This window comes from Anas acuta, chromosome 2 (assembly GCF_963932015.1).
Source record: "Anas acuta chromosome 2, bAnaAcu1.1, whole genome shotgun sequence".
Lineage (NCBI taxonomy): Eukaryota > Metazoa > Chordata > Aves > Anseriformes > Anatidae > Anas > Anas acuta.
This window is the reverse complement of record NC_088980.1, coordinates 73,463,502-73,607,680: the sequence shown is the minus strand read 5'-3', so window position 1 is coordinate 73,607,680 and position 144,179 is coordinate 73,463,502. Positions and strand designations below refer to the sequence as shown.

General features: G+C 36.8%; 1 protein-coding gene and 2 long non-coding RNA genes across 9 annotated transcripts in view; 1 reads left to right on the top strand and 2 right to left on the bottom strand.

Moving 5' to 3' along the window:
- CDH12 (cadherin 12) overlaps window positions 1–8,659 on the top strand; it is a 579,148-nt gene extending 570,489 nt beyond the window's left edge. For all 4 annotated transcript variants that reach the window (XM_068670857.1, XM_068670854.1, XM_068670856.1 and 1 more), the window contains 2 exons: window positions 1,361–1,612; window positions 7,577–8,659. In XM_068670857.1, coding sequence (XP_068526958.1) covers window positions 1,361–1,612; window positions 7,577–8,076 — 752 coding nt within the window. In that variant the 3' untranslated portion in view covers window positions 8,077–8,659. The remainder of the gene's footprint in view (window positions 1–1,360; window positions 1,613–7,576) is intronic.
- Window positions 3,030–24,943, bottom strand: LOC137850617 (uncharacterized). Of its 2 annotated transcripts, XR_011092679.1 has the most exons (5): window positions 24,790–24,943; window positions 20,523–20,713; window positions 20,308–20,444; window positions 6,806–7,047; window positions 3,030–5,162 (listed from the first exon to the last, which is right to left on the bottom strand). It is a non-coding gene; the product is annotated as an uncharacterized lncRNA (long non-coding RNA). The 2 variants fall into 2 exon arrangements; XR_011092680.1 differs by lacking the exon at window positions 20,308–20,444.
- A 36,488-nt stretch (window positions 24,944–61,431) lies between these two features.
- LOC137850615 (uncharacterized) lies at window positions 61,432–141,154 on the bottom strand. Of its 3 annotated transcripts, XR_011092677.1 has the most exons (4): window positions 141,018–141,154; window positions 137,842–137,928; window positions 64,989–65,191; window positions 61,432–61,716 (listed from the first exon to the last, which is right to left on the bottom strand). It is a non-coding gene; the product is annotated as an uncharacterized lncRNA (long non-coding RNA). The 3 variants fall into 3 exon arrangements; XR_011092676.1 differs by having other exon boundaries at window positions 137,842–141,147; XR_011092678.1 differs by lacking the exons at window positions 137,842–137,928; window positions 141,018–141,154 and adding an exon at window positions 80,000–80,136.
- Between the last annotated feature and the right edge of the window lie 3,025 nt (window positions 141,155–144,179).

Sequence of the window (144,179 nt, the reverse complement as noted above, 5' to 3'; positions counted from 1 at the left end):
GAGATTGTGTATTTGTGTACCTTGTATGCCTTGTACTAACAAGGCTGGTACTTTGTAAGAGGAACTTGAGGTTTAGTTGGGGAAACAATCTTGCTTGTCGCATTATAGTTAATACTTTTACAAGTAAAGATGTCTTAACATTTTTAAACTCATCAAGATGCTCAATATCCAGTGCTATTTGATAGTGTTACTATCATTGGTGATATGAAATCAGAGTTGGTGTAATGTGTAGTGCACCTGGTGTAATGTATTTGTAGTTTTTATATAGTGTAGATGATTAAACAGAGAAAGAACAAGCTGAAGACGGAAGTTAGTTTGTTTCAAACAACTTTGAAACATTTTTATCTTTCAAAATTAAAATTCACTGAACCTGTCATGTCCATGTGCCATGTTTGTTTCACAAAATGGTGACTTCTGAAATAATCATTCTGTCAGTCAAGTGCTTTCTGAATGGTGTCTGATCATAATGCATCTGATCTTGGATATTTAGGATTCCTTCTTATTGTCCTGTTGAATTCACCAGCCTTAATTTTTCTAGTGACAAAACCACAAGCGGGACTGAGAGTCATAGCATAGACAAGCAATAACCTTTTCTGAAGATACAGTAAAACACAGGGGTCAGATGATAAAATAGTTACTGCTGCAGGCTACCTTCATTCAGATCTGACAGATTATTGATTCCTTGCTAATTTTCTTTTCTTTTTGTTTTGAATATAATTATTTTTATCTGCACATAATTTTCATGCTGCTCTGTTTGATTCAAGAAAAGCAGTGATAACTGAATAGCTACTGAGAAGAAATGACAAAACATAACTTCTAGGAGCTCTGAACATATTTGTGACTAAGTGATGGAAAATGTGCTGATTATAAATTACTCAGATCATTTCTGTACTTATTTTTAATGAGGCAAGAAAGTTGAAGGGGTTTTGTATTTTGTTCAAGTATCTTATTTTCATTTTTAAAGGTAAATGAATTGCTTAATAGAGAGCAAGTGGATCTAAATACACTTGCAAACGAGTCCTTTTGAGCACAGTCCTGGACTTTAAGGAGATAAGGAGAAAAGAAAAACTGAAAAGCCTTCCTACACTACACTACCTGTAGTGTTTTTATTTATTTATTTGTCTTTCAAATGTTAGCTGTCAAGCTAACAAGTTTACAAGAAATGAAGTATTAGTTGATGCTCTGCACCGATCAGAATACAGTACCATCTGTAATGATAAAATCAGGTAATTACATAATATCTTGTCATTCACTGAGTTTCAGAAATAAAACAGCTTCCTTTGATTAAAGGTGATACAAACTACACGGGTGAATTCAGTGCACAATAAAAATCCTGTAATGTCTTTCTCATGTTTTACAGACAACACAGCTGGGATTGAAACCAGGAAAAATGGCTACAGCAGGAGGCAGCAAGAGCTGTACTTTCTTCCAGTGGTAATAGAAGATAGCAGTTACCCTGTCCAGAGCAGCACAAACACAATGACTATCCGAGTTTGCAGATGTGATTCTGATGGTACCATCCTGTCCTGCAATGTGGAAGCAATCTTCTTGCCAGTAGGCCTCAGCACTGGAGCACTGATTGCCATTCTGCTGTGTATTGTTATACTTCTAGGTTAGTTCTCATGACACAATTTGAAGTGTGTTATTATGACTCACCTGTGAATTACTAGTGAATCACTAGTGTTGTCACTAGTGTAATCTGGTGTTTAAAAAAGCCACTGAAAATTGCATGGATGTTTAGGAGAACTTGTGTGCTTCTACCTTTCTAGGAAAGCATCCCAAAAACATTGACAATGAATGTGAATCTGCTAACCCCTACATGTTTCTTATCGTATGAAATGAACCAACTTTCAGTGGAACCTGAACTGTATTTTTTCTCTGAAACAGTTTCACTTAATACTTTTCTTGAAAAGCTGACATTTTTTAAATTAAAAAGGTAGAGAAGTCTTACTGACAGTAACAGCAATAAAGGACTTAGTAAAGTCCTTTATTTAATTCTTAATACCAACTTGAGAAAAAGAAAAGTGATGAAATGAAAGAAAATAAAAGAATTGTAATAAAGACTGTGACTGGCTAGGTCGCTGTAAAACTTGACACAAACATTCTAATTTCAGCTTGCCTTCCATAACATGGCATCATCATCTAGATCTACATTATATTTAAATCTCATCTTATTTACAGTATGCCCACGGCAATCTATACTAGTGTGCATCCTACCTACAGTATAGCTTTAATGACCAGGTAATAAATTCAAGACACCTTTGTAACATACACAGGCTCACTGTGGGCTACGTAATGCAGACTGATTCTTACAGAGGCCTCTTCTTAATACTAATGGTCTTCCTAGATCTCATGCTAATCCTTGTGTACGTTTATTGGATAAACAAAAAGAGCACAGACACTGAATATAATGTAGGGATTGTTGTGGTTCTGCTTGAGTGGGCAGTTGAGCTCCACCACAGCCGCTCTCTCACTCCCCCTCCTCAAAGAGAAATGGGGAGAAAATATGTGAAAAGGGCTCAAAGGTTGAGATAAGGACAAGAAAATCACGCAGTAATTATTGTAACAGGCAAAACAGACTTGGCATAGGGAGATAGTAAGATTTATTGCTTATTACTAACAAGCTAGAGAAGTGAGAAACAAAGGAAAGAAACCAAAAGCACCTTCCCACCCCCCGCCATCCACCCTCTTCCACCTCCTCCCCCCGAGCAGCGCAGGGGAATGGGGGAATGGGGGTTATGGTCAGTCTACAGCGCTTCTCTGCCGTTCCTTCTCGGTCACTCTCGTCCCCTGTGCTGTGGGGTCCCACCCACGGGATGCAGTCCTCTGATCCAGCGTGGGCTTCCCACAGGCAGCAGCTCTTCCAGAACTGCTCCAGATATGGGTCCGTACCACGGGGTTCATCCCTCAGGAGCAAACTGCTCCAACCTGGCTCCCCTACGGGCAGCAGCTCCTGCCAGGTCACCTGCTCCTGCGTGGTCTCCTCTCCCCAGGCTACAGGTCCGGCCCGGAATCTGCTCGGGCAGGGGTCTTCCACAGGCGGCAGCCTCCGTCGGTGCAGGGCCACCTGCTCCACCGTGGTCTCCTCCACGGGCTGCAGCGTGGAACCTTGCTCCACCGTGGTACTCCATGGGCTGCAGGGGGACATCCTGCTTCACCATGGTCCTCACCACAAGCCACAGGGGACTTCTGCTCCAGCGCCTGGAGCACCTCACCCCCTCGTTCTTCACTGACCTTGGTGCCTGCAAGGCTGTTCCTCACTCCTCTCACTCTCCCAGCTGCTGTGTGGCGCAGCGTTTTTTTCCCTGTCTTAAATATGCTCTCACAGAGGCGCAAAACAACATCGCTTATTGGCTCAGCTCTGGAAAACAGTGGGGCCCTTACCAAACGTGGGGCAGCTTCTTGATCCTTCTCACAGAAACCACCGCTATGGCCCCCTGCTACCAAAACCTTGCCACGTAAACCCACTATAGGGATACATCTTTCCATTTGGATATAGTAATTTACCACTTAAGTAAGTACTACAGGATGGAGGTTACATTAGCAGCTTCTAATTAGCAGTGGGTAAAATTCAGAATTTATGTTCTGTACAAATTTTATATTGTGAGAAAAATGTTGTTTGAAATCAGAATGAGAATGGCAAATGTTCAGACTTTATGGAATGAGAATTAGTAAATTGTACACCCATTCTGACAAATTAAAAAAAACAAAAAACAAAAAGATAAAAGCTCTTAGGTCAGTTTTTCTGAAGAAAGGAAACTATCTTGTCTACCACAAATCCTTGGGATTACTTTTTTTTTTTTTTTTAATTTTTAATTTAATTTTACTTTATTTCTAGGGGGTTGCTGGATAAAAACAGCTAAGAGTGAGCTTCATAATAATAATAAAAAAGCCATTATGAAAAAAGTTTTGGCTTATTTCAAAGTGAAGAATTCAGTCAGTTATAACTCTATCTTAAGGCAGGATTCTCAGGATATCTAAACTCTCTGTTACAGACTCAAGTGTCTAGAAGACCTAACCACAGGTGTAGCAAAGCATTTTATTTTGCCATTCTTATGTCCGGTAATCTGGACTGTGTGAACTATACATCAGAGAGCCTAGCACTTTTAGTCCAGCTTTTTAGTTTCTGGACAAACAGGAATACTCGAAGTCTAAATTTCTCCAAGATTTGCTAAGATTCTCTCTTCAAGAGAATTGTGTTTATGTTTCCCTAATGGTTTTTTGAAACAAATAAAGTATTTATTTTTAAAAATCTGCATATTCAACCAAAAATAGTTATGTCAAAGAACTCAACAACTCTGCTGATGATGAATGCTCTTGGCATATATAACACTAATGAAAATATTTGAATGCATGGTTTGCACAGAACTCCAGACCAAATTACTGAAATTGTGTTTGGAGAAGAGGTTTAATCTTTTAATAGCTCCCTTCATTACAATCAGCCTGGTATATTACCTAGAAAAGATAATGTATAAATTATGAGATCTCTAATGACATGTATATCATAGGAGAATGACATTTATCTTATATCCAGACTTTATCTTTACTATTCCGTTGATAAATTAAAAAAAAAAAAATCCTTCAGGAATTTCATTACTTGCTGTGAACCTGTCCTCCCACAGTCACTAAAATTGTACTTGAAGTCATTCTCATTGAACTTATTTCTGTATAAAATACAGAAAATACATTAGTACTGGGAGTTATTTTATGCCACACAAACCTGACCATGAATTTGTAATTATTGCAACTCTGTATTCATTATTGTGTTACTTCACTAAGAGCAGTTAGGATACTCTCATTTCTACTAAAGACAGTTAGGGAATTAAATATAAGAAAATGCCAGTTTACTATTAGCAGATTTTGCATTTGATAAACTGTATCTCTGAACTACTGAAAAAAAAAAGAAAGAAAAAAAAAAAGAGAAAAAAAACCATACACACTAAACAAACAAACCAAAACAAAAAAACCCAACCCATAAACCAACTTCTATTGAGTACAAAATCACAGTTGGAAGGTGCTTATGGAAATTAACTAGTCCAACCTCCCTGCTTGGAGCAGGGCCATGTAAAGAAAGACTGTATTCAGCTGGGTTTTGAATATCTCCAAAGATGGATGCAACAGAACTTCTGTGGGAAACACAATCCAGTGCTTGGCCATTGTGACTGTAAAAAAAAGACTTCTTTTACTTATGTTTTAATGGAATTTCCTGTATTTCAAGTTATACCACATTGCCTCTTGTCCTGTCACTGGGCTACTGAGAAGACTCAGGCTCCCTCTTCTGTACTTCCATCCATCAGGTATTTATGTACATTGGTATAAGATCCCCTTGAGCCTTCTCTCACCAGGCTCTACAGTTGCAGCTCGCAGTACCTCCTTGTATGTCAGTCAGATGCTTCAATCCCTTAGTGGTCGTTGTGGCCCTTTGCTGGATTTGCTCCAGAAAGTCCATGTCTGCTTTGTATGGAGAAACCCAGGCATGTACCCAGCACTCCAGATGTGGCCTCACCAGGGCAGCACAGACAGCAAGGATCACCTTCCTTGGCCTGCTGGCAACACTTCCTAATACAGCCCAGGCTGCTGCTAGCCTTCATTGCCACAGGGGCACATTTTTGGCTCATGGTCAACTTGCTGCCCACCAGTATTTCTAGGTTCTTTTCTACCAAGCTGCTTTCCAGCCAGTTAGCCTACAGCATCTAGTGGTGCATGAGATTATTCCATTCCTCCCGTCGGATTTGGCATTTCCCTTTGTTGACCTTCATGAGTTTCCTATTGGCCCATTTCTCCAGCCTGTTGAGTTACCTCTGAATGGTGTCACAGACCCAAGTTTTCTATCACCTGCAACCTTGCAGATGGTGTACTCTGTCCAGGTCATTAATGAATATGTTAAATAAAACTGGTCCCAGTATTGACCTGTGGTTTATCATTAGTGCGTGGCCTCAAATATCTAGCTATCAATCACAACATTTAAAGCCTAGCCATTTGGCCAGTTTTGCCATCCACCTCACCATCCAGTATCTTGTCAACATTTTCTCAGTTTTTTCTGTGAAGGCTATTACAGAGATAGCATCAAACACTTTGCTAAAGATAGGATAAAAAACATCCACTACTCTCCTTTCATCCACCAGACACCTCACTGTTGAAAGCTATCAGATGAGTTGATATCGGGTGAGTTTTCCCTTCATAAAGCCGTGTTTACTTCTGATCACCTTTCCTGTTCTTAATAGGTTTGTTAAAGGGAGGGTTTCCGGAATTATTTTCTCCATTACTTTCATCAGGATCTGAGGTAAGGCTGACTGGACTGTAGTTCCCTGAATCATTTGTATTCTTTGAAATAGTAGTGACAATTTCTCCAGTACTCAAATTTCTCTCTGTCACCAAGACATCTCAAAGATTATCTACAGTGGCCTTGCAATTATATCCGTCATTTCTCTTACCACAGTATACATCCTATCAGTTTCACTGTCCTTGTCTATGTCCAGTTTGTTTAAGTTTTCCCTAACATGATCTTCTTTGACCAAGGATAAGACTTTACTGCTCCAAAGTTTCTCTCTGGTCTCAGGGACCTGGGATTCCTGAACAACAACCTCACCAATAAGGACAAAGGCAAATAAGTGTAGCCTTTTCCGAGTCCTTTGGCACCTGCTGCATTCATCAGTGGGCCCACATTTTCCCTGGTCTTCCTCATGCTGTTCAAGTACTTGCACAAGCCCTTCGTGTCCCCCTTGAGATTCAACACCAGATGGGCTTTGGCTTGCCTAACCCCACTCCTACATTTTCTGCTAACTGTATATTTTTCCTGGCTTACCAGTCTTTGCTTCCACCTCTTACATGATTCCTTTTTGTCTCTGAGTTTAGTCAGGAGGTATTTAATGATCCATGAAAGCCTCCTGCTGCCCTTGCTTGATGTCCTGCTCATTGGGATGGATTGCTGTTGAGCTTGGAAGAGGTGATACTGGAAAATCAACCAGCTCTCTGGAACCCCTTATCTCTCCAGAACCATATCACACGTGATTCTTCAAAGCAGATCCTCACAGAGGCCAAAATGCCCTAAAAATAAATAAACAAACAAAAAGCTGAAGTAGGACATTTTTTTTTTCTTCATTTCAAAGATTCCTTTATTTTTTCTTTTCCTTTAATACTGTTTTGTTGTTGTTCTTTTTATTTATTTATTTATTTCATTTCATTTCTGTTCTCTCTTTGAAGCATAGAAATTTGGGGATTTTTCTCTATTATGTTATGGAAGACGTTTTAAAAAAAAATCCTCTGTCTTTCTGAACTACAAGTCCTGTCCAACCCTATATTTTACATAAAGCAAGTCAGCAGGAAGATTATTTTTTACTTCCTTCAGCAGCACAGCAAGCACTAAGGAAAGTTAGATTCATATATCAAACTGCAAATCACTTTTTATTGGCTAGAGCACTGCTAATTTTATAAGAATAGTAGGAGCCTAATTTCTAAGGGAAAAAAAAAAATCCTTTTGGTTTCTCACAGCTTTCAAGGGAAGATACAATGATATATCATCAGAGTACCAAATTACTTCTGTGCATGTCTTAACTTCAGTTTTTTCTCATTACAGTCATTGTAGTATTATATGTAGCACTACGGAGGCAGAAGAAAAAGGACACCCTGATGACCTCTAAAGAAGACATCAGAGATAATGTTATCCATTATGATGATGAAGGAGGTGGAGAAGAGGACACCCAGGCTTTCGACATTGGTGCCCTGAGGAATCCCAAAGTGATTGAAGATAACAAAATGCGCAGAGACATAAAACCAGACACCTTGTGTTTTCCACGTCAGAGACCACCAGTGGAAGATAACACAGACATAAGAGATTTCATTAATCAAAGGCTGCAGGAAAATGATGTGGATCCAACTGCACCCCCTTATGACTCCTTGGCAACCTATGCTTATGAAGGAAATGGATCTGTTGCAGAGTCTCTCAGCTCCATAGAGTCCCTTACTACAGAGGCAGACCAGGATTATGACTACCTGAGTGACTGGGGACCTCGCTTTAAGATCTTGGCAGACATGTTTGGAGAAGAAGAAAGTTATAACCCTGACAAAGTCACTTAAGAGCAAGTACAATGGTGAAATAAAAAGAAAAGTAAACCAACAACAAAATAAAAAGATAAACCTAAGCTTTATAATAGGACAGAATTCCTTTGATTATAAAAGACAGCAAATATTTCCAGCAAGTTACTACATTTATCATACAGTCAGTTTTTGTTTGATCTACAACGGAGAGATAAATCCTGTAATATACAGTTTTTTGTTGTTGTTATTTTGTTACTCTGGAATTACACTGAGACAAGCTCAGGCCTACAAGGTACAGTTTACCGATTGACATAGAAAGAAGATAGCTTTCTGGCATCATGGTGGAAGAGTGGTAGCTTTTTCGTAATTCCACTAAAGTGCCTATTGAAACTTTTATCATTTAAGTGGTAAAGAGTCTGATGTTACGGTGTTACAAAACTGAATGGTAAATTGGACATGAACTTTAAGACAAGAAGCAATAGCAACACGCTGACTTCTTTTAGAACAAAAATGGACACAACTTCCTAGAGTATATATAAAGACTAAAACTAAGGAGTGGGGATGGGAGGGGGAAAGGTGGGTGTTCATTGAGTTTGTGGTTCATGGGTTTTGTTTTGTTTTGTTTTGAAGAAAACAGTACATTGAGGCATCATATTTCTTCTTCCAAAACTTCACAGAGAATTTAAATTTAAAATGCTATTGCACTCCGAAGTTGTAAAGCCAAAATTAAAAAGGAAAAGATCTTAGCATACATCAATGAATATTTAAATGTTCATGAAAATATTACATTTTTTTTCAGAATAATAAAAGATGAAAGCAGCTACTCCTTTATGCGAAGGAAATTTCCCTTGGCTTTCCCTCTTCTTTTAAAATGAGACTATTATTAGAACAGAAAATGGGGAGTTTTATTTCTTTAAGAGTATTGTTGTATTTTTAGTACCAAGACATTTTTTTCCTTGTAATTGTCACTAAAGAAGCATTTGTAAAGAACTCCACATCACTTTTCTTTGCAATTAGATTGTTCTGTATGTACTGTAGGCATACATATTCTATACATATTATAGAGGTAGTTATTTTGTAACTCACCATTTGCTACAGTTCACCATATCATCGTATTTTGGCACTGTATTAAGGCACTATGCCATGGAAGAGCTATTATAAAACTATTTCATGTGGCCTTTTCTGATGATCTAAGGCATACACATTTTGTAAGGTTTATGGGCCCTGACGTGTGAATATACTTAATTCTCCTTCTAAAATCTACACAGTGCTATACAATCTGTTGAGCTCTATTTCTGATTAACAGCACTGGCAAGGTCAACCTAAGTCTTTCATGAATAAGACATCTTCCATTCACCTCAGGTCTGCAGCTTATTTTTTGTACCACTGTACCATTAATTTTGTACCATTTTGTACCATTAATAGCTACCAGATATCATTTGCTCACAAGCCTGATTAACACACCCAAAGTTCCCTTTACTCTCATGGAAACGTAAGGGTATTTCGAATGTGTGTAAATGACACTCCCAATAAGATTTTAAAAGACATATAGCTTAAATAAGATTAGGATCATTTGGTGCAATTGGACAAGGCTCCACTGAAATCAGTTGACATAGCTCATACTAGCAGAGTGCTGAGGAAGAGACACTGTATGTGGTAATGAGAAATGTTTTTTGTTGGTGTTGTTTTTGTGTTTTTTTGTTTGTTTCTTTGTTTTGTTTTCGTTATTTGCAAAGGTATTTTATGTTTCTTGAAAGACAAATTAAGGCAACAAAAGCTCTCTCTCACATGACAGGGAAGAAAATGGATTAGAAAGGGCCATTGCGTAACAATTTTGACATTGAAGGTGGTGTTTTTAAATGTTGTGCTTCTTACGGTATAGAAAGGGCAACTTGATACTGTAGAGTAGAGCTCTGAGAAAAATAAATAAATTTTATATATATATATTTGCTACTAGTTACAACACAGGTTTGATTCATGAAAACTTCACTCTTTTGGAGGTACTTTGCAATGCTTCCTCATGTGGCATATGCATTATAATATGTCCTCCCCTACTGCCACAGCTAAAACAAGGATCCCCTACTGCCACAGCTAAAACAAGGATCTGACACCGCTCATTTACGGACATGCAATCCTGGGGTCAATGTCTGCTTTTTGTAACTGTATTGGTCCTTAACAATTATTTACACTAGTAAAGTCAACATAAGCAAGAACAGAGTTTGGCTTTCTGACATCACATAGCAGGCTTGCTCCTGAGAAAGTTGCAATTCTAGCAGCTACTGGGTGAATATTAAGACTCTCAAACAGGCTGGTATTTGCTCAGAGCAGGACAGTCTGTATGGAAACCTGACACACAATATGAGTACACAGAAAATGTGATCTTAATTGTGCTATCACACACGATTCAGATACAACAGTGAGTTGTTATATGCTAAATAAATAATTAATTGAATATTAAATGCCTATTTTTTGACATTTATGAGCTTTGTAATTGCAATGTTCCTATAACATAATTAATAAACCTCCAGGAAGATTAAAAAAAAGTAAGTATATAATACAATTATCCTATAAAATCTTAATTAAAATCTAAGACCTCTCTTTAAGGAGTAATCAAACAATTTTGACTTAATGGGGGTATTTTTTGTAAACAGCTCTGTAGAACTAAGGAAAGTGAGTGCTTTACATTTACACATAATCTGGGATCCAAGTAATTTGTGTTTAATTCCACTTTCTGTCACTGTCTTTCTACAGATGCCTGTCAGGTTTTAAGAACTTATTTTTTTTAAACAGGAATTGGACAAATATGAAGTTTACAAGATTTAAAATACATCAAGACATCTAAGATGAGACAAAGTCAATGGGATTAAGGAACCCCAGTACATTTGTAAATTCTATCAAATAAGTACTTGTGCTTATAAGCACCATATTTTTGAAAAATCCCCAAAGATCTGCACAATCTAGATCTTACAGTGGATGTCTGTCTGTCTGGACTGTGGAAACAAGCCATAAACCTCCCCATTGTATGAGTGACAGGAAGCTACATATGATATGGCTTAAAAGGCACTAACGTGGTAGAATCAAGAGAAGTACTTTTCATTTAAATTTCCGAAGTTAATATAATGGTGCACAAACATCTGACATCATCTTAAATGTCTTAACAGTGCCCCTCCAAAACACAAAACATTCTGTAAAATGCCTTCAGCCTGTGAAGGCTTTGAGACGCTGCACTGGCAGAGACAAATCCATGATTTAAGTTAAACCATTATGGTATGATTAGCACTGCTGAAATACGTGTCTAATTGGAAAGCATTCAGCTAAGAAGACAAGTATTAGAGAAATCTAGATGATAAGCTTACAGTGCAGACACACAGAACTGAAGACAAATTTATAACTGAACCTCTGAAAGGAATTTCAGGGAAGAAAGCAAATGTCTTCTGTGCCCTCCCAAGAGACACCTGAAAATGCTGCTACTTAGAAAAGTTCAGAAAATTTCACTGTGTGATCAGAACATAAAAGAATTCCAAAAATTGGATTTAAGAGTGCTACATCTCAAATCTGAAGATGCTGTTATTCTTGAAATGCAGATTTGCAATATTGTCAGTGAATCAGATAGAAAAGACTTGGAAAGCAATGTGGCACAAAGATCTGTTTGAATAATTTATAATTCTCTGATTTTAACTTTTATTTTATAAATTTGCTCTAAATTTTGCTGCTCAGAAATAAAATCATAGTTACTGAAGATTGACTTATGAAAGCAGAGTTCATTATGGAGCAAAGGGCAATAAACAACTCAACGGATTACTGAAAATATTATTCTAGACATCACGTTGCAAATGTTTTTACCTTAATATGTTCTTATACTGATAGACACAACTGATGATCTTTCACAGTACTGAAAATTAAAGTTTGTAAAACTGCATTGCTATGAAAGCCCTTTATTAAGTGAATACAAAATGAAAATATATTAATACTCTGGGTTACTGGCATTTTGTATGACACTAGTGCCCAGGAATTCCAGTGGGCAGCAAGTTGACCATGAGCCAAAAATGTGCCCCTGTGGCAATGAAGGCTAGCAGCAGCCTGGGCTGTATTAGGAAGTGTTGCCAGCAGGCCAAGGAAGGTGATCCTTGCTGTCTGTGCTGCCCTGGTGAGGCCACATCTGGAGTGCTGGGTACATGCCTGGGTTTCTCCATACAAAGCAGACATGGACTTTCTGGAGCAAATCCAGCAAAGGGCCACAACGACCACTAAGGGATTGAAGCATCTGACTGACATACAAGGAGGTACTGCGAGCTGCAACTGTAGAGCCTGGTGAGAGAAGGCTCAAGGGGATCTTATACCAATGTACATAAATACCTGATGGATGGAAGTACAGAAGAGGGAGCCTGAGTCTTCTCAGTAGCCCAGTGACAGGACAAGAGGCAATGTGGTATAACTTGAAATACAGGAAATTCCATTAAAACATAAGTAAAAGAAGTCTTTTTTTTACAGTCACAATGGCCAAGCACTGGATTGTGTTTCCCACAGAAGTTCTGTTGCATCCATCTTTGGAGATATTCAAAACCCAGCTGAATACAGTCTTTCTTTACATGGCCTTGCTCCAAGCAGGGAGGTTGGACTAGTTAATTTCCAGAGGTTCTAGCCTCAGCTTTTCCATGATTCTGTGACTTATGCTAAAAACTCTCCTGTGTATGTAGGTTCTAAACCTCCAGTCAGGTCAATGGGATCCTAACTATGTATGCACAGTAACTAGGATTTGTTTTAGAGACCGTTGAAGTAGGATTAGGGGAATACTGTAGCAATCTTTTAAATTGCTTGAAATGTGGAGAGACTGGAAAGGGATGAATTGTTTACTGTCCTTTCCAGTAGAAGAACTGAGGGGCATCACATGAAACTAGAAATCAGTATGAAAATAAACTGTGGTGGTTCTTCACACAATGAGTAGGAAAGGTAGTCATGGATGCTCAGAATTTACATAGGTTGAAAAAGAGACTGGACAAATTCCCGAAAAACAAATCATTTGTATGTTGCTTAATACAGAGCAATCACATTTAGCTCAGGAAATTCCTGATTAACATTTGGGGGAGTCATACAACCTGGTCTGTTCCTACACACTTTGCTAGGATATCAGCTTATGGCCATTGCTAGCTAAAGATATTAACCCAGTTTGATCAATATTACTTTCTTATTACTACAAAAAATTACTGTCAATTTAATTGATCCTCAAATCACCATGCCATCAGTTCTAATTTACTAAATTGCATAGATAAAGCCAGTTCCTTTTTCATTACATATTATACATTCAAATTTTATGATTTCCATCAGATTTTACCTGTTGTAATTGCTTTATTTACTTCAGTTCTGTCTACTTTTATATTGTAGTGATGCACTTTTGTCTTTAACATGGACACTATACTGATTACTAACAGTGACAATGACTCAGTTTGGCTTGGTCTGTATTAAAAATACATATATTACTTTATTACTGGGTAAAGTTCCCTCTATAGTACATGTCATATTTGGCATGCCTTTCACTTCCTTAGCTGTCCTTTAGGTTACTAAAGATTACTTTCCTATGTCCTGCAAACACATGAAGGAGAAAGGGAATGTAATGACTACCTGGCTAGATGAGTGACTGTGTTAGTCCAGTATTCAGGTGTGCAATTTACTACTCTCCTGACATGTGTTGTGCTCTTAGACATGATTTATTGTTCTCATATATTGAATACTGTGCATTTACTAGTCAAAAGCATGCTTTTCTATTATATGCCTCTGTCAAGAAGCATAAACTAAGCCCTTTCTTTCTTTGAAGCTATCAGGATGTGGGGAGGAAATAGCATCATAGTAGGTGAGAACAAAAATAAATATGCCTTAACAGAATATCTTATATTATTTGGCAACATTTCTCCAGTAAATAATTAAGTTTTTATTTGTATTTGGAGCTTATTTTTTCTCAGTAGTTAATGAACTCAGGGCAATACACTCAATATTATTCAGAATACTCCTGCCGGCTTCAACCCCTGCTGCTTTAGCTGCTCCAGGTTACTTTGAAGTTTGATCTTTATACCCCCATGTTTATTACTCTTCTAGTTCTGGTCTAGCTGCGTATCTGATCTGATTACAGCTGAACTTTCATGGTAGAAACATCAGACCAAGAAATACAATACTCAACTGTACAGGCACAGAATTCTAGGTTGGGTTGATAAGAGATTTTTCAGAATGAATGAACATCAGCTTAATGTTCAGCAAACTGACATCAGCAGAAATCATACTGTGAATTTAATATTTAAGTTATAAGTACTAATCAAAATATTAAAACCTGTAGCATATTTTCTACAATTCTACAGTACATAACACACACCAGCTTTCTGCTAAGGCAAGCAGATGCAGAGAGAGAGAGAGACCATGGAGCTGTTATCTCCTCTTTTTTTTTTTTCTTTTTCTTTTTTCTATTTGTATTTTCCTATTTGTGTATTCCTTTGCACATACATTAAAACAAACAAACAAACAAACAAACAAACAAAGTAATATTTTGTAGCTTAATTTTATTTCTTAGACTTAAAATATGACAAATATATTCCATGAAAATAGGGGAGATTTGGCAATGGCAAATGGAATAAATAGAAATACTTCAGATGGAGTACAGCAAGATATCATGTCTCAGTTCTTAAAAGTAGAAATTTGAGGATGGAAATTCAGTTAGTCTTTTTTCAAGTTCAATGAATTTACCTTAGCAATGAATGATCTTAGTAATCCTGTGCCACAGTTGGTAAATGCTTTATTTTACTTTCTAGGACTGATTTTTATTATTGTAATTACAATTACTTGAATTAAGTTATTCCAGATCACATACTTTAGTTGTCATGCTTGGCCTAGATGATGTGACTGAAAGCACTTAACGTCATATGCAGTCCAGAGAGCATGGTAGGTAAATACAAAAAGTGATTTAATGGAACTATCTTCTGACCAGGGGTTTTCAATGACAGATATTGAGGACAGGGATTTGTCTGAATTGTTGCCTATCCTGGAAGACAGCACTTTGCAGCCCAAGCTGACAGTACTCTCTTGATGGTTATGGAGAAAGGAAAGTCCTGGCAAGGTTCAGATTTGATGAACTAGCACATTAATTTGACATCTCCTTGAGGAAATTACTTTAGAAAACTATTGTCATAAGCAGAATTAAATCCCCATTTTGAAATCTACACAGTAGAGGAAACTTAAGTATCCACGAAAAGCTAAATGGGACTGTTCTTCCCATTGAAATGGTCTATAAATGAATATAGTGCAGAATAGTCTCACTAGAAATAGCACACCACTTCTGATCTGTAATTCAGAGACTGTTCATGCATTTGCACTAGTCCTTAACAGAATAACACTGAAACACATAGTTGAAAAAAAAAAATAGAAAAAAAAAAAAAAGAAGAAAAAAATAAGTTGGGAGCCCTGACATGTTTCTCTGTGTTGTTAAAAGTTTCTGAGCTGAACCAGTCTCTACCATGTTTACTACTTTCCTTGGATTCAGGAATTCAGAAATCTGCATTCTTTTCTGCATATGACAGAGCCTTCATGGTGGGTTGTCCCCAGTGAGTGGCTAAGCATCACTCAGACTCCAGCTACATGGTTGTGGAGGACAGAATAGGAAGAGCAAAAGTCAAAATAAGTCCTGGGTCAAGATAAGACAGTTTAATAAGTGAAGGAAAAAGGAAGAAAAAAAAAAATATATATATATATAAAAAAAACACCACCACCACCAAATGATACATTCGTCACCTCCTACAAGTAGACCAATGCCCAGCCAGTCTCGAAGTAATGGCTAGCTACCCAAAAAAGCTTTTCCCCCCACTTCACCCCCCCACCCCACCCAGTTTTATTTCTGAGCACAATGTCATACGGTATGGAATACCTCTTTGGTCAGTTGGGGGCAGCTGGGTGGCATTCCCAGACTACTCACTGCAAGGGCAGAGCAGGAAACAGAAAGTTTTGATGCAGTGCAAGCCCGGTTTAGCATTATGCAGAACACTGTTCTATAATAAACACTGATTTGGTCACAGATCCAAAACACAGCACCAGCACAGCCTGACACAACATAGCCTCCCCAGGGTGCAACGAAGAAGTAATCTCAAACCTTCCCACTGATATCTACAGGTTGCCACAGCTGATTTATGCATAATTTAGGCTGCACTCGAAGTACTCTTCTTCCCAATACAGTGTGACAGATTCTTGGTCTCTACATTGTCCATAGGTTTTCTTTACTTAACCAAGAGATTTTTTCTATGTAAAATTTTCTGATAAAATAGAAAGGCAGCAGCAGAACAAAGCAGGATTTAGTGTAATGCTGAAAATCCTCTTTCACTCCATGCCTCTTCCAGTTTACCTTTGCCTAACTTTCTCAGCCTGGGCAATGCTCAGTAACACATCCTGCTACAAGTTAGACAGAAATCATCCCTTTCCTAAATTGCCAATGGCAATCTCATGTTTAATAGGCCTACAGTATCACACAGGCTGCTAAAGTCACTTGCTGGAATCAACCAAAACAAATGAAAAAAATAACCCTACTAAATGACAGGAAACTCTCTTCCTCCTATGCAATAGCAGAGCAGTTAAATCATGCACAAAAATTTTAAGAGCCCCACTTTGCTACCCTCCAAAAGTTAAAGCAAAGCAAATAAGACCTTGTATCTCCCAAGATGATATTGAGACCACTTAAGTGTTCTTCACACCACCTGCTGAAGCTATACCAAAAAAAAAAAAGTATAAAAGAACAATCATTTTTAAAAATACACAAAGTAAGCAGTTCCCTCCTGCAATGATCCGACACTAAGAGATGGAGAGGGAAATTTCAGAAAAACAAACAAACAAACAAAAAACTTTATGACAAATCCATGGCAAAAGAGTGAGCATTTTTTTGATTTAGGTATTGGAACACATTCCGCAAATGTGACAGGACATATGGATGTGCTAGTTTACTACTTAATATTACAAAGATACAAATATTTTTGAACAATAGAGCATAGTATTTTTTTTCCAATTATATCATTTTATCACATGATAAAACTCTCTTTTACCACATGATAAAGTGCGCAGGAACAGGGAATACACTTTCAACAGGAAATATGTTTAAAAAAAAACAACACATGAATCTACTCAAACATGGCTTTAAAGCATTTCAGTAAGTTTTAGTATGATGCACATGACAAACAAAAGTGAAGAGAAGCCACCGAAATCAGAGCAGTACAGCATCTGAAACCTTTTTTTTTTTTTTTAAATCAGTCAACATATTTAAAGTTAAATTCCATGATAAACAGAAAAATATAAGAATTTTTTTTAAGATCCTGCCTAACGTGACAATACATTCTCTTTTTCTAATGCCAGTTTTCTTAAAAAAAAAATGCCAGTTTTCTTAAATAAAACCTAGCTTTTCTTCTTTTTGCAGTCAGGCTGGTACATTTAGGAATAGGAAATTTAGGAAATAAATTTACTCATCTAGATCTGATGGTGTCTTATTTCTCTTACAATTTTTGTATTTATATTGTTTTGTTGATTTTTCCCCCAGTCAGTCATCATAAAGTTATAAAACAACAACAACAACAACAATGTATTCAATCAAATTCTGTAACATTTTAATTCTAAGTTAAGTTTTAAAATGAAATGTTGAACATTTTTAGCTAATACTGAAAACTGGCTGAAGTATTTATTTTTTTTAATTATTTTTTATTTTTTACTGAGCAATATCTTTCAATACACTGATTTCTAAACATCTCAAGGAATGTAAGGAAATTATTTTATCATTACTCTACTATTTTGTTTAGGATTAATCATTCCAGTATAAAGACTTGGAATGAGATTGCTTTGTTTGCTAAGAGGGTGCAAAATCAACCATTCAGTGGTGGAGACAGACTCTGTCCAAAGTGTAGCTATGCTGCTCTGTGAAAATGTGGTGAAAGAAGGAATAAGAAGGAATTTGTCAAGGCTCCAAAGCCCTTGCTTTTTAAAGCCTCTGTTAGCACCACAAAGAAACCTATCACCATTTATTTTCACACAAGCCAGGCACAACACCTCTTAGGGCCTACAACATGCAGCTAGCTAAGCCAACATAACTGACTGAAAAATCGTCATACAGCTAAGAAATGATGATAATGCCACGCAAATGGGTTGGAAAATAAACACAAATATCAGACTACAGCTAGTTGCACTCTCAAGACCTCTGATCTAAAATAATTTGAACTTTTATAGAAAATCTGCCACTGGATAACTTAGGTACCAAAGTTTCTTTCAATTTTTGGGAAGTGATATGTTATCATTCCCAAAGGAAATGTCCACTAATATACTGAATTGCTATTATATTATTCCGTTCTGAAGCATGCATGAGATTACTCATGTGCTGGTACTCTTGATCTCTTAAAGGATCTGTCTTGGATATAGACTCTACAACAACTAATTTCTTGTCTGTCCTCTAACTCACATTTTTGCAACAGTCTGTTAAATTACCCAGAATAGATCTGCAATCATTACAAATCTTGATGCACATTCAATATGCATTGTTTATGATTATATATACTAACAGTTTTGTAGTGTAGGATGTACATGGTAGCACCCACAGCCACTGAGATTTTCTTTTGCTGTACATGTATCAGGCATGCTCTAGTCCTTACCTTCCCCTCTTGCTTGAATAAGGCTCAACAAAAGGGGAAGAATATTTGCAGCTATTTCATTTGTTCTGAGAAATAAATGAAGATGGCTTTGTTAGAGGGAAGAAAGGCAAGCAGAACACGAATACACACACAGACTATGCATCTCAAAAAACACTATCTACTGATCAGCAATCTATCTTTTGTCTTTGACAGAGGTCACATCTATTTTAAAGATGAAATATACAAGATACTATGTAGCAGAGGATACTGAATTGATGATTGTGCTGGGTCTGGCTAGGATGGAGTTAACTTTCCTCACTGCAGCCTGTATAGTGCTGTGCTCTGCACTTGTAGCTAGAACAGCATTGGTTGTTCTGTGTGGTGTCTATTGCTGGCACAGCACCAACTAGCACAGGACAAAAAAAAAAAAACCCACTGATAACTGCTTGAAAGACTGAGAATTTTGATTATTATTCTGATTAATGTGGGTTGGGAGTTAATGGGTAGGGCAAGTGGACTATGGAAGAGAGATGTCTAACATTTGTGTCTACATATTCTATTTGAGCATCAGTGTTACAGTCACTTGGTAAAAAGTTTATATTAGTATTAATAAGAAAAATATAAGGAACGATGCACAACTTGTCATCTCTACCAGGATAACAACATGAGACTAAGAAAACGACCACCATGATCAGCTTCTTGCTTTAAGAGGTATACATGTATGGCCAAATTACATTCCTGGAAAAGCTCACATTCTGCTGATACAAATATTGCATGGCTCAGGCAATGTTCATATTTGTCAGCAATCTGGTTTCAGAAAATGGCATTATACTGATTGATGACTACCAAGCGAAGAAGTACAAAGCATGGGAATTTCATCAGCTTTCTCAAAATGACTGCATAATGCATGATAGACATATCAATCTATACAGCTTCCAAATTGCAGTATTTTAAACAACAAAAAAATATTTTGTTTTTAAACAACAAAACCTTTAGGTTCCAGAGGAACTTAACTTTAAATTTTGATGCATTTTTTGGCTCACTTCACTGTGTTTTGTTGTGAAATTTTCCAGTATAGTAAAAGACAAGAGGTCTGCTGGTCATTCATATCTATTTCTCTAAATTTTATTAATTTACATTTCTTTTTAAGTTTATCCCCTGACAAGTGTGAATACTACAAAGTAATTATATAGAAACCTGAAATGTATATTCTTTTCATTTAAGACAAATTTGTACTGAAAAGACATTGTACAGCTGGGGGGTGGGGGGTTCTCTGGTGTCACTTTGCATAAAAATCCCATTTGTAGAATGTACATAGAATTGAAACGTAATAATGATGACTGCAGTGTCTGGATGCTTTGTAATTATTGTAACAGAAAAAAATGTGAGAACGTAAACAGCATAGCATACTACTCAAAAGAAGAAACGCTACTAAGCAGCAGTGCAGTTCTCCATGCTTTGCACTTTAGGACCAAAGGATAAAAGTTTTTTGTTTGTTTGTTTGTTTTTTGTTTTTTTTTTTTTTTTTTTTTTTTTTCTTATGCCATGATTCAATTCCTCTCAGCCACAGTGCGAAGAAAGTACAGATCTAAAGGATCTACTGGTCTGTTTGGGGATCAGAAGATAATGTTGGAAATACCTGTTGAAAGCCAATTAACCTTCCTCATTGCGAGAGAGTGCAATCAAGTATGTACTGTCATTGCTTTGTCTGGTCATTTCTAAAAGACTGCAGTGGCAGGACTTCCACCATCCTGACATGGCATTCCTAAAACATAGCTGCGAAAGGAAGAAACAAAGTGGAATAACTATAATAATAATAACAATTAAAACAAAACAAAGCAAACCACCACTGACCTGTTCAGTTGTTGCAATGGCTCATGCGGCCCTCTTACAGCTTGGGTCTTTGCTGCCCTCACGTGGCTGGTAGATTCAGGGTTCCTCTCGAGCAGAAGGTCTTGGTTTGTTCAAGCAACGAACCAGTACACTTTTGCGACAGTACATTCACATTTGCAGTATCTCGTGGGATTCAGTTGCAACAGGTACTCCTTAATAAGCAGACAATAGCAGGTAATATTAGGGATTGCTATTTGACCTACTAGTTCATTCTGTTTTCTAAGGTGAATATTTACCTGACATAGTATGCATGCCTGCTCATTTTTTCATGCATTTTCATCAAAAAGATAATCTTGGATGTTGCCAGTTAATCCTAAAGTAGCAGTTTAATTTCTACTAGCAGATTTCCTTATGCATATTAAGAAATAGATCCCAAAATGGCAATTTAACTGCAAATATTTTAAAAAATCTTTTAATAGATTGCAGACACAAAGGCTGAAATCCACGCTACCTTACTCTCAACAGTGAAATTCCCATGAACTCCAGAAGGGTCAAGATGTCATTTTAATTCAGACTGAAATTAAAAAAAAAAAAAAAGACAGAAATACAACAAGTGCTAAACTCCATATAAGAATAATTTCTAAAACTGTTCACTCTTCAACCCACTCATATTTCCCATTAATTACTTGCTATATAATCTGCAACAACAATCCACTGACTCACACCAGCTATTGCCTCCATTTCTCTCAACAAATCAAAGGTTTGCCAGCATTTGTTCTTGCTGTAGGCAGTCATGTAATTACTTGTCTTGAGCTTTTAAAATACTGTTATGAAAAAGGATAATTATTCAAAAATATGCATATATTTTAAAAAGCTTTTTGGGGTTTATTCTAGTTGCATAATCAATAGTCATATACTAGCATCAGAGATAATGGTGCTCTTTATAATGAAGTCACTTCAGCCTGCTCAAAACTCGACAGAAACAAGAATATAATGGCCTGGCAATCAAATACCAGCTAATGAGAAATCAACAGGCTCTGAACCTTTTCAGAATTATCAGAGACTGTGAAGTGAGACTTGAATCCCACCAAAGCAGCACCGTATGATGCATATTAACACCGTGGAGGGCTCTGTGCGCTTCTTGAACATAAATTACTAGCAAGTACCTGACAATGGCTCTCCACAGTTCCTGTATTTAGTATAATGCTTCTCTTGCTAAGTGCTCATGACTATATTAAAAGCAATGGACTGAATTCAACTATGACAAAAGTGCTGATCGTTCCAAGTCAGTAAGAGTTATGACTGCTTATTTATGAGCTGAATTTAAATGTATGATTGTCAGGGAGGTCTTGACAAGGAAGAAATTTCTTCATGACAGCAAAAGAATTCCCTTTACCACTGCAGGAAACATAGTGGGAGTACTGCAAGACTGCTGTACATCACAGAACAGAGTTACACACCATCATACAGAACTGCGGGGTTTCATAACTTGTCTGTAGCTCTGATTTCTTGTTAGGGTAAAGCTTATTGCTTACAGTGGGACCAGTCTCTTCTAAGAGTCCTATGCAGTTGCACACAAAAATGAAGCAGACAAGAAGCACATCAACTTTCAACAGCAGTCCTGCTGCACTTGGATCTCAATAGGGCACGAATTAGGCAGCTCGAGGGATCCAGAAGTTTCTGGTATCGCTAGGTACATATTCATTTTTGGAAATACTGTACACTATAAGGGTTTCGGAATAGTTGTTCCCCCCCCTTTTTTTCTTCATAAAATGAAATCACACATTCAAATATTTGTCACAGAACAGAAATTTTAAGCTTTAGCTAGCACTTCTTTATGCCAGACCTGCTTTTCAAAATGTTGAGAGAACCACCTCTGACATCAGCTTAATCTAATAACAATGCACAGACGTATTTTTAGGTTCATAAAGTTTTCACAAAACATGATTTATTGTTACCTAATGATAGAAAATACAACTGTTTATGTTGTATTTTGATTCATGTATCTGATTTCTTTTTCCTTTCCTTTCCTTTCCTTTCCTTTCCTTTCCTTTCCTTTCCTTTCCTTTCCTTTCCTTTCCTTTCCTTTCCTTTCCTTTCCTTTCCTTTCCTTTCCTTTCCTTTCCTTTCCTTTCCTTTCCTTTCCTTTCCTTTCCTTTCCTTTCCTTTCCTTTCCTTTCCTTTCCTTTCCTTTCCTTTCCTTTCCTTTCCTTTCCTTTCCTTTCCTTTCCTTTCCTTTTTCCTTTCCATCAAACACAGAGTTTTAATGTAAAGAGCACTTTGAGTTAGAACAGATTTTCTTTTCAGACATAAAGAACACAGACTTTCAGTTATATACCATAATGTGATGGATGAATTTCCTCTGTAATATTTCAATATGAGTAGAATTAGGTTTCCAGAGTTATGTTAGGAGTCCTAAGAGAAAATTTTACTCATTTGGAAAAGAGCAAAGTATTTTCTTATATAGGAAAGAAAAAAAAAAAAAAAAAGAGGAATAGAGTATCTTACCTCTAAGAGAGATCCTTGGATCCACAAATCCAAGGCAGCACCCATCTCCCTACACTTTTTTTTTTTTTTTTTGCCACAGTTTTGTCAAGTATATTTTATAAAATTAAGTGAATCAATATGTGAAAACATTTTAAATGTCTTTCATCGTTATTTTGACATACTGAAATAATTACATTTATTGAGTGCTATAAAATGGATATAGACTCTTAAAAATCTGTTTGTTCTTTAGTATGGTTATGCACGGAAACTGAATTCCATTGTAATATTCACATTTCTTCTGTGGGAATTAACAAATTACAAGAGAAATAATCAGAATATTTCCATTATTAATATTGCTAATATATAATATTTTAATAAAAAGCAGATTTATATCATTTAGCTTGCACCTTAAACTTTGTATTTTATAAAAACTAATCTCAAACAGCAATGTGACCCTGCAGAATAGTTTATCACTGTTGCTTTACAAGCAACAAATAAAATATGTCCTGTGATATTGAATAAAAGCAAGAAGTTACTTTTAATAATGCTGACAACAATTTTCTAAATTAATGACAAACACAGTGAAACTATTTCACTTATCTTTTCCACAAACACATGGGTGAAATGAGAGGGACTGAGGCTTTCTGTAGTTTTGGTGCATACAGAGGTTTTACTTGGAATCTTATGAATCAGAAAAATGTACACAGTATTTGGATCCCACTGTCAGGAGGATGTTTAGATATATGTTTTGTGTTCCTATCTGAAGAGTTAAAAAAATCAGGATTTTGAGATGATTTACCACAGCTAGCAGGTGAATGTTCAATTAATTATGGAATAAAATACAAATCCTTTCTCATATTGATGAGCAATGACAGGTGCTGTCAAAGCAGAGCAAATGTATTTTTTGCCTTTAAAGGATGATTTTGTAGACCTATCAGTTTGTAAAGACATTTTGTGACAAAGTTTCATCAATGATTATGTTATGGATGCAATTTAAATTTTACCTATGGAACTCAGAATACATTTTTGTCCAGAATTTCATTGATCTCCATTACTTATTTGGGTGGTTTTCTTAACTTACTTAATTCTCATTCAAATCATATAATTGTCAAGTAAGCAAAAGGCTTAACTAGTTCATTCCTGTCTTTTTAAGGTGTTTCTTTTTCAGTTCTGTGCTATCCACCAGGAACACAGGTAAATAAACAATTGCAAAAACATCTCAATAGAACACAAACACCACACTATGAGACATAACCTATTTCCATAAAAGTTCCTGAAAAACCTTAGCAGGTGCATATACACTTGTTCCACATTTGTGGAGTTCAATCACACAGTCCTAAAGGTTACTTACTGTGTTACACCATTTCTATACTAGATACTTAAACAAAATTTATTCTCTGGATCCCTCACTTGGCAAAAGTAACTGTAAAATACGTAGGTCATGAAAACTAGAGTGGTAAATCCTGTACCTTGCCCTAGGGTTTTTACTGCTGTGAAAGAAAGAAGGATCTAGATTAAGTTTCTATGCATTTTAGAAGGATCTAGACTAACTAAGTTTCTACGCATTTAAAAATCATCTAAAAATCCACAATTGTTATTAAATGGTTGTTGTAAACAAATCACACTGAGATGGCATCAGCTGTCTATATGGGATTTTGCAAATGTATGTGAACTTGTTTTGACTCATTTATGGATTTAAGCTTAAAAATGCTGTCTAAAAATTTAACTGGAAACCAATGGAAAATCGATACAAGTAACAGTGCACAAGTTTTATGTGCTTTCTAAAAGGAACTCAACTTACCAAGCTGGTTTATTATTCTTCAGCTCTGATTTCCAGCTGGATTGTCTTATGTAGTTTTTCGTAGTATGTATCAATAGCCTGCGGTGACAAAGGCAGGGATGGCTGTTCCTGGTCCCCAGTACTGTAATAGTATCTGTAAATAATGACTTGTAAGAACAAAGAAGAAGAAAAAGCTTTTGCAAAACTTTCATTTTTACTTCATTTTGTAAAGTGTTTTCACATATGAATTTGGGGCAAATCAATAATCAGTTCAACTCTCCAAGCCAAAATCATGTTGTTAAAGGCAGGAATTCATCCATACTGAACTGCATCCTGTTATGAATGGATGACCAACACCAGACCAAAATGAGCTTTCTCACACTCACCAAACTTAACTGCTTTCCATTTCCCCTATGATAATGCGTTGGGCCATGAAGCAATATGTGCCACTGCATTTTAGAAGTCTCACTGGCTGCTGTAAGACTACATACGATGAACTGACATTGACTGGTTATGTACAGGGAAGACAGCTTTTGACACATTTTATCATGTTAGAGAATATCTTCTGCTGCCTGCTTCATCATGAAGGACAGGGAACTATAAAGATTAACAGCCTGAATTGGAATACAGAGATTTTATTTTTATTTTTTATATTTTTTTTGAGCTCTCAAGGCAGAAAGTTACGTAAACCAGCTGGAGTTATCACCAGTGTACATGCAATTATAAATGAATCTATATCTTCTGCATCAGAAATGAGTGTGTGTGAAGAACAAAGAATATTTTATCTGCTGCGACATGGCAGAGACTTAAAAGTGATAATAGAACTGTTATGGATATGTTATAACACTATATTCATGTACATATTTCTGTTTTTTCCTCTCTTCTTTAACAAGAACAGTTTTATTCCCTACCTCAGAAATTAATGAATCCCTGAGAAAGCTGTTTCTCAGTGAAAAACAAGCATATGCCAGAATGAGTTTCTAAAAGAATGACTTGGAGACCTTAAAAGCATACAAGAGAAACCAGTTTATAAAACAAAAACAAAACAACAGACAAAATCATCACCTAATTACATGTATCACCTTCCCTTTTGACTCTGTGTTCTCAGGATGACTTAGTCTCCTCTACTCTCTGAAACAAGGCAGTGTCTCTGAAACAAGATGCAGCCTCATCTCAGGCCAGCTGTCTTCATTAACTCTCAAAAGAATCTGGAGTGAGTTGGCAACTGGCTTAGTTATCACAGTTCAGCATTTAAAGTTAAGCAGAATAAGTCTAGGTTTTGGGGGCTATTTTTGAAGTTTCAGTTAGGAGATAAAATGCACCACCCAAAAGAAATGCCCAAGTGCCTTCATCTCTTAAAAGTCTCTGTCTAGTTCCCCCACCAGTATAACAGAAATAAATCCATTATTTTGCTTCTCAATTCTGTTTGAATTATTTTTTATTTCCTATTATGAGTCCATACTGCCCACTACCATAAGTGCTGATCTGCCAGACTTGGTTCTACAGCAGTATCCATGAAAAGCATTTTTCTGATAGTTGTTCAATATCACAGATCTCTCTAAGACTGCTTCCCATTTCAAGCTGAGAAAATACCTCCCTACCTAAGAGGAAGAAGAAAAATGTATCAATTTTTAGGTAACAAAACTTTTGATGTGAGTAAGGATATAAAAGAACATGAACATAGGGATAACTGTGCTACTCCTGGGTGCTAGTATACTTTTAAAACATTTTTTCTTTATTTTTTCTGGACCAGCAATTCCTATATTTCACTGTGAATTGTAGATTCAATTCTGCAAATACAGAATTAAATTGAACTGAGAACAAGCCTTGCCCAGTTTCAGAAGAATGTTATGGCTGTTTGAATTATTTGTTAGGAATTGTTTAATTACAAATGTACTTTTTCTCTGCTTTTACCACCTGTTCCCATAATCCATATAAACAAGCTCTGCTTTTCTAAAGAACTTCCAGATAATTTTTTTAGACAAAAAACAAAACAAAACAAAACAAACAAACAAAAAAAACCCACAAAATTCCTTTTAAAGCCACAGTAATGCTGCTATTTTTAAAAGTACATTTCCTACAACATACACAGACTATACATCTCTGAGAATGCACATATGTATATACACACACAAAAGGCACACTACTTGATTTGATGAATCAAGAAAAGAGTATTACACAAATCTTATGGGCTTATTTTGGGCTGGTATAAATTAGTATATAGCTATACCAAAATACATTGTTCTAAAACGAATTTCACAATCTCAGATTTCATCCTGCTGCCAAAATCTTAAACAGATTTGAAAAAAAAAATATATATATATATATATATATTATATATATATTATCCTGAAGAAAGATACAAGGCCACAACTACAAAATGTTCTTCTTACACTGCAGTTACTCAGAGAAGGAGCACTTCTGCTTTTATTACTTCTACAAGAACGAAAAAGAGGGTGTGACCCTGCTTACAGTTTGCATTTCAATTCTCTAAGCTCTTTAATTAGACAATCTTGTCTTCTCTAAGTGTTATCTGAGTCATGTTTGTCTCACTTAAATGCTTAAATCTTTAATAGAGAAACATTAGCAACAGACAAACAGATAGCAAAATCATGCCTCTGCATTACTGTCATCACCTTCAACATGCTTTTAATATTGTTTATAAATTTAGATGTGAAGGCCAATGGAGTTATAGAATATAAAGTGAAAATGTCTCAAATTTCAAAAACCATTCAGCAGTAGGTCCTTATCTTGGAAGCAGGTCCCACAGTGTTTGAAAGGAGAAAAAAATAATGCCTATGTGCAAGGTAAACAGTCCTTTCAACTGAGCTGAATGACTATTTGTTAAATATGGATTTTTTTTCCATGTATTTTACATATAAAGCCATTTATTTGGTTATATTGCAGGGGAGAAGGAGAAAGGATGGGACACTCAAAATAAACTACAATAACTCTGTGAGTCTGAGAAAAAAGGGAGATGGATATTTAATATTTTCCCGTTCTTATCACAAAGTTTTCCTTTGTTGATAGGATTCATTCACTGGAAAATAATCAAACTCTGACAAAATTGGTCAGTCCCTTATCTTTGGTATCTCAAAGCTTTCATGGTACTCTTTTCACATCTTTCTTTATCTTCATATTTGTTCCAGTCTTCTTTCTCCATTCTCATTATTTTATTGCAGTATATTATTGCTATATACTATGTTATATATTATCTTAACATTATACTCTTATCTATAAAAGTGATAAGGGTGATAAAAGTGATACAGTACCTCATTTCTTCTATACCTCTTCTTTAGGTGACTTGGTCTAGTTTCTGTGCCAACTCCCGCAATATTTAGATCCTATACACCAACTATTTCCTCTTCCTTAATCTCACACCTGTATTCTCTTTCTTTGACTGTCATGCTACAGTTCTATGCTGCCAAAAGACATAGTCCCATAGTCCTTTTTTGGTTTATGTTCAATACGAATAGAATTTTACTAAGAAACTGCCATACACTTTCCAAGAGGTATTGTCTCAATTTTCATCATCCAGCCTTGTACTTGAAAACTTCCTGACATGACATATAGTATTTATGGACAAGTATATTTATAGTGGTTTTAATTATTATTATTTGCAGACAAAGTGAGTACGAATGTTGGCACAACTTTAGATGGATCTGATCGTCACTATGAATATTAAGAAGAAATTCCACAACTAAACTTTTATAAAACTAGACAGACAGTTTAGTAAATATCATCAACTTTTTGCTTTTTAAAAACTTTTAGCAAAACTAACTCCAACAATCTTCAAAAGGTGCCATGTTCTGTGGAATTGGACATCAATCACCATAGTGAGTTCTTTCAGACACAAAAGGAATAGTCAGGCAAAAGGATTTATAAAAATGTCCAGAGGTGTAGAAACACCTATTACAGCAATGACTCTTTTTATTTATTTATTTATTTATTTATTTATTTATTTTAAATTAGAGGAAGCTATCACATTTAGAATTGTGGGTTGTGTTCTGTTCTTGCACATGCAGACGAATTACGTTCTTTTAAAGAATAGTTTGACAGGATTTATTTTATCTTAACTCCATACCTGCATTAACATTCAGAACATTAGAACTGCATCCATTTTTAAGGAGTTATGACTTTTCATTGGTTTCAGAGGTTCATTTCCTTTCCTATTTTGCTAACTGAAAAAGAATGGTTCTATTTTGGATGCTGTTAATTAAATCAATTCTTATGAACTGTAGTAATCATGTCAAAAATGCAATACTACTTCCAAACATCACAATTCATGTGTGCCTCAACAGGTAGGCCTTGAGAACTGTGCTTTCAGAAAATATTGCCATTTCAGGTCCCTAACTTCCTATAGGCTGCTTCTAAATCCCATCCTGAATTTCACTTTCTGATTTTAGTGACAGCAGGTCTTAAATAAAGCATTATGTGCTGTAGCTTTTTAACACTGCATTATCATAAGGCAGAACTATAAATACTAATTTCATTCAAGAAATTCCATCAATGTACCTACGAGTTTGTAAAGTCATGCATACATTTATTAGCCCCCTTCTTTCACGTTTAGATTTATTGTTATATGCACATTGCAGATGTAGTAACAGTCTTCTGAGAGTAAAATCTTCTTACCCACAGTATAAATAGATTCTATCTAGCAATTCTCTCCCATATTTCAGCAATCTGTTTGAATAGCTTTTGGAGATATCTTGCAGCTGATAAAGCTTACCTTTGGGTTTCTTCTAACTTAAAATAGGAATTTGCCACTTAAAGGGGAGCCTGAAGAATTATGGGCTTTTTTTTTTTTTTTCCCTCCTTTGACCCCACATTTCTATTAGTGTTCCTCAAACATAGCATTAAGGGCATCATAATATCATACAAGGGTATAAGTTCCCAAGAGAATGTATTATACTATATTTTAATAAAGATATATGAGAGGTGATAGTTCCAAGTAAACTTTCATTATTTAAAAAATTTGACATTTACGCAAGATCTGTAGTTATATAAAAAAGTACTAGATGAAAATTCTGTTATTTGCCCTATGTACATGGAAGATGTGTAGACTGAACCACTTCCCTGTACAGCCCATTCCAATGCCTAACAACCCTCTCAGTAAAGAAGTTCTTCCTAACATCCAACCTAAACCTCCCCTGGTGCAACTCTCTAGCCCATTCCCCCTCATCCTGTCACCAGGCACGTGGGAGAATAGACCAACCCCCACCTTGCTACAGGTACCTTCAAGGTAACTATAGAGTATAATAAGGTCACCCCTGAGCCTCCTCTTCCCAAGGCTTAACAAACCCAGCTCCCTCAGCCGCTCCTCGTAGGACTTGTTCTCCAGGCCCCTCACCAGCTTCGTCGCCCTTCTCTGGACCAGCTCAAGCACCTCGATGTCCTTCTTGTAGCGAGGGGCTCAAAACTGAACACAGTACTCAATGTGCAGCCTCACCAGAGCCGAGTACAGGGGGACGATCACCTCCCTAGCCCTGCTGGTCACACTGTTTCTTATACAAGCCAGGATGCTGTTGGCCTTCTTGGCCACCTGAGCACACTGCTGGCTCAGTAACCAGCTGGTGAATGTCTTCCATGTTCTCCAGAAATGTCCTAGACTACTTCCTCTGAGCTGTATTGCATTTCCAGGATATGTCTGGGAAGTTGAACTCCCCTACGAGGACAAGAGCTGATGATTTTGCAACTTTTGCCAGCTGCCTGTAGAATTCCTCATCCATCTCATCCTGGTTTGGCAGTCTGTTCTGCTCAACATTTAAGAAAATCATTATTCATTTTATTATTATCACTTTAGATTATGATAATCGACTGTTTGCTTAACTAATATTCCCAGGGTCTTCACTTAAGGTGAAGAATGTAGCACTCATCTATTCTTGATGGAAGACAAAGGATTCATTCACCTCTGATAGAACAGATAAGGTTTCTAAGTGAAAGATACTGAGGACACTTAAATACTGAGAATCTCAGAGGTGTGTAGATCTACAGCCCTGTAACAGAAGGCCTAATTCCATTTAACAGCTATTCTTCAGTCTGTTGTTATTGATTTGACTGCTGAGATGCACTGTTGCTTCAAGGATTAATCAGCCTTGTCCCAGCAATAACCTGGTCAACTCCACTTGAAATGACACTGGATAATGAAGAAAATCACAGCAAGGCATTCAGCAAAACTGGAAAGTGAAAAAAGTAAAATCTACATGACTTTCACACTTACAGAATGCTTATCTAAACAAAAAAATAACACTTTTACTGGTGCATTAAGACATGAATTTAAAAATGGAAGAATTTGTTGCAAAGTAGTAATGTTAACATTTACTGCTTGTTCTATTTTTCATCAACTCATGTGATTTATTTCAAAGATAGAGCTTGGCATTGATTTTGAACTGAGTATAAAAAGAAAAGAGGAAATAAAACTTCCCCATACTGTCACAGTTCTGAAAAATCATTCTCATCTTAAATTGGTAAGAGTACTTCTTGACATCAACGTTAATTAATTCAAGAAATAAAACCTGAAAAGTTTCCTATGCCTTCTTTAGATACTGGCTCTGGAGATTTAGCAAGTTATTATAGATAAATTGCATTTTATAAACATGAACTTGTTTTGCAAAAATATATAAACTTATAGTGTCAAAAGGCAACATTTATGACCATATGAGAACATTGGTTTCCAATAAAAATGGAATTGGCAGTCTTCCACAACATTTTGGATGTAGCAAATATGTTTCCAAATAAAGTAAAAGCAGGTAACTGACATGCTGTGGGTGGATGAGGGAGGGACACACTCCCACAATATCTCAGATTGATCCAGCTGGGAGTTAGTAAACAGATAAATGTGCCAACATTATCTAAACAGCTGTGGAACAGGAATTTAGCTGCACAGCTAAATTTCCTCAAGACATTGTGGGAGTCATGCATGAGACAAAGTATACTGGCAACAGACCCATGCAGAGCACTGAGACTCACAACAGCTGCCCTGGGAAATGACTCCCTGCAACCATGTCCTTTTGTAAACCAGGGAAACAAAAAAGACTGTGCAATCATCGAGTAGGATGAAACATTGCATACATCACCACATGTGAAACGAAGAATCATCTTAATGCAACTGGTCTACTTTTCAGGAGAAAAGCAAATTTCATGTTGCATAGAAATAGTCTTCTGAATTTGGGTGGGACAAAAGGGAGGCTGTTTATTATTAACCACATCGTAATCTTTGCTGTTCATTTGAGGATCCACTTCTCAGAGAAAGTTGGGATTAAAATGGTGGTGATTTTAAGCATGCTAAAATATTGTATGTTATGAACAGAGTGGTATACGTATTCATCTTTTTTTCTTATAACAACAAAGATTTGACTTTCTAGCATGAGCAAGTTAGTAAAATTTCACAGGCCTTGATCTGGTGCATTTCCAATGTTATTTTCAGACTTATCCCCACTTTACAGCCTTTGTCAAATCAAATCTTTCAGCAGGTTGACTGATTTATTTATTATCTTAAGTTCACATAACAGACATACTTTGTTTTCATGAGATATGAAGCGGCATTGGTGAGGCTGCAGTGGAGTACATTGGTGGGGTGGTGGAGTACAGCATCCAGGTCTGGGTCCCCCATGGACATACTGGAATGAGTCCAGAAAAGGGCTAACATCAAGAGATTAGAGCATCTCTCCTATGAAGAAAGACTGAGAGACCTGGGACTGTTCAGTGTGGAGAAGAGGAGGCTCAGGGGCAATCTCATCAATGAGTGTAAACCCCTGAAGGAAGGGTGCAAAGAAGATGGAGCTGGGCTCTTTTCAGTGGTGCCTGGTGCCAGGACAAGAGGCACTGGGTGCAAACTGGAACACAGGCAGTTCCCTCTGAACATCAGGAAATACTTTTTACTGTGAAGGTAACGGAGCACTGGCACAGGTTGCCCTGAGAGATTGTGGAATTCTCAGTGGAGATCTTCAAAGGCCATGGTCCTTTGCAGCCTGCAGTAGGCATCCCTGCTTGAGTGGGGGGATTGGAATAGATGACCTCCAGAGGTCCCTTCCAGCCTTAACTGTTCTGTGATTCTGTGAGTCTGTGATATAGCATTTTTTTAGTTTAATTTATATCAATTCATATAATATGTGGCTTGATTTTCTGCCATCTTTGATCTCCATTTTTTTACATTGAATTTAGACAATATGCAACATGGACTTTGTGTTAATTTGTGTTCAAATTTATATATTTATTTAATTATCATTTATGATTAAGAATATCACTTAAAGTATACAAAGAAATTTGTTAATAAAATTAAATTCCACTTCTTACTTGAGTAAAATGGGAAATGTTTGTGGGTTTTGATTTTTTTTTTTTCTCATAAAATATTTAAGTTATTTACTTAGGCCTACATTCTGGCTATAGAATTAGTTCAGGCCCAGGAAGGTATTTTGACTTCTATGGGAGGTGTAAACCAAACAGGAAAATTGCAATCATATTCTTTTACTGTGATTCATAGAGACAGGCAAAGAACCATAGAATTATAAAGCCTTTTTCTTTTTTCTTTTTTTTTTTTTTTTTTAAATTGCTAAAAGCACTAAAAAGAAGTTCATATGAAAAATGTATGAAGTATAAATCCTAAAACTATTCTATTTTCTATTTTCTTTTAGAGGAAATTTTGTTTTTTTACGACAATATTCATGAGGCACCTAGAGACAACTAATCACAATACCTATTTTAATACCATTAAAAACACTGAAGAAAATCTCAGTTTTGAGAATACTTCAGTGTAGCATGTTTTATCTCTGGACTTCAATCATCATTTTGATGTGAAGACAGATGTTGCCTAGAAAGATGTATTTAGAATGAGAAAAGTGCAAGAAAGAAACCTGGTTCTTCCCTATTCTCTCAGGACACAACAACTACAGGATAAAAGAAAGGGCTGCGTCACTGCTTCATTCCTTTCTCTTCCATCTACTAGCCAGCAATGCTGGGGCATCACTGTAAAAAGCACTGTAATAGACAACATGAAAGTGGAGGTAGAAGCTGGCAGGTTGCCTCTTGGTAGATGGATACATCCAGAGTCAGCCAGATGGGGAAAAACAGAACCAGTGATTCCTCACTGCTTTGAGTTCAGGACTAGGCTTGACTCCTAGCAACAGTCCAGCCGATTGACTGTGAAGTCACGCTGACTACCAACAGTATAAATCATCTTCTTGATTCCCTCTGTTTTGATTTTTTTTTTTTATCCCCATCGTAAATCATCCAAAATCAGAGTTAGCATGCTGAGGTGACTCTATGTGGAAGTTTTCTTAGAGCAACAATCTTCAATAACATCTCTCTGCTGCACAAAACTGCCAGCTTGAAATTCCTAAGGTTTTTGTCTGTATGAATTTATGATGTTTTATAGAAATCTGTAGTTTCAACAATTACAGAGATGACAGCCTGAAGCCAAGCAAGGCTTTCCCTAATGCCTCAAACTTCAGGCTGAATATTTCATTCATGCAGATATAACTTGCTCTGAAAACTACTGTTCTGGTGCCACAAACAAAATCACATTTAATATTGTTTTATAGATAATTTTGCAGGAAAGAGTTTATGGCACACATTCATTCTGTATTATTATTATTATTATTATTATTATTATTATTATTATTATTATTATTATTATTATTATTTTGCCAGAATAATGATGAATCTAGCTAGCGAGCTAGCTTTGTGCTGTACTTTATAACTGAGCAAAAGGATTCTCCATATCCTTATTCATATAAAGGCCTTGATCAAGCTAAGTTCCAGGTGCTACCTTTTATTTTTAACATTGCTGCCCAGGCCAGCTTTGTATTTTTCAGTCTTATTAAGGATAATGTAATAAAATGCTACTTTTATACTTCACGTTTTGCACCTTGTCTGAAGGCCACGGTACACCAGATGACACCTTTAGTTGCAGTAAACTTCTGCAACATTTAGTGATGTATTTACATTAATTTACATCTACAGTAAATGGTACAATTTACTAAGAATAACTAAACTGCCATTTAGGTAAGGAAGACACATTTAGCACTAGGATTTGCATAGTTCTGCCTGTAAAATCACTCCTGAAGGCAGAACTGTGCAAGTAACTGGTTGTATTGAGCTGGCTGCTGCACTAAGAAACACTGAAAAAAACAAAACAAAACAAAACAAAACAAACAAACAAACAAAAAAACACACCAGCATAAACAGCATATAGGGCAAATACAAAAATTACATTAAAAAAATCTGTTTCCTTACAAAAAAAGACATTCTCCCTATTCCATCAAAACATAATTCTCAGTCAGAGTAAGCATTCTGTACCAGAGCTAATGAATTAAAGGTTTTTGTTTGGTTTGGAGGCTTTGCTTCGAAACAGCAAGTTGAAACATCTAAATGAAGAACTCCGGGTTTTTCCCCCAACAGACACACCTCCTGATCTATGCCTTCCTACCCAACTCCTCATCACAGACTGTTCAATGGAGCTGGCCAGAATTCACTTTGTGCATGTGTGCACTTTGTTCCAGACCAAATTCTCAAGCTGCAAAGGTAAGTGAAGCAAATCAAGGTCAAACAATACAAAGGGAAAAACAAAAGAGACTTTTCTTCCCCAATATGTCCATTTGTTGTTACCCTAATGTTTTATAGCTGTGCCATTAAAGCTTTGAATTCTTAAAGGTTATGGTCCTTTCCTTCCCTTTTCTTTTTCCTTCCCTTTCCTTTTTCCTTCTCTTCCCTTTCCTTTCCAGTGTTCTCTATTGTTGTGTGACTTCTGTGCACACAACATATTTATTTTCTCCGTTTAGGTTACCAAATAAGTCTTCAGTCATCTTTCCTTTTCCTCACTACTGAAAATTGCAGTGAGACGTTATTGCTTTGCAAATCTTTTCCATAAATCACTGAAAAGAGAATTTCACAATTTTGAGGACTTTTATAAGTTCTTTGCAAGTTAAATTTCTAAATTTTGAGCAAAACCAAAATAATGTCTTTTGCTTTGCTATGAACTTTCCTAACTTTTCACAAAGTGTATCTGATAAAAGGACAAATTACTTCAGGAAGAAAAATGAATAAATAAAGTCATTAAAATGAATTTACATTAACTCTCCAAGAGAGATTTACATAATCTCTCCCAGAGAGAAGTGAAGGAATTCTGAGAATGACAAAAGTAGAAAGTCCACATAGTTGACTTTTGTCTGATATACATTTTGTTTATATTCAAAATTGTCACTAACTTACTCGATAGCCCATACTATCATCTAATGTTACTTATGCTTACCATCCTGTATCTCCAAGTAAAGGTGTTTTAGCATTGTCACATAACACAGTACTCTGTTTGATATATCAGGTGAAAATTGCAGTCAGCATTTTTTCAGAACTAGAGGATCTACACATGTATTTTCTCCCTATCATAGCATGAAAGCAGTCCAAAAAGGCCCCCCAGATCCAAAACTTTAAAAACGTCCATGTTTTCTACACAAGCTGTTTTGAAAAACAATGGTACTTTCTGATTTAGAGAATGGACACAGTGAGTTTCACAAAGAATTTTAGGTGAATAGTTCTGCTATTCATTCAAAGCCCCTTTGTAAAACATCTGAACTGCAGGGGAAAACAAAACAGAAACAAAGTAAAACAAAACCCACAGCTCACATTAGCCAAATAATATACTCATTCCTCATGTAAATATTTTAAACACATCTGACATTTTCTCTTTGCAGCTGATAATTGAGAAATCTAATTTCATCCCCTCCCATTGTGTCAGGATTTGAAACAACCAATTTGATCAAATCAATCTAATCTGATTCTCATATTTCAATGGATAGGCAGGGTCCTTAGCTTAGCCCTTCCAGGAATGAGATGGCTGAAATGCATGGCTAGGTAGACTCTGAGAGCACACTTTAATATTGACCTGATCACCTGGACCATTTTTCTGTTCAGAGTAATTTTTTCCTTCTTCAGGTCATCAAAAAATCCTTCTGTAGGCTAAATTTTGCTTAACCCCCAAATAGGCTGAAAATAATCTCTCACAGCCTTATTTTCAACAGATGACACCATTGCACAAATAATCCTTTTCTTAGGTTGCTTAGTAACTTCAAAATTAGTAACCAGGAGTATACTGGGCCCAGGCTCTATCGTCTCTCTGTGAACTGACTAATGACACTGGTTAGACACTGAGTGAATCCCTACAGTATAGTAGATGTTTGCAGACATCAAATCTTTCCTGCTCCATAAGGGTTGTTGTGAATCCACACAGCCCTTAGTACACACTGTCTTGAAATGACACTGCTGAGCCATTTATGCACAGCAAGAAGTATGACTCTGTCTAAATGACAGTTATTAAAAGTACAATGTTGTTTCATGACAATAGTAATTTCACTCCCTATAAAAACAGCTCTCTCCAATAGAAATACAAATAAAGGAATGGATGGGGACTGTTGGCTGGGGGGGTGGGGGAGGTGGAGGGGGAGCAGGGAATGGGGCTGTGAAATACTTACCTCCTTTTCCTCTGCAAAACCACATTATTCCATCACAATAAAAATATAATTCTATTTACAATAACCATACATTCCTTATTTGCAAAGGATTACATTTACTAGCATTTGTGTTTACAAACAACACTTCCCAATCTTTACCTTTTTTTTCTTTTTTTTTTTTTCCCTCAAATAACATGCAGTTATTGATTATAATGGTAATAAATCCTGTAATTTAGTCTTTCCAAGAGGACCATTGTTTTGCCTGGTGCCATACGGGATTTCTATAGGCAAGAATTCACTTCTATGCATCCTCTTCACTATGATCATTGAAAATGATGCCCTATTAAACATTTGCAACCTGCATTTTCTTCTTGTCAGACATACATTTCCCATCTTTCTCTTGTCAGTCACCACAACAATATAACCTTATCAGTACGCAGGCCTCCAAAATTTGTTGTTCTAGAATGAAGTTTCCTTAAATTAACTTTAAACAACTACACCTGGAATTTATTCTTTGCCAGAAATTTAGTATTTGTATTCGCCTGGAAGAAAATACAAACTATATAAAGGATATGTCTCTTAGCATTGTTCTGCTTGCTGGTGCAAACAGAGACTTTTAAAAGATTTATCTTAATAATGATGCATTTTTAAAATGAAAAAAGTGGTTCCTGTTTCCAAAGTATAATACCATAAAGCTACAGTATAAAACATATATGTTCTTGTTCAGCAATGTACACTGTGTTTGTGGCTCAGCTTATTTTCTCTGGTGGTGGAGTCAGAATGTGTTGAGTAATATCTATGGCTTCATTTTTCCTGAGTACCCATTTCCCTTTATTTGTTCTAGTAGGAGAACAAGTACTGGGAAAAAAAAAAAAAAAAAAAAAAAAAAAAAAGCAACTAAAAAGCATTCCATTCCAAGGGTATAACTGTCAACAATGGTTCTTACTAAGTAATATGTATTGGGTCATCAAGAATGCCACAAAAAGCAAAGTTTTTGAATGAAAACTACAGGTATTTTGGTAGTGAGTTGACTTTTCATTTTTGTAGACATTAGCAACATGTCCATCTATCCAATGAAGATGTAAGCAAATGACTATCAAGAGAAAAAAGGTCAATGTTAACTAAACTGTGTAACACCAGAGAATAGAATGCTGCAGAAAAAATGTAGAAGCTGAACTGCTGATGGAAGATAACACAGCCTTATAGATCATGAGTGACTGTGGCCAAAAGTGGTTGGTAGAAAGGCCTTGCTCCACAGAAGTAGACTGAGCAAATGACAATGAAAGATTATATGGTTACAGATTTCTAATAATAAAAATGTAGTGGAACACTGATAGACAGAGCTGGAAAACATATATATGTCTTTATTTTTTTTTTTTTTTTGAATACTTTTGCTGCAGGCACCTATGGCAAATGATCTAAAATCTTTTAATTATTCCTGTTTGGGAATAATTTTCTATTTTTTTGACTTATTTTTGATATCCAGCTACTTACAACTGGTTTCATTCCTGCCTTTCAAGACTCAACATAACTAACAACCTTTACCGAACTTAGTTCCACTAGCAATATCATGCCTGTATTACTAATGAATATCATTGCCAGGATTGCAGTCTACATTGTTTGATATATGCTATAAAAATATATGCTAAAAAAAAAATCTTACACTTTGAAATAATCTATCCACACCAAAAAGAGAAAGGTTGAATTGTATGAATGCATTTTTAAAGTATTTCTTACTGCATCATTGTAACATAATGGGGAGAAAAACTCGTCTCTTTTTCCTTCTTTCTTTCTTTCTTTCTTTCTTTCTTTCTTTCTTTCTTTTTTTCTTTCTTTCTTTCTTTCTTTCTTTCTTTCTTTCTTTCTTTCTTTCTTTCTTTCTTTCTTTCTTTTTTTTGTATGTCAGAAGAAGCTATGTCTATCGCTGAAATTCCTCACATACTTACTTCCTGAGGAGAAGGAACTCCTGAAGGCATGAAGCTTGTGAAAGCTATCCCTGAGTGGCAAATTCCCTCTCTATTTAATTCTCTGTAAAATGTGTTTATTCTCTTCCAACTCTTTGTTTCTCCCATTAAAGAGAATTTTTTTTTTTTTTTTTTTTTTTTTTTACTTCTTATGATTTATTATTATTCATTTTTATTACTGCTGGAGATTCTCTGGCAGAAGTGAAAAATGAAATCAAAAGAGGCTGACACACAAGCTGCATTCTGTAGCACAGACAGATATGTAATTGTTATCTTTAAACAAATGTAAGAGCTTCGGATGTCTAAGCTACTCATTCTGAAAATTATGGCTGCTGTTCCATCAGCATGATATAAAGACACTCAGTGGTTTCTCAGCAAGGTACTGTATGTGATTTTCCATTCTCTCTGTGCTTCCTTTTGTTTAAATTAGAATTCTTGCCTACTGAAAATACAAGAGTAAATGGAAACAATATCACACAGCTTTGCCGACCTTCCATAAGGAAGAAAGAAAAAAGGAAAAGAAACAGGGAATTGGACAATATGCTGACATGCAACCTAGGTTTCATGATTCTTTTCTGCTTTCTGAAGAAAGCAAAAGCAAGATTAAGAGGCAATGCTTCCAGTATGAAGAAAAGTCATTAAGAATTTTTTATTTATATATAAAGTATATTATAGAGGGTATTTATATATCCTTTACATATATGTTTTACTATAACTGTAAAGTATATTTATACATCCTTTATATGTCACAGGAGGAGGAAGAGGTGCAAGTAAATTTTTCAGTAATTTATAATTAGAGGGATGACTTGCAGTCATGTTCTTTTTCATATAGATAGTCTTTTTCAACACAAGAGAATATGCTTATCTTCTGTAATTTGAGAGTTTCAAACAAAGGTTTAAACTGCTGTAACGGATATAATTTTTGATGAGATACTTAGAAAAAAGCACTAGTGTTGCAGAACCTTACTCTAACAGCTAAGCTTTCTTATATCCAGCCATTTTTTCACACCATTTTGTCATAGCTAATACAGCAAGAACACTTGAATGCTTTTAACTATGGCACTAAACTCATACTTGTCCTCTCATCCATACACCTTAATTTGTTTCTGTGTTTACGCTTTCTCTCTTCTAAGTCTAGAAAGAAGACTGGTGAGAAGAATGCTGTGTCCCTGATGACTTTTGACTATTTTTTTTGTCTGAAGCCTCTGATTCTAGCTGAGATTTTTGTATGAGTATATTTGTGTGAGTTGAAAAGGGAGACAGATTTTTAAGATTTTACTAGCAGGTTGCCACTATTGTTAATACATTGAAAAAAAAAAAAAAAGAAAAAAGTGCAAAAATTCTGAGGTAATTCTGAGATTATGATGGATGAGATATGTATATCTCCAAGGGGATTCAGGGGGATTCTAGGAAGTGTGAGGACAAGTTGGATATCCAGGCTGGATATCACTTGGAAATTGTGATAGACCATGAGCAGAAAGGATTTGAACTAGTTAATTCTCATTGAACTATTTAAGCACCAGGATTATGACGATGTTGATCCTTTTTAAAACAGTCTACATTTATGTATAGTATGTATGTTAATCCAATACAGAATTCAGTTATCTCCAGTGATATCTCAGCTGTTATTTTCTCTTTTTCATTTCTGCCAGAAAGCTACCAGGTGAAATTCACTGAAGAAACAAACTTCACAGTACTGAATTGTGAGGATTCCATTTATAGAAATATAATTGTAGGTTCCTTAAATATGCACAGAGCATGCTGAGCCAAAGGCTCTTATCAGAAGTGTTTTAGAAAATCACATCACCAAGGACACATAATAATAAAGGAACCCAGAGTCAGATCCAGCTGACAGTACTGGCAGAGTAAATCCAGAATTTACCTATTTAATTAGCTGGAGTTCTGTATTTACACTTTCTCATTCCAGAAGAATCTGGTACTGTAATAAACCCTAAAGTTGGGTTCTGCTTGTGTTAAACCTCATTGTACTTTTCTACCCGTGAAGAGCTAACTCATATCATTCATCCTGCATTTAAATTAGAACTGGCCTTGACTTCTCAAAGTTAAGCAGAATATTTGCCTAACTATCACAAAGCTGCCCTTTCTGACTGCACATAGAAATTATTGTTGGTGTTGATTTGCTTGGGAAGATAATAAATCCTAATGGAAGGTACTGCTTTGAAAATTTCAAAAAATGTAATTAATATTTCATGCTCAATAACATGAAATAAAGTGTAAAGAGGTGCTATGAAGAAGGAATATAAAATAGAGATACTCTTGTGGCTGAGGAGGTCATTGCTTGACTCAGTCATTGTACATGAAAGCACACAGAGCACTGCTAATTAGTACCTTGAGCCTTCAAAAACAAAAGAGCACCCTTCAAAAACAAAAGGGTGAATTTGTCTTCACCCTTTAAATGATAAAAGAGAGAGTTTCCAGATGAAAGCAGCATGGTATTGTCAATACAGCAGGTTTTTGGTATTTACAGAAGACTATAATTTTAAAATTCAGTTTTGAATTGATAGTTTTGCAAAACCACATTTTAAAGTCTGGCCACAACTCAGAGAAGGTTCTACTAGAAAACATTTCTGTGGACTTTACAAAACTATTGTACTTTTTTTTTTTTTTTTTTTTGAATATCAGCTTTTGTAACAAATAGGATTTTATTGTACAGCTCCAATATTAACACATTTCCTCTTGTGTCAGAAGCACCAAGACACCAAGACTGAAAGCAAGAAATATCTTGTATGTGGTAGATGTGTGTACTGCAAAGCTTCCACTCCTGACAAAGTATAATCACATCTGTAAACACAGGTAAAATGTTGCTAGACAGACATGCAGCATGAAAAGGAAAGTATTCCTCCTACACACACACACATGCACATACACATAAACAAATATGCTTCCCTCCAGTAAACACTGTTCTGTTCATACAATGTACTTGATTTTTTTTTTCTCCATGTTTTCATAGCATCTGAAAAAAAGATTCTCTTGATAATCCTTCAGTGTCTTCCAAAACTACTTTTTATTGTGTTGGGAAATGGAAAAAAAAAATTCCAACCTTCAGCTTTCCACTTTTCTCAATAGAATCTCTGCATTTTCTTCTGTCATGTCCCATGAACAAAAACACTGGGGGCAAGGACACCAGTGGTTTTGAGGGTAGCATTGGAAAGAGAACTTGAGCCCTTAAAGGCTTACTTACACTGTGCCTGTCAACTAGAATAGGTGGCCTTATAGCTGACTGGTTAAGCAGAGGCATATGGTCTATATGTGCAGTTAAGCAAAGGGACACACAGGCCTTGCAGACTCATTACAGGGATGTGTGGTGGTTTTTTTATTGTTGTTGTTTTGTTTGTTTATTTTTTTAATTGAAAAAAAAAAAAGTTTAGGAATTAATTTTGTAAGAGAAAAACATTGTGCACCTCCCTGGATAAATGACAGTAAAAGAGGAAATGGAGGTGATGGAGGTGGGATGGTATTTTTAAGGGCCAGAACTCCCCCATGCCTCCCTTCATATTATTTATCCAGAAGACCTTAAAAAAAAAAAAAAAAAAAAAAAAAAAAAAAAACACTAATTAATTCAGCCAAACATAATATTTCTCTAAATATTAATGCATCATAATAATCATAGAATCATCTAAACAGGAAAAGACCTTCAAAATTATCAAGTTTGACCATCAACCTGACATACTGAGTCCCATCACTAAACCACGTCCCTTAGTGCCACAAATGGATGATGGTATAGTTCATTGTGTGTATAGTTCATGTGAAATACTCCAGCACATGAGAGGATGTGCACAAACATTTCATGAAAAAAAAAAAAAAGCATTTGAAATGGCATCACCATATTATCACAAAATGCATACTCCCATTTCAGGATTAAAAACTTTTACATTTATGGGAAGAACTGTAAGGATAAAATCTGTAGGAAAATGAGCAAAGAATTGAGATAACACATTATTTGATAGAAGTATATCTCTGAAAATGAAATTCCCTTCTTGTAAAAATTAATTCTGGATAAATCTCAGATGAAACACATAACAGAGCCCATCTTTTTCCCTGTGAATATCTAACAGGAGCTAGTTTTCAAGTACCCTGTAATATTTTTTTTAAGTTTACAGAAATACGTAGCATGTACTTTTAAAATTAAGAACAAATTACTTGAAGGCATACAGCACTCTTGAGTCCAGCTTAAAATATCAAGGTCAATATTTTTTTCCTATTTGATTCAGTTATAACCTTGAGAAATTCACAGAAATATATGGAATGATTCCTAATTTACGAGATACAATTACAAAACAAAATTTCACACAAACGATTTCAAATTGTTTAAGCTTTCAGGAAAGTGGAACAGGTTTATACAAATGCAACTACAGCATAAAATTCTGTAATTTGGTACTTTCCTGAGCATTTATTTCTGTATTACTCTATTTTAATTTGTAGAGATGCAGTTCCTCTGAATAAAGTCTTCGTAATTCACTCTGGCTAAATATGTGGCTCATGAGTGACTTTGAGAAGAAACGTTTGTTATAATGACTGATCACAAGATGATCAATTTTCTCTTAGTAGCAAGAGCACTAAGATAGAATGTGCTAAGAAAACAAACTTCTTACGAAGTGCAGGGATCCTAAAACCTCCTAACCAGTAAAGATGCATTAACTGGATTATGTCAATTTACAGTAAGACTAAGGAAGTTGAAGCACCCTCCACTAAGGGGTTGCTCCTGGTCACATGATAGTGCAAAACAAAGCTGGGCCTAACTCACAATTGTGTACCCCATTACAGAAATAAAAACAATCTAGCTTGTAGTTAACCACAGTCATGGTGAATGGAGTTAAATCCAGTTGGAGACTGGTCACAAGTGGAGTCCCCCAGGGCTCAGTAATGGGTCCAGTTCTCTTTAATATCTTTATCGATGATCTGGACGAGGGCATTGAGTGCACCCTCAGTAAGTTTGCAGATGACACCAAGTTAGGTGCATGTGTCGATCTGCTCGAGGGTAGGAAAGCTCTGCAGGAGGATCTGGATAGGCTGCACCGATGGGCTGAGGCCAACCGTATGATGTTCAACAAGGCAAATGCCAGGCCCTGCACCTGGGGCACAACATCCCCAAGCAGAGCTACAGGCTGGGAGATGAGTGGGTAGAAAGCTAGAAAGCTGCCTGGCAGAGAAGGACCTCGGAGATAGTGGCTGAATAAGAGATAGGACCTGGTGGATAGTCGGCTGAATAAGAGCCAACAGTGTGCTCCGGTGGCCAAGAAGGCCAACAGCTTCCTGGCTTGTATAAGAAACAGTGTGACCAGCAGGGCTAGGGATCTGATTGTCCCCCTGTACACAGCTCTGCTGAGGCCACGCCTTGAGTACTGTGTTCAGTTAGCCCCTTGCTACAGAAAGGACATCGAGGAGCTTGAGCGAGTCCAGAGAAGGGCAACAAAGTTGGTGAGGGGTCTGGAGAAAACAAGTCTTACAAAGAGTGGCTGAGGGAGCTGGGGTTGTTAAGCCTGGGGAAGAGGAGGCTCAGGGGTGACCTTACTGCGCTGTATGGGTACCTTAAAGGCTGTAATGAGATGGGGGTCAGTCTATTCTCCCACGTGCCTGGTGACAGGATGAGAGGGAATGGGCTAAAGTTGTGCCAGGGGAGGTTTAGGTTTGATATTACGAAGAACTTCTTTACTGAGAGGTTTGTTAGGTATTGGAATAGGCTGCCCAGGGAAGTGGTGGAGTCACCATCCCTGGAGGTGTTTAAAAGACGTTTAGATGTAGAGCTTAGTGATATGGTTTAGAGGAGGACTTGTTAGTGTTAGGTCAGAGGTTGGACTAGGTGATCTTGGAGGTCTCTTCCAGCCTAGATGGTTCTGTGATTCTGTAAACTTGCTCTGGGACTCAAATCAGTGCTGTCATACAATTTGCAGCTTTGTGACAGGTCCAGTGAACTCAAGAGGTACTACTACATCTTTGGTCTACTGGGGTTCTGGTGCCCAAAGTAACAGGTCTGTAAATAATTGTACTGCACTGCCTAGTGCACAAGTAACAGTTTGTCTGATGCTAGGTTGTCTCTGGATGCACAGTACCTAGGCCTCAATTTCTGTACCAAGGATATCAGTGTATCAATTCTCTAGGATACACTTACCTAGATGCCAAAGGTATTCAAGCTCCTTATGGAAATTAAGTAGGTATAAAGGTATATATTTGAGCTGTGTTCAATTAGCTGTTTTATTTTTTTATATTTTTTTAATCTTCATAACTTAGCCACAGTCATGACAAAAGCAATGTGAGCTCCTAATGGAATCAATTTAGACACATGTATTTCCTGAGCATTGCTGGCTCTGCAATAAAGAGTTATTAATTTGGAGGTCTGAATTTATCTCGGGACTTATTGGTTTCTAAACACTAATAATGCAGGACTGTAATTGTCTTTTCTCTGCCACACAAAGCTGTAGGACCACTTCAAAGTACTTCAGCCAGATGATAAAGCTCCAGAATGAGCAAGCTATGCCCATCAAATAACTTCTCAAAGGCTCATACGGTTTATCTAAAGGTTACTAGAAAATACAGGTTCTATTTATGTGGAAAAAAAAATTCACTTGCATTTCCCAAGGTCAGTAATACTCTCTCTTCAGAATGTGATTGCAGAGAATAAATGCAATACTTTGAGCAACTTTCCATTATGCTCATTTGTATTTCAAAATTTGCATTCCACATTCCCAGCAAAAGAAGTGACAGGAAATATCAGAGGTTAAGGGTGAAGTTAACTTCAAAATGGCAATTATGGTTATGAAAAGGAAGGTGTGAATCTGATTTGTAAGGGTCAAGTCATGATTTGTGTGGACATTTCAAGTGACAGCTAAGGCTCTACACTGCTCCCGTAGGAATACACCATGTCACCTCATATTTAGGGCTTCTGGTAAGTCTGCAACCTAATATGAATTTCTTTCCTACATTTAAAGCTGCTGTCTCCAATTTAATTTTAAAGAATATTAATATTTACAAACTGATTTCAAAAATCTACAGAGGATGAAAATGTCAGCATTAATGAGCCTTCTTCAAACACTGAGTGGAACAACTCATTTAAAAATTCTAAGGATCACAAACTTTGATGAGAAAGCAAGTTTATTTTCCAAGTTATCGCCTTATTAGCAGTTCATCGATACACAAGTTTGGCTTTTATTGTTTAGTTCATATAAGTTGTAATGAAGTTTATACATGGTTCAATACCAGAACATGTTAAGCCCCAAACCAGCCTCAGCAAATTTCTCCCACCAGAAGCAAGAAAATTCACAAAATCACAGAATCATCTAGGCTGGAAGAGACCTCCAAGATCACCTAGTCCAACCTCTGACCTAACACTAACAAGTTCTCCTCTAAACCATATCACTAAGCTCTACATCTAAACGTCTTTTAAACACCTCCAGAGATGGTGCCTCAACCTCTTCCCTGGAAAGCCTTTTCCAATACCTAACAACCCCCTCAGTAAAGAAGTTCTTCGTAATATCAAACCTAAACCTCCCCTGGCACAACTTTAGCCCATTCCCCCTCATCCAGGCACGTGGGAGAATAGACTGACCCCCACCTCGCTACAGCCTCCTTCAAGGTACCTATAGAGTGTAATAAGGTCACCCCTGAGCCTCCTTTTCTCCAGGCTGAACAACCCCAGCTCCCTCAGCCACTCTTTGTAAGACTTGTCCAGACCCCTCACCAGCTTTGTTGCCCTTCTCTGGACTTGCTCGAGCACCTCCATGTCCTTCTTGTAGCAAGGGGCCCAAAACTGAACACAGTACTCAAGGAGTGGCCTCAGCAGAGCTGAGTACAGGGGGAAGTTGCAAATTCGTATCAGTTAGTCAGGGTTGTGCCTGGTCCATTAACATAACACAAATAGGTAAGAATTCGGATATGTATCTTTCAATCGTCACCAAGGATTTTAGAAAGCATTTAAATCTTATGTCCCTAACTACACTGATTTTGACTATTCTATCAGAGACTTCTGCTACTTGTCAACACTAATCTGTTAATGTGCATGCAGTGGTAATGAAAAGAATGATGCAATTTATACAGAAAATCTGTAAGTCATGGAAGATACCATTGCCATGGTAATCTGTACCCACCAATTTAAAGCATAAAATAGAAAACACAAAATAAAACCTGTTAATCAAGTAATTCAGACGCATAGAAAATGAAGCATGGATTTTTCCTTTTGGACTTTAAGTGTTTTCAGTTATTTTGTCCACTACTCCGTGAACCTTTTCCCACCAAGTCTTCAAAATCTTGGGGATTTTTATTCTGTCAGACTGTAGCTTTCCCATGACTGCATTATCTAACTCTTAATAATTTAAATAGCATGCTAGAGTAATCTCTAGGGCAATGACCTTAATAAAAAAAATCATTGTAATTAAAATCAGAAAAAAAAAACAACCCACACTCGGAGAAAAAAAATGAAAAACTGCTATATAGGACTGAACTGATTATCCCTTTGGAAACTTCTTTTCTCTGAGCAAGGTTAATCTCATTCTGAAAATCTTAACCTTAACATTAAAAAAAAAAAAAAAAAAAAAAGCAACATTGCCATAGGCATGTCATCTCCCTAAGGAGATGCAATGAATTGCTAAATAGTTACTTCTCAGTCCCTTGGAAATCTTCACACTTCATCAGGTTGTAGTTATTTGCCCATTGAAGTGAAGAGAAATCAACAATATGATCCTGCGACCATGACACTCAAAGAGAAAGTTGAATAGTTTCAAATCTAATTAAAGGATTAGAGGTATTAGAGAAACTAAAATGTCTTTATTGTTGTATCCCAAATTATCACTCAGAGGAGGGAGAGGGTGCTCCTTAAGAATCACTTTAGCGTACATGCCTATGCTGTAGCAATAGTTGACATTTATATATATATATTATACATTTATATATATATAATCTATGACATTTCAATGTGTCCTGGGTCTGTCCCCTCCCAGATACTAGGAAGAAAATTAATTCTGTTCTAACTGAAGCCAGGACACAATGCCATAGAAATATTTTCTTATTTTTAACTACCTTTATCAAAGCAGACATTAGACCTTGCCCATATTTTATTTCCTTTCCAGCACCTCTTAACAATGTTTTACACAAAACAAAGTCTTAACCGGTTATTAGACTCAATATTTTCTTTTTAAGAATAATTCATTTATCCATATATCCTTATCGTCTGATTTGCTTTTAGCAATGTAAAAAATGTTTAAATTTAAAGAACAAAAAACATTCCCCTTTGACACTTTTTTTTTTTTTTTTCGACTTCTTGACTTTTTGATTGAAATGTGGGCAGTGGGGTGTTTTGGTTTGCACGTATATTTTTTGAATACTTGGGTGTGATGAACTGTAAAAGACTTTGCTTTGCATGGATAACTTGCATATGCAAAAACAGGCAAACACCTATGCACTGTTACCTCTTTGAGTAGTGCTCAGCTTGTGTAACACTAATAAGCTTAGATTCTATGATACATAGAACAGACTACAAAGTATTATACAAGGGCCTCTTGGTAATAGCTGGATGCTAAAATACCTCATATATATTTGTTTCTGTCTCTTCAAATAACATCCACACAGTACAACTGTCAGGAAAAAGGACTAGGGCAATGGATTGCTGGCAAAGGCCAACAGCAAACAGCTAATACCTTGCAAGAAAAAGAATTATCCTATCCAGCATATCAGAGCTCTTAAATGTAATTTCTGTCTTAACTACACCAGTATCTCAATTTAATGTGGAAACTTCCTTTTTAAAATATAGGATAATGGAAAGAGGAATAAGAGAGGAATGCTCAGTATGGCTTTGAAAAGCAGTGGAGAGTTGATAAATTGCAGAAAAAGGAGGAAAATTGAGGAAAATTGAGGAAAATGACCATAACATTGTGTCTCCCATAAACATTATTGAAGTTATGAATACATTGGCATCTGGTAATTGCCCTCATTTAGGCTCCAGGATGATTTTATTTTTATTTATATATTTATTTATTGTAACTGCTAGATAGGGATGAAAGATCAACTCTTAGTTCCTTGTACTGGAACAAATTCCTTTTGTGACCATGAGTAAATGACAGATTGGTCATATGGTCATATGACTTTCGTAGAGAAAGAATTATGCTCACAGCTTTTAGATCAAGTTTTTAGTTTCTGCAAAGTTCATTTCCTACTTTTAAAATCTCTGGCATTTCACTTTTCTCACATATTATAGTCTTTTCTCTTTACAATGCATCTACAGTAGGAAATGATTCCTACTACAATGCAGAAGGACAAAGCACAACGAGTGCAGAAAATGACTGGAACACTGAAAACCACTGGTAGAGTGGGACATCTCAGAAATGATTTGTTTAGGAGAAGTGCATTAAGGACTAATGGGAATCCTGACTTTTCACTGGGATCTTGAGTAGTCACAAATACTGAGGGAAAGCACACTGGGTGTTAGATAATTGCCAGTGAAGAGGACCTGTGGGAAAAAAAAAAAAAAAAGACAACTAGATCCCTCAAATGTGTAAATCAATACTAATACAGTACAGACAGATAGGTGATAATACTACCTTTAAAAGGCATAAGTGAGACCTCATCTGAAATTCTTGGACACTCATGGTCAGAATAAAATAATCTGAACTGGAAGAGTGGAGTGAAGAGCCATTTAGACAATCCAAGTGCAGAGGCCTTACTGACACAACAGCACAAAAGCAAAATGAAGGCCATTTGGGATATGAATCTTCACTACAGATGAAAGAAATACTGAAAGGCCCTAGACTGTTACCAGTTTTTATGTCCACTATAACTCTGTACTGGGTCTGGCTGGGATGGACTTAATTTTCTTTACTGCAGTCTGTATGGTGCTGTTTTTTGGATTTGTTGCTAAAACGGTGTTGTTAAAACAGTACCCAGTGTTTGAGGACTGCTGAGCAGTGCCTGTACAACATCAAGATCTTACCTTCTTCTACAGAGTAAAATAATCCTCTGAAAACCTGAAGAATGAATGTGTACACAGACTTTTCCTATGCTATGTTTCAATACCTCAACTAGTTTAGTAAAAGGCATTCCTTCTATCTGGAAGTTTTGTACATCTCTTGGTAATACATAAACAAGGGGAAAAGACAATGAAGACAAAGGGACATAGGAGTGACACAGGCACAACAAGATACACAATCTCAATTAATGTATTTAGGTCAGAAACCCAAAATGTGAGATTCCAGAAGAATCTCCCCATGGAATATGGGATGAAGACTGGGAGGAGAATTTTAAGATGGAGTTTGATAAACTTGTGAACTGGCATATAACTGCTTTTTACAAGAGCAGCGGTCTGCATTTTATAGCCCAGAGGTGGAAGAAATCTCCTATGTAACACATATATAACAGCATCTTTTCCAGGGTTAAACTCATACGCCTCAGAAAGACCTCTCAGCTCACACACTTCTGTGTTGTGAGGAAAAGTCAATGGATGTAAACTTCCATTAATGTCTTCCAATACAAAAGATGGCAGAAAAAACAACCTGCCCCCATCTTTTTATAGGTAACAGACAACATACAGATAAAACTCTCTGTAAAAGCACTTTGAACCAGTTACAGAGAAAGTAATTTTACTTTTGCCAAACAAAGGAAATATGAAAATGTTACATTATCATCACTACGAAAAGATAACATCCTTTATGAATTCACAGTATTATGTTCTTTTTACTGGATTGCAGGAAACAAGTTTCACGCCTCAGTCATATCTGTTTCAAAGAGGAGAATGCAATTTCTATTATGTGCTATTTTATTGACTGCAGTGGGCCACATGTTACTTGCTGGAAGACTGTAGTTCAATTCATCTTCCTCCTAATAGCCTAGAAGAGGGAGAAATTAACCCAAGGAACCTTTCCCCTTCCAAATGTAGCATAAACTGCAGGAAGAACTTATTTTTGCCCTTACATAACAGTACAAGACCAGCAAGAATTCTAGGTAGGCCCAAATAATACAGAAGTAGATGCAGCAATCTTGTTGTCTGGAAAAAAATATATAATAAATATAATTTATTAATAAATAAATAAATATATATATATATATATATATATAAATAAATATTATATATCTTACATCATATATAATATAATATAATATAATATAATATAATATAATATAATATAATATAATATAATATAATATAATATAATATAATATTATATTATATTATATTATATTATATTATATTATATTATATTATATTATATTATATTATATTATATATAATATGATGTAAGATATATAATATATAAAATATATATTATATAGCATATATTTTATTTATATATATATATATATTTCTAAGAGTCGTGCCTTAAAGCATCAACCTAGATAAAACTCCTGTTATACCAGCACTTTGCATATACTCTAAGGGCTGGCAGTTCTTGTTATAATATAGCATGCATTTTAATTTGGATTTAGCTCTGTTTTTACATGACTGTGATTACACAGTAAATCTACTGTTCAGACTGCACTAGGTTACTAATGCATTTCAATAAATTGTCAATGATCTGTTAATACTGACTGTAAGAATCTGTAGTCCTATTATAAAAAGCAATAAAAAACAATGTATTTTAATATAGCAGATAACCCATATAAACTTCTCTGTATTGCATCACATGAGAGAGCCAAAAGCTAAGCCTTTACATGCCAGAAAAATAAAGGAATTGGTGCAAAAGACCTTTTTGAATATTACTATTTTTGGAGTATTTTCTATTGCTCTTGGAATCAGATTCTACTATTATTCAGAATAATTATTTATTGAAAGGCTGTTTTACATACACAATATATTGAACTAGTATCCATTCCGAACTACTATATGAGGCCAAATTCAAGCACAAGAATTATGGAAAGACCTTGGAGCGTCTTCTCAGATGACGCAGAAGAGTATAATGCAGGAAAAAAACAGTGAAAGCACAGATGTGAAGAACAGTATGCCACGCATCTTGCTGCACTGGTGCTGTCTTTGTATCTTTCTGAGAGTCATCAGTCTGCTGTAGGGGATTATAGAAAGATTTCTGCATGCTAATTACTCATCAATTCTTAAAGATGTTTCTGATATAAATAAAATGTTTGTACATTGCTTATTACTAAATATAGGCCTGGGATTTTAGAGGTAAGATTTCTGACTGTGGAATTACAGAAATCAATAGCAGAATTTCTGTGGATTTATAGAAATGTACAAGTACAGCAAACAGAGATTTAAGTTTAATTTCCAGATCTGCCATGGGCTTGCTCATATGATTCTCAGCAAATTATGTACTTTCACTGGCTCCCTGATAAAGTGCAGTGTATGAGAATTAACATGATGATGTCAATGTCTCTCTTATATTTGCATGAAAAGTACTAAGCATTACTCATGTTAAATAACATATTGGTTTCTAGAATTTCAAGGCAGACAATAGGCCAAAGCATTCTCTTTCAAAATATGCATCTATCAGAATGCATTTCTCCTCCCCCCCCCCCCCCCCCCCCCGGGACTCTGTGATTTGTTCTAGGAACGACAAAAATATTTCAATACTCCAGTATGTAACATTATATTTACTGTAATTTTTTGAAAAAAATGTCATAAATATATGACAAGGATTTGCCGCGTGCCATGTTTTAATAATACAGTTTCCTGTGTGTGAATGCTTCCTCCTTTAATCTACTGAAGAATGGACCAAAAATAAAACTATAATTAATTTTTTCGATGATCAAAAATGGTGAAACACTTTTTTTTTTTTTTTAACCACCCTTCATATCATATTATGGTTCAATTATCCCTTATACTGCCCCTATACAGTGGCTGTAATTATGAATGTGAATATGATGTAAAGACTGGCTGGAAGAACAGAAAACAGAGCTTTTAACTTAGAAAACACAATTAATAAATTAAAATTATCATGACACTGAAAAATATTAGGAATATTTCGACTTTAGATTTGTCAACCAACACAGATATAATGCTATTTTTAAGGAGTTACCATATAACTTATGTAAACTTTTCAAAAATTAATAAAGCATGATGAAAATAAATATCTGGTTTGTTATGTTTTCCAAACTACAATGGTGACAAGCTAAAACAGACTTCCTTTAACCTTTGAGAGATTCTTTAGCACAAATTAGTATTATGGTATAAAGCAGCCACTACCCTTGTTGCACTGCATGCCCTGAGTAACTTGGTGTCAACTTCAGTATGTTTATTTAACTGGTATGGCTAAGAGCTAAATTTTAAAACTATCAGAGGAGAAAATTCCCAGCTACCACTCACTTTTAATACACCAAAAATACTTTTATCACTTCAGTCAGAAATTTGATCAAATTTACTGGATAACAAACACACACGTATATATGTGTGTGTAAGTATGTGTACATGTACACAAAGAAAACTTGTCCTTTTCCTAGTTCTTAAGTGCATGAATTCTCTCCTCCGAATCTTCTCATGCATCTTCATTGCTCAAAGCAGAAGGCAGGCAAACAGGTGTGCTTGTATGACAAATGATTAGCCCGAAATCAAACCTGTTGTACGAGCATAGAAAGTAATTTCATCTTAGAATCATAGAATCATAGAATATCCTGAGTTGGAAGGGACCCTTAAGGATCATCAAGTCCAACTCTTGACAACACAGGTCTACCCAAAAGTTCAGACCATGTGACTAAGTGCACAGTCCAATCTCTTCTTAAATTCAGACAGGCTCGGTGCAGTGACCACTTCCCTGGGGAGCCTGTTCCAGTGTGCAACCACTCTCTCTGTGAAGAACCCCCTCCTGATGTCCAGCCTAAATTTCCCCTGCCTCAGCTTAACCCCGTTCCCGTGGGTCCTGTCACTGGTGTTAATGGAGAGCTCTTAATCTTAAGAGCTTTTAACAGATTGCACATGATGCCATAAATTAGTAAATGTTACTACTGCTTATGAGTTATTGGAATATCACAAGCAACCTTAAGGAAGATGCTGAATCTTCGTTCACAATAGACCTTGTCTCCTAACTCTTTCCAGAAAACACTGGGGTATGTTGAGCATATAGAGTGAAACATGAAAAGCTGACAGTAAATACAAAAATACATCAGAACTTTAATATATAATGTTAAGGAAGCAGAAGAGAAAAAGTCTTGAGTTGGTTCATTTTCTTTATTTTTATCTAGGCCTTCATCTTCTACATAAATCAGATTATCAGCAAAAGAATGACAGAGGTCATTGACACCCAAACAGCTGACATTCATGTAGGTATAACCTTTACAGAATATTGATAACTTACACTGTTCATTCTTTCCATAATTGATGATAACAGACTTTTCAGGACTTTTAAAAATATGACATAAAAAACTTGAATAGAACTTATAAAGTAGAGATATATTGCTATATTGATCTCGTTACAGAAGAGGCGCAATAGTGATTTGCAACCAGGTTAACCAACACTGCAGACAGAAATCTGAACAACTCAATCAGTTTAGTTCAGCCTTGTGAAAGTTAAGTAAAGAGCAAATACCTAGCCAAGGATGACTCTTCAGAAAGATAATGAGCATTTTAAAGACAAACAAACTAAATACAAAACCCACTACAAAACTGTAAAGTATCTACTTTCCAATCTAGAAATAGTGGCAAGAACACCCCATTACTGAAATATTTTGATAGTCTCTGCATCAATTTAAATTATTGCCAAAGTGAATCAATGCTTTTCAGAAGTTATGGATGTGATGCAAATATATTTTAATAGTGGCTATCTCCTATGGACTATCAAATTAGACAGACATATTGTTTCTTCTGATCTTAGAAACTATGTAATGAAATGTCATAGGCAACACAACCCAAACAAACAATCAAATAACCTAACATAAATCAAAGATAATCTTACTTTTCTTTGTTACTTGAATCACTTTTTAAAATTATATATATATATTTTATTTTGCAGAAGAAAACATGCTGAAAAAGGACTCAGTTGCTCAGGATCAAAATAGCTTATATCAAAAATATCAAATAAATACTGTTTATCTTCTACAATGTTAATAGTTTAAACTCACTGGTCTGACAGTTATAGTAAGTAAGCATTCATTCAGCTGAAATTTTTCATGTCCTGTTATGATTTTAGAATGATTCATAATAAACTGAAATGAATGAATAATTAAACAGCTATCATTATTTCCTTTACATAAGATATTAATTTTGGTTGAAGATCATTTAGAGTGTAGCTACTAGGTTATGTATAGATTAAACAGAACAGAAAAAATGTGCTTCAATAGCCTAATAGACATGTAATAGCTGCAAGGAGATAATTTTGGGAAACTTAAATGATTCTTTAAAAGCCTTTTGAAGCTTTTGAATTCTTGAGCCAGAGCTGGAATGTTCAGACAAGGCTTCAACCTTCCTGATATTGGCTGGAAGGACAATAGGGTTGGACACTTACATCTAGGAGATATGTGAAGTGTCCTGAAGACACTTTCTTGACATATATGACCATATGACTTGTGGACCAGCTATTCCCCGAAAGGGAAGAACTGGTCAAAGATGTGAAAGACAATGACAAAAGTCAAAGGCTGTGAGGAAGCCCTGAAAGGAGTAAGAAAAACAAATAGTTGAATCTTATCAACATTCAGGATGATCCAACTACAGAACTGAAGCTTTGCAGAAAATTACACTCTCAAAATTGGTTAGAACTTTTTGGCATTTCAGGGGTTTTCTCCTCCCAGGATTTTCTTACTTGTGTTTTAAGGTTCCATTAAAAAAAAAAAAAAAAAAAAAAAAAAAAGCTTGTACCTCCTATAAAAGTACACTTGGACAAAGGTTTTACAACTTCTAGAAGAGGAAAAAAAAAAATTTACCATTTATATACTTTCTCATCCTCCAAAATTTGAATATTAAGAATGTTCATCTAAGAGTCGCTGAACTTACGTACCTGTTGCACAGAAAGCCAGGGTTTACATGTAAATCATAAACTCTTCTGCCTTCTTCAGTGTCCAACTGGAATTTCTAAGTGACTTTCCCAAATACGTTTCCACCTGATACTAAAATTATTCACTGAATCCAACAGAGATGACAGAGATGGCTGTAGAAAATTATAGTAATGATAGAATATGAGAACAAGGATATGTCCTTGTAAAGTATATAAATGTAAAGTACCTTAAGTAAAAACTTAAGGACTTAGGTATGCCCTGACTATTCTACAAAAGGGATTTTTGTCTTTCGTGGTTCTGATCAAATTCTTTCTAATCATCTTCAGAAGTCTTTTTCAGGTTACATTTTGTTCAAAGCAGTACTACCATGTGAAAAACCTGCCTTTACTAAATTGACTGCATTTGTTTTCTAACTTTACTCAAGAATGGAGTTCACAGCACAGTTAAAAATAACGAGGACTTGATTTTTGTTTCTTTCTTTCCTTTTAATTAAAATATTGAGAGAGCACCAGTTGAATCCCACACAGTAATCTCCTGAATCTTGACTCAGAATATATTAGAACACTGGGTTCGCTTTATTCCTGAAGAGGTTTCATGATAACATTTCTATACTTAAAGTTAAGAGGATAGTTTTTTGGGTGATCAAAGTCAAAGTAGTTTAATTTCACACTTTCAAAAGGATGTAATGCAGGAGTTATAAATACTAACTGCCATACTATAAATGTGATATAGGAGGTCCAGCACAAGTGAAGTTTCTCAGATCATAGAGAAAAATAACATGAAGTGCCAAGTGAAACGCAGAAGAAAAAGTAGTTGTGAAAGATTCATGAAACAAAACTTACAAATATTTTCAATAAAATTATTGAATAAAAATATAAACCCTATGTACAGCTTCAGTCTAAAACGACAATTGTTTTCAAAACTTATGAATATTTCAATAGTTTTCAGCTCAGAATTTCCATTTGCAACTTCTTAAGATGAACACGTGTCGTGGTTCCACTCAAGTGGGCAGCCGAGCTCCACCACAGCCGCTCTCTCACTCCCCCTCCTCAAAGAGGAATGGGGAGAAAATACGATGAAAAGAGCTCAAAGGTTGAGATAAGGACGAGAAGATCACGCAGTAATTATTGTAACGGGCAAAACAGACTTGGCATAGGGAGATAGTAAGATTTATTGCTTATTACTAACAAGCTAGAGAAGTGAGAAACAAAGGAAAAAAAACAAAAGCACCTTCCCCCCCATCCACCCTTTTCCACCTCCTCCCCCCGAGCGGTGCAGGGGAACGGGGGAATGGGGGTTATGGTCAGTCTACAGCGCTTCTTCTCTGCCGCTCCTTCTCAGTCACTCTCGTCCCCTGTGCTCTGGGGTCCCACCCACGGGATGCAGTCGTTGATGAACTGATCCGGCATGGGCTTCCCACAGGCAGCAGCTCTTCCAGAACTGCTCCAGATATGGGTCCGTACCACGGGGTCCATCCCTCAGGAGAAAACTGCTCCAACCTGGCTCCCCCACGGGCAGCAGCTCCTGCCAGGTCACCTGCTCCTGCGTGGTCTCCTCTCCATGGGCTACAGGTCCGGCCCGGAATCTGCTCGGGCAGGGGTCTTCCACAGGTGGCAGCCTCCGTCAGTGCAGGTCCACCTGCTCCACCGTGGTCTCCTCCATGGGCTGGAGGGGGACATCCTGCTTCACCATGGTCCTCACCACAGGCCGCAGGGGATTTCTGCTCCGGCGCCTGGAGCACCTCACCCCCTCCTTCTTCACTCACCTTGATGCCTGCAAGGCTGTTCCTCACTCTCCCAGCTGCTGTGTGGCGCAGCGCTTTTTTCCCTGTCATAAATATGCTCTCACAGAGGCGCAAAACAACATCGCTTATTGGCTTGGCTCTGGTCAGCAGTGGGGCCCTTACCAAATATGGGGCAGCTTCTTGATCCTTCTCACAGAAACCACCCCTATGGCCCCCTGCTACCAAAACCTTGCCATGTAAACCCATTACAACATGTTGGTACTGGAAATAAATATCGATGAGAACTTTACCAACAAAATAATGTCTCATTTCAACACAATAAAGACTTTAAGTTATGTAAGTTGGCTCACTTAGCCATTATAATGATTTGAGTTTTTACAGCACAAAGACTTTAGGAAGTATGGCATTTCATGTTCAACTCATCTTTATGCACAGCCATAAAGCTGTGCATCCCCACGTTCGTCCATCCCCACGTTGACAGGGAGGGGAACGGAGAGGACAAGGAAAGCCCACCTGTTAAACACGTGGCTCCGGGGCTGGTGCCTACGCAGAAATCTTGGGTTTTTTGACCATGGGGCAGTTTACTCAGCACCTGGTCTGATGGCCGTAGACGGATCCCTATCCTTTAGGGGAAAAAGGATCCTGGGCCAGGAGCTGGCGGGGCTCATTGATAGGGCTTTAAACTAGGTGAGAAGGGGGATGGGGCTGAAACAAGGACTGTTGGGGCTGTGCCAGGGGGAACAATAGCAAGGCCGGAGGATAAGGTAAAGGCCCAGCTGAAGTGCATCTACACCAATGCACGCAGCATGGGTAATAAACAGGAGGAGCTGGAAGCCATCGTGCAGCGGGCAGGCTACGACTTGGTTGCCATCACGGAAACGTGGTGGGACCAGTCTCATGACTGGAGTGCTGCGATGCCTGGCTATAGGCTCTTCAGAAGGGACAGGCAGCACAGAAGGGGTGGCGGTGTGGCTCTCTATATTAGAGAGTCTTTCGATGTTGTAGAACTCGAGGCTAGGAATGACAAGATCGAGTCCCTTTGGGTTAGGATCGGCAGGGACAACAAGGCTAGTGTCCTGGTCGGGGTCTGCTATAGACCGCCGAATCAGGATGAGGAGACGGATGAGGAGTTCTACAGGCAGCTGACAGAAGTTGCGAAATCGTCAGCGCTTGTACTCGTGGGGGACTTCAACTTCCCTGACATATCCTGGAAGCACAACACAGCCCAGAGGAAGCAGTCTAGGAGGTTTCTGGAGAAAGTGGAAGATAGCTTCCTGACGCAGCTGATTAGTGAACCTACCAGGGGTGGTGCCCTGCTAGACCTTCTCTTCACAAACAGAGAAGGACTGGTGGAGGATGTGATTGTCGGGAACAGTCTTGGGCAGAGTGACCACGAAATGGTGGAGTTCACTATTCTTGGCGGGGCCAGGAAGGGAACCAGTAAAACCACTGTATTGGACTTTCGGAGGGCTGACTTTGGGCTGCTCAGGACACTGGTTGGTGGAGTCCCATGGGAGGCGGTTCTGAAGGGCAGAGGGGTCCAGAAAGGCTGGGCGCTCTTTAAGAGGCAAATCCTAATGGCGCAGGAGCGGTCTATTCCCATGCGCCCAAAGATGAGCCAGCGGGGAAGAAGACCAGCCTGGCTCAACAGAGAATTGTGGCTTGAGCTTAGGAGAAAAAAGAGGGTTTATAATCTTTGGAAAATTGGGCAGGCCACTAAGGAGGACTATAAGGATGTAGCTAGGCTGTGCAGGGACAAGATTAGGAAGGCCAAAGCTCGTCTGGAGCTCAATCTGGCTACTGCCGTTAAAGATAACAAAAAACGCTTTTATAAATACATCAACACAAAAAGGAGGACTAGGGAGAATCTCCATCCTTTACTGGATGCAGGGGGAAACTTAGTTACAAGAGATGAGGAAAAGGCGGAGGTGCTCAATGCCTTCTTTGCCTCAGTCTTTAGCGGCAAAACCGGTTGCTCTCTGGATACCCAGTACCCAGAACTGGTGGAAGGGGACGGGGAGCAGGATGTGGCCCTCACCATCCACGAAGAACTGGTTGGTGACCTGCTACGGCACTTGGATGTCCACAAATCGATGGGGCCGGATGGGATCCACCCAAGGGTACTGAGAGAACTGGCAGAGGAGCTGGCCAAGCCCCTATCCATCATTTATCAGCAGTCCTGGCTATCGGGGGAGGTCCCAGCTGACTGGCGGCTAGCCAATGTGACGCCCATCTACAAGAAGGGCCGGAGGGCAGACCCGGGGAACTACAGGCCTGTCAGTTTGACCTCAGTACCAGGGAAGCTCATGGAGCAGATCCTCTTGGGAGTCATCCTGCGGCACTTGAAGGGCAAGCAGGCGATCAGGCCCAGCCAGCATGGGTTTATGGAAGGCAGATCCTGCTTGACGAACCTGATCTCCTTCTACGACAAAGTGACGTGCTGGGTGGACGAGGGAAAGGCTGTGGATGTCGTCTACCTTGACGTCAGCAAGGCTTTTGACACCGTCTCCCACAGCATTCTCCTCAAGAAACTGGCTGCTCTTGGCTTGGACTGGCGCACGCTTCGTTGGGTTAGAAACTGGCTGGATAGCCGGGCCCAAAGAGCTGTGGTGAATGGAGCCAAGTCCAGTTGGAGGCCAGTCACTAGTGGCGTCCCCCAGGGCTCGGTGCTGGGGCCGGTCCTCTTTAACATCTTCATCAATGATCTGGATGACGGCATTGAGTGCACCCTCAGTAAGTTTGCAGATGACACCAAGCTAGGTGCGTGTGTCGATCTGCTCGAGGGTAGGAAGGCTCTGCAGGAGGATCTGGATAGGCTGCACCGATGGGCTGAGGTCAACTGTATGAAGTTCAACAAGGCCAAGTGCCAGGTCCTGCACCTGGGGCGCAATAACCCCAAGCAGAACTACAGGCTGGGAGAGGAATGGTTGGAGAGCTGCCAGGCAGAGAAGGACCTGGGAGTGATGGTGGACAGTCGGCTGAATATGAGCCAGCAGTGTGCTCAGGTGGCCAAGAAGGCCAACGGCATCCTGGCTTGTATCAGAAACACTGTGACCAGCAGGGCTAGGGAGGTGATCGTCCCCCTGTACTCGGCTCTGGTGAGGCCGCACCTCGAGTACTGTGTTCAGTTTTGGGCCCCTCGCTACAAGAAGGACATCGAGGTGCTTGAGCGGGTCCAAAGAAGGGCGACGAAGCTGGTGAGGGGCCTGGAGAGCAAGTCCTACGAGGAGCGGCTGAAGGAGCTGGGCTTGTTCAGCCTAGAGAAGAGGAGGCTCAGGGGTGACCTTATTGCTCTGTATAAGTACATTAAAGGAGGCTGTAGCGAGGTGGGGGTTGGCCTGTTCTCCCATGTGCCTGGTGACAGGACGAGGGGGAATGGGCTAAAGTTACGCCAGGGGAGTTTTAGGTTGGATGTTAGGAAGAATTTCTTTACTGAAAGGGTTGTGAGGCATTGGAACGGGCTGCCCAGGGAGGTGGTGGAGTCACCATCCCTGGAAGTCTTCAAAAGACGTTTAGATGTAGAGCTTAGGGATATGGTTTAGTGGGAACTGTTAGCGTTAGGTCAGAGGTTGGACTCGATGATCTTGAGGTCTCTTCCAACCTAGAAATTCTGTGATTCTGTGATTCTGTGATAAGCTGTATTTCCTGTTGACCTAATGATAAAATACTTCTAAAGAATGCTGAAATTTGTAAAGATACATTAGGCTTTAAAATTTCCTGAAAGAGACTTATGTTGTTGTGCTTTATTATTTTTTTTGTTGTTTGTTTGTTTGTTTTTCATTGATCTACAGAAGCTTTAGAAGTCTGCAAAGTCTTGTGATTGTTCCAGCTAAAGTATAAATCGGTATTTATGTCACAGATGTTTGAGGTCCAATGCTGTTTTGGCAAAACTCCTCTAGTTTAGTGTCTTGAGTTTCAATTTCTGTAAAAAAATAAAAAATAAAGAAGAAGCAGAAATGAAAAAGACCAAATATTCCCAATAACAAATTATCCCTAGGAAAATAAGAGAAGAAATAATTCTGTCAAACATCCTTCCCCTTTTTAGTGGGTCTCTCCCCGGAATCATATTGCTTATCTGAAAGCATGTGACTTCTCAGAAATATTTGTAGGTTCCCCATCATTAAAGACAGTTAATGTAATATGTTTTAGCTGCTATTACAAGGAAATGGTCTTCAGACTGAGTAATTCATATGCTGCCTCATGTTTTGATATAGAAAATGGATCATTCAAATTATTTCCAAAGAATGTTAAGTGCTATAGAGGTTAATGTAATCACTATCTACATTTTTACCAACTACATAAATGTTAATTATTTATCTACAGCTTTCATTATCTTTTGAGTATAAATTAATGCAGCTTTCAATTTATTGTTATTTTTATAAAATTGATGGTTCAAATCATGTTTAATATTTTCCTTTCCTAGAACTCAAGATTATTAAGGTTAACATTGTTCTGCAGAATCTGTTTTACAACACACCTGCAAATCACATAGATGAATAAGAAGGCCTGCAGAGAAAGACAGAGTAGAAATACACATAAAACTTTAGGATTTCTTAAAGTAAAACAATAAAATAAAAAATAGTAATCATTGGCATAGCAGCTCTTTAAGTAAGTGCTCATCATAGTTAGAACTATTTTTTATTTTTATTTTTTTAAACTTTGGCATGGAATATAGACCAGTCATTGGATCATTATGTATTTTTTGAAAAACAACACAGAAATCTCACAAAAGCATACATAAGTCCAGATTCTGTTGATTGTCTTAATGCTTATTTGGTATCTTGCCTATTATGAAATTCATTCTACTAATAGAAAATAAATGGGATTCTGTATTCCATAAGAAATACATCTATTCAATCATAAAGTATAAAATATAGAATAATTACAATAGAAAGAACAGTCTATATTTAAATATGCAGAAATATTCAATCTTTGTATCCCAATTTATCTTTAAAAGGGGAGAAAATGCTTTCTTTTCTTTATGGCCTCAGCTATGAAATAAATATAACTAAACGCATAGTATATTTGTCTTCAGTTAAGCTACCAACTGCTCATCAAAATGACAACGCAAGCTTCTGCATAGTTTTAATGTTATCAGTTTTGTGTGGTTTTGTGTGGATTACAAGAAGGTTCTGTCTTGTACAGAACTTACTTATGCACAATGCAGTGGCAGTGTCAGCTAACTAATAAAATGAGTGATTTTAAGAGTTTACTGTTACAAATATTCCCTTTGCTTTTTTTTTTTTTTTTTTCCAAATGTGGGATCACATATATAGAAACTGTAGGACTGCTCTGCACAGCAGTTTACAGTCTAGACACTGTAAACTGTTCAGCATCTACTTTCCCTTCTATATATGAAAAACATTTAGAAACAATTCAGATAAACATTTAAAATTTTTATTTTCAACAGACTTTTCCTACAAATGTTAGTATGTATTTTTCAAGTCATTATATTTTCAAGAATCTATTCCTCTTGTTCCAGTTGTACATGAATTTCAAGGTAGCTTTTTCAATTTTGTTGCATTTAATTGAGTGATGAAACATAAATTCAGCTTTGCTCGCCCCCCAGATTTCCTTTCAGTGAGATCACTTCTGAGAAGCACAGCTGAGTCTTTGAGTACAATATAGTTGAGCCAGATTCAGCATTTAAATCTCCCTAAGCTTCCTGCAAGCTGATAGATAAAAAAAAAAATACATAGAAAATACATACAAATAAAATGTAATACAGGAAATTGCATTTTGGTGCTAAATTTACATGTATAAGAAAACTTTTATACATTTTTTTTCAAAATTTATCAGTGGCTATATACCTTATTCACACTAACCCAACTGCTATTGACAAGCAGACATTTCAATCTGATTCTACATACTGTATTCACTATACTACACAAAACCAAGTTAGCTGTTTATGACTTACAGAATTTTTTTTCTTTCTCTGCTGTGCTATTGACATCATATTCTTTCAATTCATCACTGAATCTGAAGCTTTGTATTGCAACACTGTGCAAAGTGTTATGGGAATCAGTAACAAAAAAAAAATCTATACATGTACAAATTGCATCAGAGGTAAACAGGTAAGCTATGAGGAAAGGAATTGGATTTAAAAATTTAACAATGAGCTAAGCTGTGCAGATCTTAATTTTGGTTGTGCTTAGTCAGAGCTGCTGGCATGTTCAAAAATTAAAATCCTGTATTTTGGAACAGAAAAGACTTTTCATTACAGTGACCTAGTTTACAGAATTTCTAGCTTCAAATTTCTATCAAACAGATTCTGTCGCAGAGACAAATTCATTTATATCATGCAGAATCAAATTCAGATCACATAAGTACCAGCAACTATTTGTGACTTCATTAAGAAATATATAAATTTGCCTAGAATAAATATACAAGTTCATTTTTTGTTCTCGTCAACGATCCCTCTGTTACATTTAAAAAGCTCATACAAGCCAGAAAGCATAATGTCAACATTTGTAGGCAAAATGTTGCTACTGTACTACACAACATAACGCTATTGCTAGCACACTTAGAAAAATATTCCAGCACAGCCTTTGCCTGTAAGACACAGCTGATGAAGTTTCAGGTGGCTAGTGCAAGAACTCATAAACACTATCCTGAAAGCTCCATGTACAAAATAGATTAGGTACTGTATTACAGAAGTGCAGCAGTTCCACAGCTACAGTTGTGATGAGGTATTTTTTCCCAGTTGCCACAGGTATTTTATCAAATAAAGTAACTTTTCTTCTTCTTCTAAAGTGCTTGCTAAAAGCCAAGAATGCTTTTGAAATATGGCTGCAATAAAAAGTACCTAACTGAGAAGAACCTAAAGAACAACAAGGATCACTGACTAGGAAAGTAAATAAAAGAATAAGAGGATTCAGGTTCTAAACACTTCGGTGATTAAAATAGCTATCCTTGACTATTGCTAAAATATGACCTGCTGCATTTAATTCCAGGGACTGAGTGACCGCTTTTTTTTTTTTTTTTTTTTCCTGCACACATTCTACCAATGTGTATGTTCTCCCCATCCCTACCTCAAGTATATGATCACTCCTATCAGATCATGCAGTTAGCTGAACAGAACATGTTTATCTGAAGAACATGTTTATCTGAAGAAACTATTAGATCAAATGAAAACATTCAGTTTAAATAGCCATCACATCCTATTGCCAACATATTTCACAGCCTCAAACTTACACTGGAATAGATTAACAAGTTCCACACGGTGCAGATGAAATTCTTGAGCTGCCCAGTTATGTGTTTCTCCATAGAATTTTAGCAGATGGGAATCTCAGTGGAGAATGCCTCAGTTTTAGAAGAAAGTTTCCCAAGTGCTGACTGAGCAAACAGCAACTTGATTCTTGCCAGAACTTCACACTGAAGAAAATATGTTTAAAATACTGAAAAATAAAAGTAGAAAAAGGTGTTTCCAATTTGGATGAGAATTTTTAGGAAGTTGATTTTACTCAATATTTTGATATAAATCTGTCCACATAATTTCATAAGAATTGAAAGTACAGGCTTCTCATATAATCAGATAGCTCTTTCAGCAAAACATCTCTGTTGCACTAGGATTGCACTGGTAAGATGATGAAACAAATCTCTATAGTAGATCTTGAGAAAAATTTGGGAGAATGGAAGTATTTAAAACTTCAGGGTCTCCATGTTGCAGCTCAAATCAAGCATCTATTCCCAGAGTCACCATCCATGCAGTCCTTATGTAAAAAAGACCAATTATTAAGACAGGAAAAAGAGACAGCATTGAGTATTTATTTCCAAGTTTATTTTCAGATAGCTCTAATTGTTTTGAGTATTTTGAAGACAGGAATGTGTTAATTAATGTATACTATAAATATGGTAATCCAAAGACCTTGGGTAGGAAAGGAAATGTAAAACACTCGCTCACAGCTAGAAAATTCCACTTTCCAAAGCCTAAATAAGACTGATTAGGAAGAGCAGCTTTGGTTTGCGAAGAAGGAATAATAACAAAATACTTTCTCTTTAAGTCTTCATTAGTGGTACAAACAATTTCTGCTAAGTTTACTCACCTAGGTGTGTAGACTGTGGGAGAATCCTAATACTGAATATTAAAAAGCTTCAATAAGCATAGATATTACCCATCACATTACTTAGAGGAGAGTATGCTACCTTAAACGATATATGTGAGATGGATGATGCCACAGGGAACAGAAGAGGAGAAAAAAAAAAAAAAGGAATAAAAAACTTTTGATAGCAAAAAAAAAAAAAAATTGCATGCATTGAGTTGATGTGGAGCTCACCTAGTGTTTTGGGAAGTACTCCAGTTCCATATCAGTGAATTATAGTAAAAATTTCTGTATAAGTATTATATCAATGATCCACACTCAGTGGATCAGTAATAAAAAAAAATTAACAAATACAGTTGTTAATTATACCTTTTCCTCTGAGAAATTATTGTTTTTATTAACACTAACATTTCTAATAATCACTTCTGCCATAGCCCACTACTCTTCTGTCCATATCTAGACACTAGCTAATAAATCTGCAAGCTAGAGTGCTTGGCTTGTTTATCTCCATCCTCCACTATATCCAAAAAAAGACTGGATAAAACATCCTAAAATATGAGGGTCACTAGAATCACTGAAAAACAGTTAAATTTTGTTTTTTCCAATGACATACTACACTATATAGAGTTTCTAGTACCACTTAAGTATACTTAAAGTCTTTAGTACAAAGACTTGCACAGGCACACAATAAGCATGACAAAGTGGAATATGAAAAGTAATGACAAAACAAACAACTCAGTTTTAATTCATGGAAACAAAATTATAGTAATATTTTCTTTTATTATTTATAATGTTTCTTAGCACCCCAGAAAACAGAATATTGAATAATATTCAGTAGAAGCATCAACAGTCAGCAATAAAACCTATGCCTCCTGAATCCTGACGTAATACGTTATCAATAGGACCACACTGCTTCTCATTATGTGTCAAAATGGTACATAGCAGTTTAACAATTCAAAAAAATAAAAGAAACAGCTGCTTTTTTAATGCAGTATCAATTAGACAGTGACATGGTGACATTGTCCATACATTCTGGGGAAAAAAAATAAAAATCAACAAAAGTAACTCAGTGGCAGACAGGTTCTCAAGCATTGCATTATGTTATCAACTTCAGACCAAGCTGCATCTCTAACAGTGTCGTTGCACAGTGTGTGTTCCATTTTGTATGCAGAACTACAAACCCAGCCCTTCCCTCAAAGTCTAATCCATATTAAACTATACAAACCAAGAAAAAGGAACATTTTAAAAAAAAAAAAAAGGGACTAGATGATCAGAAATTACACTGAGCAACCCTGATTAGACAGTGACTATGTTCTCACACATATAGGTCCTCATCCTCTAAAACACTGAAACTTGAGATAATTTCATATGGTCAGTTAGACCTAATGCTGATATTTATCAGTTGAATCTTAGACATTTGCATCATTTGCTTGTCACTTCCTCATATGTTTTGTGAACTTCACATGTATTCAATGATGTATATTAGAAGTCTACTAATTAGTATTTAACCTGTTTAAGACTGTAAAGTACTAACTAGTTCTGAAACTAATGGTAATAGGATTGATTTGTTGTATGTCACCCTTTTGATCAACAAGTCAAAGACAGGCTTACTATGCATGCAACTCTAAATAGTATATTTAAATATATTTTCTGTAAAGTATTTGTCATGTCATATCTTTGCCGTTGAATGTGGCTTTATTTGGCTTTATAATGTCTAATTTGTATCCCTCTTTTTCTGATTTTGCCTCTGGTAATTTTTTAAACAATATTTCCACATAATACTGATTTGAAACAGTTTACCTGTGTTTCTAGATGTTTTTCTGCCTTGGTCACATAAAGGGGGTTATTCAACTCTATGTCAGTCAGGTGCAAAAGGTTACTGTGCAATGCAAAAAATGTATACTGAATCTTTTATTCAGATGCTAAAGAGTATGCCTACTCCTTTGAAATGTGTGGCCATGCTCTTCCCTCTAATCTTTGTAGATTAGGACTGAGGAACTAAAAGGAAGCTCTGCAAAGAGCAAAAGGGCTGCACTTGCTCTTGGTTTAAGATGGAAGCTGGAGTGTTTAATTCTTCTTTCCATCTATTTCTTTAATTAAAAATAAAGTTCTTTAAATAATTTCCACTTCTCCTCTATACAGAACATATTTTTATGTTCAGCTAAGCTCTCGTAGAAGTCCTTCTATTGAAAAGAAGATATTATAACCTTTCATATGAGAATTGTATAGGGCTTATATTTTAATGGCAATCATTTAAAAATAAAAATAACTAACAATTGTATAGCTGCATAATTAGAATTTTAACTGTAGTAACCTTTCCTCACCTTTCCTTATACTGAGCTCACAGACAGAAGATCTGAGTATTGGCTAAATTACAGTTTTCTTGTTAAATCACTTGACTCTCTCTTGATCCACAGGTCCATTACAGAGCTAGTTTTTAAGAAGTCTTCCTAACTTATTCCAGGTAAAAGCCTTCAGGTGTAACTCAGATTTTTTTATTATTATTTTTTTAAGTGTTTTCAGCTGATTTTTGCTTGAAGAAAATAGAAAGTGTTCAGACAGAAAGAGGCAAGGACATCTCACTACCCCCTGTTATTCTAGAAGCAGAGCTAAATACAAAAATTGTCTGCTCTTGACCTTCTGAAATGATGGGGTGCTTGTCTCCATTCATTGTGTAAAATGCTGTATTTTCAATCATTCCTTTGAAAACGTCTCCCTGAAACCTGACTCCATTTCTCCCAATAGTAATTTCATGGTAATAGGCTTTCCTCTTTGTACTTTTTTGTTAGCATAAAATCATATGATAAGCATGAAGTGGTCAGATGCAGTGATGATGAAGGTAGTTTTAATACATAAGTAACTGGGATGGAATGTACAGCCTGTATTTGGGATAATGCATATATGAGAGTACAAGCCATTCACATTTTCATGAATCCTCATGTAGACGAGACCTTTCAGCCACTGCTGTTATACATACCACAGCAATAAAATCCCTTAGTCTAGGCCTGCTGTACTACACAAACCACAAAATACAGTTAAGAAGCTTAGGCAGAGACCTTAAAAAGCAAAGGAAAAACAGTAATTTGAAATTCTGTATCATTTTTCACTGTAACTTCAGACTACAAAGGAAATCTAGAAAACCACCATACCAAAAGAATCTCAAGAAAGGATTGTGCCTCAGAGAGACAAAGGACTGGGCTACTGAATCACTGAATTTTGCTTAGACTGTTGGACAAGCAAAGAAATAAAACAGTTTTATTAGCTAAGTCAACTGTTCTCAATTAAATTTTCTTGCATGCAAAATACATGAGTGCTGATATCTAAGGTGACTCATTTAAAAAGTATTTTACCTTCTCAAAACAATGGAGAATACTTTTGGTAAAGCAGCAAAATTTTAGTAAGACATTTTATTCTGAGTAATTTAAATCGATGTATTGAAGTGGCAGCTGTCACTAAATAAGATATTTAAATCAAATGCAATGTGCTGAATGAGGACTCATAAACTATAATTAAAAGTTATACATTTTTTACACTTGTAAGATGCTGTAAGACTATTATTCAATTCTGTAAAATACACTGAGCACCACTTCTGATATGCTGAACTTTCAGAATCCAGACTAGGTGAGGCAAGCACCCAACAGCCCCTTCAGCTTGTAACAGGAACCAATTACAAGAGTAACACCGGTGTTTTGGGTATTCCTGAGCAGTGCTTATACAGCACCAAGGCTGTCTTTCTTCCACACACACTCAAATCAAGTAGGCTGGGGATGCACAAGAAGCTAGGAGGGGACATCACCTGGATGGCTGATCCAAACTGACAAAAGGCATCTTCCATGCCGTATGATGTCCTCTGCCCTGTGCCAGACACAGAAGTTCCCAGACTGCTCCAATGGCCCAGCAGGGCGTAGTTGAACCCAGCAGCCATAGGGGAAAGCACGGAGAGGCCACACACTGGCTCAGGGCAAAGTGTGAGGAGGAAGGAGTGGCAGAGAGGGGCTCTTAGGGACTGACCCCAGCCCCCTGTGCCGCTCGGCAGCATTGGGTGGAGGGGTGGGAAATGAAGGGGTGAGGTTGGGCTTGGGAAGAAGGCAGGGTGGCAGGGAAGCTGTTTTACTTTTGACATTGTTTCTTGCTATCTGAAAATATTTAATTGTCAGTAAGTGAAATTAATTTTCCTCAGGTTGAGCCTGTTTAGCCCATGATGGTAATTGGTATATGATCTCCCTGTTCTTATCTTGACCCATGAGCTTTTCCATCCTGTTTTCTTCCCCATCTTGTTGAAGAGGGGCAGCAAGTGAGAGGCTGCGTGGGCCTCAGGCAACCTGCCATGGATCTGGCAGCTAGCTGAGATCAACCCAACAAACACAGATGCCTGTACATTATGAAATCTGAGAATAAAATAGTCTTGAATATTGTTAAATGCTTAACTGCTATATAACAAAAGTGTAATGGGTGACCAGCACTCCACAGAGAATAAAACACAGGAAAATTTAAAACCATGCTGCTGCTCCATGTGTCAAAAAAGAGCAGAGGTCCTGTACAGAAAATGAAAAATAAAATAACATAATTAAAGATCCACATTTTTTTTTTCTTTATGGATGCTATTCAGATGCTTTCCTTTTGTTCCTCTTTATGTAACTTCATTGACTCATGTCCTACTGCAGTAGTGTAACTTACAGTCTGATCTATAGTATGCCCTTTGCATAGTATATTTGTTGATATTCTCCCTATATCTATTCCATAAAGTATGTTATTTAGTTGCATGTATCACTCCAATCAAGTGACTCATGCTCTCTCTGGATATCAGGAGCGCATTGTTCATAGGTGGAATGGTATAAAGATATCTATTGAGTATAGAGATGTTTTTCTTCTGTACGGTAATCAAGACAGACAGACAGTTACCTTCATTTAGGCTATGTTCAAGTATCATTTCAAGTACGTCATCTCACTTCATTGCACTTGCAGAATACAACATTGCTACAATAAACTACTCCAAAATCTCAACAGGATAACATTTAGAAGGTGATAATTCACTTCAACCAGAGTAAATCTATAACTTTAATCATAAAAGACTCAGCTAAATGCTTTTAATATTTCTCCTTATGCAAAATAGTGGTGCAGCTTAAAGAACGATTTCATGCTTAGCTTTTTTCCTCATTTAGCTTAACTGAACTATCTAGTTTCTTACCAGGGATTTTCTCTTATGTCATTATTCCTATGGTAATTTAACCCTAATGCAAACATATCAGCTTCTTTCTTTCATCAGCTGAAAATACCATCTGTGAAATAAACGTGTTTTTGACCATTAGTTCGTTTACTACACTTGATCTTGGCTTTTCTTTGAAATACAAAATCCAAAGGGATGACTCATCTCTTAATGACTCTTCAACAGCAGGGGGCGCTTTCAGCATGCTTAGAACTCCACTGAGCTTTTAGTTTATCATTCAGGAAAATGTAACTGAGCTGTATTACATTACAGCCTGTATAGAATAGATTTTAGAAAGATGAAACGATTTCTTTTTGTATTCCCTGGGCAACGCTATATCTAAACTATTACTAAACAAGAAAATAAAAAAAAATAACAATAAAAGATAAAACAAACAAAACCCACAACTGCTTACTAGCATCTTTTTATCTTTTGTCAATGGCAGTTTGGTCTCCTGACATAGAGGTAAGAGTTTATGTCCATTGAATGACATTATATTATGGCACTTGTCTCACAGCTGGATGCATTCTGTATTTCACAAAGACATTTCAATGCTCAAAAGGCATTCCAACATCAGACATAAACACACAGAACTGAATCTATTGAGGTGTTTATCAACCTGACATAGAAAGGTCAGGACTACATTAATAACTCCGAAAAACTCTGTTTGTTGTTGTTGTGTTGTGTTTGTTTTGTTTTTAAATGCTCAGATTCTGATTCTGAATACAGTAAAGATGATTTTCCAAGGCATTTTCCATGGAAATCCACAAATGTAAACATACATTTTCTTTGTGAAATAATGTATTTATATATTCACTACTTATTCTCAACTGGCCTCTTCCAGCATCAGTACACAAAGATGTACTTTTTATTACTGAACTTTTTTTTTTCCTTGTCTCATAAGCATCAGGATATGGTATCTCATACAGAAAAGTCTAAAGAAGAAAAATCTGAAACCTCAACTTTCATTGACTATTTGTAATTTGCACTCAGTTGCAGTACAGCAACCATCACACAAGCTAGTAGACTCAAGCCAACAGAAGTTGCACTTTTTCCGTGTGCCATTTTTTTTTTTTAATTGTGTTAATTAGACTCGTAAGCAAAGTTGGGCACATGCAGCCACAATATTATCATAGAATCATAGAATCATAGAATATCCTGAGTTGGAAGGGACCCTTAAGGATCATCAAGTCCAACTCTTGACACCGCACAGGTCTACCCAAAAGTTCAGACCATGTGACTAAGTGCACAGTCCAATCTCTTCTTAAATTCAGACAGGCTCGGTGCAGTGACCATTTCCCTGGGGAGCCTGTTCCAGTGTGCAACCACTCTCTCTGTGAAGAACCCCTTCCTGATGTCCAGCCTAAACTTCCCCTGCCTCAGCTTAACTCCGTTCCCGCGGGTCCTGTCGCTGGTGTTAATGGAGAAAAGGTCTCCTGCCTCTCGACACCCCCTTACGAGGAAGTTGTAGACTGCGATGAGGTCTCCCCTCAGCCTCCTCTTCTCCAGGCTGAACAGGCCCAGTGCCCTCAGCCGTTCCTCGTACGTCTTCCCCTCCAGGCCTTTCACCATCTTCGTAGCCCTCCTCTGGACACTCTCCAACAGTTTCATGTCCTTTTTATACTGTGGTGCCCAGAACTGCACACAGTGCTCGAGGTGAGGGCGCACCAGCGCAGCGCATATTAGCTCCTGACCTTAGAAACTTTCAGACAAGCTATCTTCTTATTTATTTATTTATATTATTTCTGCTTGTATTTACTTAGGTGTTTTTGTTGCGTCTCTGAGGTAATTTCTACTCATTTAATGCAGACTTTAGAAAATATCTTGGCTTTATCAGCTTTCTATTTACTTGTATTTCCTTTTGTCTTTAAACAGTAATATTTTCATCTAGCTGCAGGCAGCTTTTTCATAGTATCTTGTAATTTTACACTCTTTATTCATTTTTAGGATGTTGAACATCTGAACATCTGAGTCCATTCTGACATGTTTCAGAGATGAACCTTAACATTAGCCAATTCTGAAAACTCAGTCTCTTTCTTTGTATCCTTAGCTGATGCAACTACTCACAGCTTCATGACTACAGAACAGCTACACCACATTTATAAAAAGTGAACCTAAAAGGATCACTTCAGTATCACTTCAATGAGAAAATTGAAGACAAAAACTCCGTATTTCTAAAATTCTCAAATTTTACACTGTATTACACTTTCATACCTGTCTTACACAGTATCCACATCACAAAATTTCAGGTACTCAGCATAGCCTACCCAAGTTCTTTCCTTTTATGTAAAAATTTACATGTAGTCATGTAACCGCAACCTTCTTCTTTTAGAGCCATTTTTTTCCAGATACATCTAAGGTACTCTAAACCATTTGACTCTGTCACTTCACTTTGCATGCTATACTTCTTAACATGTTAAAATACTTCTGCCTTACCTGCACTCTGACCTCAACTTTGTCACTAAATTGCATTTCTCCTTCAATTCTAGCTTTCAGTTTCAGCCCTTCCTCCATCTTTATTTCTGATTCTAAGTTTTAATTAAGTGTATATCAGTATTAACCATGGAGAAAAGTCTGTGATTTCTATAGTATGTACATCTCTTTTTCTTATTATTGTACTGGAATGCATCAATGTTAATTAATAGCTCATATATTCCCTCTAAGACTGGCAAAGTGATCCTGACTAAGTGCTGTGATCTAAATGTTAAGTACTTTTTACTCACTACATAGTATTCCTTTCTATCATCATTAACACCTGAAGAATTGTAGACTCCCATACTACATAGCCAACCTTCTAGTCATCTTTTTTTTTTTTTTTTCTTATAAAATAATATTAAAATAGTTGGCATAGGTTGAACAGTCATATGGAAATATAGAATCAAGATTAACTTTGTTAAAAGATGTTATGCTGTGGCATACTTCTAAATTATGTAAAGATCTATATCCCCAAACTACCTTGTCCTGTTTATTCTTTTATTCTGTCTGTAACCTCTTCTGTTACCTATTCTGTCAGTAACCTCTGCTGACATCACTTGTAATAATTCTTAAAATCCACATGAAAGCCAAGCCTTTTGATTTTCACTGGAAGCATTCACAGTGATTAGAGAATGAGAATAAATCAAGGAAGTACTCAAAAATAGATCTTCATTACACTTTGTATTTATGAGCAAATTATTTAAATTCTTTGACCTTCCAGTGATTCATCTATAGCAAATGTAATTTATTTTTTTTTTCTTTTAAGGATTTATGGTTGTCTAAATAAAAAATCTGCATGAGAAGGAAAGTGTACAGAAGAACATTATGAAACATAATGTGAGCAAAGATCTTGTTTACATGTAAATCTGAAATTCTACTGGATAAAATGAAATTTAATTATTTATATATTTATAATGATCAATGACTTAGACTTCCTGACTTCTGCCAGGTCTTTTGAAGTAACTCACCTAAATAAAGATTTTCATTAAGCTACAAACATAAATCAGTTTGTTAAGCTGCTGTTCTAAGATCAGAGAAAGCACAGAATAAGTAAAAATTTGCAGTTTTGATAAAACTAAATGACATCCATTATTTCTTCTACATGATGCTTAGCACATGAGAATGATGAGGGTAAAGATCTGTCAATTCATATTATATAGCACAGGGAACACTTCTACCATGCTGACATGATATATACGTTCACACTTCAGGAGGCCACGTACCTAAATTAGATACAACCAGACCAAGACACACCTTTATTCAAGTATGCCAGAATTTATTTACCAACTAATAAGTGTAACAAACACAGAAATGGAGGAAGGACTCTAATGTAGCTGGATACATACAAATGCATCAGCATAAGCTTCAGAAACCCCCATCAAGGTCTCCAAGTACAACAGAGTATAGGAGAACTAATACACAGAACGCTTATTTAACCACCAAGAGTATAAGGAGACTAAGCTAAACTTTGATGCAATTTAAGAAAACCAAGGACATGACATTGGCCTTTCATATCTCCTGTGAATGTTCAAGTGACTAAGCTATTACTATACCTCAAAGAATCTCATATTTAAGATTAGAAAAGCTCCTTGTATTTTATCTAGGATTTAGGAAATTAATTTAAGAGCTGCAGAGAAAAATATCATGCCCTACTCTAGTAACAGTCTGGTAGAATCACTTCTGAAAAAAAGCATTCATAAAGCCAACAGTCTCTGCTTTACTTGTCTCCTTTTCATGCCTATGAAATGTATAGACTGAAGAGAACTCCTCCCTTCACAAAAAGAAAGCAATTGCTTTTGCACTTAAAGAGAGGGGCTTGTTCTGGGACTTGTAATAGAATTTAAGAGAACGTATTGTTACCTTTACAGAAAAGGCAAGTACTTAACAACAAGTGCATTTGGTTGGACCTAAGAGATTTCCTGAATTAATTAACCTCCCATTCTTTAAATTGAGAAGTAGAAAATGCAGGACATGACCAAGAGCACAGACATGTACTAAACTTAGTGAATGAAACGTTCAATTCAGAACTGCCTTTCCTTTTAATACTGAAGGTATAGTCATGTAAGTTAAGTTGCCCTGACATGTTTTTTTTTCTATTTGTAATCCTTTGGAGACCGTGCTGTGGTAAGGACCAGAAAAACAGCAGATTACCTTCCCTTTCTTTTTGTGACCAGAACTTCAGTGGTTAAGGCTACAAATTCTTACAGTCAGAATGAACAGAAACAACTTAGAATTAATAAGAAAATTGTAATACAAAAGCAGTTAATGCAGAAGTAAAATCAGGAAAATGGGCTGTTTTCATTCACAATAAAAATAAATTTTTTCCAATAAATTTCCAATAAATTTCCAATAAATTCCAATAAAAATAAAAATAAACACTAATTGTTTCTGCATAAAACATACATAGTTTGTACACTTCCAGCAGCCTGGGCCATTATTATCAATTTAAGCAGCCCGACAGTACCAAGTACCTCTTCAAGTTTTTTTTTTCTGTTGTGTTTCCAAATACCCTGAATCTGGAGGTACTCCACATTTTTGAAGCTGTCTACTTTAGCACTAATCTAGATTAAAAAGAAAATCCCTTACAACTGCATAATCCAATAGAATCATTGGGTTCCTCCTTACATGAAATATAGTTTATTGAACAAATTCCATAGCCACTTGGAAGGTTAAACTCCATCCTCACATGTGGTTGATAAAACAAACACACACCATAGCTTATCTTTATTGGAGTGATCACTGTGATTTTACTCAAGAGCATATATAATTTGACAAAATCTACTGCAGAGTGCCAGGCACTTCTGCATTAAGATTTACACTATTTACTCTACTCTTAGATTAAGACAAGGCACAGTATATTATAAGAGTTAATAGTTGCACACTAATTTGGGAAAGGTAAGTAGGGGAGTATAGATTTTCTTTGTAGAAAAGCCATAGAAAAATGGTATTTTCTTAGCTTATCATTTAGTACAATGTCATTTGCAAAAATAGCAATGTCCTGCAGTTTGATAAACATGCTACTAGTCTAGTGTCTCTATGGAAAGAATGTTTTTTGTTTGTTTGTTTGTTTTTGTTTGTTTGTTTGTTTTGGCACTTGTTTGTTTGTTTGTTTTGGCACTTGAAATTCCTGTTGCAGTACTTCTCAGCAGTTTTTAAGAGAGTTGGAATGAAAAAGAAGGAAATGTTACAATGCATACTGACTGAAATTATTCTCTCTAGGCACATACACTAAGCAACATTATCACATGAAAAAAATAAACACAGAGAACACATTTGATTTCAGTTACTGAACCTAATACTCAAACATTTTCCCTAAGACAATAAACTTAATCATAAGGCAATGTTAGTGTGCACAAAGAATTCCAAATGTATAAAAAAGAACTAGAGGTATAAAATTGTAGATGTGAAAAATATCTAACAGCTTAAGAGTTTTCATACATTCTACACTATTCTAACATATAATTAAAAAATGTATTTTTTAAAGTCCCTCTGATTAAATAAATTCATTCACAAATTTTGAATGTTACTATTTTCACATTAAAAATAAAATAATCATTCAATTTTTAAAGTGTACTTTAGAATTAGCAATACATGATTTGATTACAGTATGTAATCAAAACGGACATGTTTTCCAAGTGTTTTCACTTCAGTGGGAACAGGACTTTTTGACAGAATGGCACTTTAACAGCACAGTTTTCACCAAATCTGTAACATAAACAGAGTAAGCGAATGTTGACATGTAAGAAAGAAAGTCTGCTAATTGAGTCAATTTAAGTTTACCTAGTTATGCAGGAAGTGTATATATTCTAACTGCATGTGTGTGTACTTCAGCGTTTATCCAACCAGACAGACAGACATCTTAACGCCAAATTTAGAGATTAAAGAACTGGAGCTCAGATGGAGTATGCCAAATGCAGGTGATGATCTTCTTGGAGAATTTCTTTCCAAGGGTTGCCAGAATATAGACGGAGAGATCATTTAGAGATGTGTAAAAAAGTAACTGAATATGTTTTTTGTATTATTAGTATGTTGAGTAATCTTCAGAAAACACATGCTTAGTGAAATGTTTCCACAGCACGTGTAATTTGTGTGCTACAACAGTCTTTAACATGTTGTGACCAACATGAAAACCACACACAATAAAAGGAATCTTTTCATTAAACTACAAGATTTAATCTGAGGGTAGTATCACATAATCCAGCCAGCTTCTGTTAGCACCAAAGTGGCAGTAGACATACTTCTTGGGACATCTTGGGACATGCAAACTTGGCACAGGGGATATAGGTGGAATTTGTCCATCTGAACATGGACATGCCCAATAGTTAATTTTCATTCACACACAAACGGGCTGCATAGACCTGAAATAGTATTACATTTGTACAATAGACAGCAAGAATCACTAATTTCTAAATTCCCAGTAACTAGAAGTGTACACTAGGAGTCAATACTTGATCCAGTTCTGTTCAAAATCATTAATGGTATGGATGATGGGGCAGGGTACCCTCAGCAAGTTTGCAGGTGATGCAAAACTGAGAGGAGTGGCTGATATGCCAGAGAGTTGTCCTGCCATCTAGAGGGACATCAGCAGTCTGGAGGAATGGGCTGACAGAAACCTCTTGAAATTCAGCAAGATCAAGTGGAAAGTCCTGCACCTGGGAATGAATAACCTCATGCACCAGTACATGCTGGGATCTGACTGATTGGAAAGCAGCTTTGAGAAAAAGGACCTGGTGGATACCAAGTCAAACATAAACCAGCAATGCACTACCATGGCAAAAAAGGCCCAAAGTATCCTTCACTTCCTTAGGAATAACATTGCTTACAGGTCAAGAGAGGTGATCCTCTCTGCTCAGCACTGGTGTGGCCACACCTGGAACTTTGTGTGCAGTTTTGGAGCATGTTTCCTAATAAAAAAAGACTGAGACAGACTGGATTGTTTAATCTAGAGAACAGAAAATTTGAGTGGAGTTTATCAATGTGTGTAAATATCTAATAGGATGAAATTAAGATAATGGAGCCCACCACTTCCAAGTAGCACTTAGTGACAAGACACAAAGCAACAGGCACAAACTGAAACACAGGAGGTTCTACCTGAATATCAGGAAACATTTTTTTACTGTGAGCACAGGGACAGGTTTCCCACAGTGGTTGTAGACTCTCCAATTGTTGGAAATATTCAAAAACTACCTGGACATGGTCCTGGGCAACTAGCTCTGGTAATCCTTCTTGAGCAGTGGGGAAGGACTCAATGACCTCCAGAAGACCATTTCAACCTCAAACCTCTTGTGATTCTTTGACTCAGTTTTTAACGAACACACAGACAAAGCTTGAGACTTATGTTTGACAAAGATAAGCTAGTCAGAGGTACATGAAAGATGGGAGAAAATTACATATGGATGGCAATAAAGGCATATAAGAAAAACACACCCAAAAGATGCCATGTGGGAACTCTCTGACATAATGGGACATAATCAGAACAAACAAAAATTTCCTCTATTGATCACAGAATCCAGATGTTGCAATGACTGAGTCAACCTCCAAGTTAGACACAAAATTGGCATAAATGCATGCATTTAACAATAATCATCATAAAAGTCAATTATGCATCACTTAGTGAATCAAAGTTCCTTGAGCATTATGATTTAGTCTAAATTAATCTTATGGGCTTAACACTAGCAGATTTTGTTCATTAAAATCCTAACAAGGCCAGCTTAGTTGAGAACAACAGCATATCGTTCCTGTTCATGTGGTGAAATATTTCATGGAGAAGTAAAACATAGTTTCTCTCACGAGTGTAAGCTACCAAAGGAAAATATATCATCTTTATTTTGTGATCTGGGATCTCTTTTGGCATCCCTACTCACTCTGTTTGTGAAGGACACCTACATCAATGAGACTTTGAAGGTGAAATTGTCCACAAATTTTCCTTGAAGTAGGCACACCAGAAGGGTTTCCAGCTGCTAGAGCAGCACAGCCTTAAAATGATATTAGAACAATATTACTTTCTCAGAGGAAAAACTCCAATCTATTGGGACAGGTTACAAATAAAGGATGTAGAAACACATCCTGCCTATTGTTTCCTTCCAAGACAGTGCTGGAAGCTAATGGAAAGATCCTTGCACTGAATGAGCCTCCCAAGATAGCTCCATCTCCCCTTTCCTCCAAAGGGTTCTATGTATGTTGGACACTGCAGAAAACAAGAAAACTTCTGCCTTTTCCCAAATAACAGCTTAAAACCAAACCAAAACAAAACAAGCCAACACATTCATAGCTAGGGTGGGGTGTGTGTGTGTGTGGGGGGGGGAAACACATAAAAAGACATAATATCGGCCAGAATGCTCATTTAACATTTGTTTAATTTCATACAACCCATCCCACATGCAACAGAAACCCCTAACCAATTTTATATAGACTGCTGTTGCTGCTACTGAAGTCACAGAATTACAGAATAGTTGAGATTGGAAGGGACCTCTTGAGCTCACCTAGCCCAACTGTCTTGTTCAAGCATGGTCAGCTAGAGGAGGTTGCACAGCACCGTTCCCAGTCAGGTTTTGATGCCTTCAAGGATGAAGATTCCACAATTCTGGATAACTTATGCCAGCATTCAGCCACCTTCACTGTCAGAATATGAGATAAGGAGGACAGATTTAGCAAGCGAATATGGATAACACCATCTCACCAGGGTGCCTGACTAGAACTCCCTACCCTAAAAAAGTACCTAAACCAGTGAAAGAAATAAGAGGACTGAGTTCTCAGTTGTGGCATTCAAATATAGCTATTTCATTTCCTTCTTGCTTTATCTTCTCTCCAGAATTAGCTTATTGTCTGTCCTTACATCTATGATTAATACAGATTAAGATTAGATTAATACAAACAGAAATGTATTTAAAATGGTCCCCCCTCAAAAAAAAAAATCATAATTTAAATTATTTTATGGTTATTTTCTTGTACCTGGATTACTTGTAAAGATAATGACTTAATTTTGTTCAGAACTCTATTCAACAAACTTTTTTTCTTTGTCTCCTCTCCACTACGATTTACATTGCAGCAAATATTCTCCTATCAAAGGGATAGGAATGTAAACCATAGGAGACAGAGACATATACCAATAATACATACAGAAGAACAAGTTTGTCGTATTGTAAGAACACTTCAAAAAGATCCACCCATGCCATATACCTCCAGAGGTCAATTTAATGACGAATAAGAGAGATGTTGCCTGTTTTGATTTTCTTTAGTTGGAGAATATAAACCTACTTCCAGGTAGTGATTGCTGGCACATCTGTGCCTTGCAATCCCTAGCTTCAAGAATCCATCTCATTATCTGTTTGAGAATGTAAATGCTTGAAAAACAGAAACTTTCATTCTTCCAGCAGCTGATGTGACGAATAATTCAAACAATCATCATAGACTTTTAATCACTCCAGCATCATTTTAAGGAAGTGTTATTACTGGTAATCCAGGTGAGAGATGCAGAGTTTACCCCACAATTAATTCAGATTTATTGGACAAAAGGTAAGTGATATAGCTTAAGACTTGAAATTTAAGTAACGTTTTTAACTTCTGAATATAAAAGCCCAAGGGCATATCATAAGAGGAGTAATAAAACATATTCACTGCAACACATACAATTGTATTTCCTAATATATTGCGTTATTAGTTCACCGTAACTGAAACATTGCAACAAATTTAGTTGAGGAGTGTTCCTTGATGTATTTTATTTGCCTTTTGTGTGAAACACAAAAGCCATCATTACCTTTGACCTGCCATTGTATAACCTAGGTTTTCTGTTGATCTTAACTATTTCTGAAGTGAAAACTATTTCTGCCTTCAGTTGATACTGAGAATGTTGTTACCAGACTACAGGCATTTCACAGATACCATATTTGTTGTCTCCCAAATACACCATCAACAGTAAAAACTAGCAGACTTTGAAAACTTCAATGGCAAATTATTTCTTTGCAAAAATCTGGCATTATTAAAGGCATAAGAAACAAGGCATAAGCAACTAACTGCCGGGTACATCCTAATGTCTACTGAGGTTAGCAAACATCTTTTCGGTGACCTGAATAGTCTCTGAAAATGAGGCTCCCGATTTCTACAACATTTTCTTTGGAGAGCTATTACAGATCACAGAATCACAGAATTTCTAGGTTGAAAGAGACCTCAAGATCATCGAGTCCAACCTCTGACCTAACGCTAACAGTCCCCACTAAACCATATCACTCAGCTCTACATCTAAACATCTTCTGAAGACTTCCAGGGATGGTGACTCCACCCTGGGCAGCCTGTTCCAGTGTCTAACAACCCTTTCAGTAAAGAAATTCTTCCTAACATCCAACCTAAAACTCCCCTGGCACATCTTAAGCCCATTCCCCCTCGTTCTGTCACCAGGCACATGGGAGAACAGACCAAACCCCACCTCGCTACAGCCTCCTTTGAGGTACCTGTAAAGAGCGATAAGGTCGCCCCTGAGCCTCCTTTTCTCCAGGCTGAACAAGCCCAGCTCCCTCAGCCGCTCCTCGTAGGACTTGTTCTCCAGGCCCCTCACCAGCTTCGTCACCCTTCTCTGGACCCGCTCCAGCACCTCGATGTCCCTCTTGTAGCGAGGGGCCCAAAACTGAACACAGTACTCGAGGTGCGGCCTCACCAGAGCCGAGTACAGGGGGACGATCACCTCCCTAGCCCTGCTGGTCACACTGTTTCTGATACAAGCCAGGATGCTGTTGGCCTTCTTGGCCACCTGAGCACACTGCTGGCTCCTATTCAGCCGACTATCAACCATCACTCCCAGGTCCTTCTCTGCCTGGCAGCTCTCCAACCACAATTACAATTTAATTCAAAGGTAAGTCATATGACGCAGAGTTTGCCAGATCTTAAAACTCATTATGCCAGTAAAAATGAACTAAATGGAACAAAGTGAGCAGGGTGAATTTGCTCTTTTTCTAACACTTCAATTCAGAAATATTTTAAAACACAATTAATAATTCATCCATGCAGGTTACAATGCTTTTTTAAATGTAAAGTCTTTGCCAGAAATGGTACATATATTTACACAAAACAGAACCTTCGTAGCTTATTAAACAACAAAAACTAAAAATACCCACCAAAAACTCCATGACAGGATAAAAGAACCACAGCTACTGTGCTACTTACAGCACTGTTCTAATTCAAGGTGTCTGAACACCCATTACTGTTGTATCACAGAATCACAGAACTGTAGAGGTTGGAAGGGATCTCAGGAAATCTTTGGGTCCAACCCCTCTGCCAAAGCAGGTTCCTTAGAGCAGGCTGCCCAGGTAGGCATCCAGATGGGCCTTGAATACCTCCAGAGAAGGAGATTCCACAACCTCCCTGGGCAGCCTGTTCCTGTGCTCTGTCACCCTCACTGTGAAGTTCTTTTGCATGTTGGTGCAGAACTTCCTGTGATCCATTTTGTGGCCATTACCCCTTGTCCTGTCCCTGCAAACCACTGAAAAGAGGTTTGCCAAATCCCTCTGTCTGCCACACCTCAAGTATTTATACACATTTATGAGATCCCCTCTCAGTCTTCCTTTCTCCAGGCTGAACAGACCCAGGTCTCTCAGCCTTTCTTCATAGGGAAGATGCTCTAGGCCCCGTATCATCTTTGTGGCCCTCTGCTGGACTCTTTCCAGGAGAAATCGTATTCAGGCTTTGCTTTCTTATGGAGACAAATTCTACACTTCCCCTAGTCTCAGGCAAGGATCAGGATAGGACCTTTGGCATATCAGTTCAAGCTAACTGAGAAGGTCCAAAACTAACCTAAGTGGAGAACAGGTTATGAACCTTTAAGAACGACTGATATGTTTTGTTTGTTTGTTTGTTTTTCTTGTTGGTTTGTTTCCCTCCAAAAAAAAACACATGACAAATTATAGACTATACCTCCAGAAGATACATAGAATTTACAAGAGTAGGATTAGGGTTTTCTATGTATATTTCCTATCTGCTTCTGAGATGGAGATGAAGTACTACTTGTAATATATTCCTCTGAAATATATCTACATAATCTGTCAGCGTTCCCTCCCCTTCACCCTCCCCCTCCCCAAGTGGAAGCATTCCCTTACTCAGCCATATATCATCCGTCTTTTTTTACTTCTGACCCATTAAATTTTTTTTGACAACCAGACAGAAAGGTAACTCCTCCAACCAATTCCTGGCCTATCTATTTCTACCTGAAGCTCTTCTTAAGCTTTCCAGTATCCTTTAATTTAATTCAACCCATTGTTGTTTACTTTAATGCAGTATTGAAGGCAGGAACCACGCACAACTAGAATTATTCCCAGATATTTTCCAATCTTGCCCAATCAGATTTAAGTATGTTTTGAAGATTGTTTTCACTCATCAGGAATAGACATGGGTAGCATTTCATTAAGTGCCCCTTATAAAGAATCCTCATTGCTTCCATCCATGCCATTTACACATGGGATGGAAAAATATCCATCCATGGTACTGCAATGAGTACTTATGACACAAAAGGAGAGGAAAGACAACTTGTAAGCTGACTACTCACAAAATCACAGAAACAAAGAGGCAAGACAAAATTTGAAACCAAGAAACGCCTGGAGAATGCAATCAGAATGAATTTCAATGAACCAGAGCTGTGCAATGCTTAACTTTTTGACCAAAAACTTTTTTTTTTGAAGAAATACAACTTCAGACAGCCTGAAGATCTAAAGGTATCAGTGAGGAAATAGAATAGAAATGGTCCATATGAAAAATAGTATATGTATTACAGCTTTACAGAGGACCATTTTAACTATAACACTATTATAAATTTATAAATGTAAAAGAACACCTTATTTCTTTTGAAGCACAACTTAGCATAATGTCTGAACATACAATGAAAGGAATGAAGATAAAAATCCAGTCATGATGAACACAGCTATGCCTACATCATATGCAGCAGGAAATAAAAAACATGTAAATGGAAAACATAAACTGCATAATTGCTGAAGAAGAATTGGCCTATTACATAACAAGAACAAATAGTTACATACATAGTTTGATATAAATTTAATTGAAAAAGTTTTAATGTTAAATTTGAGTCTATTAAGACAGAAGATAAGTGACAAGAAATAAAAAAAATGATGAAGATATATAAACAAGTAAAAGCTTGTCTTTTCCTTTGTGAGTAGGGAAATTTCATAAGGAAAATATAAAATTAGTACTCTTTGAAACATAAAGCAGCAGTAGAACAAGGACAACAGTTTTGTGTTATGACTCTGCAAATGCTCAAAGATATTCTAAATCAATAATGCAAAATTAGTACAGAACTATATGGGGAAAAAGTTACATACTAGCTCTTAATTATTGTTCTGCTTTTACAGAAATACCATTGTTAGTGAATACAAATGTGGAGGACAGAGCGAAAAATGATAGGACTCATGAATCATAGTAATTACAGATAATGAACTAACTCAGAACTATTTCAAATTGGAATGTTTTCAGAATATTGAACTTATTTCTACAGTCACATAGATCAGTGGAAAGACACTAAAAGTGTCAGATGAATATTCTGAAAGGGAGAAGAAAGGAACAAACTTGAATCCTTTTTGGGACATACTACATTATAAGACAGGACTCTTAAAATGTCAGCTGGAAAACTAATATGAGACTTGAAGCAACTTTTAAAGTAAGACTGTAATCACTATAGCTAATAATTATAGTTATCCTACTTTTCTAAGCATTATGGGGAAAAAATCAAATAGGGACCCATTGTACAGGAATACCTCTGTCACACAAGCTGGAACTCAGCCACAAGGCAGCCACATACACAAATACAATGATGTAACATGGGAACAAGGCAATTCTAAAGATGCTCATAAAGATGCTCCTTGTTACTTCTTATTATATATATAAAAGGGTCAGACCCACTGAAAATACCCAGCCTCTTCAAAGGAGAATAAAAGTGCTTCAGTGTAAGTAATGCAAAGCAGAACTCATGGGAACATCGGAGCTCATATAGCCCAAGCCATGAAAGCTGAGTATTGTTCCTCAGAAGAAACTAACATTAATGCTGCTTTCAATAGTTACAGTTATCATAATATTGGAAGAAGAGAGACAACACCTTGAAAAGTCCAGAAAGCTTAACATATACACATAAGCACAAGGAAGTCCTAGAAATCTATGCAGTGTGACCCCTTGTGAAGAGCTTTACCTCTCCTAGTCATTGATGTCTCCATGTCTGCTCACTCTTGATCCTTCACTAACAAAATTTCACTCTAAATAATTTTTTAATTTAAATTTTCAAACTGCCTTAGAGTAGGGGCATGGATTCCTGGCCTCCGATTTCCCACCTCACTCAAGTGAACAGCCCGTTAGCACATCCAGTGTTCCTCAGACAGAAAAAGAACTCCCAGCCTGATGCTTCTCCAGTCACTCTCCAATACAGCGATGGTAAAACAGGTTGTGATGCAGTAAACTGGATTAACAAAGCTATTGCCATTGTGACCTCCCAATAATGAACTCATACAAGTAGTCCTGCAGTTCTCCAACCAGTATTGAGATTCAAATTGTGCAATGGATCCAGTCTCCTGCATCAGTTAGCTCCACAACTAAGTAGGCAATACTTGGTATATGTCCTTATAAGGATGCTCAAACCTCTAGTTCCTAAATGGTACAAATTAGGGGACAAACTTCCCCAAATCCTCGAGAAACCACTAGGTCAGTGAGACTTTTACACCCCAAAAAGACCCCTTTCAGTAAAAGTGACTTTCTTTATTATTTATTTATTTATTTAATCAGGTACTGCGGAGAGAAGAAAGGAGGATAGGGTATTCAATGGTACATCCAACAGTAAGTTCACAACAGAGCTAGAATTTATAAACTGAAGCTGAAATGGATACCCTTGAAATGTTATGTTCAGTACCTTAACTTTCTTTCAGAAAACCAAAGCCGTTCTTCTTCCTTCACTGATCATTTTCACATATGGGATTTAATCTCTGCTGCAATCACAAGCATCCTAGGACATAATGCATGAGCTCACAGCATAATTGAAACAGCTTTTGCAATGAATTATCCAAAAAGGCTCATTGTATTGCTTCGCCTATCCTCTCCAGGCTCATTCTATTTATTTCCTCCAAATAGTCCACATTTATACTCATACACAAAAACTCTACTAAACAAAACAGCAATATAAACAAAAATAAAAATAAAACAACGTTGTTACTACCATCTAACATGCAAAACCAAGAATTTATTGCTAATCTAATTAAATTATTGAGTATAACAAAAGAAGAAATTTCAGTTCATCTACAGTAGTAGTGTCTTCAATTCATATATATGTATAGTAAAAACAGCATACACACAGCCTCCCATCATCCACTCTTCTCTCCTCTCATTATCTTCTCTGTGATGGTATGCTCATCCTTCAATTATCTGCCTGGATCTTAAGGCTGAAGGTTTCATATGGGGAAAGACAGAGGTGGCACAGTGAGTTATCTGCATCTCAAGTCCCCATAAAGAAGGACTGTAATGCTGATGGATCCCCTACACCCTAGCATCTATTTGTGGGTTTGGGGTCACTTTTATATGTTCACCAGTGTGCTCCACCTTGGTGTTCCTCCCCTTTCACTAACCCACAACTCTAAGTTGCATCCAAATCTACTGAAGTGTGTATCATTTAGGCTGGATGCCTGCTCTTCATTCCATCTGTTATCCCCAAAACTGGATTTGGCCAGCCTGCAAGGCTACATTCCCCTTCTGAAAAATATTTGGCTCTTATAAAGTATTTACAGCCCTGGGGCTGTCAGCCTTACCTGTACATGATTGTACCTCCTATCAGCATCTGCTGTCATCCTATTACTTAACAGTATTCCTCTGCTCTGCATCCTATGCTAAGGCTATTATCAATGAAGCTCATTTTACACAGAATCACCACTTGTTATTGTCTATTGGTTACAAGTATTTAATAATAATTTCAGCTATTCCACACAATTGGATGAAGCTAAACAAAAACTAAAACTAAGTACTTAATAATTACCTGGCCAACGATTGCTGTTACAGCTAAACAAGCTGAAATGTATTTGGAAGCAGGCATGATAGGTCCCAAGGCCTGTGTGGTTAGCACTGCTAGCACAGAGGCTGTGGCCAATTACAAGCAATGGCAACAGTAATTCCTAGGCTAGAAGGGGCTATAACACTGCATTATAAATAAATAGATAAATAACTTCCGAGGATGGGGAGAATTTAAGTTTATGGAACTCATTTTTTTCCATGTACAAAGAACTACCCAGCTGTTGTTGCAGATGCAAGATATTTATCTTTGACTTGCTGTCTCTATTTGAAAGAAGGCAGATGTACTGGTACCTATATGTAAATATGTCAATGCAACAATTCACTCTGACTGGAAAGTGTGATGCTCTGTGCTGATGACCTGAAATCTGTCAAAGTATCTGTACGTGGTCAGTGGAATACTGCTAAAGAGTGATCACAATGCCTAATAAGATCATTAGGAGTTTTTTCTTTTGTTCTGAGTGATGTTTCAGAAGTATTAGGTTTTCTGCATTGCAATAGTGAAGATTAGAAAGACATAGTAAATGTAAGGCTAAGACATGTGCGTAGAATAGACCTAGTACTTGCTAAAGTACACACCTCAAGTTATTGTTTTATTTAAGACTTGAATACATACGAGTGTCCATTTGTTTTAGCCACAGTATGGAATGAAAGATCTAGTGACTTTATCTCTCTCCCTCAAACACAGAAGAATAGCATTTAAAGGCTAATATGAATTCATATTGAGACAAAGTATGAAAAGAAAGTCTTCTGATGTATTAATGGCTATTATAAAGTTGTCAAGCCATCACATTTAGTGAAATTACATATCAGCACCCAAAACTCAAAGACGCTTCATGGTTGCTTAGTATCTTTGTTCTTAACAAGGTAGATTTTCCTGTTAATTTCCTCAGTGCATTTATCTGTTTGACTAAACTCTACGAAAACTGGCATTGCTTTTTCTAAATTCCAGTCTTCTGGAAACGAACTATTTTCAAGGGAGAGGTTACATGTACCAGAGTCCACAGTTTAACTGCTTTGTTCCTGACTTTTTTTAAAAAATACTTGTGCTTTCCCTAACTGGGTGTTCCATGAAGCAATGGCTGCTCATGACCAAACAGTTAGATGCACCCAACAGTTTGGCAAGCATTTCCAAGCATTCTACACACATGACTATGGAGTTTGCTCTACAGACCAATGAACTTAGTCAAATCTTTACCACTTATTTTGATGTACTTTTTCTATTAGTCTGTAACATAATACCTTCTTCAGGAGAAGCCACAAATCTGGAGATTTTTGCTACTCTGCAACTATATATTTAAGAGAGAGGTGCACAAATCATGCAAACACAAATGCTCAAATTACTAGCATTTTTTTTCTGCATTATTACTTCACAGAATGTTCTTTCAATTGAAATATTTTTTTCTTCATCTTTTGACCTTTCAAATTATTATTATTTTTTTCATTTCTACTCATGTTTTTTTAATGATTTCAGGTCCAAAAATATTATGCCTTTTAGCTGAGTTCACTTCAGTTTCTTCTGGTATAGTAACATATCAAGATTTCATTACCATTTTTACTTCTGCTTTTCATGCTATTTGAATCATTAATAATTTAACATTTTCAAAATATGACCTATTTTCCTTGTGTAGACAAGCCTATAACATTAGTTATCTATGAAGAAAAATAAGTCAATTCAGTTATGCAAATAGCAAAAGAAAAAGAGGACTGAATTTCTATGCAATATGAGTTACATTTCTAATAAGTTGCAAGAAGATAAAGCATAATGGGAATATAAGGGAGAATAATCAGAGGAACCTTTAGAAATAGATTGTCTGTCTGAGATATCTACCAATATTATTCAGAGAAGTCAGCAAGCACTTGGATAAGCAACACTGCAATCAATCCAATGGGTAACTCCTTCTTACAAAAGCTCTGCAATGGAAGTTTCTGTACCAAGATCTAGCATCTTCAGAGCATTTTAAACAAACTGTTATTCACCTTGTATTATGTATAAGGTTATGCACCTTACACATTTAAAATTGACCCTTAAAATTAAGGTCTTCTTAGTCTTCTTTCCTTCCTCCCACAAGTACATATAATGACACTATTTTATTTTGATTATTTCCACCAACCATTCCAGGACACAGCTATCTGTGTTTTGTTTAAGTTCTGCTAGTTATCATTGCTGAAGAGGTGGAGATGTAAATCACTGCAAGTAACATCAAAAGATCATCAGACAGTTGGTGACCAAAACACCAGTGGATGATACTAAAGACTGAGAAGAGTGGTAGGGGGAGAAGGAAAGGGATTCATCTAAAATTTTTTGAATCTTTTCTCTCTCACACACCTAAGACAAGAAACAACCAGTTCAAGAGACAGTATTTCAGTATTCTTATATATTAGGAATTAAATTCATCAAATACAGTTTAGCTGTAGTCAAGAAAAGCAATTAGGAATTACTAGAAAATGAAAATAAAGCAAAAGTAGAAAATGCATAGATACATATCTATGATGTGCCTGTATTTTGAATACTGCAACTCTCAAAAGAAGGTAGAAGAAGGGTTGTTTTGGTTGTAGAATACTTGTGCGTAAAGAAAAGAGATGACTGGAGGGACATCTGGCCACTGATCCCAAAATCTTTGTTAGCCTGCTGATACCACCTCATGTTGGGAAGTTGTATGTTCCATGACCTACCCTAAGTTAAGGAAAAGTACCACACAAACACCACATTCACTGAAATAACTTTTTTGAAATGGTGTCTTGAATATGGCCAGTTTCTAGTGTTATGACAAAATTATTATCATAGAAATTTGGCAATTAATACAAAAATGCAGCACAGGTTGATGAGACAAAGCTCATCAACCAGTGACTGCTGGAAGCTGGGAATTTATAACTAAAAATGGGAAACTAAACTTCTACTAGCTGTACTTCTCTCTCAGATCCCCTTAGTTTTATGGAGTTATTAAAGTCAGTGAGTTTAAATAATCTTATATGAGATTATTAAAATCTTAATTAGGAACAATTTTATTCTGTAGAACATTTAAAGATTCTAGAAACGCACCTTAGGAAAATGTAAACAACTGGATAACGCTACAAAGAGACAGATTAATATAATTTCTTTAAGAATAAAGGTCAAAAACAGCTGACAAAAACTTTGTTGACCTGTGTAATGCTGATGTGCTAAACAAGGGTTACTAATACCATGTGACAAATTAGCTTGGAAATTAGGGGCCGGGGGGGGGGGAATAAATGTCTCAACACCATTTCTTGAGCAGGTCAACAGAAATTATAGGACAAAGAATGGTAAGCAGAGTTTTAAGGAGGAGTATAATTACTTTCATGGCTGCTGGCCCCATATCTTTGAAGTTTGGAATGGAAACACTGCAGTGAAATAGTAAAGAGGATATGGAGGATATTAAAAACAAACAAACAAAAACAACAACAACAACAACAAAACTATGTAAGTTACCTCTTTACAGGAAACCAGTAAAAACTCATGTACTTATCTAAGTATTTAAAAGTCTTGGTGTTGTTTTTGTTTGTTTGTTTGTTTGTTTTTGTTAAAACTTCTCTAAGGACCAAGAAGGATCATGGTGAGACTTAGGAAAGAGGACAAATAATCTAACTCATTTTATAATTCATATCTTTAAGATGCAGATAATTATAATAAGATGACAGATTTTAAAGCTGACTATGCTAAGTTTTTCCTTATAGGTTTAAATGTGTTGAACGATTGGTCTAAGTCTCTCTGCACTGGAATACACCCATAAAATGAGTGCACCAGTTATGCCAGAATCATCGCTCCATCGCTTCCTGTTTGTTCAAAATTGGGTATTAAAATGAAGGATTGGCCTACATTACCCCCCCAACACACACACCTCACTTAACAGACTGCACTAGAACACTGATGTGCAAAATACAGCAGTGATGCAAATCAGTTTTATTTGCAATAAAGTCACATTGTTTTCCCTTTTCAGTGTTGAAACTTCAGTCCCAGGATGCTCAGCTATCCATGCCTTGTGTGTGATTCAAGAACGGCACAAAACGTCTCCTCCCCCCCCCCCCCCAACACACACACACTTATCTTCCTTTCCTTTCTTTCACTTTTTGTAAGGCTCTGTCAGAGGAAGATGTGAAAGTACCACACTCTTTGCTGTATCTATTTTTGTTCATTTCCAAAACAAATAGGGAAAAATCAGCCAAGATGTCCACAATGATATAAAACAAAACAAAAAAAAACCAGTCACATGGATAAAATTCTTATCACCAAAACAGTTGCCTTATTTCCAAGACTTGTGTTGTCCTTGGGGATTCTACTTTTTAACGAATTTCTTAACAAAGATTATGATAAACTTTGGAAAGATATTGAGAGTATGCGATAAGCTCTTGCCCTGCCTTATGCTACTCTTTTGGAGTGTTTCTTTTTTAGAGCCACAAGTATCATACCTCAACGTCTTGGCAATAAAAAAAAAAAAAAAGTTTTCTAGTATTTTCTTTTCCTGGCTCTCTGCCTGGAGACACAGCTCATTGAATCTAAATGTTGCACTTTTCCTGACTGTAGTGGGTTTACGTGGCAAAGTTTTGGTAGCAGGGGGCCATAGGGGTGGTTTCTGTGAGAAGGATTGAGAAGCTGCCCCATGTTTGGTAAGAGCCCCATTGTTGACCTGAGCTGAGCCAATAAGCGATGTTGTTTTGCGCCTCTGTGAGAGCATATTTAAGACAGCGAAAAAAAATGCTGCGCCACACAGCAGCTGGGAGAGTGAGAGGAGTGAGGAACAGCCTTGCAGGCGCCAAGGTCAGTGAAGAAGGAGGGGGAGAGGTGCTCCAGGTGCTGGAGCAGAAGTCCCCTGTGGCCTATGGTGAGGACCATGGTGAAGCAGGATGTCCCCCTGCAGCCCATGGAGTACCACGGTGGAGCAGGGTTCCACACTGCAGCCTGTGGAGGAGGCCACGATGGAGCAGGTGGACCTGCACTGACGGAGGCTGCCGCCTGTGGAAGACCCCTGCCCGAGCAGATTCTGGGCCTGTAGCCCGTGGAGAGGAGACCACGCAGGAGCAGGTGACCTGGCAGGAGCTGCTGCCCGTGGGGGAGCCAGGTTGGAGCAGTTTTCTCCTGAGGGATGGACCCCGTGGTACGGACCCATATCTGGAGCAGTTCTGGAAGAGCTGCTGCCTGTGGGAAGCCCATGCCGGATCAGTTCATCAAGGACTGCATCCCGTGGGTGGGACCCCACAGCACAGGGGATGAGAGTGACCGAGAAGGAGCGGCAGAGAAGTACTGTAGACTGACCATAACCCCCATTCCCCTGTTCCCCTGCACCGCTCGACCGCTCGGGGGGAGGAGGTGGAAGAGGGCGGATGGGGGGGGAAGGTGCTTTTGGTTTCTTTCCTTTGTTTCTCACTTCTCTAGCTTGTTAGTAATAAGCAATAAATCTTACTATCTCCCTATGCCAAGTCTGTTTTGCCCGTTACAATAATTACTGCGTGATCTTCTCGTCCTTATCTCAACCTTTGAGCTCTTTTCATCGTATTTTCTCCCCATTCCTCTTTGAGGAGGGGGAGTGAGAGAGCGGCTGTGGTGGAGCTCGGCTGCCCACTTGAGTGGAACCACGACACGTGTTCATCTTAAGAAGTTGCAAATGGAAATTCTGAGCTGAAAACTATTGAAATATTCAAATTTAAAAGGGCTTTAAACTGACAGAGCTGTTTTACGACACTACAGCAAATGCTGCCACAGAGTGGGAGCTTGGTGGATAGAGACAAATGTGAAGGAAGTGGCTAAGACCTTGCTTCCTGGGGCCTAGTTCTCTTACAAATAGGTTGTTTTGCTTAATATTTGTTACATCAGTTTGAAATCCCTAAAATAAGGACACTTTGACCATAAAAGGAGCTGGGGATGTTGGTCAACAGCCAGCAGTGTGCTCAGGTGGCCAAGAAGGCCAATGGCACTCTAGCCTGCACTAGAAACAATATGGCCAGCAGGCCTAGGGAAGTGACTGTCCCCTTCTACACAGCACTAGTGATCTCACACTTCACTACAGAATATTGTGTTTTGGGCATGTCACTACGAGAAGGACATTGAGTTGCTTGAGTGTGTGTGGGGAAGAACAACAAAGCTAGTGAAGGAACTGGAAAAACAAGATGTATGAGGAGTGGCTGAGGGAATTGTGGCTATTTAGTCTGGAGAAACATAGGCTGAGGGGAGACCTAATCATTCTCTACACCTGAGAGGAGGCTGCAGTGAGGAGGGTGCTGGTCTCTTTTCTCAGGTGACACATGATAGGATGTGGGGAAATGGCCTCAAGTTGCACCAAGGGAAGGTTTAGATTCGATAGCTGGAAGAATTTCTCCACAGAGAGAGTGGTGAAGCACTGGAACAGGCTGCCCAGGGAAGTGGTGGTATCCGCATCCCTGGAATTACTTAAGGGGAGTGTGAATGTGGCACTAAGGGACACAGTTTAGTGATGGGACTTGGTAGGGCTGGATGATGGTTGGACTTTATGATCTTGAAGGTCTTTTCTAACTTAGATGATTCTATAATTTTATCTGTATTCATATGTTAAAGAAATTCATTCTTACAATACTGAACTGTTGTTGCGCCTCTTTTCTGCTGTTTCTTGCTACATATAATAATCATAAGAGTTGTCAACATAGTAATCATATTCAGGTCCAATATACTAGAGAGAACAAGAGAGAAAAAAATAGCAGTGGCAGTTAAGAATGTACATAACTCCATTCTGATTCAGCTAAGTACTGAATCCTGTTCTTAAATCCTCCTCTAAATTGGGGCTTATCACACAGCTAAACATCAGTGTTTTTAATGACTATTTTATTGAATCTCATAATGAATAATGTACTTTCATTTGGGGGAGGGTTAATTCACTTTAATTTAAATATTTGAGAATATTAATAAACAAAACAGACAAAAGTTTTGGAATAGCCATCAAGGAAGTGACAGAAGTATGATGGAGGAAATAAAATGTAGTGTCAGAGCTCTGCAATTTTTTACCAGCTAGTTTCATACTTTTGTTTCACCTATATTCCAAGACCTAGACACATAACTGACATTACTTGTTATCAAAGAAAAGCTATATGCTGTTACAAAACTGTTCAACGTTATATGGAATCAAGCCCTGTATTTATAATAAATGTCTCTAGTTATACACTCCTAATGTAATCATAATCCAAAATTCTCTTGAAGCATGTTCTCAATAATACATTTTCTCCTGGAAACGCTGATGAATTAAATCTGAGGCTACAAACCAAAATTACATTAATCCATCTTGTAGCATACAGCAATGTAAATCTCCTAACCTCCTCATTTATATTGCTACAAATGTCTCATTAATCTATTATGCTATGAAATTTTGTTCTCTATCCTACACAAGAGCAGTGTAGTAGATAACCCATGTGCAATGTATTAAGAGAAAGGAACAAATTACAATTTTGACACTAAGTGATTTTCACATTTTCCTTCTATGTACTTCTGCTGCAAGTTATCACTTAGGCACTAACACTTCCATTAAACTTTCAAAAAGACTTTATGTCCTATATAACTTGTAAAAATGAAGCAAATCGTCTGTTACTTTGTTCAGTTTGGTTGCATCTAAGTGCTGTCTCCTGTTTTGTACTGGTATTGTACATTTTGGAAGAAGGAACTTCATCACACTTGTGTTCTCCTTAGTAACGTGCTTATGGGACTGCTGCAAACAGTAAAAAAGTATGTATTTACAGACATTTATCTGGATAATATCAAGAATTATAAGAGATCTTGGTATCAAAAGTGCTAGAAAGGTTGTTAGACTTTGCACTGCATTTCATCTCAGATTAGCAAATACTAAAATAACGTGTCCTGTGCCCGGGAAGCTATTATTGCACACCTGTCTACTGTGCAGTATTGACAGTTTATTTTGAACTGGTGCTGGCCAGTGTCTGATACAGGACATGGACTAGCTACAAACGGGTCTGGCAGTGACTTATGCTCACATGAAGAGACCACTAAAGGCATGAAGTTCTGCAGCAACCTGATAAGGGAATGTATAATGTTCCTCCACTACAAAGTTTTGAAAGATAGGTTGGAGAAATGCTTGTTGGAATATTTTATAGTGATGGTATAACATCTTATTCTGTTGCACTACAAAGGTTGAGAACAGATAATCCCGTAATAGACTGTTATGCTACCCATTATTCTGATGCTATTTATTAGTCATCAGTAAAATATCACTTAGTTTAGACAAACAATTTTTGTAGTGGCTTCTTTGTAGTGCTTCCATTAAAAGCTCTTTTAGTATATTTTACTAAAAGCTTCCACTGTTGTACTTCAATTTGCCAAGCCTCAAAGCGTTCACAAATTTGTATTCATTGCAGTACAGAATCTGGCATAAAGTTCTCATATTTCCACTGCATACCTTTGATTCTCTGTGAGAAATTCAATAATAATAATCTAATAATAATAATAATCTATTTTCCCTGTATAACTGGAAATCAAAACACAGCATGAAAGTCTCCTGCTAACACTATTAAAAACAAACAAACAAACAAACAAAAACACATAAAAGCACCGTATGAACTCAAACTCCTGGGAGAAAGTTGCAAATAAAAGCACACAGAACATTGTCATCATGACTGAGAAGCTATCTGCAGAGCAAGAAAAGTCTGTACTTATCAGAGAAAGGTTGCATAACAGACGACAGGAAATTTCATTAGTAATATAACATTTATTTATAATTGTGAAATGCTGACATTTTACCTAAGCCTGATTAAAACACCCCCATCAAAAATTAACAGGTCATTGGCTTCTGTCACCTGTATCTAGAAGAATGACTGCAAAACAACAACAAAGAGATGCAAATAATATATAATAAAGACAAATGGAAAATTCTGAAAAACTCTTTTTCCTTGTTTTCATGAAAAACGAGGCCTGGCATGGGAAAACCTGTCTTCTGTAAAGTCTCCTGTGAAGTATCTGTGGTTGAAGAAAATAGTATGATACCATTCAAATTAAGAATTTCTAGAACTTTTACAAATGCATTTAAGTCTTTTCAAATGATTCTGTAATTAATATTACAAAACTATTAGACAAAAAAGTTCCTATATTTACAGACTATATCTGATGTTAGCTGCCTGTACTGTACTAGCTACATTATAATGTTTATGACTAAAGTTTATTTTCATTTATTAGAAAAATAAGTTCCTTCTGTATTTTTGTATTTTTAAACAAAGTTATAATAACTCTGTTTCCATAAAATTACATCTAAGACTTAAAGGCATAACCTCTCTTTATTCACAGTTCTGCCATTTGCTAGTTTTCTTTACTACCTGCTTTAGGTACACAGCAACTAAGTTTGTTATTATTTCTCACCATTAACAAAATAAATATATTTAAACCAATAAATTATATGCCCAATATTTTTATTTCTCCTGAAATACTATTTCCTCAAAAAGAAAAGACAAGCAAAACAAACAAAACACAAAACAAACAATAAAAACAACAACAAAAGAGGAAAAGCAAGGATGATCCTTTTTTTTTTTTTAATTTATCTCTTCAGACTTCCCAGAATTTCACCTCTTCAATAGGCAAGATCAAGAAAAAATACCTTTCGCATGGCTTTTTAAAAAGGCTGAAAGAACACAAACACTTTTTATGGAATTAAAAAATACTTTAAAATTACTTATCGTGCAGAAAGTTAATGAAAGAATAAGATCATCTGGCCATAATGAAATTTATTTTTCTATGTCATCATGCACTGAAATAACTTTACATCTTTACAGCTGGCCAGAATTGTTAAAACAGAGCTGATCAGATACTTTTTTCCTCAAATTTTATCTATCTATCCAAACCTATTTTATTTCATTTCAAATTTCCTTCAGATATTTTCAGAGAAGTGAGTATTAAAAAATAATTGATTTGCCAATCAAAATAATTAAATATTAATAACAACAACCGAATTGACTAATTTGGTGTGGAAAAAAATAATAATCAATCTTATAAGTAATGTTCTTTTCAGATGTTTCTGGTTTGGTCAAAACAAGGAACTTTACCAGGAGATTTGTAAATGAACTTTTTTTTCGCATGCAGATTTCTGAGTAATTCACAATTAAGTTTGCTTATTGTCATTCCACAGCCACAGATCTTTAAAATATTTCTTGAAGTTTAAACTACTTTTACTTGCCTCCGTATAAAAAGTATAATCCCACTTAATAAAATATACAGTCTCTTGTATCTTGTATCTTGTACCCCACTGATATCTGAGCTAATAATTGGAACTATTATTTCTTCGTACAAGGTGAAAATATTAAGGTGTCCAATAGTGGCAAGTAGTGTTTTAAGATTTCCAATGCACTTCTAGATAACACTAGAATAGATAACACTACTATCAATTCAACATGCACTTAACAGTAGAATCAAGTGATCTCCAATCTTATACCTGAACTATACCCAGTATTAGCGCCACAGTAAAGTTTTTATAGGAGGCTTTCATTTTGTTCCATAGTTGAACAAATGACATGGATTCTGGATTCAAAAGGTTTAGAATGCAAGTGAATACTTGCAAGTACTCTTGCTTGAAAACTGACTCCAGTCATAACAATGAATTTTATAATATGCTGAAGGAACTGTATCTGTGGTAATAAGCATAAGTCATCAACTCTTTGACAAGAAATAATCAAATTCCAATATTACATGTGCTAAAGAGCTACGTTGAAACAGAGTGATAAACCTATAGCCAGCACCTGGATACATAGCCTTTAAAAGCTGCATCTGCTGGATTAATTGCATTGTAGACATTCTAAATATTCATTATGCCTGCACATAAACTGATCTTCTCATAAGAACGCCAATCTAGATGAGAAACATGAAGAAAACAGAAAATGCAAGTAAGAGTTAGGTGTCCATTTCTCTTTGAAAATTGCTAGCTTGATTGATGTGGCACTACATTTAAGCTATTTGGTCACGAAACTAGAGAGTATTCCCCAACTATTTGATACAGATGGATTCCTGGACACATCATAACCTAGTATGAGGCTGAAACCTGGCTAGTTATCTCCGTCTTGCAGACCCTAGACAGAGTTCTCAGGAGAATAAATCTGAGCATGTGACCCAAATAGAACAGAACAGAATAGTTTGGTTGTAATTGATCTCCAAAGATCATCTAGTCCATCTGCAGATGCTAACTGCAGCTCTGTTCTCTTTCTGTGAAGCCAGACCTTGCTTCCAAAGGTCATGTATTTTATTTTTCTGCCGTAGTTCCAAGAGGCATTCCCTGTGAATTCAGGCCAGCCTGCTCTGCTTGCTTTATATGCAGCACAGTGATATTGCCTGCTTCTGGGCTTTTAAAAAGTGATTCTTGAAAAGTGACCAGCTCTCACAGACACTGAAGCCCTATGTTGCCAGTTCCCAGGTGACACTGCTGACTAGCTCCCTGAGAAGCTTGAAGTCTGCTCTCTTAAAGTCCAGGGTGGCAACTCTGCTCACATTTTTTTTCTCCTTACACCGAGAATTTGGAACTCAACTAATCCATGATCACTGTGACCAAGACAGCCTCCTACCATCACCTCTCCCCCAAGGCCTCCCTTATTCTCAAACAACAGGTCTGGGAGAAATCCTCTCCTAGTTAGCTCACTCAGCACTTGTGACAGGAAGTTATCTTCAGCATGCTTTAGGTATTTCCCAGCCTTACTTGTTGCATCGGTGTGATATTCCCAGTTTGTGCCTGGGAAGTTGAAGTCCCCCATAAGGATAAGGACAGATGATCCTGAGAATTCTCCCACATGCCTATAGAATAGCTCACCCATGCCATCATGCTGTGTGGGCAGACACATATGACAAAGTTTTTGTTACCCACACCCTTAATCCTCACCCAGAGACCCTCTATCATGTCATCCTAACAGCAAGGGCCGTGCAGTCTTCTCTCTCCCTTACATAATGCACAAAATCTCCACCTTTCCTGCCCTGCCTGTCCCTCCTGAACAGCTGACAGCCCTCCATCCCGGCACTCCAGCTGTGGGACTCATCCCATGAAGTCTCACTAGTACTGATGATGTCATGGCTCTGGGGAGGGACTAAAGCTTCCCAGAAGAGGAGCTGTTCATCCCATTAGAGCATGCGTTAGTATACAGGAATTTCAGATGTGCTCAAGATGCAGCATTCCCTGGAGGGGCACAGAGGATCCCATAGTCTTGCCACCTTCAGATGGAGCCACACCATCCCTTGGCATAACCTTGGTGTTCCTAATGGTACCCTCCTCCCTGACTGATGTTCTCAATTCCTCTCTTAAAGCCCTCTCAATCAGTCTCATCAGGTTATGAGCCAAGAAATATTTCCTCCATGGAGACAGGTGGGTGGCTGCAGCCCGCACCCAGTGGGGAGCCGAGCAGACCAGCAGAGCAGGCTGCCTGCTGGCAGTGGGACAGAGCTCACCCTGCCTGTGCTGAAGGCCCTGGGGCTGGCTGGGCACCATGCAGCTCCATGACTGTGAGGGGAACTGGTCACGTGCACAGCTGGCTGCACCCAGCTTGCGGTGGGACCTCTCATGACACTGCTCACCCGCTGGCTGGCACCTCCATGCACAACAGCACAAGACTGTTGGGACCCAGAAGCCCCCTCAGACACTCCCAGAACCTCACAAGCCACGCACTCTGCTTAGCACACAGGGACTGCTGCCTCCACCACTGCCACTGCAAGCAAGAGCGGTGAAAGACTGAGAGGGACTCATGAGTGTACTAATGTTGGGTCCCCAGTTGGGATAACCGAAGTATCAAGATCTCAAAGCATATCAAATGTTACAGTGCTCTGAATATTAAACCCAGTTTTCCAGACTAAGCTTTGCTCTGTCAATCAACGCAGCACATACAGGATTGATGGAGTCAGACTGCATCAGTCTTAAGGTAGAGGCATTCTCATCCCCCTGTTGGCTAACTGCATGCTGCATGTTACCTCAGTTCTCTCAATCTGCTCACTTCTGCAGAGATTCCTGTATATAAAAACTTACTCACTGAATAGTTTCTCTTCTCCAAATTACATCAATCTCAATGAAATCACTGTGATGTTTTGTTTGACTGTTTCTCCAACAAATTCCAGTTGAGTATATTTTTTTTCAAGTGAGATTTAGAATTTGAAATATGGCTCTGATAATCTATTGACCTCCAACATTTATTCACACATGGAAAACAAGAGAGAATAACAGAAATGGATTAAAACCATCCTACTGAATTGAAGGAATCTAATAGAGTGTTAATTGGAGAAACATGACTTTCCTATTGTCAAATCTGATTAGTTAATTTTATTTTAAACGTATAACTCCTGAAATTTAAACTGAAGCTCCTCATGACACTAGATTTGAACTATAAGGAAATCTTTCAGGATTTGGATTCTCTATGCCCTTTAAAATGCTTTTCCATCCAAATTAACTGCTCAAGGATCCAAAATTATGCTTCATTTTTTTCAGTTAATCTGCATGTTATCATGAGCAATAAGAGCTATTAACAGAAGTAGTAGCCATTCCACCTTCACAAGCTCAGGATAATATAGGGTGTTCATATGAGTGGGTTTTAGTGTTATCTTTCCAGTATGAAATCTGCATAGGAAATGGTCTAGTTGTTGGCCCCAGAAGCTTGAATCTTCAGCTACACCAGTAGGAGCTCATGTGTGTAAATACTCACAGCCAAACTAGTACTGTACTGACCCATCTAGCAGCTGTCACACAGATCTGAATCAAACGAAAACGTGCCAAGAGACAATCCATAAAGGAGGTCTTAATGAATTCTACCACCACTGATTAGGACTGCCTGATAAGAGATGTAACTAGACATTAGGTTTCTAGAATTTAATCCTTATTGTTCTTTAACAAATTTTTGCATTAAGCTGAAGTTTTGCAATTGTTGTACTTTAGCTTTTTTTTTTTTTTTGAAAATAGAATCAAGAGAAATAAACTAGTTGCACATATTAAATACTTCTATAAATTTATTTCCAAATCCGTCTCTACCCATTAGCACACCAGTTCAGCTGTTTGTGATCCAACACCTACATGTGATACATTACAGCTGCATGACCTTGGATTGGGTTTTCCAATATAACCGCTACATTTTGAAAAAATAAGGGAAAAGAAAGTACATAAGCTAGAGTCACACATAGTAACAAAAATGAAGACAGATGTGAGATAATTGGGATAGTAACAGATCAAGGATTCAAGAGGAAAACTACAGCTATGAGAGAGCAGGCAATGGTAAGAATAGAAAAAAAAAAAAGGCAAAACTGACAGAAAAAGTGACACTGAGCATTGAACAACTTTGAGCATTGGCACATTCGATGGAGGCCAGTGACTCCTAATCTAAGATGGACTGGCCAGCAAAGAGTTGTTATTCCACTGAGTATATTATGCAGCATGCTAACTAGGCTAAAGTCCAGCAACTTATTAGTTCTATCTATTCTGTGGGTACTAGCTTGTACAATAATAATTGTTTGTATTCTTCAGTTGTATATATCCTTCTTATGGTGTCCCTTTTACATGGTAAAAAAGCAAAAATAACCAAAAGACTGAAGGTTACACTGCATTAGACTCATGCTTTTAGACTCAAGCTCACAGAATAGGAAAAGATGACATTTTTCCCATCAGGGATAGGATACCCCTATCTTCTCCTACTTCCAGTTAAACGTAATTGGGCATATTTTAAACACATTTCAGAAATTAATGACAGAAAAAAAGAATTACAGAAACAGAAAATTTGACTGAAAAATTTAACAGAAAATTTGACAGCATGGGTTAAAGTCTCGGATGTTATAAAGATCAACCTGCAGTCCTAATGTTAATCATACTGCATTTGAACCACTCCCCCATAGTAAAAACAAACAAACAAGAACATTAAACACTTGTTCCATCCATTGAGAAGCTGTGTATGGCCAGACTGAGATTTCTGAAGTGTACTTGTAGGTTTTCTTTATAGCCTCTGGCTTCTGAGTGCAAAATTAGGCTCTGATTATATACTTATAGATTGCCATCAATGTACTTACATTAGAAAGTTTGGCTAGACCTTGATCTATTTTGTTTTTAGCATTTATAGTGTTATAACACTATATACTTTTGCAAAACCTTCCAACACTGTTCAGATTTCTCTTAATGAATATGGGAATGTACTCCTTCTGTATTCAAGTTTCAGAAAGGTTTGGATGAAGAGTAGAATAAAGAGTAAAGAAAAAGTGAAAAAAAATCTTTGTTGTTCTGACAGTCCTGTGCTACTCTGAATCACTGAAGAGTGCATTGCAATGTTAACAGTTTTTAAAGGAGCTCAATAATCTTGTGCGCTTCTCTGTTGTATTATTACAATCTGCATTCTGTTTAAAGTTTAATTTTAAAAATAATTGTCCCTTATTAAAATCTCCCACATTATGTTACTGCTGGTCATGCAGAAAATTACATTGCTGCAGGAAGCAAAACCATCCAATATAATCATTTCTGTCCAATAGAAGAAAGAAAATTGGTTTAATCACACTGAAAAATTTTGGAAGGGAAGTGCTTTGTTTACTAAGCTGAGCTATGTCTGTCAGTGACAGTAAAAAAGACCCAGTGTTTGTGACCCTCATGTACCTTTTACATTTAGTTTATTGAAAATAGAAAGTGATCTCCTAGGTCCCTTTGACATGTTTTATTTAGTGTGATTTGGGCTTTAACAGTGTGTCTTCCTACTTTGCAGTCACATTAAATGGTAAATAAACATTTATAAGGAAAAGAACTATGAAAACTGTTGAAAAAGTGAATACATTGGCCCCATTCACAACATGTATTTTTAATATTTCCATGTCTGCATTTTTTCAGTATTTATGTTGTTGACAGAACAGAGAAAGCTGGGCAAAACCAAGTTTGTTTCTTTTCTTTTTCTCAGTACAGAGTTGATCAAAGGAGGAAAGAACATGAAACAGACCTAAAGGCATACAATGAAAATTTGAAACTACATTTCTGCATTTTTGAATATTCTATCAAACTGAAAAATAATTGTACTTTCATCAGTAGGTGCCACAAGAAGCAGTAAAGCAACTAAAAGAAATAGAAAATTACAATAATTATATAAAAGATGTATAGTCTACCCAAGAGCAAGTCAGTTTATGACCTAATGACTGAATTTTCCATCTAGCTTTATGTTACTGTACCCTGTCAGGGGAGCAACCTGCAAGACCCAAAATGGCTGGACTGGGGATGGCAATCCATCAGCAGTCCCAAGCAAGGTGCTGTGATGAGTCAGGGCTGGGGCCAATCCAGGAATTTCACTCAGGAACAGCAGGAGTAAACATTGGGCACAGGGGCATCCACAGCACAGCTCAGGTCAGGTCTTGATACCCAGAGTCCCTCAAAACACACACACAATGCATCTGGGCACAGGCTCCAGGTGAGGCTGGCCAGGGCAATTAAAGTCTGTTGGTGCAACCGTCTAAGACTGTGACACTACCACTGTGAGCTGACCATCACAGATGTGATAGAGTTGAGACCTCACATGCACAGTTCTCAGAGTATATTTTCCCAGCTTATCTTGGTTTATAAGGGACCTCTCCAATTTAACATCTTTATGAATGGTGTAGAGGAAGTGACAGAGTTCAGTCTCTTCAAGTTTACAGATGATACCAAGTATGGGGACCCAGACAGTATGCTTCAGTGGAGGGCTACCTTTCACTTTGGCCTTGTCAAGCTGAAAGAATGGGCAAACAGGAAATTCCTGAAATTCAGCAAGGACAAATGCCAAGTGCTGCTGCTGGGCAGGAAGCACCTGTGTAAGTAGAGCCTAGGGCCTGCCTGGCTGGGAGCAGCTCTGCATTATGGACCCTGCAGACTGTGGCAGTCACCAGCTAAATGTTAGCCAGTAGTGCCCTGGCAGCAAGGAATGCCAATAGCACCTTGTGGTGTTTCAACACAAGCATTGACAGTAGTTTAAAGGTTAAAAGGATCATTCACTTCTATTCAGCATTTCTAAGACCCCATCTAGATACTGCATCAAATTTTGGGTCCTGCAATAAAAGAAAGAATTAAGAACAGTAGAAGGCCCCCAGCCTGGCAGAACACTTGCTCTGTGAGGAAAAGCTGAAGGACCAGTGTTTGTTTGTTATTCCTGGAAAAGGACAGGTGACCTAACAGCAGACTGTTTGCACCTGCAAGGATATCATTAAGAAGACAGATCCAGGCTCTTTATGCAGATGCCTGTTGGAAGGACAGGTAGCTTAAGCTGAAATGAGAGGTTTAGACTGAGCATTAGGAAGCACTTTTTTATTCTGAAGGCAATCAAGTAGTGAAAGAGGTTGCCCAGAGAGGCTGTGTAGTGTCTATCTTCGGAGTTTTTCAAGAAAAAAATGGATGAAGTCCTGGGTATCCTGCTCTGCTCTCACAGCTGACCCTGCTTCAAGCAGGAGGTCTTATTCTCAAAGACTTCTTTTGCTTTCTATAGAAAGTTGATAGTTTGTAAATCAACACAAAACACCAGCTAAATCTTGTGTTTTTTTTTTTGTTTTTTTTTTTTTCTTGTTTGTTATTTTTTATCCAGATAGCTTGGTTCTAAGGTTACTTAATTGAAAGTATGAACTTCATCAGCCACCTACTGATGGGTGAAAAATCTCCAATGTACAGTAAGTGGATTAATGAAGACACAGTACTGTCTTAGATAGTAGAAGTCCATTGGATGCAGTGAAAAATCAACGTAAGAATTTCTCACCACCGAGCATACAGTAGATTTATCAACTCTTGCGATAAATTTCAACAAAGAAAAAATAAATGTTCTCTCAGGAATGATTTGGAAGGAATTGCAGATTTCATAGATTCTGTATGTCTAACTTTCCCCTGTCTCAGCACTTGCAGTCCTTCTGTGTCCATTGTTGTTAGATGACGACAAAACACTGGTGGATGATGGCTTGAGTGCATAGAGGTGATGTATGAGGTAGTAAGTATCTACGTAATTTGTTCTACTGGCAAAAGTAACTTGCATCAAACTGCCTTTTACCACTGCTACATCTTAAAAATACATACTGAAGGAGTGAGACCATTAAATACATTATTATGCAAAGGTAAGTTATACTAAGCCTTAGACACTTAAATATCAGGTTGGTAATAAAATCTAATACTAAAGTGTACTTCTAAAAGGTTTTGAAGAATATTCTTTCAATAAAATTTTAGGGATTCAATAAAATATAACAGCTACCTCTCGGTAAAATGTTGCTAGAATTTATGTATTATTGCATAACAGTTGAGATGTTTGTAGTAATTTCAAGGCAATTTAATATTTGATATGAATATTTTAATGTTCAACCTGGTACATTATTAGAGAGAGAGAGACCAAATTCTCTCTTACTACTAAGTGATTGCTTACTTGATTCCAACACAGTTGTAATCACTTGCACTGGCTGTACAAGTCACTGACAATTTAGCCTATGCTAGAGGACTCAGTTGTCTGTAAACCAATCTTTAAATAATCTATTTCATAATTTCATACTATGTGTATTTCATCATCTATTTAATGTTTTTATTTAGGGAGGATGATTATTTACTGAAGGCTGAGTTCTATTCTGACCTGGATGTTAAATATTTTTCTTTCTCGTGATGATCAGCAAATGATAGCTTACCGTCACACAATGTACAGTTCACTTCTAGTATGAATATTAAGGTACATCAATTTTCCATACTAAAAATCATGTTCAGAATCACAAAAGTTATAAAAATATGCTAATAAGATTATATTCCTCACAAACAGCAAGCATTGTTTACATTGACAAAAAAAAAATAGTATTTGATATATATTAAGAATTTACAATAACCAAATAAATATAAACTGATATGAATCCCCTTCTTAGGTAACTACTTCTCACAGACTATGATTTCCAAAGTTGTTATTCACATTGCATGATTTTGTGATGAATGTTATAAATCAGTATTATTCTCCATAGAACAAATATTGATTGTATTTGGTTATATTAGTGCACTTCTGTAATTACAACCACTGCACATAGAGTACAGACAATTGTTCTGTAGACTACAACTAGCAAGTCTGTCAAAAGGCATCTTAGCAACAACAACAACAACAAAAACCTACATTTTATCTAAAACCCAGAGTGCACAAAGTTGAAATAAGAAGAAATAGCTCTTGTCAGCAGCCACAGGAAACATTATTTCCATCTTTTCATAGCTCAGCCTTTTGAAAGTTTTACATACCAATAAGATCAAATAGTAAAATTTTTATGTTTTCTCAGAATGGTAATCCTTTCCCTGGAGAAAAAGGAAATAAAAATTTTCCAAAGAGAAATATATTCCTTCTAAGATCAGACGTGCTATCCAAGATTGTCCTTGCTCTTGTCAGTTCATGACTGGGCACCAGTGGGCAGTAGCAAGGAAGCTAGTAAGAATCATCTTAGTTTTAGACAGGGAGGGATGTAGCTCTGGGCAAATCCCTCTGTAGAGCCTACTAGAGTCCTGGGTGAGAAGGCTTTTCCTGTGTAGTCTTAAATGCAAGTTTTCCTAGCACTGTGTGAATGGTGAGATATTTTCAACAGCAGCATGACCTCAGAAAGCTGAATGTAGATTTTCAGAACTTGCTAGCCAAACTCTGTGGCAGACAAAAGATTACTCAAGACGATTATTTTATTATGGCATGCTTCATTTTTTTAAAAGCTGCTGTGTAGTTGGAAAAAAAAAAAGTATTTATTTTCTCTACTAATTAGAATGACCTACAGTTTTGAAAAAAAATAATATGGTATTAACTTTATAATAATGGAACCTGAGCTGACCTAAATCCTTGGACATCGTTAAAACACTACATATGTAGAAAAGAAAGGGTGAAAAATAAACATAAGTAATAATAAAAAAAATCTGACTTACATCTGATGCCAAACTATCTAAGAATGGGTAACTCTAGTATGTGTTTTTCCTGGGTCACTTACCTAGTAAACTAGCAACAAGGGTTTGGAAAGCAGCTAGGACACCCCCATTACTAGGGCACCTTAACATTATTTTTCTAACTACTGTTTTGGAGGCTTTGCAGAATATATTTTAAATTAATCAATCTACGACTCTTCTGATCTATTTCTATTCTGAGTGATCAATATGCTTCCTTAGTTATTCATGCAGAACAGAAAGTCACTGTACATGAAGAGCTTGTATTGAAAACTTCAAAAAAAATGTTTCAGAATTTATGGTGAAATAATAGAACTGTTACACTGAAGCAGTTAATTCTACAGTTAAGTGTATTCATCAAAATGATCTTGTATGGCATGCTATCTATTTTCCCATTTAAAATTAAGTGCTTCAAGCTGTAGATTATCAGAACTCACTTTTCAGAAAACTAACAAAATATGTTTTTTCTTGTTAACAATTAAAAGGTGTTCTACAGAATCACAGAATCACCTAGGTTGGAAGAGACCTCCAAGATCACCAAGTCCAACCTCTGACCTAACACTAACAAGTCCTCCACTAAACCATATCACTAAGCTCTACATCTAAACGTCTTTTAAACACCTCCAGGGATGGTGACTCAACCACTTCCCTGGGCAGCCCATTCCAATGCCTCACAACCCTTTCGGAAAAGAAGGTCTTCCTAACATCCAACCTAAACCTCCCCTGGGCACAACTTTAGCCTATTCCCCCTTGTCCTGTCACCAGGCACGTGGGAGAATAGACCAACTCTCACCTCGCTACAGCCTCCTTTAAGGATTTATAGAGTGCAATAAGGTTGCCCCTGAGCTTTCTCTTCTCCAGGCTGAACAATCCCAGCTCCCTCAGCTGCTCTTCGTAAGACTTGTTCTCCACACCTGAACTGATTTTTGATTGCTTTTTCTTATTTTAAGAACTAAATCACTTTTTATCTCCTGATTTAATGCTATCAGGAGATAAATGCATTTTGACAATAACAAAAAGTTTAATTAGCATAATGTAGCACTTCTGGTTCAACCAAAACTTGATATAGTAAAGATTTCAATAACCAGAAACAAGGAAAATTATCAAGAGATGCAAACAACTTACAGAACTTACAGAGGGGAGAAAAAGAAAAAAAAAAATGTGGCTATTATCAGTAATCACCAATAATTTTCTTCACTATACAGCTCAGACCACATTTTGGATCCTTCCCTCTATCCCCTCTCCCCCTGAGGGGAAGGAGCAATGTACTGGTTTAAAAACAAATTATACTTTTTGGAGTGTGGTGCTTTTCCAAAATATGTTATTACTAAATGTTTATATAATTAATACTCATAGGTTCAGGATCAGGAAGGCAGCTGTCATCCTTCCTTAGGGATAAGGGTCCTCCCATGCACAAACAAGAATTCCCCTGAAGTCATGAAAAACTAAGTTTTAAATCAATTTTTTTTTCCAGAAAGATCAGAACCACTAGTTTTCTCAGTGTGACAGAGAGACCAGTGAAACTGAATCTTATAGGTCGTAAAGCACGTAAAACAAAGATGTACACTTCTTGAAAGTGTATGGCGTGCTGATAGAATATAGATAAATGTAATTCTTGATGACATATTTTCTTCTTGTAGAGAAAAAAAAAAAAGATCCAAATGAATCCTTTAGTGATGAACCTTGATGACAAGGAAACTCAAAAGTCATTACTGAACTTAAAATGTCTTTATTTGCATATCTATGGTAAACCAGCTATCGCTACTGCCCTATCTGTGGTCCTTCACAACTAACTACCCTCTGATTTTATTCTCATCTCTGCCTATAACTACAAAAGCAAACTGAAAAAATGACCAACTGTACCTCACTGAAAATGATCAGTATTAAACTCCTACTGCAGTTCCTCTTTCTCTCAATAAACACTGCAAAGCAGGGATTGAGAGGATCAAGTACTTGACTTGAGAAGGGTGCACTGGAGGTGAATGAAGAATTGGTTACATTTCCCCAGTTACACTTTCTCCTGAGGCAAAGCACTGGACAAATCATTCTGTATAACATCACCACCAAATGTTAGATGCTTCTTATTATATGACATTAACAATACAGGTATGCTGTAAACATACATGTTAAAGTCTCCTATCTATAGCATGAATGAACAGTCTTGAGTCCAAACTAGAAGCCTGATTCTAGATACTGAAGCATAGTATTTGATGGAAACAATTAAGAGGAAAAAAAAAATCCAAAAAACTACTAAGATTCAGTTTATTACCACCATGAAAACATTCCCTGAAGACAATATGTATAGTCAGCACGGGAAGATGGTTTCTTAAGACATTAACTGTTTATGTAGAATTTGATTGTCAGGTGCTACCTTACAGACATGAAGGTATATTTATTCAGTTCTTCAGATTTTAAACCCAAATTAAATTCAGTTAAAACTTTGTGTAGATGCTTAAATATAAAATAAAAGTACTCAGTCTGGATTTATGTTTATTTTCAAAGTCAGTTAGGCAAATTTGGATAGAACTTCGTAAATATATATGTTTAACCCAATTTAACTAATTTGGGTTAATTAAATTCAGATTCCTTTCCATGAATGGTCTCATTTATAAAATTGCTGAAGGAATGACTGGCAATCTAAAGTAATTATGTGAAAGTTATTGTGCGAGATCCTAGTATTTGGTGAGTAAACATCCTGTAGGTGAATGTACTACTTCTGGAAATGGAGACTTAATTTTAAGGTATCTTGTCTGATATACAACAGTCAGCTTCTAAAATCAGAACAATTTTACAATAAGCAATGTTTCCCAAAATTAGCATTAATTCAGCTAAACAGAATGTGCACACTTACCCAATGCTATTTAATAACTGGAGATTTTCTTACTCATGAGAAATGGTAATGATAAATATTAAGCTGACATACTGGCCGACATAAGAAATAAGCCTCTACTAGTAATATCAATTTATTACTAATTTTAAAAAAGACAGAGAGAGAAGGTTGCTATAACTTTATTAAAAGTTGCAATCCAACCACAACCTCCATTGTCAATATTATAGTTATTTTCAATGAGCAACTAAAGGGAACCATTTTGCAAAATGATCTTACTGCTCTACACTGGGACAAAACAGGATTTCTGTTGTAGAAGTACCACAGATCTAGCTTTACACTAGGGATGCATCACACACCTTGGTCACAACCCTACCTCATCAACTCCATAAGCCATGTGTGGGCACACTAATAGCAGAGTTTCTGATATGATCCATCTCTCAGAAAATGACTTCAGTGTTTTGAACATTGGTTTATGTCTGAGAGATGCCTCAGTTATTTAGGAATAGAGGGATGAAAAAAGAAACAACAATAACAACATGGCAGTCAAAGGCAACTATCCAACTGAGTTTTAGTTATGGAATCTCTGTGAAATACCTATTTTACATCTGCTCCACCTACCTGACTTCTGAACACATGAGAATATCTTCAGATCAAATAAAGTGCCAAAAGTCTCAAGTATAATAAGAATAAAAGACCACAGGAAAGCCCAGGGATATTGTCAACATCCAGTTACTTCAATTAGCAAGAAATGTGTTAAAAAAAAAAAAAAAAAAAAAAGCCTCTGATATCTAAAAAGCAGTACATGGCTCCTGATGCAGTGGCAAAACAATCCTGCTAAACTACAAAAGTCCATGATACCAGAGGGAAAGAGGGAGGAAGGGAGGAAGGGAGGGAGGACACCTCTTAAACTTGTACTTTTTGTGATTCTAAAACGGACATGCCAACAAGCTATATGAAAAATTTCAGTGCTAAGAAGGAAGATTTTTGCTCTTTGAATCCCGGGTACTTATAAGAAACTTCCTCATTGCTCACCACAGAATTCAAATTATGTGACAAGAAAGAAAATGCAAAAAAATAAAAATAAAAAAAAAAATAGACAAAAGCAGAGGAATTAAGTTCCAGAAGATAGCCCTATAGCAAGCCTAGCAAAAAACAAAGGCTCTCAAATGATTCTTCAAGCAGCAGAATACAAGTGACAGAGAAAAGTCTACAGAGGCATAAGAGATTAAACGGAACATTACTTTCATACTTCCAGTAGGTTTAGTCGTTGGTCACTAGGCACAGGTTCTTGTAAATAAAATTAATGGGATGTCAGCAACAATATCAACACCACTCCCTTACTAGCAATGTCAGCAGCAAGTTCGCTTGGGGAAAAAAATAATTATGATATGTATACTAAAAGACATCACTACACTAGTGAAGAAGAATAAACTGTACACAAACTGGGTCAAGCACTCATTAAATACTTCTCTGAGCACATGCACTCACTTGCACTTATGTAAAATTCAGTACAGTTGTCAGGGCAATTAGCTAGAGTTTGTATAGGCTACTGAAAACATAAATTTGATATTCAGTTTAATACAGAAAAAAAGTTAGCAAAGGTATTTGTTTTTGTTTTGTTTCATTTTCTTCTTTTTGTTTTTCATAAAAAGGAGAAATCAAATAAGCAGAGATGCACTGCACAATTATTTTATAATTTCAAAACTCTAACTTAGATTCTTCTTATAGTAAGACACCTCCAAAACATCTCTCAGAATTGTTATTAAAAAGAATAATAACTTTTTATATAATAACTGCTTTTTTTTTTTTTTTTTTAATAATAACTGCTCATAACTTTGGAGATACACATACAGGCACACACATTCTCATATTCATATATATATAGATATCTATGTAAACCTTCCTGAAGTTTTATATATATCTACACATAAATACATAATGCAAAGTAAGTCAGGATCAGTCTGTAAGTTACATAGTATTTATACACATAAATACACATATATTATATACACGTGTACATATAAATATATATTTAAAAAGAAAACCAAAAGTAGCAAAACCACATGCTATTAAATGAATAAGGCTCTACAATACTAATTCTTAGAAATTTCCCATGAAGGAATAGTAAAATGCAGAATCTTAATCCTAGTAATACAAGTCTTTTCAGCTTCCTGCACCTGACAGGCCATAACAGCAACTTTTTTCTCTTGCCACTTCTGTTATAGTTCTTACTGAAATCTAGAAGTCTGGACTTTTAATCTTTAGAGCCTTTCCAGAAGCTTTCTAGATATGCTCTATTAAATGAAAGACATCTGGTTTTATCTCACTCCATGTGATGAGTTTATCTCATGAGTTTATCTTATGAGTTTTATCTCATTCCATGTGATTCCATGTTTTTATCTCATTCTACGTGATAAAAACAATAGATGACACAGTCATCTATTTGCTAAACAAAAAATCTTTTTCTGCAAGTTTAGATAGCAAAACTCTTCGAAGGCCAAGAATTTTGCAAAGTTCAGAGAAAATGGAAGACCACTGACTCTGACAAGAATGTCAGAAAGAAAAAGTTATGTATAAATATTAAAGAAAAATCTTCTAGAAGTTACAATGTCCTTCACAGAACCTTATTGCTCATTGTGCTTTCCACAGAAGCTATGCAGCATCTAATGTTAGTGTTGTTCCTTTTTTTTATCTTAAAGAAAGAAAAAAAAATGTTAGTTTTGCAATAGGCAATTGAAAACCCTTGAAAAATGGTTGAAATTTTGGATTTTAAGAAGTAAATACATTCTAGACTTTCAAATGCACTGTTACACAAAAACTGACATTTCCCATGGAAATCAATGCAAGGCGGGCTAGTTTTCAAGAACTTTAAGTCCAGAACTACCAAGAAAGTAATGTTTATCAACATTAGAGCAACATCAGAACACATACAAAAACATTTATGATGCAAAAATCAGGAGCTGACATTCCATCAATTAAAAGGAAAAGACAAGGGTAGCAAACACTCTCTTGTACAGGCAAGCAGATATTGCCTCTTGCCCCCACACCATGCACTCCCACCTGATCCTAGTTCTTTCTAAATCAGAGGTGGTTGTGACTGGATCATCTGGGACAGTCCCATCAGAACACAATACAAAGGAGAAACAAAGATGATTTTATATTTTTTTTCCTGAGTAAGACAGAGACTATTCGTTCCCAGAATTTATGAACCTTACTTGAGCCTACTGCAAATCACTTGACATAGTGGACCTATTAGTAACAGGTAGCAGCTGTTGCTGTTACTGGTTCCATGCGGTATCTGATATAAAACCCTGCTGCTTTTAGAGCAGTGCTAAATTCTGTGGTTTTACAGTCTTAGTGAAATGATTAATGTCACTGTTTGTTATCTAGAGTAATCCCCTTCCAAAGCACCTAACTTTCCAACACAATGAAATACTATGTTGCAGGTACCTAATAAACTAGACCCCAGGGGCTTTTTCTGCAGAAAAGGCAATCATCCAAATACCAAAAACTTCAGGAAAAAACAACAACAACAACAACAAAGAAAAAAAAAAAAAAAACAGAATGTGTTTTGTACATTTCTGTACAAACTGAGGAACAGGCTCAAGACAAAACCAAAATTATCCAGCTTTAATCAAATTAACTGCAATCTTACTATTGCTTCTCATTTAGTTGTGAAAGTAGATAATGCCATACAGCATTTAGATTATTTTGGTAACAATAGAAAAGACATAAAAGTATTAGAAAGCAACTTGATTTCAAAAAACAGTTGAGCTTAGGAACTAAACTCAGGATTAAAAAAAAAAAAACAAACCATCTCATTTCTAAACACTTTTAAAGAATAATATTCAAGTAATGGTACCACATATTTCCACATTTTTTATTTTATTTTGTCCATACCTCATATCTGTTATTCTAATGTTGCTGTACTATTAACAGGTTATTGTAAAGTTCTGAAGCATAATTGCTCTGTGAACAGAATATACCTTTCTTAAACTCATTTCCTGCCTTACACAGAGGGTGATGTCAACTGCTGCGCACTGCAGAGGACCGTGAGGAAAATTAAGGGAAACAAAATGTATACCAGGTGCTACTCAGAAACTGCCTGTATTTATTTATTTATTTATTTGTAGTTTTGTATTGGCAGAAATCTGAATGGAGTCATAACACAAAGATGCAGGTAATGGATGCCAAAAGGCAGCAAACTCTCCGGCACAGAAGTCCTGCCCAGTTCTATGGAGTCAATAGCCAGGGCTGTGGCTCAGTCCCTTCCCTTTGTCATAGACATCTGGTTTCTCTGGCAGGTACATGGTTAACTCCAGGAATTTCATCAGGTTCAGGACTATGACTGGACTTCAAAAGATGATAAGTTCATCTCTGTTCATCGCTAATCATATTTTCAAATAATGATATGGATGGTCTCTGAGTTGAGACTGTACGCAAGGCATCTATTTATACCTGTTTCCTTCTGAAAGAGATTTTGTTATGTGCCAAGACACAAATAGGGGGATACCTCAGAACAGCTGGAACACACAGCTCATCTTCCCCTAAACCATCAGGCTTCTGCTGGAAGCTATGCTAACTAGAACAACAAATTATTTCTTTCAGTGTACAGCAATGTCTTTGTGCCTAATATATGAAGGGAATTATTATTAATGAGATTGCTATGCTTATCAGTTCTCAGCACAATGTTAAATCCTTTAACTTAAGGCACTCTGAAAAGAGAAAGACTGAGCTATAGAACTGTCAAAATATGTGGTATACTAGCCAGGTTGATGAAGTACCAAATAAAGAAGGAACCTGCCCTAAGAACCTTTATCATGTTACATTTTTTAATAAACTGTGACACCTTACACAAGATGTCAGGCTCTTCTCTGTGCTGCTCCTCAGAGAAGAGTCAGCTCTAGCACTACAAAAGGACTGCAAACACAGCAGCTGCTGTTTGCGAGCAGTAACAGAGTCATCTCAGAGCAGGGATCCATGGTGAGATGTGTCATGTGGCAAAGGAGAGCAGTCAGAGGTTTTATAATTGTGATTCGCATGCCCTGGATGTTTTAATCTCTTCCCAGACATGAAAATGTCAACAGAGCACCCTAAAGGGAATATGCCAACAGGAAAGCCTTCCATGATTTTATGAGGTAGGGCAGTAACCTGACTGGGGGCTACAAGGTCTCTCTGCAGGGGAGCCCAGCAGAAGAAGTTAACCTCTTTCCAGAAGTCTGAAGACAAAAATGGGATGAGGAAGCCAGGCATGTGGAGGGCTGCTGAAAGGACCCAGGCAGGCACAACACAGGGGCAGCACTGGAGCAGCTACCTGTAGGCAGGTGCTGCCAAGCCAGCTGGTTCAGGCTCACCAGCCTCTGACAGTCAGCTGGAGGCCACAGCAAATGTAAGCCCAGTGTTTTGGTTCATTTTAGACTGACATAAAGATCTGTAAAACTAATGCAGCAATGCAAATTGTTATGACACTTAATTACCTTTAGTGCCTCAGCAAACTATAGACTAGATTTGCTTGACTTAAAGGGAGGGAAGGCATCAAAGAGTGACAGAGCCCTGAACAGAAGCAGAATACAAGAATCAAGGTAGCAATAGGAAGGTAAAAGGACTATGAAAAACAACAAATCTACCAATGGCAACCCACGCTGATTTCTGTATAACACCACTGCAGAATCTACATAAACTTTCACTGAAGTTCAGTAAAGCTATGTGAGAGCATAAGAAAATGCTGACATCATTGAGACATCACGATATTCAAAACATTATGTTTTTATATCGTAGCCTACATGGTAGATGAGGTACACTACATGTAACTTTTGCTTTGTAGACAATAAATTTTGAAACATTTAAACTCAAGAAAAAAAAAAAAAAGGTGATGATGATGTAAAATGTTCCCATTCTTCCATGCCAAGTTCAAACTTATTTTGATTCTGTGTAAATTCTGCATATATGCCATTTGTAAATGTTGTAAAAGAAAGTTTTGCTATATATATATTTGTTTATATGTATAATTCATTTTATATTTAGTGCAGCTTTAACAACTCCTGATTGGTAACCTATGCAAGTCTGTAACATTATGCTCACTCTTCTCTATTTATACAGGTATTCTTCTTTCTATTATCTACAGTGCATGCTTGTATATGACATGTTCAGCCATAAAACTTGCTTAGTTTAGTATCTTATGTTCTTGCACTTTACTAACCTTAATGTACCCTAGATTTACAGTGTTGTTTTTTTGTCTGTGCATTCTGTAATTTTTAGAAAAAATAAAATTTTAAGTAGGTTGTAAAATATTGTATGTATCGATGGACAAAATTTAGTTGTATGTGTCTATGGACACTAAATTTAATTTAGTGTTCAATTTTTTCAAGACCTTCAAAATCACAGCCAAATTTTTGCCAGGCAGCATTATTCGAGAACATACATTATTCTGTCTTCTAAGCAGCACCACACAGAACAAGGTGGTCTAGACCCAATGCTAAGTGGTTTGACAGAGGTAATGGTGGAAAGTAACAGAGTCTGTTGAGAAAGGACAAGAGAAACCCACTGCACCAGGACAGTCTGTAGACAAATCTTGCTTTTAAAAGACATTGCAAATTTGCCTTTATCATGTCATCCATTTCTTTAACAAGGATGCAGATATTTTATTAGTTTCAAATCACAAAGCTCAGCTCTGAGCAAGTCAAAGGAAACTGAAGGAATAAGATGATTGACACCTTTTAAATCCCCTGAACTGCTAATAGCAATAGAACCCTTCAAGCATGTCAGTCAAAAGATCCTCAGACATATGTCATTCATTCAAACTAAAGACAGTATATTACTTTCTTTCACATCACACAATATGTTGATTTATTGTTACCTCTTTTTGTTTGTTTGTTAACACTATCACTGTCCTAAATACCATATTCTGTCTGAACCTCATATTGGACTGTGTTGCACTACTCTAAATGTTTAGTTTAATTATCCTTAATCCTAAATCCTTTTAGCTTTTCACCTGAAAATTGGTACTAAGTTCTTTGAATCCATAAGGCAGAAAACTGTATATGTAAGTGTTCATGTAATTTCTCTTTTCACACAGAATCCTAACTACAAGTGTGATCTAAGGTGGAAACTCCAGACTGCTGACTTCAGTTGCTTACCCAAGTTGATATGTGTGGCTACTTGCAAATAAAACAAAATCGAGAGATTGGAGCAGATGAAGTATGTACTCAATATAACATTTCGGGAAAATTTCTTGGTACTTCTATTATATTTAACATTATATTTAAGACTATGCAGTATCTGAACTTGCCCTTGTTGCCAAGAACCTACGGAAGATTTACATTGTTTTCAGGTGCTGGCAGCTCACTGTAGTCTCCTGAAATCTCCAAACATCAGTGCACTGAAAATTGACATGTAAAGCAATGTATCTATATGGGCCATGATGTATATTAAACTGTATTTTTCAAGTGAATGTATCCCTCAAAGATGAAAACTCCGACAACATAACTTATTAAGGCTACAAAAATCTACCTTACAACTCTGAAGTAAATTTAACTGAACAAACCGTATCACCACTACCTTCATTAAGCAGATTTACTTTCCAATGCTCTCTTCTGGCTGCTAAACTGACAGGGCCATTTCATTGCTGACCTATTCTGATCTTATTAGTTGTAAGCAATGAAGGACTAATTGAGAATCAGGCTGCTGTGCCAATTTTCTCATCTTTCATTTAAAGAGGTCATTTACCAAAACTGTACACTAGTCTGCCTAATGGGTAGTGCATAGTGCAGTAGTATAATATAACTATAGAACTATTTAAATATGAGCTATTCAGTTATCTAGCATCTATAGCGCATTAAGCTAACAGGACTGCACTGAGACATGGAGAAAAGGTGAAGCAATAAACATCCCTCTTACCATCCCAATCTAGTATAGCTTTCATGTTGGATGCAACAGCATGGAAGAATAGGACAGTAGATGAACAGAGTAAGGGGGTGATTACAAGATGCGGGGGGGGTGGGGGAGGGGGGACATGGCAGGATCTGGGCATGGGATTTTACAAGCAGAGCAACTGTGCTCAGGGGATCCAAAAATGTGCAGGTGCTCGTGAACGTAGAGCATATCCTCTGTGTGTCCAAGTCCTGTGTCTGTATCCGCTTGTCTCTGGGACAGGTGCTCAGCTTTGCATTTACTGCACATTCAGCAACTGTGCAAGCAGCAGCAGCCATGTCCTTTGGCCTGGGCAGAGACCCCAGGTCCCAAGGGCACTGGGCTGGGCTCCAGGGCAGGAACAGTGCTGGCTGGGGCTGCGGAGGGAGGCAGACACACTCCTCATATCCTTTAACATAGATTATGTCTAATACATTACAGATAGGTTTTAATATACATTCTATGCATTACGTACATGTATAATGAAATTCATACTGTATGTGTACATGTATAAACATGGATTACGTATGCATTGTCTAAGGTCAACTATGGCAGGGATTCATATTATGTATGATATGGATTACATTTGAGTATAAATGTATATATATAGATTACATGTGTACTTTTACACACATGCATATGTGTATATTTATACATGTACATATGTATAAATATATGCCTAATCCATATATATATGGATACATAATCCATATTCACACAAAATATGGAACCCTCCCTTACCTGCTCTTGGGCAATCTAATATCTGCGGGCCCTGAATCCTCAGTCTCCTCAGCTCCTGGAATAATCTTTAACAGAGCCACTTTGAATAGTGATGCTGTCCTGGACTAATATATAGGAGGCCTGATACTCTGAGTTAACTTTTTCACCCAAAAAGTATATTCTTCTCTCAGGTAGCATGCAGACAGTAGCTACCATGATTGCAAACTAGGCACCTCCAATGTTACGTTAAAAGGGTCTACTTTAAAAGGGTCAAGAAAAAGTACTGCATTTTTTTCCTTTATTAGAATCTATGTGGACTTCATGCCTGAATTCTATATTTTCCTTAATCTCCAATTCCTAATGTTAGAAACACAATTTTATGATGACCAGATGAGATGGTCCATATCTTGAAAGCAAGGTAGAAATGGCCTCATTGATAATGGTCAAAACAGGTTACTGAATGATATTTGAGGATTTGATCCAGTGTATTTTGAAAAGGAGGGAAAAAACAAATAAACAAACAAAAACCATCACCTACAACAACTTCCACTTCTGGAGTGAAAATTATTTTTCTATTGCTTGGTCTTGAATATGATTAGAAAATTCTCAGACAAATTCCAGACCATGAAAAGTGAATAAGTTATTTGAGTTAGATACTAAATTAAACAGTCCTTAGTGCAGATTTTAAATACAAGAAGACATTCTTGTGTAATAGAAATTAAACATGCTCAGAAGGTCAGGAGCTGAAATCTACTATATAATAAAAGTGTGCTGTGCTCACAAATCAAACCCAAAAAAGAAAAACATTTTCTAGAAACTAGGTATTTTTTAAGACTGCATGAATTTCTTAAAGCTCATTCCAGTCACACTGAAACAATCATAACATAAACGCGGTACCAGAATCTGAATAGCTGCTGCACAACAGAATTATGATGTTTGTGAGAAAACAAAAAAATATGTATATGTATGTGCATTCATGCACACATACAGAAGAGTCTGGACAGCAGTACAAGCAAACTGTCGTTAAGACCCAGTGGTAATTATTTTTTAAATTAACTGCACTAATCTGTCACTGCTATCAGTATGCTACCTTGCTTCACAATACATTCATTTGCCATCATATTCTCCTTCAATGAGATTTTCTAAAATCTACAGTTTTAAAAATAAACCAAGCTATCAAGAAGTTGTGTTGATAGTTGAAGGCTACTTGATCTTTAAGAATTGCAAAAGGAAAGATATTAAAGTTAAAATAACTTTGTATTTTGCAGTCATGAAAAGTCTAGTATTGACCTAACACTATGTATCAACAGGAAAGCAGTAGGTTGCTATTAACTGCAACAATCTTATAATAGGAAGTTTTAAAAACAGTCAGTTTACAAGATGAAAAAAAAAATGCTGATAATCCTTGTCAGGAATTTGAAAGATATGCTGAAGTTAGGCAAAGGAAAAGTATGTTTTCTCGGTACCAACAGCATATACTTACAAGCAGCATTAGATTATTTCTGGAGTAAATTCTTCCAGCTGCAACACCTCAGGTGCTAGTTGAAGTAATAGCTTTAATACCTCTGATGGCTTAAATTACTATTTGTAGCATGTGTTGCATTTACACATAATTCCTAGAAGAAAAAAGTATCTGTTTAAAAGGCAGTTAAAGTGCATACCAGATTAATAGTTGGCAAGATCTCTCATATTATGTAGATCAAATGATTTATTTCATATCCACATAAGTAATTACTTTGTAAGGACCTGAATGACCTACCTAATCTGTATGTATATAAACAGCCCTTAATGAAATTGTTACTTAAAATAATAGATGAAGAATCACAGCTCACATGCCAAGAAGTGTGCAGAACTCATTTGCTTTCTGTTCTTGTATTCTGCAAATAAAATTTTCACTGTCTGGCATTTCCATTAACTACTTTGTCACAACTGCAGTGGGAGTTTTTGTTTTTGTCAGTTCCAAGAAAATGAAATTTGTATTCTACTTTTTCTTGTCTGAAGTAAATATGTCTTTTAACTTAGAATGGTTACAGTATAAAATAGAATTTCAATTGAAGTCCTTTCAATATTAAAGCATGACATCTTGTTCTGAAATTATGAAAAAACAATCAGCAAGCTTGGTGTGATTTTGTTTCCACTGACTTTCAGATAGCCATGAAAATAAAAATTATCATCAAAGCAAGACAGAATCTTTAAATTCAGTATTTTCTTCACAAGATGTCATTTGATATGCTAATTCTGTCAACTTTTCTTCCAGCTATCTACTGTTTATGAGCACAGGTTCTTGCACATCTTTAATTCCATGGATGAATCATTTTATTGCCATTGTTAATGTTTAGTGCATAAGCCTAAATTCCCATTGCCTTCTGTATTGATCATTGTTGATGATTTTGTATCACTGATATTTCAACTAATTCTTGATAGTTGTTTTCACACTACATGCATTATGCCCATTGTTCCTCATACAGTATTTCATGTTCCTCAAAGTTTTCTAGCCTGGAATTATCTTCCAAAGCTTAAATTATTTCTAGTGCTTTGTATCATTAAACTTAGATGGAAGGATTTGAGATTTAAATGTTGAAATTAAACAGAGACAACTAAACACTGCTATAATTGTCCAAAAAAACAATGTAGGAGGTTTACTGTATATATATATGAATATATATTAATACTCTAGGAAATATTTATTACTTCAGAAAAGTATTGTTCTTTCATGTATAGAAATAATATAGCATGAAATAAATATATATTATTCTACATTACTTTATACATATGAATATATATATATATATATTTCTTTACATATAGGAATTTTCCTACATCTATATATGGCCATACATACAGGTATGCACAGGTCATTCATACACACAGGTACAGAAAAACATACAAAAGGGAAGAACCATATTATTCTTCAGGTGATAATAACTGTTCATTTTCAAGCTGAGGATCAGCAGAAGAAATATCCCTAGACATCTTCACCCATGAACAGAAATTTTAGAATCCCTCTCCACAAAGGAAGAGCATCAAGAGGTGCTCTCTGCATGAGATGCAATGTATCTCACGAGGAGCCCTAAGTTCTACCTTAGAGCAGTAAACTAAGAATGTTATTTTCTTATGACAGCTACTAGCTCTATGCAGTCGCTTTAGTGCTTAGCATCCCCCTTTGCTTTGTGGTGAGGAAAGCTGTCAGAGAAATATCATAAAACTAGAGAGTGCTAGTGATCTCACTGCAGCACATATTTCACTGCTGTTTTTTTTGTTTTTGTTTTTGTTTTTCCAATCAAGAAGGGATACTGGGATTCAGGGGTGGGGTCAGACCACCATACATAAGCGTATTTCTAAAACAGACAGACAAATACTGATTTACAAACTACATTCAACTCCAACATTGACTAAATCACCTAACTTATGATTAAGGTGGGGGGAAAATATTCTTCTCAATTTCTCAAAAACAATATAAGCAGTTGCTGCCACTCCAGGGTTAAATGACTGCAGAATTTCATTTTTCTTATAAACTACACAACAGCCCAGTTATTACTTTGCCCTGAAGTGATGTCAAGGGAATATTATTACAATACTTACATAAGCTTTTACTAGACAGAACAGCTCCCTTTGGATATTTCTTTCCCTTTTGAATTAGCAATCATCTGAGCAACAAAATTTTACTTGCCATGTGAAATTCAAGTTTGTGCAGCTTGTACAGGATATCCATGGAATGGCAACAATGCTTCACTGCAAACAGTTGATGCTTGTGTTATGTGCAACTAGCTTTTGGTGGAAAGAGGAATTTCAAGCTGTGGAATGCTTTGACTCTTAATGTTTATCTGAATTACTGGTTTTAAGGAAGAGTGGATGTAATCTTAAGATTCCCTCACAGAGTAACTGATGGCCATGTTTCCCAGGTTTTAAATCATATCATTTTTGGTCATGCCTTAAAAGTGTAATTTGCAACCAAACAGCAGTACTAAGGCTGTGGTCAGACCCTGTACCTTTATAATTTATTATTTATAATATAATAGGATCTCCCCAGCAAAGCCCCCCCCCAGTCACTCACTATTGCACAGACCTCAGTACCCTGAGCTTGGTGATGTTGGCCCATGGCTCACCCTGCCCAGCTGCAGCCTGTTACAGCAGCACAGGGCAGGCTGCAGTGTGCCATAAATAAAGAATAAAGGCAATGAAACAGGTGTCACCCACTACAGGGCCCAGATCTAAAGAGCTGTCTGTAGCTTGCTGTGCAAACACCAGCAGGAGGATGCTGGGCGGATCAAGGAGTTTCTGCTTTATCTGCTCATCCTTTCTCATTAATGCTGTTGTGGTACCAACATGATTTATAAGTAATAACGCTTGTAGAAAGGAAATTACTGTTGTTTCTGGCCATGCATAACTCGTCAAAATTAAAAACATGGCTCTGCACTGGGGATGCTGTCACCTCTGTTGTGCCTCATTAGGCAAATTGAATTCATAAAATCTTAAATACTGTTGGGCCTGGGATTTTCTCAGAAAAAAAAAAAAAAATCAAGTCACAGAATTATTCTAATTACCCTCTTACAGTTATTAACTTTTTGCTGGGGGTATGTTTAAGATCTCTCCCAGCATTACCACATGAAGTCTCCTCATGAATGCCATGCCATGGGCACCAGCATGCAGTGCTGCCTCTGTTCCTGCCCCAGGACAGCAGCACACCTAGCCTGGCTTTGATCACGCCATGCAGCTGCCCTTCACATGCACCGCCTGACCTTTGAAGGTGCCAGTCCTGGTGAATACCAGCTGGAGGCACACTGTGCCCCTGCGCCTTGCTCTGCACTGTTTATCTTGTAGCACCAATACATCAAGTGCCAGACTTGATGAACTATGAGCTGGTCCCATGAAATGAGGGTGACAATGATGCCAATGGTAAATAAATACTCCATGGTTATGGAAAAAATTCTCTGTACTGTGCAGATTTATTTATTTATTTTAATACTTAGTCTATTGAAATTGAAATTCTACTTTAAAAAAAAAAGAAAAAAAAAAACGTCTTTCACTGGAGTGGGCACTCCAACCCCAAACTGTCAGCACAAACTCCACTGAACAAAGAATATGGTTATAAAATCAGGGTGACGTAGGTAACAGAATAAGTCAGCATGTAAGCATACACACATAAAATACAGTTAGTGTGAATTCTCACTAAATGTATTAAAGACATCAGTAAAAAAGCTGGTCTGTGTGGATGATAATCTAGATATTTCTCATGATCACCTTTTTCTTCTAGGAAGTAGTTACAATAGAAAATAAAGGCATGGTAAATGCAGTCATACATGTAGATAATACTGAAAGAAAAACACTTTTTTTCCAAGAAGTCTAGCATCTCTATAAAAACTGCAGTCTTACCATCCCATAATAACTTTTGCACACACAAAAAATACTGTATGATAGTATTCTCTGTTATTTCACAAAGCATAAACTAACTCTCCTCTGGAAAATCCCACCTACAGTGCTTACTGATAGTCTTAGAAGCAAACATTAAGAGACAACAATTACCTCAACCTTAATTCAAATAAATATGCAATTAAAATGGTATTTTACTTAGAAGAGATGCTCAAGGGTATCTCATTGAGGTGTATTAAAAACTGATGGTAGGAGCAAAGACAGAGACAGACTCTTCCCAGTGGTGCCCAGTGGGCAATAGGCAATGGCACAAAGGCACAATCTGAAATATAGGAAATTCCATCAAAACTAAGGCAAAAAAACAAACAAATAAACAACAAAAAAGAAATAATGCATTTTACTTTGAGGTAAACAGGCTGCCCACACAGGTTGTGGAGTCTCCCTTCCTAGAGATACTCAACACTTGATTAGATGTGGTCCAGGGCAACCTGTTCTGGCTGACCCTGTTCGAGAAGGGGAATTGGACTAGATGACCTTCAGAGGTCCCTCCCAGTCCCAGTAATTCTGTAATTATGACTAATTGAATAGACAAGCTGGAAGTTTCAGAAGCCTCCAAACGAGTTGCCAAGATACTATGTTTATGTTTTATAAAGGATTGTGCTGTTTCACATAAGATTTGTCTCCTTTCCCTCTGTTCTTCTATTCTCACTCTCTCCACTTGAAACTTGTAAGTACCTAAGAGGATCTTCCCATGGAAATTAGTTTTCTTACAAGAAAAAATCTCCTAAACTACCAGTATCACAGTTTGAATTTTTATTTTATTTTATTTTATCCCTTAAACGATAAAAACATAGCTGTAAGAACTGGGTCAAAACATTTCAACATCATTTGTATTAAGAACATGGGATTTCAATTCCCAAGTTCAATGCCAAGGGCACCAAGTAGACAAATTACTATTGTAGAATAAATTTCCTGTCTTGCCTTTGAGAAATTTTAATAACGAGAAATGTTAATAATTAATAATTACCAATAAAATTCAGCCAGCTAGTCTTTATTCATTTCCCATGATTATTTTCACATTCAGTATCTAATTAATGTGAATTCATTGACCCTAAAGTAATTACCCAATCATTATCAGACAACAAAACAAACTTCAGTAATAACCACCAATCAATATAATCACTAATGCAGTATGTTTTGCATTAATGATCCAACATTCAAATTTCAGTTTGCTTAATACTGCAATATCCAGGCTGAATAGTCCTTATCTGCATGCTTCAGGATACCATATTCATAAGAGGATGCTTAGATTAAATATTCATTCCTTTAAATGTCAGTCCTTTCTATATGACATATGAGATCGCCCCCCCCACACACACTTTCACATTTACTTCTCAAAATGTGTATTTGTAAATGTCCAACAATGAAAATTAATCAAGTAGAAGGTGATTTAAATTTCAGAATACATCCACATTGACCCTCAGGTTCTCTTGTGAAATGCTTCTCTGGCTAGAGAATATAATTAATGATATTTCAGACTTCATCAAATCAATAGAACTACTGACTTATGGATAAAGACAACCAACCATTTCATACAAGATTCATCGAACACCCTGTTTATATACATTGCAATATAAACTCTCATGAAAAAAAATTTGCTACATTATTACTAAGATGCTCTTCATACAGATAGATACTACTGAACAAAGTCGACCTTTCCTCCACAGTTAAACCTCTTCAAACTGAGAGACAGTTAAGACCATGACTCTTTGACTTGATTTCTCTGGGGTGTATGATTGTCCTTTAAATTGAAGAATCATAATTTAGTATCTAAGAGACAATTGCTTCACAAGGTCTTTCTAACCTGGTAACTTCACATACCTACATCTGGCAGCACTTACTCCACATGTTAGTGATGAAAAGTTTTTAATGGTATCACCAATCACACTGATAATTTACCACTGCAGGTTGTTCTGATTGCCAGGTGAGTATGGAAATCTCCTAGATTTTGCCAGTAAAGAAAGACCAACCAGACCTAAACAAACAAAAGAGGACTTCACATTTTCCTTCATACAGGGACAACACCGTGTTATTCACAAACCCAGGAACTTATGCCCTACAAGAGGCAGGTCCTGTAGAGTCTCATCTGAGTGCAGAATATCTCACCATCCTGAAAAGCAACCTCTGCGCCATGGCATGGCTGCAGGTGCTGAGCTACCAACATTAGCTTACTGGGAAGTGCTCTGTTACCACAGCCAGGGCTGTGTTGGGAAATGATCACTCTTCTCAACAGGAGGCACGAATTAGCAGATCCCACAGCTCAGAAGTAAGATCTCAAGACTCAACAAGGAGAGCAAGAAAGTGGTCCAGCAATAACTTTCAGCCAACAGAGACAGGCACAGGGGACATGGCAGCTGGCTAGGTTCCTGTAGGCATTATGGAGGAAACGTTTTCTCCCTTGGCTTGATTGTATATATGTCTTAATATGACAATAAATTTAGAGAAACAGAATTTCTATATAAGATGCTGAAACTTTGAGTAAGGCTCATTATTTTTGTTTTGTTTTGTATTTGCAAAGGAAATGTTCTATCAAGAACTGAGATGATTATGAAATAAAAAAGATATGTCCTTGAACAAGAAGTTTCTCATGGTACTATGTCATCATTTATCATCATTACCTTTTCAGACATAAAACAATGAAGACTCTATGATGTCAACATGCATCTGTGAAGCCAAGAAAAGAATGCTTAGGATGAGCTTATTTTTAATTGGGAAGGATATTACAGACGTTCCCACCATTTCTAAACAGAGTTTTGTTTTTAATCCTTTCTATTCAGAGGAAAGAGTTGATGTTTTATATCACCAACATCTATTAAGCACTATTAAAAATGAGGTGAAAGCATCTTACAATGTGCTACACAAATATTTTCAAGAAGTAATTTGAAGTCTAAAGCAGAAGTTCTACTCTGAATTTCTAATATATTTCTACTCACATCTCATTGTAAACAACATGATATTGTAAGGAACATTCTAGCCCAAAACAAGTCAGGTGGTAATGTAAAAAGTACCCTTTTACATTTGGAAAGATGTGCTGTTCAGGTGTGGTCCTTACATACCCAAAAAAAGTAAAACAAACATGCAGGAGATAGAAAGTCACTTGTCCAGATGAGTGTTTGTTAAAAGGTTAGCTTGTACTACATGCACCTCGTTCTTCTCCCCTCATTAGCATGAAGTGAGTACTTCATGGCTCATCTGAATCATGCTTACTAAGAGCGATAGTGTGTCCCATGTTACAGGAGATGAGTTCCGTTTAATTCATCTCCAACCTGTCATTGCTGGGTCATAACACACCAAAAAAAAAAACAAACATTAACACAGTAAATACAGTTTCAGTTATCAAAGCTTCAATAAAAATATAATAGCATCATTAAGATATTCACGTACAACCAGATCAACTAAAATGCATCTCAACATGCATCATCTCAACATTCACTGGTATATCAGACTATTTCTTAATAAAGCATCTCACAGCTTCTTTAACTGTTTTGTCTCAATAGGCTAAAAAGAGAGTACATGAATTATATTTACTTTGGGTCTGCTGTAACTGCTTAATCCAATCACTTGCTCAGTCAGAAACAGAAAATAAACTGACTAGTATAAAAACTGAAGGACAGCACATTCAAAAAATAAAAACACACCTGTCTGCTGTAATCTATAATTCTGCTATGCCTGTAGAACTGAGAAGCCAGAGTGCAAGTAAAAAGGCCAAGATTTTGCCAACCAAATGCCTATGAAAAAAAAAAAAAAGTGAATTTAAGGTCACAATACTGCATTCTTAATCAGGGGATAGTAATTCACTTCCTAAAGCTGCAACAGGCTTTCTGCGAGATTGTGACGAAGTCATAAATTTCATAGATTTGGGAATGTGTTTCTAGTTTCAGGCACCAAATAATTCCTAATAATTACAAACAAGGAAGCAACTGCAAATTGCTTAAGGATAGGTCTGTAGTAAAATACTTTGCTAAATCAGAGTTTTTGAGATGCAGTTTCCTAAATACAGACACCACTCTTTTATCCCCTCAAGTCTCAACATACCTGCATCCAGATTTATTTCCATGAACCATCTTCATTAATACAGATACACTGTAACTGTGCTAATACACTTATTACAGTTAATCCTGAGCATTTTGGGGTTGTCCCAGTCTTTCAGTGAGAATAATAACAGTTCATCTTTTCTATTCTTTATGATACAATGAACTTGAGATTATAAAAAAATTCAAATACCGTTTAATTTTGTTAGAAGGCTCTCTCCCAAAGTCTTCTGAATTCTATGAAATGGGAGGAGTAGTTAGAGGATAGACAAGTAAAAGTATAATTGTCCCTGACAGAAGAGAGCCTGAATTCAATGTGGGAATAGACACAAGGCAAAAATCTATTTTATAGCCTTCTCTGCAGTAATAAAAATTGTTATTGGAGGCCATCTTCTGAGATATTGCTAAAATAATTTCCTGTGATCTCTGAAGCTGACTTCTCTGTGTGTGTGTGTATATATATATATACAAAATAGTCTGTTATTGGAAGACAAAGGGAAAAAAGAACATCGACGAAAAAGGACTTTGAAGTTAATTCTATATCTAGAATTGAAAAGCACTGTTCATTTTTCCAGCAAAGACTTGTCCTGAAAAAATATCTGCTGAAGTCCCATCTTCCTCTAGAACAAACAAAAGCAATAGCGAATTGCACAGCTTTTCTGTACTCACTAAGTAGGTTAGATGAATAAGAAATGACATAAAGTTTAAAAATAATTTAAGCCATTAAGATGGAAATCATCATCACATTGAAATGTATCATCCTGTCACCCAAGAAACTGTGGGCATAAACTTTTTTTTTTTTAATAGTCTACAAAGAAAATCTTTTTTATGTTGCTTTTTTTTTTTTTTTCAACTTGTGGTTAAATTACCTCATGCTTGCTCTTAGCACTTAAGAAAGTGTGAAGATGAGACTATAAAAGGAACGTGGGGGTTTACATTGTAGGGTGTGTGTATTTTTTTGTTTTGTTTTGTTGCATTGTTTTGTTTTTATTATTATCTTAAAATAGCCACAGGTCTTTCCTGACTGGGAAGATCAGAAAGAGCAAACGGTGCCTGCCCACGACAGCAAGTTTTCCTTCTGTTCTGTCAGCAGTCTCCAGACCAGCCAGACCATCCCACGTGGAAGAGAGATTTCAATACTTATTACAGTTATTATTGTGCCAGGCAAATCTGGGCAGGCTGCCTGTGGGTTGGTTGTACAGATGGGTGGTAGGCAGAGATGTAAAATGTTGGTTACCAGTGTTCTCAGCTAATCCCAAATTACTGTTTAGGAAATAGACTAAAAATGCAGAAAAACAAAGAAAGAAAGGAAGGAAGGAAGGAAGGAAGGAAGGAAGGAAGGAAGGAAGGAAGGAAGGAAGGAAGGAAGAAACACATTTCCAAACACTAAGGTAGGTGCTATAGTAGAGCAAACAATGTTATAATAAAATCATGGTAAAGAAACCAACTCTGCACTAAATGACGACTACTACAGTGAGCCTGCTAGGTGGTGACAGCCATCCCCAACAGAACTTAGGGAAGATTTTGCCACTTGAATCATGCCAAACGTGATATCTGAATGGGCCCTCCAAATGTGAAATCAACTCAACCGTGATGTTTTTGGCAGCACATGCAACCGAACTGCTACTATGTCCGTAAAGCTGAGCAGCTCAGTGCTTGAACCCCAAAAGACCCACCTTCTACCCTCTCTTCAGCCAAGTTTGGTGTGTCCTATAGATGCCAAGAGCTTCTCCCATGGAGGAGAAGCCAGGAGCAAAGGGGTGACCCAGCACAGGACAGTGCCCCCACCAACAGTCCCACAATACCTGACCACGGCAGGCAGAGCCAGGTGTTAGTATTGGTGGACACTGAAGGCACAGCAAGAAGCAAAACAGGGGCAGGGTCTGCCCAGGGGACACAGTCAGGAGCAAGTAGAAATAGGATCAGAGATGAGACTAGAGTTAAGGCTACAGCACAGGGCTGAGAAACTTAACCAGAAGACAGGGCTGGAGTCAGGCTACTTTGCAGTACAGGTCCAAGAGGCATGGCCACAGACAGGGCTGAGAAAAGAACTGAAAGCCCGCACCTGAGCTGGAATGAGACTCCTGGGGGCTAGGGTGAGGGGGGAGGCCCCAGGTGAGGCTGTATGGGGCTATTAAGTTCTATTAATTAGGCCTCAGGGCCCTGGCAACAATATAAGAGTAACTAGAAAACATCACCCAAGAGTATGAAGGACTCTTGAACAACTGGGGTGCTACATTAAGCATCAAGTTACACATTTAGTTTTTGCTATTCCTGTTTAATGATGTTCTCTTTCCAAAAATAGGAAGTCTTATTAACAGAGATTTGCTAGGGAGAGAGGAAGATGAATTTTGCTTCCCAAACCAGTTACATTGTAAAACACAGATGTTTCATTCTGAACAAAGACACTTCCTGCACCTGGGCTACCCACAAACCATTCCATCTTAATCCGGTACACTGCATTCATACTCCAATCAAGGATATTTTCTGTGAAGTGGCCCTTCCATTTGTATAAATTCACATTCATCTGCATGAGTCTTTAGTCCATGCATACCAGTCCGTGCAAGCTGCAGAGCTGAAGTATCCCCACACCTTACCCCACCATATCCTGGACTTCGGGCTTTGCATAGCAGTGCAAGGTGTGGGTCCCAGGTGCTCCTCTTGCCCCATAGTGTAACTCACACTGGGAGAGAGGTGTAAAGAAAGAGAGGAACTTCAACTCTTCCTTCATATCATGCTTTACTACACTGTGAGTCCTCACTATTTCTTAACATTAAGGGAAATCCATTTAGGGAAATTTAAGAAAATCCAGAATTCTATGATAGGCTTTGCAAATTAATGCAAGCATCACAGTAAAGGATTTATTTTACATCCACTACTTTTAAAAAGTTACATTCCTATGCTATTAAATGTTCTTAATTTCCACTTTGCTAATACTTTTCATACATCTTTATGTATTGCAAAATCATGTACAAACTGTTAAACTGACACCTTGTCTGCTGCTAAGCTAGTGGTTTCTGCATCTGGACATCAGCCTGTAGTAAACTTGTCTGCATATAGGACCATGAGAGTAACTAGGGTCTGAGTTTGTAGCTTTATGTTGTGATCCAAACTGCATAAGAAGTTTATAGTGAAATGTTTATGGTTTTCTTGATTATATGTTTCCATTTCACTCCTACCGTAGCACTTCCATAAAGACAACATGCTGCACATTCAAGAGCTGTTGTTTCAAGCTATTTGGGGAGTTTAGAGAACACTGTATCAGTTTACATGCTGATGGCATTTGGATGAGACATTTTTCAGACATAGAAGAGCATCTCTTTTGCAATATGCATATGTATTGCCCAAGAGAAAGAAGACTAATGCAGATGAAGTCTCTAGGTTTCTAGGTATCCAAGTGTAATAAACACGAACATTTCTTATTAAATAATTTCTTATTTAAATGAAAGATTAGATTCTGGCAAACAACTCCATAGAAACAGGTGGTTTCCATGACAAAACTGCAGTCATAAAACATACCAAACCTTGAATGTTGAGTAGCATTTTAGCAAACATTAAAAAGGCAATATAAGATTTTGTCTCTGAGATGCAAACTTTTGTGTATGTAGGAGGATTAACAGCTTGCTTTGATGTCTGATGATAGCCTGCCTTGGCTTACAACAGTCCTGCATGATTGATCAAGAATAGTTTCTGGACCCTGACAGGATGACTCAAGCTTTTGAAGCAGTAATACAATAAAGTATGAATGCTGAATACTGGTAAAGGCATTTACAAAGTCAGTGTTTAGATAAATAATTATTTTTGACAACATTCAGGCAAATATGGAGATTCAGAGACATTTTGCAGGTTGCTTGAAAACTTGTAAGCCACAAAAACGTATGTGGTTCAAAAGAACAATAGCATAGCTACTTTATGTAGCTATTACCAAAAATCTGGGGCTGGGGGCTTTATGAGACCTCTCCCACCCAGCTTCCACCTGGTAGACACAGCCCAGCCATGCCAGGCCCTGGAGCTGCAGGAGCTTGTTGGACCTTGTTCCCTTAGCTACTCTGTTCCCTTTCTCCTGCTCCCCTCAGGTCTCCTGTAGCAAATAGACAAGCTGCTTTAGAGTTTTACTTAGTTTCCAAACTGCTGTGACTCATTGAAGATAACATCTTGGTTCTCTGGTGTACTCGACCCTCCTTAGTTTCTGCCCTCAGTATTTCATAATCCCTTTTGTTTCTATATCATGTTCCCCCATGTATTTACAAAAGTGAGAATTCCCATGTCTCACCAGAATGTTCGTTCACTAAGAGCCACCAGAGCAGAAATGGTGGTACTGTTCCGTATGAATTGCACTCACATCAGTGACTGTAAAAGAGTACCCCTTTCTTTTGTGTAAAGTGCTCTCATATTAGAAACCTGAAATAGACGTGAGGCGGGGGGGGGGGGGGGGGGGAAATAATAATAATAATAATAATAATTCCCAGGTTCCCTACTCTCTTTCAGTGCTCCTCATTATTTCGTATGTCATGTGTTGGTATGGATGGGTGTTTGTATGGGTGGTAGATGCAGATAAAAAATAAAGACGACACTTATATGTAGTAGCTCTACTGTAGTTTTGTATAAAGCTGACTTGAATCTTCAAGGCCTGAGAAACATCATGTCTACATACAACACAAAAAAGTAATGAGTGGTTTCTCATTGTAGTGCAGCTTCATTTTGATCCTTCAGCCCCTTCCATGTGATGTTTCAGTGAAGACAAACTTTAAAACTTGGTATTGGTAATGATCCTTAACCATTTCAGCAATAGACAAACTACACTACATCTTCCAGAAACACAGCTGAGGGAGAACTTTTAAAGATGAGTCATGAGTCATGAAGTTTTGCAAATGCAACAACAGTATTTCCTATACTGGACACATACAAAGCTGTGGGAATATCATGCAAATATTCTGGATTACACTGATGTATATTCATTTTAAAACAGGGGAAAAAAAAAAAAAAGTAAAAAGGTTTTATGATCTTTTAAAACTGAATGTATAAAGAAGGAAAAATATTGAGCTGCAAGGTATTGCTAACATAGTTTATGTAAACTTTTAGGTAAGATCAAAACAGATTAACAGCCAATAGGTTTTATGTGTGTTAAGTAACCTCATTTTTCACATATACATCCAATCTCTGAATTTTTCAAACTGTTTAGCTCCTACTGAGATCAGCAAAAAAATAGAGCTGTGTTGTCTTTTAACTGTTTTAAATCTCATGTTTACCAAATCAGACTGTGAGGACTCAAACTTCTGCTCAGAAAAGCATCCACTGTGTACAATTGCACTGAATTCACTGTGATTACGTGGATATGCCATCAGTATGAGATGACAATCAGCCCCTTAAAAGATGCAACTCAAACTTTGTTTCAAGTGTTCAGATTTACTTTTTTCCTAAGGTCACATCTACATTAAGTCTGTAACAGAAGACTAAATCAGAGCAAAATTTTCTCCTGGTATAACTGTGTTGCATGCTAAACACACTTCACGCTTGACATTTCCACTGACATCGATAAGAGACTTGCACATGGTACAAGTTACTAATACAAGCTCAGTTACTAATATAGATCTTTGCTGATGAGATGAAAAAAACGGCCAAAGCAAAGACTGCTGTAGTAGAAATGAAGGGTAAGATTCTAGGTCTGCCAGGAACTTCTGATCTTCTTTTTACAGAACTTAAGTTTTACACAATTTTCTCTAACATGACAGGATGAACAAACTTGCTGTTTCATCCTTTCTCTCCTTGTATTACATAGCTTTGTCCCTTATGTAAAATCCTCTTCTTGCTCTAACTTCCCCTTTCTTACTATTTGTGTGCTTACCTGTCGATTAAAGTCAGACCAAGAGGATAGCAATTCTGCTGCAACAGTGGTCACTCTGTCTTTACCTGTCACTTGCTTGGGTTAAAAGTTCATTGATGCAGAGACTACCATCTTCTGTGTTTGAACAGTCCCTTTAATTCTCATAGTCCTGATTTGTTCATTCTTTTATTTTATGATGTGCTGTCATTGTATATGGTAGCAATATATTAAAGTGTGGATTTGACAAAATATTATTATATTTTTCCTGATTGAAACCGGAATATTTCTAGTAATTTTAAAGCTTACAGTCTACTGAAATAGTCCCCACACAAATCGTGTGCTTGGGCATACATGCTGTGCATGCTTTGCAAATTTCAGTACAATTTTTCATGCTTGGCTGAAGTAAGGTTACAATACAACACCTAGATGAAAAATAATGTATCCAACTCTTATTTTAGACTGAGAAAACTCATTTGCAAGCACAGTACAAACAAAGTCTTAAATTTATATGGTAAGAGTATTTGTTCAGTGAATCATAAGCATTCACAATCTATTAAATGAAAAAGGCCTGTGGAAACTTGTGCCTTCAATACATTTTGCATGATGTTTTTCAGAATTTCATGTTTCCTCAGCCATAAATCTGCTCAAGCCATTAAAACCTATTAAAACTGTAATCAAATAAATACCATGAATCTACTTACAGGTGACTCAGAATAACAGTGGCAAAAAGGAGTATAGTAATACAATTCTTCTAGTATAATACATGTACTTGCTTGCAGTTCAAATCAATGTATTCTACTGGCCAATCAATACCACCTTACTCTGCTTATCACTACTTGTAAGCCTTTTCAATAATTCTAATTTTCAAGAGTCATTACTGAAATTGTATAGCCATTGATTGCTTAAAGGTTACAGATAGTATGGACAAATTGAATTTTAGATTCAATTAAACCTGTTGAAAAATTGCAAATCACATTTTCTCAAGAAAGTTTCATGTTAGTCTTTCAGATGAAATAAATTAGCATAGATCTGCTACAACCACAGTATCTATGCTACTTTAGATCAGCAGAGGATTTAATTTTTAGGTTAAAGTACCTACAAACTAGAGGGCGGTTATGCACTGACCCAGAGCATCTTTTCATCTTCCCTTGACCTGAGTAGGGACCATAACAGATAAACATTGCCATTGCATATTCTCTGTCTCTGATACAGGATATCTCATCCAGGAGGGCCACACTTCTGCTGTCCCCTTTCTCCAGTCTGATTAGATGCAGGACAGTTTGCATCTGTAAGGTCCATAGTTATATTAAATTAATTTGAGGGAATTTAAATGTTCACAAAAGACCAAGTTTTCAACAGAACAGCTTCTGCATTTATTGTGAGATGTAATCATATCTCAGCCACTCTTAGTAAAATGCTTACGGTCAGTAATTTTTCAAAGACAATTAGCCACTTTATATGGTAGTCTCAAAAACAGAGAGACATTTTAAGGTGTTCAGCTTTAACTGAAATCCTGGCTTGTACACCATAAGTTGTAATAGATAGCACAGTTCAGACTCATGGCATCACAGTAACTGAGAATTAGATGGGAAATTGTCATTGTGTCTTCTCCTAGGCCATCTAAAAGTTGTGGCTTAGTTTACCATTGTCTTTTTTTTTTCTTTTTTTTTTTTTCCTGGAGCATATAGATGAACATCACATGTACTGAAGAGAAAACTATGTTCTTAAAAACTATGTTCTTAAAATGTCAGCTGTTTGGTACCTGCAGTGTTACTCTAATTCTCTCTATAGTAACACTAGTTCTATGACTGCATTTGTTTTCAGGACTACGTTGCAGTCTTTCTCCAGCCAAATGATAGAAATGCTTCCAGAATTCTTGTAGTTTGCTTGCATCTCTTAGTTACTCAGAATAATTTCACACCTTTCTCTCTTTTCCTACTTTGTTCCCTTTTCTTTTGAGAATTATAGATGTCCCCTACAGCTGATTTTTATTTATTCTCAGCCACTCTTCTGCATTGCAGATAAATTTAAGTGGAAGTCACCTGGTTTGTTCACTGATGGTGCATGCAGCTGAAGATAGATTGCAATCAATAGGAAAATTTTTGTTAGCTTTCCCATATGGAAAGAATTAGCCCTGGTTTTATGTACATACATAGGTATTCATAGGCAAATCCATGCACTTAAGTTTTGTTGATTTTGGATGAGTTTGCAATTCAGACACATTTTTTACTAAGCTATCTTAACTTCTAAGCAATATTTGTATTCAGGAACTTGAATACCGTGGGAATCAGGCCCAAGATACACAGACATTTAAGCCTTGTGAATTTTATTGATAAGCACTTTACCTGTTTGCAGCTAAAATTAATAAAAACTGAATGTCACATAATGCCTACCTGATTTGCAGGAACAATTTACATTTCTCTGTGAACACCAGTACTAGGAAGTGTTACATAACTGTCAAATTAGAAATGGGCCAGTTTTACGTGCAAGTGGAAATTTGTTCTATCCTGTTTGTGACCATATAGGTTATACCATTTGTAAACTAATGATGTTTTTGAATGTCTTGGTTCAAAAAAAATAATGATGTTTTTGAATGTCTTGATTAATTCTACAGACAGTGATGGAGTTAGAAAAATCATTCCTATCACCGTTCCTTTCATGGTAAAAGCTGATGATATGGTATGAAAGAAAAACATGAGCCCCTTCTGTGAGCCATTAATTGTTGATAAGTATAGATACAGATAAGAAGGACTCTACAACTCCAGTTGTCTGCAGCAATGGCTCTTACTACAGTTACTCATTCTATTTGTAAAAACTGCATAGGAGGTATCATATAATCTTCTCTGCTCTATCAACAAGTTGTGTAATCTTGCACACAGTTATTTCACTTCACTTCACAGGGTCTTCACTCTACCTATAAAAAGAGAGTAACCTCTCATGCAAGCAAGGGGGAAAGGAGCTATAAAGTTGTGTTGCCAGACATCAGAAGGCTTTCTTTTTATGAAGATTTTTTTTTTATTAATTGAAACCCAGAGAAACTGACACCTCCCTCCTTAGAAAGCTCTCAATGTTCATAGATGTTATGTCTCTTACAAGGATCTTAATAACAAAAACAATGCATTTGTACCAGTCCTAACCTGGTAGAAACAGGATCAATATCAAAACAAAAGCTCCTGATCCAAGCATTCCCTGATCTGTGCTTTCCAGCATCTGAATTTTCAATGTGTTGTGCCGTGTAAAATGAACCAGAATTTTGGTGCAGGAATATCTCACAATATTACATGCCTGAAACTAAAATAAGGCTACACTACTATGTCATCTGTATATTCATTAGCTTATGGAAAGCTTCATTGTATGTTCATTAAACTTTTATTACTTTATAAAAGGGTTTACGTTTTAAAAGGGTTTATACAAAAGAACTTGCAGCATAGTCAGATGTAGTAGGAAAAGCAGATTTAGTGAGAAAAAATATAAAAATTATAGTAATTCAATCATCTTTAAATGTCTAGATATCAATTTCATTTATACTGAATTAAGAAGTCTGAATTTTTGCATGTTTAGAGGAAGTCTTTAACTGCACATTTCCTGGAACAAATACAAATACTACCTTTCATTATGCTCAGTAAGTTCAGAAATCATGTTATTCCTGCGACTTGACAATACTTTCTAGTCTGTCAATTCAACAAACCTGACTTAACCTAAGTAATACCTGGTTGCATGTCTGTCCTCTGTCCTCTGAGGCTTCTCATATGAGCATGTCACCATCTGCATGCAGTTGTAGACCTGGGTACCATAACTCCATGATGTATTTAGTCAATAAGAAAGCAAAAAAAGAAAAAGAGAAACACACATTAACAATAAAACTTTCATAAAAAGAGTTCATCTCTCCGAATAGTTACCTAACAATCGATGGCAAAGATACGTGCTTATCTGTATTTTGGAAGGAGGACATCTTTCTTTACCTGCTCTCTCCGATATTATTCATAGATACTCCAATTTATATTTTATCCAGCTCTGTATTTTATGCACCTACACATACACAGTAAGAGACTCAATTGACATTTTATTTTTGCATTAAAAAAATAATATTATATAAAACCTCATTTAAGTCTGTAACCTTGCCATGGAAGAAAGATTTTCTAAGTACATTCAACTCCGCATTTTGCTCTTTGGACATAGGAGTGAACAATTATATTTAGTCTACAATATTTTCATACTACTGAATTTCTTCACAGAAGGCTTAGAACCTTATATTGTTTTCAATTTAAGATAAACATGAAAAGGAAATTACTTAAATAGCACACAGCAGCTAGTGATCAATGAACACAATGCAAGGTTATAAAGGTATGCTGTCAAATTCCAGAATGCAAATTTAGATGCCATCCCTAGTGAGAAATGTTTACGGAAATATACATTTCATCAAGTGAAATGCCTCAAATTGAATTTGAAGATAGGGAAACATTAACTCTCTTCCCTTTTTGTGTGTGTAGTGAAGAAAATGAAATGGAAGAAATTAGAATGATTTATAAAGCATTTTTTTTCACAAGGGATTGAAAGTTCCATTTACTACAAGCAACACACAGAGTGAACACACATGAGAAATGTTTAAAGACTCAGCACAACTAAGTGTTGTTTTTTTATTTCCTTAAAAATAAATAAATAAATAAATCACATAATCAAACATATCCTTGGCCAGGGGGAAGGGAAGAGCATTTGAGTAACAGTCAAGGAGAAGTAAGATCATAGGCAGAGGGAGTTGGCTTTTGGTAATGATTTTTTTTCAACATGAAGTTCTTCTAAAGTATTTATGTACATACTTACATGTACATATGTAAGTATAATACGTAAATTACATATGTACATATTTATGTACATACTACAGCTATCTGAAACACTTGAGTGCATTTGGAATACAAAAGAAAAAAAAAAAGTAAACAGTTCATATAAGAATCTCAAATTTATTGTGATAGTGCCTTCAAAAGTATTAGCTGCCATGGAGTTGTATATTTTAGGAAAAAAAAAAAATCGAAAACTGCCTGATGCTAACTGCTACTTGACCACCAGGAGACACTGTTGCTCCACAGAGATGAAAGGCGAGGTTGTGACAATAAATTATCGGGGGTAATACATGTAACAGGCACCGTTATATTCCACGTCATTCTCCACTCTTTCTAAAACTTATACAGACTCAGATGAACTTTGGATTTGTTCTGGTTATGGATCAAATGAATCGCCTAGCATTCTTCCTTGTCAGAACTTCCAAAGAAAAAAAAAAAAAAGGAAAAAATGGAACCTAGCTTTCTTGGTCAAAGAGAACTAGAGAAATGCTATTGTTTTGCAATACTTAAGAGACATGCAGAGATGAAATTAAAATTTCAGATGTTCAGATGGAACAAAATTTTGAAATTACATATACATACCTTTATATATACAGTATATATGCATATTCTGCCATAAAATAATCAATACTGTTGTAACATGTAGTCAATAATAATGTAAACTCTGAATAAAAAATGAATAAATCCAAGACCTGATTAACATATTGAGATTAATATATGATCAACATATTGAGATTAAATATGTTAGCTGTTAAGTAAGTAACCTATTTCAATATACAGAAAATAGGATTTTCCAGACATAGCAAATGCAGTCATTTTGATATATTTGTTTTTAAACTCAAATTTATGTTACATAGACTATAACATTCATGCAAGTTTTGTGTAATATTTTCATAAGGTATACATGATAATTGTAAAAGCATACATACGTTTATATCTAAGAGTTACACCTTAACTGGCATTTTTGGACATTTTTGTTCAGTGTCTGTAAAAATGATCTGGCTTTCATTTGGCCAATGCATGTTGTGCTAGGAGTGTAAAATATCCAGAATACCGACATAAATTCTGCTTATATACATATGAAGAACCAGTCATAACGCTACAGAGCTGTGAAAAGACCTAGCCTCATATTCACAGAAGGATTCTGGATTCTGGAGCCTAAATTGTCTCAGTACTCAAAACTCACACCAAGATCTCGCCTAGTACCTCTGATCTCAACTGCAAAACATCCCCAGGCAACCTGCGCAGGTCCAGAACTGCCTCTGACTATCATTGGTTACATTGCTATCATTTCCATGTCACCCTAGCTCAGGGCACAGACCTTCAGGATGAAACGGCAAAGACTGGAGTTCAAAAAGGATGAGGAAAATGCTCCTTTGTGCATTTCATAACCTAACATTCAACAATGTACCCCACATTGAAGGGTGGTGAATTTAATCCATCCTTTTTTGTTATGAACATTGTGTGTGTGCACATGCATAAAGTATGTGTGTGTGTGTTATACATGTATGTACACATACACACTTTATATAAATCAACACAATACTCACTAGAGTTTCTTTGCAGTAAAAAAGTGGAATTCTTAGACACATTTTTCACCAAATGCCATGTCTTTTTAGCCAGAGACAATAACTGATCCTTGATCTATTTTATTATCCTCTGTTCTATCTTCTTATTCAAAGTTCTATAACAATATAAGTGTATATATACACATCATTTTTTTTGTGGAAATATTCACACCTTTTGCTATTTAATTTACTGTCAGTGTTCAGGGTTGCTTTTGGTTATATTTTATTTATTGCTGTTTTCAGATGAATTACATAACTATCATCAGCTGATATGCATTTAATAATCTCCAATACAGAGAGTGATCTTGATTTTAAAACTGAGAACAGCAAAAGTATGTAATAGTTTAGAGATCTATAAAACAGATCAGCTCTTATTTTAAATTAAAATTATATTTTAAATGGTAAGATTCCCACTATTCAGTAAATGCAGGATAATTCAAAATCTTAAAAAAAATAAATTTGAGTTTGAATAAAACTACCTTATAGCTAAGAAGAAAGGCTCTGGGTCATACCACGGGCTGATGTAAATCACCGTAGTTTGATGGAATTCCTTGGAGTTAGACTTCATTGTAATAGATAACTGCTTATTCCTTTTAATCTTGGCAATCAGAACCTGATTATTAAAAAAAAAAAAAAAAAATTGATATTGTTTAAGACAGATTTAAAATAAGTGAACTATTACTAGTATTTTCAATAACACAAATGAAAAGTGTAAGATCTTTATTGTGGCTTTCTATTCCAGGTAACAAGAAAAAAACAGATATTTATTTATTTTTTCTTTCTTAGAACTAAGTATACAGAAATGTCACAAGTATTTTTCTGAGACATCTATGATAAAATTTTGATAAAACATCCAGCCTTCTTTGGGGAATGATTTATAGCCAGTGGCTTGAATGCTATTCAAAATCAGGCTGTTTCCTAGAATATTATAGAAAAAAATCCCAAGTGGTAGATTTGATTGCCTGAGAAATTTGCTTTACACTAAAATGACCTAAACCTACCTATTTTATCCAACAAATGTTTAAGAGTAGCTTTCCCAACACCTACAGGAATCTACAAGTTTACGATAAGAAAAGTTTGGAAACCTCAGTAGGGAAATATTGGAAGTGACTCTAGAAAAGTTGAAATGAGAAATGCACCACAGAAAAGTGAATGACTAACAGTTAGAGTGATTTAGCAAGACTGCGAGGGACCTTCTATCTTTTGAAATGTTTAAATTAAGACCAAGCATCTTCCTGAATGGCACCAACTACTACTTAGGAATTATGGATTGGAGGCAGGAATTCCGTAATGAAATTCTCCATCCCACTTGGTGAGATGATCATGACAGTCCTCTCCAGTTTCGAAATTCTGTGAAAGGAATGGTAATAATACAAGTATAGAACAAAACAGAGACAGAAAGATTTATCAACTCTCCCTTTTTGATATTTTCAACCACTCACTTGAATCAGTTGTGTCTGGTATGGAGCTGTTCCATAGCACTCTGGAGCTGCCTTTTTCTAATTACTTTTCATGTAAGTCATGTAGGAAAGAATGCCAAATACTTCGTGATTCAGTCCACCTGATCTTTTTTTAAGAAATCTGCTTCCTGAGAAAATGCCATTCTGAATTGGTAGTGTCTCATTTGGAATCTTGGTTTTATATAAAATTGATCCAGATAATAAATAAGATAAATAGTAGTAATACATGCCCAAATTGCATGACATCTTATGGTCTGGAAGATGAAGTGCTGATGTCTATTGATCTTTGCTAGTGATTGCAGACCATTTTCTTAGGTACTTTGTCATAGGCAAATTATACAATTTTGGAGGACAGGATAACCTTCTGCAGTCTTTGGCTAGGATGCAGAAATTGAACAAACAATTATCATTAAGGCTGGAGCACATCGTTCAAACATTGTATTCACTTTCATAGAGCTTCAGTGTAGCCCCTGTGCAGTAATGGAAATTCTGAAGCCAGGAAAAGCATAAGCTTTGATAGGTGCAATAGTCATTTTTCAGACTGCTGTTAAAACAACGTAGGGCCACCTGTTTTCTGTTTTGGCTGCTCCTTTTCTGGAAGCTGCATTGACTGTGCTTGGAATTGCAGAAGGGTCTGTCTGATACTTCTCCATCTGTAAAAATTTGGATCCAAATGGTCTGAGCTCCTGAGTGACTACAGAATGTCCCCGTATTTGCTTACTTTGCTCAAGCCCTTCAATATCTTTTCCATTCCATATTTCCTGGAACCATCTGATATTCAAAACACCATAAGATTTGTACTTGTCTTGCCTTTTACAAAATGTAAGATTTTAAGTATAGAAGTTTCCTTTATATGCTACTGACACTTCTCAGTTAAAAGCATATCTTGCATTTTATTTCTCACCTATATGCTAAAGAAACTGGTAGTTCTCAGACACTCTCCCTTCCTTTTTTCCTCCTTTCAATACTACTACATATATTGATGCATATAGTATAGAGACAAAAAAAAAAAAAAAAAACACAATATTTTGCTGAAGGAAGATATTCTACAAAAGAAAAGTGCCTTTTCCTGCTTTGTTGACCACTTCTCAAAGAACAGTTATGGACAGTGGGAAAAGTAAAACTATAAGCAATGAGATGGGTCATATAAAAAAAAAAAAAAGAGCTTGGAGAGCGTCTTACCCAAAGACAGCCAAAGACAAACCAAGACTGCTTATGTTAGAAAAATGGAGAGAGGCTATTAAGTTTATACTTACAGAAACTAGACTGAGAATTATCTGTTAGCTGATAAATGAACTGCTTTATCTCTAATTTAATTGTGAAGGTGACCATAAAACTTGACAAGTTTTTAATGGCATTTGATATTCACAGGGACCTCAGGAATACTCAGTCATTAATGAGAGTTTCTGGATTTCACACATTTGGGCTATAACAGAACTCCAGCTACTTGAGCACAGGCCTAGAAATTTGTGTGAACAGATCAACAGACAGCTATTAATTTCAGCCCTATTACAACTTCTTCTATGCCCATTGCTTGGCAGTGACCTAGTGGTCTCCTACAGAAACACAGTGTAGGGATTAACTGTTCTGAGTCTTGTTACTTTAGGATGGCAACATCAATGACCTGAACACAGGCCTTTAAACAAATAATAAAAAAAAAAATCAGTGGAAAATATGAATATCTTGTAACAATACCAGTTTACTTTAAAAGTTCACTGGTTTCTGAGAAAGCAGTTTTGACAGAATACTTTCAAGCAAGCTTTATACATGTGCATTTTTGCATGCACGCGCACGTGCTGTGTTCACACATTAGCTGTCTCACATTTCTGCATTGCTCACTCACCTAACTGTACAATAACTTGCAATAAAACTGTACAATAACTCGGAGCAATATCTGTATCATTTTCCTGATTTCACTGCAGGGCTGTTGCTAAGGATTTCCTGAGATCTGTAACTTCCATTACTTCTTCACTGTCATAACACGTTTGTGGCTCATCAATATTCACCATACTAATAGGACTTACTAGCAAGAGTAAGCACTACTCACACAAAAATGGGCTAGATCTTATTGGATCTCAGCTGTTTATTTTAAGCAACTTCCACAACACTTGCAATGTGAAGCAGGGACACTCTTTTCTGTGTCTATCTCAAAGCACGTATCTAGCTTCTAGAATTTGAATA